General features: G+C 41.1%; 13 protein-coding genes across 15 annotated transcripts; 5 read left to right on the forward strand and 8 right to left on the reverse strand.

Moving 5' to 3' along the window:
- Positions 1-278: 278 nt before the first annotated feature.
- On the reverse strand, positions 279-1,945 carry LOC102718415. The gene is made up of 3 exons (XM_040528709.1): positions 1,665-1,945; positions 1,304-1,554; positions 279-1,218 (listed from the first exon to the last, which is right to left on the reverse strand). The coding sequence occupies exons 1-3, from the start codon at positions 1,861-1,863 to the stop codon at positions 535-537; spliced, it is 1,134 nt and encodes a 377-aa protein (XP_040384643.1). The 5' UTR covers positions 1,864-1,945; the 3' UTR covers positions 279-534.
- Positions 1,946-16,853: 14,908 nt separating this feature from the next.
- LOC102718700 lies at positions 16,854-21,716 on the reverse strand. The gene is made up of 5 exons (XM_040528750.1): positions 20,916-21,716; positions 19,761-19,837; positions 19,363-19,581; positions 18,718-19,163; positions 16,854-17,848 (listed from the first exon to the last, which is right to left on the reverse strand). The coding sequence occupies exons 1-5, from the start codon at positions 21,628-21,630 to the stop codon at positions 17,770-17,772; spliced, it is 1,536 nt and encodes a 511-aa protein (XP_040384684.1). The 5' UTR covers positions 21,631-21,716; the 3' UTR covers positions 16,854-17,769.
- Positions 21,717-24,825: 3,109 nt separating this feature from the next.
- On the forward strand, positions 24,826-31,766 carry LOC121055724. Of its 2 annotated transcripts, none has more exons than XM_040528707.1 (14): positions 24,826-25,075; positions 25,162-25,462; positions 25,537-25,664; positions 25,872-26,031; positions 26,125-26,237; positions 27,033-27,116; positions 27,202-27,250; positions 27,339-27,430; positions 27,694-27,823; positions 27,912-27,988; positions 28,061-29,661; positions 30,014-30,211; positions 30,289-31,046; positions 31,271-31,766. In XM_040528707.1, exons 1-13 carry the CDS (start codon positions 25,068-25,070, stop codon positions 30,825-30,827), a joined length of 3,480 nt encoding a protein of 1,159 aa, XP_040384641.1. In that variant the 5' UTR covers positions 24,826-25,067; the 3' UTR covers positions 30,828-31,046; positions 31,271-31,766. The 2 variants fall into 2 exon arrangements, with proteins under 2 accessions (XP_040384641.1, XP_040384642.1); XM_040528708.1 differs by having other exon boundaries at positions 25,363-25,462.
- A 769-nt stretch (positions 31,767-32,535) lies between these two features.
- LOC102718976 (probable LRR receptor-like serine/threonine-protein kinase At1g67720) lies at positions 32,536-37,771 on the reverse strand. The gene is made up of 15 exons (XM_040528800.1): positions 37,357-37,771; positions 36,724-37,261; positions 36,131-36,636; positions 35,909-36,041; positions 35,749-35,820; positions 35,599-35,667; positions 35,442-35,513; positions 35,182-35,250; positions 34,831-34,985; positions 34,516-34,757; positions 33,996-34,122; positions 33,676-33,744; positions 33,380-33,563; positions 33,114-33,249; positions 32,536-32,989 (listed from the first exon to the last, which is right to left on the reverse strand). The coding sequence occupies exons 1-15, from the start codon at positions 37,439-37,441 to the stop codon at positions 32,669-32,671; spliced, it is 2,778 nt and encodes a 925-aa protein (XP_040384734.1). The 5' UTR covers positions 37,442-37,771; the 3' UTR covers positions 32,536-32,668.
- A 6,598-nt stretch (positions 37,772-44,369) lies between these two features.
- LOC102719257 (pentatricopeptide repeat-containing protein At3g09650, chloroplastic-like) lies at positions 44,370-47,261 on the forward strand. The gene has a single exon (XM_040528817.1). It carries the CDS (start codon positions 44,885-44,887, stop codon positions 47,003-47,005), a length of 2,121 nt encoding a protein of 706 aa, XP_040384751.1. The 5' UTR covers positions 44,370-44,884; the 3' UTR covers positions 47,006-47,261.
- Positions 47,262-47,354: 93 nt separating this feature from the next.
- Positions 47,355-52,049, reverse strand: LOC121055752. The gene is made up of 12 exons (XM_040528816.1): positions 51,998-52,049; positions 51,350-51,425; positions 51,100-51,267; positions 50,777-51,033; positions 50,623-50,690; positions 50,337-50,482; positions 50,128-50,231; positions 49,793-49,963; positions 48,238-49,484; positions 48,039-48,150; positions 47,777-47,857; positions 47,355-47,563 (listed from the first exon to the last, which is right to left on the reverse strand). The coding sequence occupies exons 2-12, from the start codon at positions 51,378-51,380 to the stop codon at positions 47,483-47,485; spliced, it is 2,466 nt and encodes an 821-aa protein (XP_040384750.1). The 5' UTR covers positions 51,381-51,425; positions 51,998-52,049; the 3' UTR covers positions 47,355-47,482.
- Positions 52,050-52,734: 685 nt separating this feature from the next.
- On the reverse strand, positions 52,735-56,719 carry LOC102719823 (calcium-dependent mitochondrial ATP-magnesium/phosphate carrier protein 1-like). The gene is made up of 7 exons (XM_015843356.2): positions 55,945-56,719; positions 55,267-55,684; positions 54,942-55,086; positions 54,364-54,479; positions 54,214-54,292; positions 53,683-53,916; positions 52,735-53,187 (listed from the first exon to the last, which is right to left on the reverse strand). Exons 1-7 carry the CDS (start codon positions 56,597-56,599, stop codon positions 52,840-52,842), a joined length of 1,995 nt encoding a protein of 664 aa, XP_015698842.2. The 5' UTR covers positions 56,600-56,719; the 3' UTR covers positions 52,735-52,839.
- Positions 56,720-60,607: 3,888 nt separating this feature from the next.
- LOC102720103 (protein transport protein Sec61 subunit beta) lies at positions 60,608-61,288 on the reverse strand. Its single transcript, XM_040528993.1, has one exon. It carries the CDS (start codon positions 61,183-61,185, stop codon positions 60,856-60,858), a length of 330 nt encoding a protein of 109 aa, XP_040384927.1. The 5' UTR covers positions 61,186-61,288; the 3' UTR covers positions 60,608-60,855.
- Positions 61,289-62,954: 1,666 nt separating this feature from the next.
- Positions 62,955-69,141, reverse strand: LOC102715625 (E3 SUMO-protein ligase SIZ2-like). The gene is given in 19 exon segments (XM_015843099.2): positions 62,955-63,016; positions 63,019-63,072; positions 63,346-63,923; positions 63,925-64,154; positions 64,244-64,324; positions 64,404-64,508; positions 64,786-64,861; positions 64,863-64,930; positions 65,383-65,490; positions 65,632-65,705; positions 66,384-66,459; positions 66,712-66,799; positions 66,991-67,059; positions 67,411-67,544; positions 67,924-68,082; positions 68,167-68,237; positions 68,331-68,379; positions 68,624-68,704; positions 69,069-69,141. Coding segments are annotated over 19 exon segments (2,211 nt in total). The 5' UTR covers positions 69,117-69,141.
- Positions 69,142-80,336: 11,195 nt separating this feature from the next.
- LOC102715900 (protein DWARF 53-LIKE-like) lies at positions 80,337-85,494 on the forward strand. Its single transcript, XM_006663641.3, has 3 exons — positions 80,337-81,730; positions 82,915-83,161; positions 83,287-85,494. The coding sequence occupies exons 1-3, from the start codon at positions 80,553-80,555 to the stop codon at positions 85,225-85,227; spliced, it is 3,366 nt and encodes a 1,121-aa protein (XP_006663704.2). The 5' UTR covers positions 80,337-80,552; the 3' UTR covers positions 85,228-85,494.
- An 827-nt stretch (positions 85,495-86,321) lies between these two features.
- On the reverse strand, positions 86,322-89,873 carry LOC102720386 (fatty acid desaturase DES3-like). The gene is made up of 8 exons (XM_006664202.2): positions 89,429-89,873; positions 89,196-89,285; positions 88,681-88,747; positions 87,823-87,915; positions 87,549-87,734; positions 87,332-87,409; positions 87,074-87,211; positions 86,322-86,967 (listed from the first exon to the last, which is right to left on the reverse strand). Exons 1-8 carry the CDS (start codon positions 89,743-89,745, stop codon positions 86,767-86,769), a joined length of 1,170 nt encoding a protein of 389 aa, XP_006664265.1. The 5' UTR covers positions 89,746-89,873; the 3' UTR covers positions 86,322-86,766.
- Positions 89,874-98,140: 8,267 nt separating this feature from the next.
- Positions 98,141-101,615, forward strand: LOC102720662 (protein ALP1-like). Of its 2 annotated transcripts, XM_040528705.1 has the most exons (5): positions 98,141-98,271; positions 98,419-98,482; positions 98,716-99,225; positions 99,316-99,535; positions 99,620-100,300. In XM_040528705.1, exons 3-5 carry the CDS (start codon positions 98,716-98,718, stop codon positions 99,853-99,855), a joined length of 966 nt encoding a protein of 321 aa, XP_040384639.1. In that variant the 5' UTR covers positions 98,141-98,271; positions 98,419-98,482; the 3' UTR covers positions 99,856-100,300. The 2 variants fall into 2 exon arrangements, with proteins under 2 accessions (XP_040384639.1, XP_015698529.2); XM_015843043.2 differs by lacking the exons at positions 98,716-99,225; positions 99,316-99,535; positions 99,620-100,300 and adding exons at positions 100,465-100,801; positions 100,885-101,615 and having other exon boundaries at positions 98,149-98,271.
- A 508-nt stretch (positions 101,616-102,123) lies between these two features.
- LOC121055722 (eukaryotic peptide chain release factor subunit 1-3-like) lies at positions 102,124-106,448 on the forward strand. Its single transcript, XM_040528706.1, has 3 exons — positions 102,124-102,201; positions 104,367-105,808; positions 106,117-106,448. The coding sequence occupies exon 2, from the start codon at positions 104,395-104,397 to the stop codon at positions 105,706-105,708; it is 1,314 nt and encodes a 437-aa protein (XP_040384640.1). The 5' UTR covers positions 102,124-102,201; positions 104,367-104,394; the 3' UTR covers positions 105,709-105,808; positions 106,117-106,448.
- The last annotated feature ends 5,843 nt before the right edge of the window (positions 106,449-112,291 follow it).

Consider the following 112,291-nt stretch of genomic DNA (forward strand, 5'->3'; position numbering starts at 1 on the left):
AAATACAATATTATCTTGTACTAGGTCTAGACAAGAAATACAATATTATCTTGTACTAGGTTGATTAGATTTTGGTTACATCTAGGATTGCATGTTGAGATTGCTAGACTTTATCGTATCAAGGTCAGGTAAGCCTTGATATTATCAGATTAGGTCTCTATCTATAACCTATCCCTCATATATATTATCTCGCATACCAAGGGGCCCTCATATATATAAGAGGGATATGGGCACCACACAAGGGACACGTCTTATTTAGATCGGCTATTTCCTAGTTGATTTGTACACTATCAAATACAATCGAGCAGGAGTAGAGTATTATCTCGCATACCGAGAGCATGAAACTAGGTAACCCGTGTCTACATCTAACCATCGATCTTTGCACATTGTTAGCTACCCCATATATTACTGTCAATACAGATCGTTGACAATAGCCATCTTTTAGATAAGATTAGTTGAAACATGCCTCAAATATAATAGAAGACACAATCCTTCATGGGAGATGATCTGACCATGAGGAACCATAAACAAACTCTAATAAGCAAAATAGGCAGGTGGAGGCAGCCTATCAACCAGAGACCAAGCAACAGAGATTTTGAGGTTACATAGGCCTCCTAAATCACACGTCTTGACACTCACTGAAGCAATTTTAGGCACGAAAACAACATGGCATTTTGCAAATACTCCTCGTAGTACCTGCTGCTGTGAGTGATCCTGCTCCTGGTTGTTGTCACTGTCAACCTGATGTAGGGAATGGAAAGCCATTACTTCAACTATGAGTCGGCCAATTAATTCCACTGAAACGACACGCCTTGAAAGTTGAATGACATTGCCATCATCCATAGGCAGTCTCCCAGGTGGCTGTTGTTGCCGAGAATCAAGTAGCACAATTTCTGCATGTTTTATGCTAGCCGTACGGGAAACAATCCTTCCTGGGAGATGATCCGGCCATGAGGAGCCATCAACAAACTCAACACTGACAGTGGCCTCAATTGATCTCTCAAGCAATGAGAGTGAGAAGTCCAGCTCGCTTCGCTTGCTGATGCACCGCAACGGAGATTGAAACGAACAGGCATGGCCAGATGCCACGACTCCAAAGTTAAGAATTTGATCTTGGTGGTTGTCGTCGGTGGCTTTTGCTTTGAGCTGAACTTCAAATTGAACAGGATCAATTAAGACGATAGCGCGAGATGGGCCTGTTAACACTAGAAATGGATCCTGCAAGAGCATATATAATGTCAAATTCAATCAATTACTAGTACTAATATAGTCTAGAAATCAATCCATGAAAGATGTATAGTACCTGCTGAGTAAGGATTTGGCAGTTATCTCTGGTGCGGTGAAAAAGAAGGTTGCGCCTAGGATCAAGCGAGTCCCTAGCAGCGACAAGGCCATACACATGAAGGGGCCACTGCCACTGGAGACCATCTTGTGCATCATCGACCTTTGTATTATCTCCGCGAAGGAGTAGTCTGATGGAGAAAAGTTGCAATCCATTGTCGCAGCCGGCTAATTGTGGGATGTGTCCAAACGTGTAACGCATAGGGGGGTAAGCTGCAGCGGTAGATCCAAACTAAGATCAATTAATCAGAAAGAATAATGAAGTAACTAAGCAATCTATCAATCGGCCTTTTTATTTGTTTATGTGAAAATAGAGTACAAACTGGTATGTTCGAAGGAGCCGAAGTGACGGCTATGTAGTCTTGTCCAGACACGACGGAACACAGTAATGGCATCTTCCTCTTCCTCTTCCTCTTCCTCTTCCTCTTCCTCTTCCTCTTCTTTGGAAATAGAGTACGGACTGGTTTGTTCGAAGGAGCCAAAGTGATGGCCATGTAGTCTTGTCCAGACATGGCGGAACATAGCAATGGATTCTTCTTCTTCTTCTTCTTCTTCTTCTTCTTCTTCTTCTTCTTCTTCTTCTTCTTCCTCCTCCTCCTCCTCCTCCTCCTCCTCTTCCTCTTCCTCTTCCTCTTCCTCTTCCTCTTCCTCTTCCTCCTCAATAAATCCCTCCTCCTCGCTATTTTTCCGGTCCCTCTCTCCAACATCCTTTCTCGTCGCTGACGTCATGCAACAATTATTAGGGATACCAAATAATAATATTCGAAGCCTTACTTGAATGAAAATTCGACGCTAGGTTTGTTTCTTCTTTTTTTTTTTCCCAAAACCTGGTTCAGAACGAGTTACGCATAGAGGGAAGGAGGGGGATGGAGACTAACCGGAGAGGAGGAAGGTCGGGCACCGGGCGGCGGCGGACGGGGGCCCTGGCGTTGTGCGGCGGCGAACAGGGGCGGCGGCGTTGGGCGGCGGCGAACAGGGGAGCCGGCGTGGGGGGGAGCGAAAGGGGGCGCCGGCGTGGGGGGCGGCAGACGGGGGCGCCGGTGTCGAGGACCGGAGGACGGGGGCGCCGGCGTTGGGCGGCGGCTGCGGATGGGGGCACCGACGTCGGGGGGGAGCGGCGCATGGGGGCGGCGGTGCCGGCATCGGATTGGGGCGACGGAAGGCCGGCGTCGGATGGGGCGACGGCGGGCAGGGTAGGGTAGGGTAGGGTAGGGGAGGGGACGGGACCTGGGAGCGGCAGCGACCGGGTGGGTCTAATGGGGTCCTTTCTCTCTTTTATATATACTACTGTATCATATTAAAAATATCATAAGTAAATTATTAAAGTGAAGATAATAAGATAGTTTGATATATATGTCTAAGTTATTTTTAAAAGAAAAAATAGGAGGGAGTTGGTGGTGGAATAGGTTACAGATTCACCACCACCACTACTCCCTTTTACGGTAGCAGATATATTTATATATATATATAGAACAGCACTAATGTGTGCACCACTTAGGGGTGTTTAGATGAGGCTAAAGTTTTTTAGCCATGTCATATCAGATGTTTAGACATTTATTATAAATATTAAACTTAAACTAATTATAAAACTAATTACGAAAATAAGAGCTAATTCGTGTGACAAAAATTTTAAGCATAATTAATCCATAATTAACACATGTTTGATGTAACATCACATAGGCTAATCATGGATTAATTAGGCTCATTAGATTCGTCTCGTGAATTAGTCCAAGATTATGGATAGGTTTATTAATAGTCTATGTTTACTGTTTATGTCAAGCATCCAATGTGACAAAGGACTAAAGTTTAGTCCGTGAAAACAAACACCACCTTAGTATAAGGTGTTCTGTACCCCCTTCTTTCTAAGATCTCTAAGGCACATCCCATCTCCCATCCTCCTCCCAAGGCCCAAAAACCACCCCACCTCGTTTAAAGGCTGGTCAAAGGGTTAACCCTGGGATCTACCTTCTTATGGGCTTCCACTCATGTATATCTAACCTTATCCTCGCCTCATATGAATTGTGTAGTAACACGACGATAAAAATACAATAACACGACGACTAATTTACAGTAACAACGTCGAAACATACCCATGAGGTCTCAGGATCTACTTTTTTAAAACATTTTTTTCAAACAATATGGTACAAAAGTTTTTAAAAAATAATATATGAGGTGAGAGATAAAGTTGTTTAAAGTTCAAAATCTTAAGAAATATCTATAAGTGCAGTAACGATGTGTCTTCTGTGTAGTAATAACGTTATGTTGTTATAAAATATGTGCATTATTACTGCACAATTGTAGTAACGTCATGACAGAAGTACAGTAACATCGCGATATACGTGTAGTAACATGTGTGTTGCACAATTGAATAACATCATGATAAAAGTATAGTAATATCATGAGTACCGTAACATTAGGACTGGATACTGTTGTTACAGGGCAACTAATGCATATGAATGAGCTAAAAGATTGTATTCTCAATCTTTAGAGAGCAATATCTTATGCGTTTTATATTATTTTTCAAAACTGTTTTCACCACATTGGTTAAAAAATATGATTTAAAAAACTATATCCGTCGTGATTATATTTTGACGTTGTTACTGTATTTTATAAGGCATGTTATTGTATTTTTGCATTCACTTTTCGGATAGACACGAGTTAACAAAGGTGGGGTGTGGAGGAGGTCAAAGGATGGATTTGACCGGTGGGAGAGAGCCTTGACCAGACTAGAAGAGGGGTTTTGGGCCTTTGGAAGGGGGTGGGAGAGGGTTTGGGCCTTGTGAGAGGGATGGACATAGAATAGTTTATTCTAAGGGGTGCACATATTAGTTTTGCTAATATGTATACACGGTGGTGCTTCAGCGCGCCATAGAAGTGCTACAGCTCCAAAGCACTGTAGCGCGTCACACAGTGATCATCCAACCAACCTCCACGTCATTACACCCCCTCCCACCACCCCCGAACAAAGCTAGTGGAGTTAGAAAATAACTGACAAATACAAATGTTAAGTTAAAAATAACTTATATATGCATGGGGTGTTTACTACGATACACTGTGGAGTTAAAATTTAACTGATGACAATGTGAAAGGAATATGTACATTTATTGGTGTAACGTTGGCCTTGTCGCTAGGTCGTGTAACGTTCGACAGCGGTTTGGGCCTGTTGCAGCGTGGTGTAACGTTGAAATGTGGATGATTATTTTAAATGCTTACTTTACCTTTTATTCAGTCTATTTTGTTTACTGTTTTGCTAAATTACTACTGTTTTGTGCTATTTAACCCTAGCCTATCTTTGATATCCTATTGCATTCATTATTCTCCCTCTCTTGGGTGTTACTTGTTGAGTACGGTGGTTTGTACTCAGCCTTGCTTAATTTTTCCCCACCAGTGCTAGAGTAAGTGCCAGAGTTTAAGTCAGAAAGTTGTCCCAAGGCTGAAGCTGAAGATTAGATGGTTTAGTTTGTTTTCCTTTTCCGCTGCATTTCGATAGATAATTGTTTTTATTTGTTTTTAAGTTGTGGAACTGTGTATTGATTTGTCATAGTGTGTACTCGGGCTAATGCCTGGACCGACATTTAGTACATGTTATTGTTCAGAAATTCGGTGTAAATTTCTGGACGTGACAAGTTGGTATCAGAGCCAATCTTGACCGTAGGATGAGCCAAATGGAAACCCTAGGAGCCTTCTGTCATATGCATTAGGTTTTGTAAAATTTGAGTCTTTTGAAAAAAAAAGAGAGAGTCGAGTCTTTTGGTTTTGAAAATTTAGTCAAACATACTTGCTTTTCGAACCTTGATCTCTCTAGATGTGTGTCATCCTATCAACGTAACCCGTGCCTTCATCGCAGCAATCGTCAGCAACATCTTCCGGTGAAGAGTCAAGACTTAAGAGTAATATTCTCCCAGAGGTGAAGAGTCAGGTCTTCGCTACTCCAAGCGTCGTTCTCAAGATGAAGATAAGTCGTTCAAGAGTCAAGCTTTGCTTCTTCAGTCGACGCAGCCGTTTCGAGCCGTAGACGTACTCTAGAATCGTCTTTTAGTCGTTGCTTGGCAGTTTGTGTGTCTAGGTTTGTTTTGGGTTAGCGGTTCACCATAACAAGTGGTGGTGTTATGGTTGTACCACCAGGAGTTGCATGGTTTTTAAGTGTTTTAATCAAGATCAGAAAGTTACAGTCGAATAATTCAGAAAAGCCCTTTTGCTTGTTCTCCTCTCCCTTTGTTCTCTCCTTCTGCTCTGAAGATGGTGAACACAAGGAATGACAACAACCGCAACAACACTGGAGCGACTAGAACCGAAGAAAATCAAGGAAGCGTTTCTTCCAACTCTAGGCTACTTATCTGCACCTCTTTAACAGCTCCTCCGAATCTCGGAGACGAGATTCTGTTTAAGGGGGTAGATTTGTCATGCCTTGAGTTTTACCCTAGCCGAAAATTAATTAAATAATGCATTAAAATTAATTTGTTAATTAAAGTTCAGGAGAAAACCCAGTGCAATTAATTTAATTTAATTGGAAGCTTTTTGGATATTCTAAAATGTCCCGAAAAGCATTTTAAATTATTAACAGGATTTAAACTTGAATTACAATCAATAAAATTTGCTCAAATAAACCTAATAAAAATCGGCAAAATTGGAGGCAATTTCTTTTTTCCCCTTCTTCCTTTTTCTTTTCTTTTTCCCTTCTCTCTTTTCCCTTTTCTCTTCCCCTTTTCCTTTTTTTCCCTTCCTGGCCGAGCTCCTCTGATTCTCCCCCGTGTGCACGATCTCCTCCTCCTCTCCTGGCCGTGAGCAGCCCACCACCTCCTCTCTCACAGTAAAAATAACTCCAATTAATTAAGACTCTAGTTTTATCCCATTGACACATTATCTATTCCCTTTTGATAGGGAATGGATAACTAGATTTATCTCTAGCTCCCCCTATAAATACCCCCTACACCCTTGCCTCTTTTCCCTGTCTCCCTCTCCCGTGCTCCTCGAGCCGCCTCCTATCCAGCAGTTGCGCAGCAAGCCATAGCAGCCCTGCTGCTTCCTGTTCGCAATTGCCGAAGCTGATCTAATCTGTCGCTGATCTTCAGGTTCGCAAATATTTTATTCTTGCGAATCAATCTAAATTCATCTACCGTTTAACTGTTTAGGTTTTCTAGCCGAACAACGAGGAACAGCAGTGATCCATCACTGATCTCTCCACCAAATCTCAGGTTCGCATATGTTTTACTCATGCGAATCAATCTATCTTTAGTCTACCGTGTAATTGCTTAGATTTTCTAATCTATTGGATAGCGCGAGATTGATCTACAATATGAAATTCAATTTCGTACATAGATTGGTTTTACGTTAAAGTCGTTTAGTTTCCAGTTTAGCGAGTCATTAAATCTGAATTTAACGGGTCGTTAAATCCCGTCGCCTTCCCGCGAACAGTACACAGGTTCGTGTTTCAGATCTGATTCGTCGTGCGAATCTCTAATTCGTGCATGTTTTGGTTCTGTTATGTGAATACGTTATCTGTTCGTGATTTTCCGAGTCGCGACCCAACCTGCGCTCTAAGTCTCCATCGCCTCCTTCGACCCACTTTCCTTCGGCCCAGCAAGTCGGCCCACTCCCTCTGCTCTGCCTGTCTCCTCCCGCGCCCTTCTTACCTTCCTCTCTAGGCCGGCCCAAGAATTCTCCCGGTCCAACTCACTCCTGCCTTCCCCTTCTCCCTCCATCCTACACCGGGCCAAGCCAAGCCGGCCCATTTCAGCCGCTCGCTCTCCTCTCTCTTCCCCCCCTCTCCCGCTGGGCCAGCCCACGGCCACCCGCGCCCGTGGTCCGGCTCACCTACCCCTCTCCCTCGGCCACCGACAGGTGGGTCCCACCTATCGGAGGCATCTTCATCCTCTGGCGCCCGCCTCTCCCTCGCATCGCGACACCGCACCGAGCCACCAGCCGCCCTCCATCGCAATCGCCGTGTCGCGCCATGAGTTCTCCGTGCTACCGTGTCTAGCGCCTCGCCGCTACACCGTTGGGTCGCGCTTGCTCCACGCGCCGCCGCTCCTATGCCTTGCCTCCCCCACGCCGCGCTAGCGCTTGTGCTCGCTCGTGCGCCGCGTCCCCGCGATTGCCTGCCCACGCCATTGCTCTGCCGCGCGCCGGCCACTCTCTGCCCGTGGGCTCGTGCCTCGTCGCATCTTGCGCTCGTCCCACCAAGGCGTGCCACGGGTGCACTGCCGCCGAGCCGCTCGCCACGCCACGTCTCGCCATCGTGTGGCACTCGCACACCGCGCCGCTGCTCTCCTTTGTCTTGCCTCGCCATCTCGCTCGCTCGCCCTCGCCGCCGCCTTGACCGTGTGGCGCTCGGCAACCGCCCTTCACATCCTCACCTTCCTCCAGCCGGCGCCCACACTCGCGTGCCCACACGTCGTCACGTGCCGCCAGCTGCTCGCCGCGCCGGCCGCACCACGCCACGCCACCAGCTTCCCTCTGCCGCTACCGCCACGTTACGCCGCGTTCCCGCACCCGCGCCGCCACATCGAGTCGATCGCGCCCGCCTGCACGCGCGCCGTATTCGCGCCGCCGAACCGACCTGCGCATCGGCCGCTGCTCCGCTCGCGCCGGCCTAACGGCTGCGCCGCAATTGCCGTCCCACAACCGCTGGCCCCGTCCCAAGCACCGCCGCCAACCGCCGCCCGCCCTAGCCGGTCACCCCTCCCCCTATAAGTCCCGCCTCCCCTTGCACCGCCGCCATAGCGTGCACCGCGTCGCGCCTGTGTTGCAACCCCGTCTACGCCGCGTGCACGCCGTGTTGTCGTCGCGTCTCGACTGCGCCGCGTGCATCCCGCAATCGCCGCCGCTTTGCTCCTTCTCGCCACCCCGCCCGCGAGCACTACGAGCCCGAGCTGTCGCACGCCGTGCGCTACGCTGCCATGTCCGCACGCGCATCCTGCTCACACCGGTGCAACCACCCCTCCTCTTTCTCCGGCGCCTCTAACCACCTCCCCGCCCTAGCCGGCGCCGCACCCCTTTAAAACCCCTCTCCTTGCGCGCCGCCCACCTGCGTCACCGCCTCCGCCTCTTCGACGCCAACTTGTTGCCACCCTCCGCGTCGCCGGTGAGCACCCCCCTTCGCCTCTCCTTCTCACTTTTCCTTTGGCCGCCGCCGATCTCGGGTGCCGCCGCCGCTTGGTCGCGCCGTCACCGTCGCCTACCCGACCCGGCTAGTGTTTCCGGACGTCGCCACCGTGCCCGTCGATCGTCAGCCGTGCCGCCCCGCTGGTCTCCGTCGCACCGGTGTGCCGCCGCTCGCTGGTCGTCGCCGTCGCCAGTCGCATGTCGTCGCGGTGCGCCGTCGTCCCTCGCACCATCGGCGTCGCTTCCCCTCCCTCCATCCTCCTCTGTCTCCCCTCGCCACGTCGCCGCTTAGCCGCCGCGCATGCATGCGCGCCAAGCCACCGCCGCTCGGCCTCGCTGTCTCCGCCACCCGCGCACACGCCCGCCCTCACCTAGCGTCACCGTCCCACATGGCATTGCGTCACCCCTCACCACTTGGCACCATCGGCCGTCGTCACCGGTCGGCCGGTCGTCACCGTCGCCCGCCGCCGCCGCGTCGCCACCCGCCGGCCACTGGCCATTGCCACCGGCGACAGCCGCCCGCCCGTGCCACGCGGCTGGAGCTCTCCCCCTCCCTCCTCTGCTCTCTGCCGCTGTAAAGTGGGCCAGGCCCGTCAGTCCTTCCCTCCCCTCTGTCCGCCAGGTGGGGCCCGCTCCATTAGCTCCCTTCATCTCTCTTTCTCTCTCCTCGTGGGCCCCGTTGTCAGCCCCTCTTCCCCTCTTGTCTCACTAACCAATGGGTCCCGTCCGTCAACATTTCCTCTCTCCTCTCATGCTGATGTCAGCTCCTCCAATAATTGCGCAATAAATCAATTAAGATTTTCTGTTTAGTTTAAAAACATAGTTAACCTTCTAAAATTAATAACTAATTTATCTAGTCTCCGTTTAGGTCCATTCAAGTTTCATTAAATCCAGAAAAAATACCAAGAATCCATTAAAAATAGTTTCTTTCTCTGTTTCAGTAGTTTTATAGCCTGTTTTGCTTGTTTTGCCTTGTTTGTCGTAGGTTTTGACCCCGTCGCAGCGCCGTTCATTCTCGAAGTCATTGCCGAAGTTTCTCGTGGGTCTGAGCAAGGCAAGTGGCACCCTTCTTTGAACATATTGATCCCATGATTATAAAATTCCCCCAGCTTTACATTAAACCTGCATTGTTTTATGCAAATCTATTTATTATTTATCTATTGGGCATTTACCTTTATATATCCGTCGATTCCCACTCATTATTATTGTTATCCCAGGGTTAATTTGACTAGAATTAGGATTAGGCGATGCTTAGGCATGCTTAGTTCAACTAGCTCACCAATTATTATTTAATTAACTGTTAGACTTTGATAGACCTTTATGGTTGTGATCATTATTAATCAACCAATATGGATTAATATAACTAAAATATTGCTTATGGTGGGCTGTGGGTGCATGGTTTTGAGAGTCATGCCCATGGCAGTTAAGGACCAGTTCTCGGGAAACTCTAAAAGTCTTACACGTACTAACCACAAGCCAGAGTGGGCAACGGTGAGACTCGTAATCTAGCTTGTCCCTATTCGACGTAACAAGGCAAGGGTGAGCGTGATGGGGTATGGATGGGCAATCGTGGTGTAACGAAAGCCTCTGCTACTTCCGGATTCACCAAGGCACAAGAGGGGACTGCCCGACTTGGTGTAAAGGAGAGGGTGAAACTTGAAGTGTGGTGCGATTGTCTAGAGAGGGTTAGGTGAAAGGTCTTATCATAGTTTCCGTACTGAGGTATCGTGGTGATACGTTGGGATATGGTAACATGCTTGGGAGTCATGTCTTGTGGGTAAGTTGTACACCTCTACAGAGTAAAACTATTCGAATAGTCGTGCTCACGGTTATTAGGCGAACTGACAGATTCATTGGGATTAGTGAACCTTTTAAATAACTTGATTGAACGTTGGCAGTGGTTTGGGTCTGTCGTAACGTGGTTTAACGTTGGCAGAGGGTTGGCCCTATCGCTACGTGGTGTAACGTTCGACAACGGTTTGGGCCTGTTGCAGCGTGGTGTAACGTTGGATAGTGGATGATAATTTTAAACGCTTACTTTACCTTTTATTCAGTCTATTTTGTTTACTGTTTTGCTAAATTACTACTGTTTTGTGCAATTTAACCCTAGCATATCCTTGATATCCTATTGCATTCATTATTCTCCCTCTCTTGGGTGTTACTTGTTGAGTACGGTGGTTTGTACTCAACCTTGCTTAATTTTTCCTGCACCAGTGCCAGAGTAAGTGCTAGAGTTTCAGTCAGAAGGTTGTCCCAAGGTTGAAGTGAGGTTCAGTCCGCCGTCAAGAATGTCTGTGGTTTGGAGCCGTCATCGCCAGCTGAAGCTGAAGATTAGATAGTTTAGTTTGTTTTCCTTTTCCGCTGCATTTCGATAGATAATTGTTTTTATTTGTTTTTAAGTCGTGGAACTGTATATTGATTTGTCATAGTTGTACTCGGGCTGATGCCTGGACCGAGATTTAATACATGTTATAGTTCAGAAATTTGGTGTAAATTTCTCGCCGTGACATGGTAATAGGACAGAGGCTTCATATATATATATATAGCAAGACTAATACGTGCACCCTTTAGTATAATCTATTTTACGACCCTCACTTTCAAGGCCTCTTAAAGACCCATCCCACCTCTCATCCCTATTTCTAAGGCCCAAAAATCATCCCGACCTCATTTAACAGTTGTCTAAAGGGTTCCCCCGTGGGTCACCCCTCTTATGGGCTTCCTCTCATGTCTATCTAAGCTCACCACTCATCTCACAGAAATTCTGCAATAACGCAAAAGAAAAAATGCAGTAACACGACAACTAATTTGCTGTAACAACTTGAAAACATACCCATGAGAGATCTACTTTTTAAAACATTTTTTTCTAACAATGTGGTACAAACATGGATGCGTTATATGTTCACTTTAATAGATTACTTTTTTATTATCCATGTAAAAACCTCGATGTGTGCTATATCATAGATTCGTTGAGACGCTTCTTTAATTAACATTCTTTTAGTATTTTTCCAGAATAGTTTGAACATATTGGCTATAATATTGAAGTGTGAAACTTAAAAACTATATTATGGTACTGTAAAACTTAAAATAAACGAAAGAAAATAATCTATGAATAAAACTTTTATATATGTGTTCATAGCGATAAAAAAATAAACTATGATGAAAACTCAAAATCAACTCTAAATGTAAGGTTGAAGATTTAAATTTTTTCTTAAACATATGCAAAAACCAAAAAATGAGTGTGAAAAACTATAGTATAATACTGTAAAAACAGTGTAAAAAACTATCCCTAAAAACAGTATAAAAAGCTAGGGTTAATTAGATCTATATCATTACAAATATATCAGTAGAAAAATATCATTATAATTAAATATACCATTTAATTCTTCTACCAGATACATGCCATTTTTCACTCCTTGAGAGCTGTTGGACACAAGTGCACACCAATGTATTTCCCTATTACCTAAAATCCCCCTGGTTAATCTCTCTAAGGGAGGAAGAAAGCCCTCTGTCAGATGTTGTCGCCACGCCCTGGCCGCCGCTATCGACTCCGCCGGTCACCGCGCCGGCCGCCAGCCACCCTCGTGCCACAGGCGTCGCCACGCCGGCCAGCCAACTCCACCATCCACGGTCGGTGGCGCGTTACCGAGGACGGGCAGCGTCCCTTCGTCCACGGCGTGCTCGGGTAGGAAGTCCTTGATCTGACCGGTCGTCGCGCTCTCAAACCACTCCTTGCTTCCTCTGGCTGGATCAACCGACCAATAAAGCAAGCAAATTTAAGAGGTCAGTGTGTGATTTGGCTTTTCGCAGAGATGTTCCTATGGATGAATTGCAAGGAGAGGTTGATTAGCAAGGCATGGGCTCACCTTATCTCGGAAGGTTGATTAGCCAACGCCGCGTGAAGCAAGAGCAGGGAGACGACCAGGTTGCTATCCCATCGCGTCCCCGACTCTGCTCAACGCGTCGACCGGCCGCGGTCGACACCGCCCGTTGCTGCGCCGGTTGCCCTCGTCGTTGCGTCGTCGCCACGCCGGCCGTCCTCGTTGTAGCGTCGTCGCCGTGTTGGTCTCCCGCTGCCGTCAACTTCGCTCAGCCATAGCCGTCGACTCCGCGGCCGCCGCACCGCCCGCCCACCGTCGTTGACTCTCGGCCAACCGCCGCCATCTGCCGCCACCCACTCTACTCAGCCGTCGCCGAGCCGATTGCCGTGAACACTCTGCACGGCCGGCCGTGCGACTCCGTCTCGCCGCGCCGACCACCGTCGAGACTCCCCTCGGTCGCCGCCAGCCGTCGACTTCGCCGTTGCCGCGTCAACCGCTGTCAACTCCGGTCGGCCGCAGCTGTCGACTCCGTCATCGCTGTGTCGGCCACCCGCCGCCCTCGCATCCCTCGCGGCACTCATCCTCGGGCCATGCCGCCCTGTCGTCGCCATCGACCAGGCGCAACTCACCGAGGCCTTCCGAGCCTTCGACTGTGACGGCAACGGCTTCATCTCCCGCCGCTGAGCTTGCGCTCTCAATGGCGCGCATGGGCCACCCAACGCTACACGAAGCTCACGACATGATGCACAAGGCCGACACCGACAGCAATGGCGTCATTAGCTTCCAGGAGTTCACCGACGGCGACGGTGGAGGGCAGAGAAAAGATGAAAGGGCAGACAAAAGATAAAGTGGGGGCAGTTTGGGCCATGCGAAATTAGTTTGATCTATTATGTGGGCCCATCAACCTTCGATAAGTAGAAAATGGCATGCCTATGGAAGATGAGTAATTGTAATGGCATATTTACAATTACATGAATTATAATGGTAATTTTTTAAATTAACATATTTGTAATGACATGAATCTAATTAACCTAAAATCAAAATAATACACCTAAAATCACAATAACATGATACAGTGGACAAAACACATGTTTGGGCTTTTCTACCCTAAAATCAAAATAATACACCTAAAATCGCATCACAATAATAATAACAATTTATTTTTAGGAAATATTTAGGTGAAACTTTTGGTTTTATAAAATTTTAAAACAACAAAAAATAAAACTCGCTTCGAACAATGCTGGCGCGACCTTGCTTCGAGCAAGCTGGGGATCGAACCCAGCACAAAACTGTTTCGCGGCTAACGGCCTATTAATTGGGCCATAAATCTGATACTGTCACAAAGGCACGATCAGAGTAGATAGATGGTTGCATGGTTGCCAGATATTTTGACGGACAACCCAAACAATGCATACTTTTATGTTCACCGGTTTGAGCTTTTCTACCCTATAAATCAAAGTAATCTGCCTTAAAATCATAATAATAATAATTTATTTTTACAATATATTTAGTGACAATTTTTTGGTTTTATAAAATTTTCAACAACAAAAAAAAGTAAATAAAAACAACGTGGCTTCGAACAGGGTAGCGCCGAAAAAAAGGAAGTAAAAGAACAGACTAGCGCCGAAAAATGGGAAACAAAATCGACCTGGGGATCGTACCGAGCACCCAACGCTTGGTGTTGGTGGACCCCGCGCCCTATCCGTTGGACTACAAAGATTGTCTGGGAGAAAGAATCCGATCTAAAGCCTGGAGGGAGATGACGTCGTCCTCTACTGATACTGTTGCAGGCCCACGCGCGTACCAAAACCGAGATGTAGCTGACCCATGTGCAGCGCTGCAGGAGTCTGGATGGGATACGACCTCACCAAAAACGACCGCGCGTTGTTGCTGCTCCTTTTCGCACGCTAGGAAGGAAAGAATCGTTATCATAGACGTCATCATGACATATTGATGATGTTAGCATAGACGAAAAAAAAAAGCTCTACCGAATCGTTATCGTTTTTTATAATAGTATAGATATAGATGTATTGTAAATGAAAATAATGGTCTAAGTTGTCTTTTAGAGACAGTGTACTTGTCGAAAGTAACGAGTATTATCGAACCAGAGAGAGTACTTGTTAACTTGTTAAGTCGTTGATTACCTTTGCCCCAGTTCTGTAGCAATGTGTTCCATGTTAAAGAGGTATTAAGATGAAATTAGGAGCAAATTGATGGTAATTACGATTTACGAGAACAGAGCACTGCGAATAGATTTGAGCAAATTGAGAAAATCCATGAGAACCACATATACCTTGCGTCCTTGCCAAATGGGATCCTCAAGCACAAATTTGTGAAGATTTGCAGGTCAGTTCGCGCTGGGTACTTGAAGCTTACATGCTGAAACTCTATATTCCCCTTCATTTTTTGTGGAGCCATTCCATCATCAGAGCTTGCATCAATCTTGGATTTCCTATCTATAATCCTCAAAATGGAGACTGGTGCATCCTGCATTTTGCTGAAATCCCGAGCAAGAAGACCAGCATTTTCAAGAAACGTCACAGGATGAACTCGCCCGTCAGCCTCCCACGGCCTCCTCCGCGAGCCGCCGCGCCGCCGCGGCGGCCCTTCGGACTGTGAACTGAGAGGGAGTGATGGACAGATAGGGTTAGAGAGAGAGAGGTATAATGGTCTTTCCGTGTGTTCTTTTCTTTTTTAAAATTTGTTTCTGCTTCTAACTCACGGTAGTCTAACATTAAGGTCAAACGGCTCATTCATTTTTAAAAAACGGGGTTAAATTTACAAAAGTGAAAAAAGTAAGATCAAATACCCAGTTATCTTTTAAAATGAGGTCAGTTATGCAATAGTCCTTTAGTTCAAACAAGTGATATTAGTATAGTTGCTAAAAAATCCTATAACATTTTGTATATAATTCCATAGCAAACTGTGAGTATTTTGCTAGTCCATATTTATTTGTGGAGTAAAACTATAGAACTTATGGACCAAATTTCAGTTCTAACAAACTAAATTACTCAGTTTAACTTCATATGACTTGTTAATTAGCGTGCAGGGTATTAATTTGTTGTATGTCTATTACAGCAATGCAATGCAATGTACACTAAGCTTGCAAAATAAATAGCGAGTGAGGAGCAGGAGTTATACCTAGATAAAAAGGTAGCAACTAATATGGGCTTGGAAATCACAAACAGGCCCATTGGGCCGGAACTAAAAGCGCCGAACGACAGTAAGTTTTTTTTAATCTTTCGAGGTGAATAAAAGTGGGCAGAAACGTAGAATAAAAGAAATAATAAGTACTCCATATGTTTCGTATTATAAGATTTTGATTGATCCTTATATCAATTTATATGTTTTGTATATATGTCTAGATTTATTAATATGTATATGAATTTATGTAAACTCTGAAAATATTATAATATAAAATGGAGGTAACATGTGTTAAAACGTTTTTAAGGTGCAAGAAATAAAAAGGGAAGTCGGAAGAGGCGGTTAGCACGTTTAGCTACGCCTAGCGACGTATAGCTAGCAAGAACACGCACAAAAAGAAACATTTCTCGCGTTCTCCTCTCCTCTGCTCTGCTCCTCTAAGAAATGGCCAAGCTTGGGAAGGAAAAGATCAAGAACGCTGCCGCGTCTGCATCCGCATCCGCGCCGACCGCCCGTGCAGGTGTACTGCTTCAACGACCGGCGGCTGGCGAGATGGGGACGGAGAGCAAGGACGAGAAACAGGAGAAGATCGCCGACGTGCCTCTATCTGGTTCTCCCCTCCGACCGGCCAAGGACAAGACGGAGGAGAATGCCGGGGAGGAGGAGACGGCCAAGATCAAGAAGAGGGCGGGGGCCAATAACACCAACATCAAGAAGCAGGCGGCGGCGGTTGGGCGTGCCCCGGGGACCAAGAATGATGAGAAGATCGTCGGCGACGACGAGACGTCCGCGCGTGGTCCACGGCCAGGCAGGAGGACGAGGCCGGAGGATGCGCTACGAAGGGAGGCGCGCAAGAATGCCAAGGAGGACGAGCAGATGCTCGAGCAAATCTTGTCGAGTGTGCGGGCGAGGGCGCGTCAACAGCAGTGCGTCCAGGTGCATGCATGCATGAATGTATACGTAGAGATTGGCATTGGCTAGAGCATATTATGCATACATCTGCAGTAGTTAATTACAAGTACTTTTTGTTAATTAATTAACTGTCATTTATGCATTCATGTTGCAGAACTTGGACTTTTTGTCGATCGGCGTGAAGGCGGGTGTCCGATCCTTTCACAGGCTTATGATGAAAAGGTATCGGCGGATGCTACGCATATGCTGCATGAGGCTCGCCGGCGCGCCGGTAACGCCGCCTCTTACAATGCAGCTGGACAGCCCGGCGGCGATCGCCAAACCAGAACACGCTACGACGTTTCACATTGTGAACGTCGTCAGCACCGATGGCGGCCGTGTGCGTCTTCTATTTAGAGACAGCGACGTCTATTTACTGGCATTTCAGAAGCAGCAGCACCCAAACCAGACTGCATCTTGCTGGTTCAGGTTTCAGGATGCGCATATACCTACATTCCTCTCGCCTTGTATACCCTTACCGTACACCTCGCAATACCATGATATGTTTTCTCATTATTCATCATTCATTGAATACACGTATAAATATAATAATTGATCTCTTAATCCCTAGCGTGTTGTTCTCTACTTGGCACTACAACAGTAGCTGTGTGTAAATATAATGATTGCACTCTTAATTCCTGGCTTTTAACAGTACTAACATTAACTAGTGCACACTGATTTTTAATTATGTTCCAATGCTTTCTTTGTTTTACGTACATATGCATCAGTGGGCGAGTTCGGATTGGTTATCCGTGTATAGAGGACATCTTCAACGTGCTCTCAAGATTTTCTATCGAGACAGCACAACAACAAACAAGGGAAAGACAACGGATCCTCCAGTGTACAGCGTTGATGCTCAGTGAGACCCAGAGATTCAGTCAGATCCAGCTACTGGTCAAGAGGCAACTTCACAACATTAGCAGCACGAAAATTAATAGAGAGCAGAACAAGCAAATTAATGCATGGGGATCAATGAGTCGTTCCTGCATCTCCCAAGAGTGCAAGTATGTTGCAGCTGCAGTAGCAGTAAAATCAGCAGACACCAGAGCAGCAGAGGAAGAAGAGGATGCAAGAGCAGCAGAGGAGGATAGGGAGCAGGACACATGGCAATGCCGAACGAGATCAGAACATGAGTTATTGATTCTCCTTTTCGACAAAGATAGTGTCCTCCAAGCCATCAGGAGCGGAGGACGTAGAATCCAACTGCCAGTGGAAAAGAAGAAGCGACCCAAGCAACCTGCAAAAAAAAAAATAATATCCTCTTCTAAAACAATATCCTCTTCTGAAACACATATAGGCTAGAAGCTGGTAGAGTGGCAGTACACACTACACCAGTTCGGGGTCTACAAATTGCCCATAACAACTCAGTTCACTGACATTATTCGAGTATATCTGCAACAGTACAGAAAATTTATTGTTCCAAGATTGATCTCGAGATTATGCCTTCCCTCTTATCATCCACGTACTCGCACGTATTGCATCTGCTAAGCCTGCAATGCACATCAAAATACTTTAACAGCTTAGCACCATTTGACATAGAGTGCTTAAGCGACACTAACATAGACCTATATATACACCAGGGAATGAGATATTCTGCTGTTGAATGTGCAACAGCCGAGAACCACAGTAAATTGCACTTGGGCTCATTCTCCACCCTCCGATTTACTATATACCAGATTAACCACTATCGCTACAGTTTTGGTACAGTACATGGTTTAAACAAGTGTAGTAACTTAAACAAGCACAGATAATTGCGAGTGCTAATGCATGTGTTCTTCACCATGTGGAATTGAGTGGACTATATGCACAAATTTTATCTCCCATATTTTTCAAATCAAGAAGTTAATAAGGCAGTCCCTCCTAGTTTGCAGTTACCTCAACCTTGATGGCATCAGAAAATTCTTAGATGAGGCATTCATGGCAGCAGCTATCCTCAAGTTGATGATTTGTTTACTTCTCTGAATAGACTAGTTGACAAAGTTCTAAACCAAAATGCATGAATTTCACGACAGAGTGCCATTATTACACAGTGAATGTATTCTACACCAACAGTTTTTCCGGACACACATAGCTATCAAATTTGAACCTAAATCGATTATGTTGTGCCAGAGTTATCTTACATGAAGAATTTAAGGCATCACGTAATGCCGCTCCAAAATGGAAGCCCGTGAAATGATAGGTAGGTACATTACAACTTTACAGCAATCATCTAGGAGTAACCTCTAAGGAGGCTGTGGGTTTCTAACATAACATCTTAATGAAACAACTCTTCTACTTGCCATTCTAAGCCAGCACTTGCACATGTTTGGAACAAAGTAACAAAAGCAAGTTCTGAATCAACATTACAGCATAAGCATACCTTTTCTTGCGGCCACTGAATGCTTCAATGACAACATCAGAACCAATAGCTTGATCACATCCTTCTAACTGGTTTTCTAACCCAGCATCATTAGTGGCAACCACAGTCTCCACACTTGATAATGACGGCTTTTTCAGAGGATAAGGTTTGGGGTGGTTGTGTTCACCGTTGTATACAATTTCAGCAATCTGACCATCTGGTGTCATCTCCACCTTCCTCTTGACAGAGCATGTTGGGTGAGTGCACTTGTAGTAGCTCCGTGGGAACTCACTCCCTTTCACTTGCTTTTGTCCATACTTCCTCCAGCTGTAGCCATCATAGGCCAAACGGTTCTTCACAGTGACAACTGGCTGCCTGACACTGTGGGACACTGTCAAATTGTCCTGACAGGTTATTTGTGTTGTATCTGCTTTCTTTTGGTCGTATGTTGAGCCACTGTCTTCTAACTAAAAAAATTCAGCATACTGTCAGAAAATGACCACATGATGATATAAAAGGTAGGTTCAAGTTCATCAAATGGGCAGAAATATAAAAAAAATATAAAGCATCACTTTAAAAGAAGGCACAAAGTTATGTAACTTTCAGAAAGAAAATAAAGTATCTTTGCAGGAAACAAAGAGAAGTTAAATTTTGTGTCAAACTGACTATGGTTGCAGCAATTTTTGTTGATGAACCACTCAGTGGGCGAGTGAACCATGCTGCCTTCGGACATCTTAATATGATTGTCTCCTTCGGGGAGGTGGCCCATGGAGAATCAGTGGCAGTGGAGTCTTTCTGAAGCACTGAGAAGGACCTCAATTGGGAAGAAGGCCTGGATGCCACAGGCTTCACAGCAGTGACCTTCTTGTGACTTTGCATATCCCACTGATGAAAAATATAGCACAAGTTATGAACCAAAGGTATATTTTAATTGCAACAGATATTTTTGCATTTAAAGAAGGTACAGCTAAACTAAATTTATGAACACGAGTCATAGATGTGTTCCCCCCTGATGATATATGTGTGCAAATTAATAAAAGAGAGAAACAAAGGGCAACTCTTACCAGGCAAGATGTAAAACAAAGGAAATGAGGCAAAAGAAAAAAAGAGAAGAGTGATACTAGAATAAATAACATGCATGGAAAAAATCACGAATTTATGCAATCTTTAGCTGAATTTTGAAGTCTGGCTGAGATCAAACAACAAAACAAGGGAACGTACTGAACAATGCTTTATTTCAAGATGTTTACCTGTTTCCCCCCCTTGTGCATGTAAAAAGAAAAAAAAATGAGAAAGGAATAAATTTTTTGGTTTTTGGTTCACATACCCAAAGTCTCGTGTGCTGCTACAGCCTGCAGGCACGGACTGGTAGATGCAATAGACGGGCAACTAAGGAAGTGGAGTTGAAGGCTGACAGAGAGAGCAGAGAAGGAAGGTTAGTTAGGGTGCATGCATGAGCATGACTGTTAGGTCTGGAAGTGGTAGGTAGATGCCAGAAAGTTACCCTCCTTGCTGCAGTTCACCAAATTAGCTCTTCTACCATTACTAGGTAATGGCACCACACCGTAACAATTTAGTCTATTGATCACAAAACATAAGATAAGACCACGAGCTCCAACACTGATTCAACCATCCTCTATACTCAAGTAACTTCAAAGTATTAACCATTACCAACAGTGAGAGTATTTGAACCCACAAATCCTGCACAAAGATTACTGCATTCTTACACAATACCTATTCTATTATAGTTGTTGTTCCTGTTTCAAGCTCATGGAAAAATGCATTAGTACTGCTATGATACACAGGCATCCCAGAGAAGATAGATGCTCCATCAACCAACCAAGCATCTCTCTCATGAGTGATAAGTCACAAAAAAAAAAATACAGCCGAAGTGACATTACAACTGGTCTGTAATGTAAATTATAGCATCTAAAAGCATAGAATACGACCACATGCTAGGCAGTTTCTGTGAACCACAAAACATAAGAACATCAACTCCAACACTGCTTCAACCATACAGTCAAGTTAGTTGTAAACATAAGCACAATAGCGTTGTTGCATTAACCATAACCAACGGTGAAGAGTATTTGAAGATTACACAAGGACCTATCTGTTGTGCCTATTTTTGTTGTTGCAAACTGACGGAAACATGATCACCGAAAACAGAGAGACGGTTAAGCTGAAGAACTGTACATACAAATTGAAATAGAAGAGCTAGCAATCTTGGCTGTTTTTGCTCTTCTTCTGTTGGATGAGGCCATCGATGAGCTGCAGAACCTCGGACCTCATGGCCTTGACGCTGTCGGCGTTCACCTCCCTCTTGACGGCCTCGAACCAATCGGATTCCCCCTCCTGACGGCGGGTCGCCCACCAGTGGCAGATGGCTCTGGCCACCGCTAGCACGAAGACGCCGCAGTCGTAGCCATTAGTCTGCCTCGGCGTGGGCCCCTCGATGAGCGGGATCCTGGCGGAGGGGGGGAGCAGCGGGCGGAGGACGGCAGCAAGGCGGCGTGCGGGCAGCAGGTTGGTGGGCGGGAGGGAGTCGTGGTGGACGAAGCGGGGGCCGGAGTCGGGGTGGGTGTTGTCGAGGACGAGGAGGGTCCAGTGGGAGCCGCCCTCGGCGTGGGAGACGTCGGGATTGTCGTTCACGGGGAACAGCACGAGGCGGCGGGAGGCGAGGCGGAGGGGATCGGCGACGGCAGCGACGGAGGGCGGGTCGGGGAGGTTGGAGAGAAGGTAGGGGATGGAGGGCGGGAGAAGGAGGAGGTCGTCGCGGGCGGGGAGGGAAGAGGAGAGGTGGGCGAAGTAGAAGGCGATGATGCGATCGTTGAGGAAGTGGGGGCCATGGAGGACGGTGAGGTCGCAGCGGAGGAGCACCACGTCGCCGTGGCTCAGCACCCGCTCCTCCTCGCCGCCGGCGCGCCGGGGACGCATCTTATGCCCTATTCTGGAATAATTGCCCCCTGAAAATGGAAAAAATTGCAAAAATGTATCAAGGTCATGGGGTTCCTCTCATACAATTTATGCAAATGCAATCTCCTGCAGTCCTATAGCCCATGTTGTCAAACATGTATTATCTCTCTCTAATTTTATACGGTACTTTTTTTTACGCCGCTGATTTTTTTATTTACGTTTGATCATTCGTCTTATTCAAAATTTTTGTCCAAATATACAAAATTATAAATCATACTTTAAGTTACTTTAGTAATAAACCAAATCATAATAAAATAGTCAATAATTATATATTTTTTTAATAAGACGAAGGGTCAAAGTTAGATAAAAAAGTCAACGGCGTCGAAAAAAAATCGGAGGGAGTACTATTTTATAACAAAGATATTAATTTAATCCTATAGAGAGAGGTAGGAGACATATATGTAAACATCTGCCGCCGTTTTTTAATTTGGGGTGTGTAATTAGGTGGTAAAAAAGCTTTAGGCATACTTTGTGGAACGGCAATGCAGACAACAATCGTCATGCACATGGTCTACCAAACTGACTAGACAAGAGAGGTATATCACACCAATATACCAATTCACTTTGTGCTAACACATAATAAACATGATCACAATCTTTTTTTACAACCGATCATAATCATAAATCATGTTGATGTTGGTTTCCTATGGGCAGAATAGGCGTTGGAGAGGGTGAGATTATGGGGTCGGCAACAAGAACACGAGAAGCTTCCGACATCAAGCTAGGATGAGACGATCCAGCTAGCCATCAATCCATTCCTTTTTACTGGTTTTGCTTTGTTAGCTAGGTGGTTCTATAAGTCAGTTCATGGTGAGTTTGCAAGGAATAGGATAGGAAATAAGGAGTAGGGATGACAATCATACTCAATTACCTGTTTATCCGTAGATAAAAACCCTATTAGGATTAGGTATGTTCTTTATTTTATACCATGGTATGCTATTGGGTCAAAACCCATGCCCAATGGGTAAATGGGCATGGACACAGGTAACCACTACCCATGCTTGGTTCGTCCGTTTACCCGCCAAATCGACAAGTGGGTTTATTAGTTCATAAAAGTTTTAATGTATAATTAAGCCAAACTTTAGTTTAGATCTTACACTATGATATGGTTATTTTAAGTTAAATTCATGTTTAAATTGCTTAAAAGATATTATGGTTAATACATAATTCATAAGTAGATTATTTATTACAATTTTTTCTATTATATGTACCATGTATATAAATATAGTGATGGGTAAATGGGTAAGCCTGTGGGCACGTGGCACCCACAGCTAATGGGTATGGGCAAGTTTTCAAACCGGCCACGGGTATTTGATATACCCGTGGGCACAAAATAATATTGTGGGTATGTGTATATACTATTTGTGTCCGTCCTACCCGATGCCACCCCTAATGAGGACCGTCACAGTACGTTATGATTACGTCTTTCATCAATTTGCAGTCATACTGTGCATATATCTCAAGGATTTGGGACAGCTAGGATGATAAGGTGATTAATTCATCGTTAGGTTCAGAATGGTTTCATAGTTGATTAGTTTGTTGATATGCTTTGTAACAAATTCAGTAATGCATGTTCAATCTTTGCACTAGAATGGTTTCGATCGATCTCTGGCATGTAAAGATCACAATTTGCAATGCCAGACCAACAAGAACACCATCGACACATGCAATGATTATATAGGGGATGAGCTAAAATGAAAAGCAAACAATAGTTATAAATTAATGGCAGAAGAGATTCAATATAGGCAGTGGAGGGAGGATGACCTTTTCTTGGTCGTTGAGGAGGACGACCTTGAGGCGCTCGGTCTCAGCCGGCGACAAGGTCCTCGACGGCGGTGAAGGGACGACACCTGACGAGGGGATGCGTCGATGTCGAGAGAGACGCCGAGCCAGATGGAGACCGATCAATTGATTTCTTCCTTTGGATCTGGCATGTGACCTAGGGGCAAAAATGTCCACAAGACTAAAAAAACTGTATAAATGAAATTAAGAAATAAGAAATACTTTAAAACAGAAAAGTTGTACCAACTATACTAATTAGCAGTTCTAATGATATATTATAGATGACATGCAAATTAGGTAGTTAAAAGTCCAAGCACACAAATTTGATGGTAAATTCTCGGAATTTGGACTCTAGAGGAGTGGTCCGAGTGGAGGTGGCGGCACAGGGATCGACCGGTCGAGTGAGGAGGGGGCGTCGACACTCGACGGCCTAGGGTTTGCTAACTAGGCCTGGTCCAATTATTAGTTTTTTTTAAAAAAAATCCAGTGCCTCATGGGGATCCCCGCGCAGATTTTTTTGTTCTAAAATAGGCCCCGACCCTGATAGGGCGGGACCTGCTCTTGGGGAATTCGCCAACCCTACCATCAAAGTAAACCAATTTTGGCAATCTAGAAGGATGTATTGCCTCCATTACTGATGTATACCCTAGTTGTAGTAGCAAAAGCATACAAACATTCATGGACATAGAGCTACACATATATGATAATATGATTATGGAATAATTGAATGTTTGGCAATGGTCAGGTCCAATTAAAGAATCACGGGTCATTTAATATACATCTTTGTATAGTTAGGTAATTTTCGAACAATCTTTTACATGCTATACTTTTATCTATACCGAATAGTTATGGATGGTTTTAATTTATTATTGCAATAAATGATATGTTATGATTTTATAATTATTAACCTTTTATGGTAAAATGAGGTCTTGTTTAGTTTGCAAATTTTTTTTGCAAAAATATCACAACAAACTTTTGCACATATATTTGAAGTATTAAACATAGTCTAATTACAAAACAAATTTCAGATTTCGCTTGGAAACCACGAGACGAATTTTTTGAGTCTAATTAATTCGTCATTAGGTTGCTGTAGCACTTATGACTAATTATGTCCTAATTAGACTCAAAAGATTCGTCTCATGATTTTCCCCATAACTGTGTAATTAGTTTCAATGTTTATATATATTTAATGTTTTATTTAGATATTCAAAGATTTGATGTGATATTTTTAGAAAAAGTTTTTGAGAACACGAAGAGGCTTTGCCTGGATAGGTGCTCAATTAGAGTAGAGGAGGGCACAGGGAAGGGCACAGGAGGAGGAGATCCCGGACGGTCGTCTTCCTCCATCCGATCCCTCACTGCTTCCTCTTCCTCTCGTCCTTCCTTCCCACACATCACCACCATACCCCAGCCCAAGCATTCCGTCCCCGTCCCCCTACACGCACAGGGAGAGAGAGAGAGAGAGAGAGAGCGAGCGAGCAAAGGAGGCAAGGGCAATCGTCGCGAGTCCAGGGGCACCTCCTCAATCCAGCCCACCCTCGCCGCTCCCTCCACCGCCGTCCTAGGGTTTCCTTCCTCCACTCCAATCGCGCAATCGGACCCCCCAATCCCAACCAATGTCAATGTTAGTCAGTTACTCCTCCTTCTGATCCCCTCCTTCTCGATTTTCCTTTCTTTCTTTTTGGGCCCGATTACAATCCCTTTGATTAGGAATTTTTCAATCCAATCGGAGGGAGGGAGGGAGGGACTTGTTCGATTGGATTGGATTGCCGATTCCATAGGATCATGCCCCCACTTCCACTTCAATCAACCAAAACCATCTTTCTTTCAGGATCCGAATCCCCCCTCTCTCTCTGATGTGATTGATAGCTTAGGGATTCCCTCCATTTATCCGATGTTTGTTTTCCACAGGATGACCATGAGCGACGATGGAGACCGCACCTGCCCTCTCTGTGCCGAGGAGATGGACATCACTGACCAGCAGCTCAAGCCCTGCAAATGCGGCTACGAGGTTTCTTTCCTTCTTACGCTTCATCTATCTATCTATGTCAATGCGGATTACATGCCATAACACATGGGCCGCAGATTTGTGTCTGGTGCTGGCACCACATCATGGATATGGCTGAGAAAGAGGACACTGAGGGCCGCTGCCCTGCATGCCGAACTCGCTACGACAAAGACAGGATTGTCAAGATGGCTGCCACTTGCGACAGGTCTCTCTCAAACCTCCCAACTTCTGCTTTCACTCCGCTAACTTCACTCACATGGGGAGATGACCACACCACAGCATTACGTGTTCAACAAAACGAAACGCCAACCCCGATTGTCATCAATTGTGGTTTGCAAAGCACATGAACGACTTCTTTTATCTGTCTATTGCGTCCAAAAATTTGCACTTACGTCTATTTTGATGGAAGCAGGACAGTTGTTGAGAAAAATGTGGACAAGAAACAGAAGACCCAAAAGGTTAAGCCAAAGGCAGCAACTGTGGAAGCTAAGAAACATCTTGCTAGTGTCAGGGTTATCCAGAGAAACCTGGTGTACATAATTGGACTACCTGCAAATTTATGCAATGAGAGCGTGAGTACCATATCATGCACATCCACATTCTTTTTCATTGAATAATGTGTATATTTTTTCTCGCATCAGCAGTGCTATTCATTTTTGTTTCAGATACTTGAGCGTAGGGAATACTTTGGTCAGTATGGCAGGGTTTTAAAGGTTTCAGTTTCTCGGACAACCGGGGCTCCTTCCCAGCAGGCATCGACAAACAATAGTATCAGCGTGTATGGTTATGGGAATCTCACGCTACATGTTTATGATGTTTCTTGTATGGAAAAACATGATCCATTACTTATTTCAGTACCGATCCTATAATGATATTGATATAACAAGCGATAGGGTTATATCGTATTGCCTATGCAATTGGATGTTTTAAAGTTATGTTCGCCTGTGCTTTCGTAAGCTTAGAGCATTTATGAATAGGCAAATAGGTGAATTATTGTGAAAGTAAATGCTAAAATATAGATGAAAAACGATGGTTAATTCTAGTATGACATGCCCAGGTGACCATGTCCTTGCAATTAATGTCAGATTTTTGTGTTAACAGTATGATTTGACTAAGAACCATTAATTTCCACATCCATTTTTAAATCAGCAAAAGCTACACTTACAGCCTTGTAACCAAAACAAAAGATGTAGATTTCTATTGTCGAATAATCCAGGGACTTTCAGATAAATGCATAGGTGACTGCTTCAGTCATATCATAGTTCTTACATTAGCTATGATATATACTAGTTGGATGTTTACATCATCTATCTGATTTGAGGGCTCAGAACCTCTACATATGCAGATGCCAGGTGTTTCTTAGAACTTAACTCTTTAGAACTATCAAAATTTTCCTGCTGGTGGACTTTTGAATTATTTGAATGCTAGTTCTGTCTTTCTCTTAGCAATCCCCAAGCACCGTTTGGATCCATGTAATCTTGGGATCCAAGTAGATTCTAAAATATGTTACATAGATTCTATATAAACTAAACTGTATGAGTTGAAAATTGGCTCATTACGTTGATATTCTCAGATATATTACATATGCCAAAGAAGAAGAGGCCATCAGGTGTATTCAAGCTGTACACAATTTTGTTTTGGAAGGGAAAGTGTTAAGGTCAGCATCTATGCTTCGTAGTCTTGTTGCAGTTTTTTTTTTTTTACATAATGTGGTTAGCCTAATAGTTAATGATATCTTGCAGAGCATGCTTTGGTACTACAAAGTATTGCCATGCATGGCTACGGAATATGGTATATTCGTTGCTTCATCCTGGCATCTTTATTTGCCATTACTCTACCCAGTGCTATCCTTCTGAACGTTTATTTTGTTTTTTCGTAGACCTGTGGAAATCCAGATTGTCTCTATTTACATGATGTAGGCACTCAGGAAGATAGTTTCACTAAAGATGAGATAATATCAGCATATACAAGGTAAGATGAACTACATTAAACATATAATGTGGAAAGTCCCACTGTTATCATGCTTGCATCTGGTTTAAATCTAAGACATTATTGTGTCAGTCCTATCTATGCACTGTTCCTTGCCAAGCCTACTATCGCTGTTACTATATAATGCTCTTTTGTTCTGAGAATTTCTAGTCTGTCAACTTTTCCCTACACTATGCTTTGTTAAATGCATAGACTTTTGGTAGTTCTGATTGATACTTTCTACTCATGATCTCTTATTCCTACAGGAGTAGGGTTCCCCAAATGGCGTCTAGTGTTTCTCAAAGACGTTCAGGGACTATACTACCTCCTCCGGCAGATGATTTCTCATATAGTGCAGTGGTTGCAGCTAAACATACAACCAAGAATGGGATAAATGTATATTTGTATACTGAAAAATCCATTGGTACATGTTCATTTCTGTTTGATTTCATGCTGCCACATTAACTGATCTTATTTTGTACAGAATACTGCAAACCAGTCCAGGCTTTCACCTCCAAATAGTAGTTCTGGGAGATCCACACTTCCACCGGCTGCTTCATGGTATGGTGCTGGTTAGATCTCATGATATGTTTTAAAAGTATGAGTATGTTGCTAAAATATTTTTCTGAGCAGGGGGCATCGTGATTTGAATACCAGGACGCCAACAACTGGGGTGTCATCATCGCAATCTCTTACTAAATCAAAAACAGATCCACAAAGTAATTCATTCTCGAGTTCTTCGACTGTTTCAAGTACAAAGCTACCTTCTTCATGGAATGATGATACAAGCACAGTTCAAAAAATGACTGAAGATCAAGATAGTTTGTCTAAAACCTTGAAGCCATATAAGCCTGGTATTGCAAAGGAAACCCAAGCTGTAACATCACTGGAGTCATCACTGGACATAGATTTCTCTACCATACCTTCAGCTTGGAACGATGATGATGTCCCATCAGATGTGGTGTCAAAAGGAGGTGATGAAAAGCAAGATGTAAATGAGAATGGGAAGCTTATATGTTCAGTTTCTTCAAAGCCAACTGAATCAGACTATCTTGCATCGAAGCCATCGACATCACCAAAGAAAGACATTGCAGTAAACAGTACCAGGCAAAGCCCTCCAAATTGTGTATCAAGTTCAGCAGTTTCCAAATCAGAAGTAAAGGATGGTGACAGTGATTACCAAGTAACCAACATGGCTTCTAAAACACCTACTTTGGTAGTAGTAAAGGACCAATCTAATCAAGCAGCTATTGACACAGTAATTGAAGATACTAGATCTGATAGCACAGATATTGATGGGCTATCAGTTGGAGTATCTTCGGTAACTTTAAGCAGAAAAGATGGGGTTCAAAGTATGGCAGAAAACCAACAGCTGGATGGAGTCTTAAGTGCTTCAGTTGTGGTGCCCTTGAGTCAGAATTTGAGGCTTGCTGATAATGAGGATTCTACATGTCAAGCTAGTTCAGATAAGCATCGTGATTGGTGTTCAGATCTCCAAAGTAGTGTAGCTCCTCCATTAAATGACACAGGAAGTTCTGCAGTAGCCACTGATAAATCTCATGTTAGGGTGCTGGATGCTACTGATCAAGCTTCATCTTCACCATATGTCCATTTCCCTAACACGTCTCCTTTTTCATTGTGGAATTGTAAAGAAATAAGCCATACTTCCACAAGTGATAGAACTTCCACAATGATGCAACCTGGGCTGTTATCTTCAAATGACAGCTCTTCTACCATGTTTAATGGACGTCAAGAAGCACTAGGAAATATATATGCACCTGGTAAGGTTCCTGAACATCACATATTAAGAAACCATCAGCCTGGAGCAGTTAACGTAGGCGGTGTTGACAAGGCTGTAAGTGTAAATAAGGATGAGAGCAGCATAATTTCTGATATTTTGTCTTTGGAGTTTGATCCATGGGATGAGTCGTATTCGACTGCTAACAATTTTGCTAAGATGCTTAGTGCATCTGAAAAGAATAATGCGCTTTTCGATGCTCCTTCATGGAAAACAAAAACCTGCAGTAATGAGTCTAGATTTTCGTTTGCTAGACAAGACAACCAAGGAAGCTTCCTAGAGTCATCTATGAGAAATTATGGAAGTGAGCAGAATTTCAGTTTGCCATCCCAAAATTCTAATGGAAACATTTATCAGAGTGGCATTTCATTTAAATCTCCAGAGGAAGGTTTCTTGAAGAGCAACTCTCTTACTATGTTGGATATGCTAGCCACTGGTGAGTAGCATGAATTTATAATACATGCAACTTGTCTAGTAATGAACAGTGAGATGGATTTTAGTGCTGCAGTTAATGTTTTTGGTTTAATATTCATTCTATATATTTGAGAATATTAGTGTGTCACAAAACCAAGATGGTTTCTCTAGGATGTAGAAGGAATACAATCTTTGTGCACCCACTCCCCCATCCCCCTCTTTTAATTCAGCCTTGGTAATCTTATACCTTATGTGATTGGGTTGCTGGTGTATTGAAGATACAATGTACTGTATTTTTACGTTGAACCATTTTGGTGTTTGATGTTTCCACCATGCTACTTCTATGTACTTACAGAGTAAAATTTGTCTTTCAGGCACATCAAAGCCTAAAGTATCGGCGCCTCCTGGATTTTCAGTACCAGCAAGAGTTCCTCCTGGGTTTTCGTCTGGATTTTCATCTCAGGAGGGGCTGAACCCGCCTCCTGGATTTTCATCTCACAATGGGCCTAATCCCCCTCCTGGATTTTCTTCACAGGGTGGATCTAATCAGGTCTATGGTTCAGCATACTCAGGTTCTCTCTCTCTCTCTCTCTCTCTCATTTGCTTCTAAAACAATTTCTGTTTCTAATACTTTTACAATATTTTGCAGAAACTCGACCATTTGATGATATTTTGGGTATAAACACTAGCCATTATCAACCTCAGTTATCTAGACAATCAAGTGATATAGAATTTATTGATCCAGCTATATTAGCTGTGGGTAAAGGGCGGATGCCTGGAATTAGTGATTCAGGGTTGGAGATGAAAACTTCCCCTACTTTTCCAGCACAGTTGCAAACATCAAATGATCCAAGGCTTCAATTACTTATGCAGCAGAATATGCCTTCCCATCAAAATCTTGGATTTGCAGACCATATTCAAGATGCATTCAACCCTATGAATGATAATTATCTTGCATCCCGGCTTATACCTCAGAACCATGGTTCTCTATCCTCTTATGCACATATGTCACTCCAACAACCTAGAAGCTCACACCTTACAAATGGTCATTGGGATAGCTGGGGTGATTTGAGACAAGGGAACAATGTTTCCATGCCTGACATGTCAAGGATATTATATCCAACTGAAGCGAACAACTTCCACATGCTGGGTTCAAATGATCTGTATAACAGGGCTTTTGGACTGTAATTATCATTGGGATATGCGGCTTGACCTGTCACCCAGTTTAACTTGGGCGTGTCTTCAGTTCTTGAATGTAATTGGTTGTACAGGTGTATACCCAGTTTATACTCAGCTTGGTAAATGTTGAGCTTGTGGGTTAACAACAGAGTGTTCGTGAATGAAAGGTATTGGATTCAATTGGATCAGCATGAATGTGGGTGCTTAATCAGACGTTTCTAGCACCAGGTATGTGTTTCACCATTCTGTTCACTTCTTTACTATATCATGCATGGCTTTCTATCCCTTGTCCTGAATTCGTGGTGTGAGCTATCTTCTCCTAGCATTGGTTAGTACTCTTTACTGTTTGTGCATGGTCTCTTCCATTTTATTCTCCACTGTAGGATTCTGGAAGTTGCTGTATATGTGGGCACACTGGCAAGTTACTGACCATTTGCAATGCTTGTCATCAGGTTCTGTTTTGGGCGAGAGGATATATATACATTAAAAGATGCATCCGTGAGATTGTCCTTCAAGTTTACATATACTTGTGGTGGAAGCTAGCTCGAGAAGATATATACTGTTTAGGATTTGTTTTTTGCCCCTTTTTCTAGTTTTGCCGTCATGTGGAAATGTTTTCTTGTTTTTTGTTTTGTACATGGTATGTTACTTGTCGCAAGTTGCTGTTCTGATGCCTATGAGATGATTTTGTTGTTGGGTACTTGGGTTTACTAAACCAAACGTAAACTGCTTATAGCTGAATTGGCTGTTGGGTACTGAACTAAAAACAAGGTTGAGTTGGTTGGTGCCCTGTTGACAATATCAATTGATGAGGACATTTTTGTTCCTTTTTCTTTAAATTGTTTGTTCAAGCAAGCATCTAAGTTCCATTCAGGATTTAGGATGCCGCATAAGCAGAGTACACAGATAATGTCCGTTGTACCAAAAAAAAAAAAAAAATCGAAAACGCATAAGATGTCCGCTGTACTAAACAAATGCAAGGAAAGTGTAAATTTCGTATAACCCTAGGCATGTATGAAGCAAAATCTGTTGTTTTCAAGAAACATCATGTTTTGAGACTAAATGTTTCAAGTAACCTTGTGTTTAAGCCTATATTATCAAGTAACCTTGTGTTTAAGCTTATATTATCTATTCGGCTAATATATTTATGATAGTAATTTGGCTAATATATTTATGATAGTAATTTTAAATTTAGTATGACATATTTTTAAGTATAAGTCCGTATTAGCTACATTTTAACATGTAGTTATTGACAGTATGTTTTTATAATAAATAATTGATTAATTAATTGAATTGTGGTTTGTTTTTGCAATCATGCCGCGTTTACCAGTACCAGTAAGAAGATAAATTAGACAGGAATGAGGTGCATTTTAGGTCTAGTTATATGTGAATATATATTAAAAATATCATATATAACAATGAAAATAAATATTTTACATGAATATGGGGCTCCTATAAACATTTTGCCTTTAAATATGGGGTAATCTGAAAGTTACTCGAAAGGAAACTCGCTGATAATCTTGGGTTCGGCCAGTAATCGCTAATATGAATCAATCTTGTTTTTGGTCGCTTTTGACATAGTAATAGTACGAGGGGACGAGACAAAGGAGCCAATATGATATCCATGTAAAAATCGTGAGAATGTACATGATCATCCATCTACACTTGAACTCAAATTCAAAGGTGACTGAAGCTCAACGACAGATTCAGCCAGCCGTTACCAAAAATTTCGCTTCGGCAGCAAATCTAACATGCACAGCTTAACCTAAGTAGAATGGAAACATCTCTCTTTTTTTTTTCTCCTCTCTTTCAAGACACAATCATCAGGCAGACGTGAGTGGATGCTGGAGCTACCTGAGACCTGGGCGCATGAGCAGCTCGTCGAACGACGCATTCTGCTCCAGATCCAAACTGTCCATGTTCACCGATGGAGACGTCTTGGACATGAGCTGCTGAATGGTGGAGGGCAGCTCAGGGCCTCCTCGCTCGATGGCAATGGCGTCCTGGATCTCCTTGAGCACCTCCGATATGGACGGCCTCATCAACCCCTTGGGCTTCACGCACATCGTTGCCACCTCCGCAATCTTCCACACTGACTGCAGGTCATATCCTGCGTCCAAGGACTGATCAATGATGCCATGGATATCTCCACTCTCCATGTGCGACCTAGCCTGCCAATTCGAGATATGGATGATTCAGTATCAGGGAAAGACTTTTCATCTATCATAAGATCTAGTAAACCATTATCTAAAAAAATAAGATCTAGTAAACATCATGCATGGCAGGACTTCTTACCCATTCAACAATGTTACGGCAGTGGAGCCCAAAGTTGTCATTTGAGATTGGCTCATGGCCTGAGATTAGCTCGAGTAAAATGACACCAAAACTATACATATCACTCTTCTCTGTCAGTTGCTGCGAGACATAGTACCTAAGCACACGGCAAATGGTGAGTTTGGGGATCACTTGGCATCAGATGTTACAAAGGTATTTAGCACTTCAATTTTCAACGCCATGATAACAAAAATAGACTTTGTAGGTTTCAGTAAAGAAGGCCTTACTCTGGGTCCAGATACCCAACTGTTCCTCGAACTATACTTGATACATGAGACCCATCGACAACAGGTTTTGACAAGCCAAAGTCTGCAACTTTTGCTCTCATGTTCTTGTCAAGGAGAATGTTACTGCTCTTGAGGTCTCTGTGGATGATAGTTGGGGAGCATCCTGTGTGGAGATACTCTATTCCTGATATTTTTAGTTGTTTCATGGAAATGGAGGACTTCAGAATATTTGGAATGCAGATTGGTAGAGGTACCAGAGGAAAACTTTACACACAAAGCAAGGGAGGAAGATAAACCTTTTGCAGCATCTTCTGCTATCTCAAGACGCTTGACCCAGCTGGTTATTTTCACATCAGCAGGGCCTCCTGTCAAAGGAAGATAAAATTCACATCAATCCAGCTCAATGCTGAAGAATCATGCACGGATTAGACATGTAGAGAGAACAGCAATGAAGCCACATTTTATGTGTACCATAGAAACTTCTGAAATATTGAAAAATCGTGGAAATCCTAAGATTCTAAAATATAAATGCACATAGAACGTTTGCTTATAAAAGAGTCTACACCAACAGTGTGACGCTGTTTCTGCAATTTACCATCAGTTGGAAGGGGCTTACCACGAAGGTGCTCTTTTAATGTCCCGTTATGCATGAATTCATACACAAGTATATTTTTCCCATCTTGCTGGCTGTAACCAAGGAAGCTCACCAGGTTTCTATGATGAATTCTTGAAAGCAATGTTACCTGAAACATACGTATCAGATACTAAACAACACATCACAGTAACCATCCAAAGAAAACGTATACAAATTGCGTTTTCCACTAGACCTTGACAAAAGGATACATGAGGAATGTTTAGATAGAGGGTGAGGGTCCATAGGATGCCCCACACAGAAAATGTTCATTATCTTGGACTAAAAAATAAATTGAGGTTATGTGCTAGACAACATGGTCACATCCCATTAGTAAGTCTATCAATTAAGGAGGAAAATGGATGTGACTCAGAATATATCTGGCTTTAGCTTCTGCGGCAAGGTTTAAGTCTACCAACCAGTCCTAAAAAGCAGCTACCACAATTTTCATTTATATCTTTAATACTTCAAGTGGAAACTAAATTAGGGTAGAAAAGAAACAGACCTCATTCAGGAATTCTCGGATGCCCTGATAGGAATCATTTGTAAGAAGTTTGACTGCAATTTCTCTCCCATCTGTAAGCTTACCATAGTATACTATGCCAAAACCTCCTGAACCAATTCTTCTATCAAATTTGTCAGTAGCATCTTCAATTTCGGACAGTGTAAATCTGTGTGCTGATTCTGTGGCCACTTCACTGAAAAACGAGCCTAGTTTTTTTGCTGGTGCCGCAATAACAACATTTTCTGGAGATACAAAGTAATTACTACATTACCATACACCATAACAGATATGTCCAATGAGCTAAAGAATACTCACCGTCTGATGATTTCTTCTTTCCCTTGCATGTAAACAGGTAGCATCCAATAGCAGCAACAAGAACTAAAATGGCCCCAACCACAACACATACAATAATTACAATAGTGTGGCCAATGTTGCTGTGTCCCATGTGAAGGTCACTGTTTCCTGAGAAGCTGCAGAAAGGTAACAGATCAGAACAAAGAAGGCAATCCTATGCACATATTAGCTACTGGATTTACATGTGGAAATACATTGTCACTGAAGGTACATGAAATTTGTTTTAATTCACACTGGACCTCATAGGCGCAACAGCATACACTGATTATATCAAATGATTAAGCTAGATGTTCAAATAAAAGCTACACATACTTGAAAATAATGCTCTTTTTGAAAAGCGCTTGTGGGACCTCTCCAGACAGCTTATTGTTCTGAATATACCTGTAAAGGCCTGAATCAGTAAAGGTATTTTCGTTTCCATACTGTGAATAAAGCATTTGTATGAAATGAGACAAAATCTGTAGCATAAATTCATATTGAAGATCATAAGAAAAGAATAACATATTTATTGAACTTGCAATATACATAGCATGGGAGCGGAAAGAAGAAGAGCACTAAAGAGTAGAACTTACAACTCTTTCAGGTTAGGTAGTTCTCCCATAGAAGGTGGTAATGCACCGGTTAATTGATTGTTCTCAAGGTGACTGCAGTGCAGAGAAAAGCGCCATTAGTGCTAAGTTAGAAGGATACAATTTCTAGGATATACTATGGAAATAATGGAAAGCTCACATATATTGTAGATCACGGCACCCAGTGAAATCAGGAATTTGACCAGAAAATGAGTTACCATCAAGCTTTCTGAATTTGCAGAAACAAGTTATCAGAAAACTGCCAACAATCAAGAAGGGAGAGTAGAGAATAAAACTATTCTGATCTTACAGTTCGACCAGCCCAGATAGCTTTGTTAATTCCACAGGAATACTCCCTGTAATGTTCTTCCCCGATAATGTGCTGCGAGAAATGATCCTTAGATCTCAAATACTTCAAATATTGAGCATAAATACTGAAAAACAAAGGCAGATTGACACGATCATCATACATTGAAAATATTCTGGGTGCTGCCTCTGAACTGCATTGCACCCAAGACCATGACGCTGGTAAGCAAGGATCACCACCCTCTTGTGCCCAATCTGCTTGAGGATATCGTGAGACCAAGCTGGCCATGATGTTTGCTGTCAATATTACCAGGAAACCAAATTAGAACAGAATAGTATATTTTTCATTTCTTGTACATCACATATACAGAAAGACAATTGCTGACCATCTTGAGATCCCATAGCAATCTGTACATATTTGTAAATCTCCATGGCATTCAAGATAGGTCCCTCTGATGAATCATTAGTCTTCTTGAATCCAAAAGAAAAAACAAAGGGAAGAGGAACATTTGTGTAGCCTGGTTCATACAATCGATACTTTCCCTGGGCATTCTCCTCTACATCAACAGTTGGTTTACTGAAATCTGGCTTGCCTGGAATGACCAACTTAAATTTCCTAGTTTGATTTGGGGCCAAATCCTCAATTTCTGCAAAATATGAAACCGCCCAAGCATTCCCTGGGAAATCTTCCAAATCAATCCGGTAGGTCAAGGATCCATCTTTGCCAACCACTGCAGTTTGCATGACCCTTTGAGGTGGTTGTTCGTTGGTACTGACGAATATGGGTTTTGTAGTTGATATTCTCTGTGTCCCTGGAGCAACATCGACAAGGTAATTTGCTCGCCTGACTAAATCGGACTCCCATATTCTATCAAATGGATCATCAGGGTACCTGAGCAATTAAAAGAAGAAGGAAAAAAAACACTTTTCTTAAGCTAGATATTGGCAAGGGAAGTATGAATAGGTAGCGCATATGTACCTGACTGATGCATTGCTTTCTGCACCAAAATTGATCCTTGCAGAGAGTCTAAGGAAGAACTGTTTTTCATCAGTGGTGTAGTAGAGGGAACCATTAAATTGGCGAAGCTCGAGAGTAGAAATGAAGGGCTGTCCGGTGCTGGCATTAGAGAGGCAAACGCTGAGTGTTGGAGCAGCAGCCAGGATAATCGCCTCCTGAACTACTGGGGTGGTGGCATCATCAACGACAACAGTGGTCCATGGGGTTGCTCCAAGGGAGAGATCAAACTTTGGGTAGACATTGCTGTTGTCGAAGTTGCCATAGAGAAAGGTGGCCCTAACAAGGTAGCGAGTTCTGTTCCTGACGTTCATGGTGTAGCAATACTTCCTGTTGTCCGCGGGGAAATAGCGAACGGTTGCGTATTGGTGCTGCAAGACTTGATTTTGGACCAAGAGGTTTGCTTTCTGTCCACCGGACACAAACTTGGCATCGGAAGTCCACTGGATCCCAATGCCATCCGTGTAATCATCGTCTCCGCCGCAATCCAAGCTGATGAAACCTGCATCAAACAAGGAAATTAGCCATCTGCTGCAGGTCCAGTGAATATATGGTTCCATCTACCAAGAAGAATCTGAAGAAAAAAAAAAGATTCACCAGGCTGGGCAGTGGAGAACGAGCAGAGGAGGAGGAGGAGGAGAAGAGCTGCCGTAGCAGTGGCGGCGGCGGAAGCGAACGGCATCTCCGTCACTCTCTCCGGCCAGTCTCCGTGTAGTAGAGATGGGATGGATTAGCTTAGGCTGAACTGAAGCCTGAATGAATCAATCCATCCGGTCGTTGCTTGGAAACAAAACAAGAAGGAATTTGGTACTAGTATTTGGTAGAGAGAGAGAGAGAGATGGACAAGGGAAGTTAAGTGAGGTAAACAAGATGCAGCAAACACCTTGTATTTGTTCGATCTGGAAGGAGAGGAGAGGAGAGGAAAGGAGAAGGAGAAGGAGAAGAAGACAGGAAGGGTCCCACTCCCAGCTCGCCTGCTAATCTCTGCTGCTTGCTTGCTAGTCGAAAGCAGGAGAGAAAAGCAAAGTAAGCATGAAATGGAAAGGCGAGAAGAAAGAAAAGGTCCAGCTATCTGCTTCTTGCCTTTTTGCTTTGCTGAGCGCTCAGAGTGGAGTGGCCCGCTCAGCCAGTGCAGTGCAATGCAATGCAATGGACCACCTCAGCCTCAGCCTCAGCGCTAGCGTGTCACTACTGGAGTTACTTCTCCTTACGGAGTAACTCAATCATTAATTATACATTTGCTACTTAAGAACAGACAAAGTAAGGGGCTGTTTGGGACAAGGGGCTAAAGTTTAGCGCTTTGTTCCATTAGATGTTTGGACACTTATTATAAATAGTAAACGTAGACTATTAATAAAATTCATCTATAATCTTGGACTAATTTGCGAGATGAATCTATTGAGCCTAATTAATTTATGATTAGGCTAAGTGATGCTACAGTAAACATACTCTAATTATGAATTAATTAGACTTAAAAAATCATCTCGTAGATTAACACTCATTTATGAAATTAATTTTTTATTAGTCTATATTTAATACTTTAAATTAATGCTCAAACATCCTATATGATATGGGGCTAAAAAGTTTAGCCCCATCTAAACACCCCTTAATTAGCTTAGCTTCCAAGCTCACACTTAACAAAAAAAGGAAACAGTCCACGGCCACGAGGACGCCTGCCTACTACCTCTCTTTCATGTTCTACTGTTCCACCACCAGTTTCTACAACTACTGTACAACAACATTCTAACAAACTGCAACTTTAAAAGTTTAATGCTAACATCACTCCACTTTGTCTGTTTCTTAAAATAATTTATAGTTTATAAATTGTTCAACCTACGAGGCTCAATTTTATATTGTATGATTGTCTTACCACTGTCTCCTGTTTTAATCACGTTTGGTGACTGTTTTATCACTGACTAGTTTTAGATATATGATATACTGGCTTTTTTTTCAATATATTTTACTAGTTATCTCCTACACAAATATTTTTGTAAATAAACAAACATAAGGCATGTTTAAAGTTCTTCCAATGACAGATGCAATGACACTCTTTTATGTTACGGTATCTTCTACTTTGCAATGGTAATATTATAGTAAATTTAAATCTAACTATATACTTTAAAAGTATATTAAATATTGTTAGAGATATGATTTAAATTATAATCTATATAATATATTTAGGTTATATTATTATATTCCTAGTATGACTCATAGTCTTTTTCTTTTAGACTTATAGAGTTTTATAATAAAACTTATAGTATTTTTCTCTTATGACTCCTAGGTTTTTCTTTATATATATTTTTTCTAAGTTGCATGGAAAGGATGCGATGACCTGTCTTGTTCTCTTTGTATTGTAATCATCTCCTCATAGTGGTTATTGCTGGTTGGCGCCCGTGGTTTTTTCCGTAAGGTTTTTCACGTTAAATCCGTGTCTCAGTTATGCATCAATTTTCCTAACAAATATTTTATTTGAAACTTCGGTAAGATATATTACCAATTCATCTATTTTAATATGATATATTATACACAAATCTAATGCAGTGTTATATATTTTGGTTTTAGTTTTATTCCTACAAAAATTTTACTACACATACTATCAACGTAATATAAAAAATTAGATCTGTTAGGTCCAAAGTAACGGATGACTCATAGTCATTGAAGGGTACCTTGAAAAATCCTTTATTTATTTGACTAAGTAATTATATAAAAACTGTATCAAAGTTAAACCGGGAGGGGTAACATTTTTTATATTTTTTGATTCAACAGTAGCTACCAAGTATTTAAATGGGTGCCATAAATCCAACCAATAATTAATAAACATTCCTATAGCCAACTAAATTGTAATATACCAGGAGAAAAATAAGCAACCGCAAGCTCTAACTTTAATTAAAGAAGACCTATAGTCATCAAAAGTTATATCCAATATACTTCTTATGTACTAAAATAACTTTAATTTTCACCCATACCACACATACCAATTCAAAAGCAAAAAGAATAGAATAGTCACTCACTTTATTAAATCACAATACATTCATCCTCCATGTTATCAGTTACTAATGCATTTATTTTCTACTTTCGCGAACACAGATACAATGGTGACTAAAAATAAACATATTATGGGACGAAGAGGATATAATAAAAAAACGATCTTATATTTGGATGGAGATGGTACCTTTTTGGGTTTGAAGGATATCCAAAGAAAACGATACAAAATAAACACTATCTACAAGTTTGGTTCAAATCATTATTAACCTTGGGACAAAAATACATGAATAACCTTCAGCCTGAACAAACATGAGTATTAGCCATCAGCAAGTTTTTCATAAGTATAACCCCCTTAGGCCGAAAAAAAAATGCCCCTTCACCTTTGATCCATAACTTCATTAGCATTAACCTTGCGCCTAAAACGCATGACTACAAGCTGTGGCATAATTCTACACGAATATTATTCTTTAGCCTAAAATACACCTTTGACAAAAAAAAATGACTATTAACCTCTGGTCCAAAGCTTCGTGAGTATTAACATTGGGTTAAAAACACATAAATATATGCATTTGGCCCAAAATTTAATGAGAATTAACCTAGCTAGGCTTAGAAACATGTGAATATCGAAACACACTTTTGCCCAAATTCCATGATCATTAACCTAACAAAAAGGCAATTAATCGATTTACCTTACGATGAAAAAACAAATTCATGTACTTTGGCTAAAATATTTAATGGTTTCATTTTGTGCCGAAAAACACATGAATATTAACCTTTGATAAACAATTTCATAAGCATGCACCCTAGTAAAAAAATTAAACGATTAATAGCCCACAACCCAAAGTTGCTCAATTATAAACCTTGGGCCAAAATATACATGAATGTTAACTTTTACACCAATATACATGAGCTATGCCTTGGGTCTAAAATTTTATCGATATTAACTTTGGTCTTATTAGCCTTTGGTCAGACTATACATGTGTTAGTCCTTGGCGCAAAAACACATGACTGTAAAAAAAAAAAAGGAGAACACCCTTGGGTCCAAGAATATTCCAAAATTCATGATTATTAACCATGGTACAAAACATAGATGACTTTTAAACTTTGGCCTAAAAACAATTGAGCATTAATCTTTGTCTCAAACTTTCACAAGTACTAATATTGGGTTAAAAACACATCAATATAAACTCACCACACAAAACTTCATTTAATGAGTACTAATCTTGGCACAAACATATGAAAACCAACCTTTTGCTCAATATTTCATGACTGAGACTGGGGCCAAAAAAATACACATACTCGAGTGAAGATTCTATAATATGTGTGAAGATTCAAGGAGCACAATAACTAAACCATAAACATAGCCTGTTCATGAGAAATTGTACCTTGTTTCCGTAAAGTCAGGGCCTAGAAAGAGCCAAAAATATATGTTTATTTAAAAGATATAAATTTTGCCTTGCGAGATGGATTTTCACTTTTACTTCCATGCATAAGGCTAGTTGGAAGAAAGGATTATAAATTTTCACTTTTAGTTCCATACATAAGGCTAGTTAGAATAAAACATTATAAATTTATGAGTAACCTCATGGGTTCTAGCACATGGCACGTAGGTCCAAGACTTACTAAACCACATCATCAACCAATTTAACTTGGTACTATAACAAAATAAAAAAAATATTTATCCCAAGTGTCTACAGTTTGTATAAATATGACATAATTTTACTTGTAATTTTACTACTCGTAACTACGGTGGATAGAGAATAATTGGTTAAAAGTGTGATTTTATAAACTCCGTGACCGTAATATGTGTGGTTATGTACCATGTACCAAAAATCGTATGATTTCGTGAAACTTAGTCCATAATATATGTGACTTTATGATGTTTACTCAAATTTTAATTAAAAACATCGGTAACTCTACAATTCTCTGTGTCTAGAGGATTTGTTGCTGCATCTAATCAATGAATGCAAAAGGCTCGCATTAGGCTATAATTTGGTTGAACCATACGAGAGAATGCAAAGGTATATGCATGGATGCGGACATGCGGTAGAGTGTGAGACCGGGCGGGGCACGAAAGATTGCTTAATTTTAGCCTTTTCCAGAGCCAGAGGACCCAGATGCATGGATGATGCAGCTAAAAAGCTCGACTGCACGCACCAAGAGGTTGACCAAACTACCAATTATTAAAGTTCCCAAAGAACAAATAAGGGAAAATGAGAGCATGCTAACCCAGCTGCCACACTATCAATTATTCAAGTTCCCATATAACGAAAAAGGGGAATAAGAGCATGCTAGCCTAGTTGCTCCACTCCACTCTAGTTCCATAGTTAATAAGACGAGCGTTAAATTTTTATTTTTTATGACTATTAATAACTTTAAACTATTTACCTTGAACACTAGGACAATATATATATATATATATATATATATATATATATATATATATATATGAATCTTAAAAATGTAATTTAATAAAATTAAGTATGTATTTATTTATATATTATAATACAAAATTATAGTCATAGATAGGTTTTGAAAATCATGTTGTTATCCAAAACAATAGAAATTATTAAACAAGAGGAAGTATATGTACGCATGCAACACAATTATTAGTCATCTATATTGCAGCTGCTTCAACAAAAATTATAATAACAATAATTCATATGCACATCTGTTTGTGCATAAAAAAGAGATAATGCATAAATAATAGATAAGTCTGTGTGTTTACTATGTGATGTGGTGATGGGTAGTGCCTCCACGTGGGTGGCTTGGGCGGCACTAAAACCTAACCACCCTCTATCATCTGTTCCATCTTTCCGCTACCCTTGTCGCCATGAGAGTGAGCCTCGTGTCAGGTGGAGAGTTAGGAGTTAGGACAATAACATTGGGAAATGTATAATCTGTAGGAGGAGTGCGCTTGGACCTGGTGTGGGGGTGAAGGGTTGTGCATGGGTGTTAGTTGTGGCCAGGTTGGTACAACAGAGCGCCACAGAAGGTAGTCAGGATAATGGCATAAGGGCAGGGTGGTGGGTGGAGGACACCTTGATGGAGTGGTGGATCCTCTAGGCTTATCGATAGAGTAAGGGTTCTTCCTAGCCATTGATGATGTAGTCAGTAGCCTATTGTGGCTACAATGGTGACAGGCACAACTAGGCGCCATAGAAATGCTAGATCAGGTGTGTAGGAGTGGTTGGTGGCTGGGATGGCGGGGATCTCACATTATGTCAGGTGATGCAGATGGCGGCAAAGTTCACCTTTTGGTTAGGTTTCCGTCTTCGTTTACCTCTCCATATCCGGCAATAGCCTAGATCTAGGTGCATGTAGGGGTGGTAATGGGTATAACTGTTTTGCTAATAACATTTAAGGGGTGTGTCTAAAATAGGATGCGCAAAAATTTTATAAATTTTTGAGCTAAAATTTTTAAAGGTTGAATAGGGTTATGAAAGGACCCAAGGGCCTTGCCCCATTACTATCTTGAGCTACACAACAACCAGATCCGGGTACTGCGACAACATCCAATTGACATCGGTGATGTCTATGGACGCCACACACCTTATTAGAGATGATTCTTTGTGCCTCAAGGGCGACTTTTAGGGTGAAAATCCATTTCATGATGTCTAGAACAGTGACGATGACATCCTAAGTGTCATGATTTTTTTGGAGGTGCCTTTGCTAGATCGACTATAATGGTTATGCCAATGACAAGATCTAGTCGAAGACCTTTTTATGGTCTAATTACTCTCTGACATTATCTTCTGGTTTGGTTGACAATAGTCGTTAGTGGTAATGTGACCAGAATTTGATCGGTTGATCGACCGCTGATTTGGATATCATGTTTTCTGGTCAAGGACTACATGCAATTACAAGTTATTGGAGAAACAATGGTTATACACTTTGTCATGAACTATAGATGGAAGTGTTATCATGTCTTTATGGTAGTATTATAAGTAATTTGTTTTTTTTAAAGAAAGCTATTATTTTGCAATTTGCAATCAATTGACTTGCAATTTATGAAATAATTGCTTATAGCCTTTTAATACAATATAAACGGTGGCAGATCTAGGGTAGGCCCGGGATCACCCAAACAAAACCTAACGTAGGGCATATATGTATGTGAAATAGGTAAAAAATAACTCCAATAAAGGGGAAAAACTCCCTTAATAATATGTGATGGCGATTTTTTGATTAATTTTAAACATGTATTTTATTTTTGTTATGGTACATTTATGGTATTTAAACAAAATTATACAAGTTGAATAACTTAAACTTAAAATCATAGATACGCTACGGGCGATGAACATAATGTAAAATTTTAAAAAATAAAGCAGTGAGCTGCCAAATCTTAAAGCTGCAATTTAATTTGTTAAAGAATGGAAGAGTAGTAGTCCGATTGTATATGTATAAAAGTATGATGAGGTTTAAGGAAAGACAGATATGAGTGTAAATTTATAAGTGGTACTAATACGGCCTTAGAAATAGTACTCGTAGGTTAGTTCCAATATCGATCATGGTCACAATGATGATGGCAACACAGGACGTAGATAGGCTTGGAAGCTAAGGTAAGCAGATGATCCAACAATCCAATGAATGAATGAAATAAAAGGAGGCAATGATCATAGGCATCTTCGCTTTTATTAATGATGGGCAGAGCGTTGTTACATGCATGTTCCTATAATTCGGTTTGGTCAATCTCAACTGTAGTATGATGGGCCGGGCCGAGCCGAATCAATCTACTACTACACTAGGGGTAGGAGGACTAGGGAAGTCAGTAGCCGAGAGTTGGACACGTCAGCGTCATCTTCTTCTCCTTCTTGCCCTGCTCCTCCATCGCCGCCGCCCACGGTCCACCGGCGATCGATCGAAGAAGAAGAAGAAGAAGAGTATGACCACCATCACCAGTAGCAGCTCCAGTAATACTAGTGCTTCGTTGCTACAACGCTGTCAGTACAGACCCCTTCCTCTCTGGCCCCGGCCCCAACACCCCTCCTCTATTCGTTGTTGCTGCATCCGCATCCTCATCCTCATCCTCGCAATGCTCCAACGACGACCACAGTAGCCGAGAGTTGGACACGTCATCGTCATCTTCTTCTTCTTCTTGCTCTGCCCCTCCTCCACCGGCGACCGATCGAAGAAGAAGAGTATGACCACCATCACCACCAGTAGCAGCTCCAGTAATACTAGTAGTGCTTCATTGCTACGACGCTGTCAGTACAGACGGCCCCAATTCTTCTTCCTCTCCGGCCCCGGCCCCAACACCCCTACTCCTCTACTTGTTGCATCCGCATGGACCGCATCCTCATCCTCGCTATGCTCCAAAGACGACCACAGGCTCCTCGCTCTGCTGCGCGCCGGACACACCGACGCCGCCTACCACCTCCTAGCCTCCAACCCCTCCCTCCCGGACTCCCCTGTCTCCGCCTCCCGCCTCCTCGCCCAGCTCTCCTACCAAGGATCGTCCCGCGCAGCCACCCTCCTCCACCGCCTCCGCGCCCGCGGGGCACTCCACCTCCTCGACGCCAACTCCCTCTCCCTCGCCGCCTCCGCCGCCGCCCGCTCCAACAACCCCCACCTCGCCTATTCCCTCCTCATCTCAATGCTCCGCCGGGGCCTCCTCCCCGACCGCCGCGCCTACACCGCCGCCCTCGCGCGCCTCCCCCCTGCCCGCGCGCTCCGCCTCTTCGACGCCGTCCTCCACCACCTCCGCCGAGCCCCCGACGACCGCACCACCTCTCTCCCCGACACCGCAGCCTTCAACGCCGCACTCAGCGCCTGCGCCGACGCAGGAGATTGCACCCGCTTCCGCCACCTGTTCGACCAGATGCCCACATGGAGCGCGCCACCCGACGCGCTCACCTACAATGTCGTCATCAAGATGTGCGCGCGCGCCGGCCGCAAGGACCTCGTCGCGCGCCTGCTCGAGCGGATCCTCTCCTCCGGCCTTGCCCCCTGCGCCACCACGTTCCACTCCCTCGTCGCCGCCTACGTCGGCCTCGGCGACATCCCTACAGCGGAGAGGATCGTGCAGGCCATGCGCGAACGCCGCACCGACATCTGCTTGCTGTTCCGGGCGGTCGCAGCTGAAGCAGACCACCAAATTATCAGCGGCGAGCAGCAGCAGATGCAGAGCTCTGTTCTGGACGACATCGTCGTCAAGCCGTCAGAAGAAGAGGAGACGGCGGTGCCGCTGCTGCCCAAGGCGTACCCGCCCAACTCGCGGGTGTACACCACCCTCATGAAGGGGTACATGAACGCCGGCCGCGTGGAGGACGTGGTGGCCATGATGCGCGCGATGCAGCGAGAGGGAGAGACGGCGCCGGCCAGCCGCCCCGACCACGTCACGTACACGACGGTGATATCGACGCTGGTGGCGGCCGGGGACATAGAGCGGGCGCGCGCCGTGCTGGAGGAGATGGAGCGAGCAGGGGTGGCGGCCAGCCGCGTGACATACAACGTCCTCATGAAGGGCTACTGCCAGCAGCTGCAGGTGGGCAGGGCCAGGGAGCTGCTCGCCGTCGACATGGCCGAGGCGGGCATCGAGCCCGACGTGGTGACGTACAACACACTGATCGACGGGTGCGTGCTGACGGACGACAGCGCGGGCGCGGTGGCGCTGTTCAACGAGATGCGGGGGAGGGGCATCGCGCCGTCGGCGGTGAGCTACACGACGCTGATGAAGGCGTTCGCGGCGTCGGGGCAGCCGAAGGTGGCGCACAAGGTGTTCGAGGAAATGGAGAAGGACCCGCGGGTGGCGGTGGACCGGGCAGCGTGGAACATGCTGGTGGAGGCGTACTGCCGGGAGGGCCAGGTGGAGGCGGCGAAGAAGGTGGTGGAGAGGATGAGGGCGCGGGGAGTGCAGGCGGACGTGGCGACGTACGGCAGCCTGGCGAAGGGGATCGCGGTGGCGCGGAGGCCGGGGGAGGCGCTGCTGCTGTGGGAGGAGATAAAGAGGAAGAGGAAGGAGGTGGAGGTGGACGGGGAGGTGCTGGAGGCGCTGGCGGACGTGTGCGTGCGGGCGGCGCTGTTCCGGAAGGCGCTGGAGATCGTGGCGCGGATGGAGGAGATGGGGCTGGAGGCGAACAAGGGCAAGTACAAGAGGATGTACGTGGAGCTGCACTCGCGCATGTTCACCAGCAAGCACGCGTCGCAGGCCAGGCAGGATCGCCGCCGGGAGAGGAAGCGCGCCGCCGAGGCCTTCAAGTTCTGGCTCGGCCTCCCCAACTCCTACTACGCCACCGACTGGCGCCTTCAGGACCATGACTGACACGCATATACTCCCCACTATACTGTATGCTACTAATGCGAAATCTTAACATATTTTTTCTACTTATTACATGATGAAAAAAACGTAGTGTCAGAATTTTACCAGTTTGACAAAATTCTTGTTCTAAACGACATATTTTTTTATTTAAGCAAATATTAGGAATCAACTTCCATGCTCTTAAAGAATGGAGTTTTAAGAAATGATCTGAGAAGGCCTAAAGGCAAGGGGTTTCTTTTGAGGGAGCAGAGAGCTTCTCTCCGCTCCCTTTATTATTAATTTATTTGCAAGACCAGCGTTCGGCTGAAACGTGGTCCGAACAATGTTCCTTGTACAGATTACAGAATGTGCGCTGCGCAAGTGAATGTCTCATGTACAGGGTTAGGCAATTACATACTAACTAGTACTACAACAAAAGGACAATTAGTGCTAGTTGTAGGCAAGAAAGAAACTTCTCTAACCTCAAGACACTGCTCTCAGTCAAGGTGAGTCACTTGTACGGACGCTTTTGGAGTACTTGGTACAGTCAAATGGCCCAACGTCTTGAGCTTTCCGTTTAACCTGCAGGAAATCACGAGGGATGCATCTTCTTCATCAGTCAACCTAATTAACCTTAGTCTTGTAAATATTAACGGCAAGTACTATTCCTATGCAAAAATCACCAGCTACATCTTTGTGTTACTGGATCTGATGCACATGCACTTGCTGAATGATAATAATAAGGCATGTTTGCATGAATTTCCTCCCCAAACTTTTCATTACAGAAAGGCGTACCGGCGACCACGGACTAGGTTCTGGAGCAGCTTTGTCGGTAGGAGAATTTTGCACAGCACCACTCTTCTGTTCCAAAACTTCCTGCCAAAACATAAGCAAACTCAGTTGCAAGCCTCATAAACTTACATAGCGAGCTGAACTTCAGGGACGTAAACTGAGCGTGTCCTCTCTTACAAAACACTAGACTGGATCCATACAAATAGAACAATAGCAAGCAGTTGTGTAACTGAAGACAAATGTCTATGGTGTCAAGTGAATTGACCTCTCCAAAAGCCTCCATGACAGCAAGCCATTCTTCTGTAAACGGAACCAAGTTTTTTAGATGATCTTTACTGATGGTATTTGTCCTTGATTCACCCACTGGCTTATTCATTCTGCAAGAAGATAATAATGACACTATCAATGCAATATGTAATTGAAGACGATTAACTTTGCACATTAAATATTCGATGCAGGCATACTCTATATTTGATACACCCTCTGAAGACATCTTGTTGGTGTCAAACTCAATTTTATCATCAGTATCTTGCTCTACTGGTGACAAAGGCCGTCTTTCCTTGGTCGAAGAATGATGTGATTCTGTTCTACCTTCAATATCTGCCTTTTCAATCAAATTGGTAGATCGTGCCTCTTGATCTACATAAGGGGAGCGCACTGCTAGGTTCATAGGTGAACATTCTGCACTCCTGTAATCAATGTCAAATTCACCCCCTACATGCAACAGCGGAGCTACCGTTGCATCCAATGCATCATCTGTGTCAAGCTCCATTTCAATATCAATATTTGGTCCTTCTGAAGAAGTAAACTGAACTTCACTACACAAAGAATAATTCGAGTCTAACTTGATGTGTGCTAAAGATGGTTTTGGGTCTCTAGAACTATCACACTGTGGCATCTGATCTGTACAGTGTATAGATTGAACTAACATATTCTGCTGATAGCAGGAATGGGAATCTCGCAAGGAACTAGTAGCTAGAGTGCAATTGTTGCCTTCTGATGAACAAACTGTACCAGGTGTCTCTCCAGAAAGTGAATTTTCCAGGTCAACTGTTGCTTCACAATCAGACTTGCCTTGACAATTTAAATCATTTGGGGTGCACCCTGGAGAAGAAATGCAAGATGTTGTCAATTTACTCCCAACTGTAGGTTCGCTTAAGGAGCAAACGACTTGAAAACAAGAACCCTCAGCAGGCTCAAGCTCAATGCTTGAGCAGCAAATAACGTTAAGATTATTGGTGCCCTCAATAGGTTCAACGTCCTTGATAGTATGCTGTTCTACAGATGTCACAACATTGCACTCATTGGGCATGTCATTGCTGGCACCATTATTGTCTACAAAGCTCAACTGTTGTGTAGTCGCTCCATTTCCAGCCAACAGAAAACCATCGTCTGCAATTTCTTGAATATTTGTATTCCCAGAGTTTACTGAGTAAGGTATAATACTTTCTGACAAGGATTGCTTCACAGAACAAGCATCAGTGTTCTCAAGACCAGTAAAAGAAGAGGCTAAGACTTTGGGAGTGATGTCACTAGTGACAGGTTGCGCAGGAATATTGGAAGCAACAGAGCGATTGGAAGGCAGCCACTTTGTTAGATGGAATCTGCCTTTTATATCCACAGGCTGCTTATACCTGAGTGATGAAATATTTCCACTAATGCACTTCTCTGGATTTTGAGCAGTATTGCCATGTGATGCAGAAGTTTTTCCCTGAAATAATTAGTCAAAAATATGAGGTATTGAAGTTTTCACATGGAGAGAATTACAGGACATATAAGAATGCCCCCCCCCCCCCCCAAAAAAAAAAAAATGGAAAGAATCAAATGACAGATTCAAACCTAGAAAACCATTTTGTATGATGGACAAAGCCGAATTTCCCCAATTTTTACAAATTCAGGCATACATCTGGTAGGATGGCCATCTCTTCTTTTTACAACAATTCTCACATCACCTCATATTCCACATATGCAACTTTTATGGAAGCATTGCATCATGTATGAAATAGCATAGAAGACTACCTGAGCAAAAAATCCAACTGAAGGTGAAGGCATCCGAAGGGCTGATGGCTTAGCAGACATTGGTACAGGGACAACAACAGAATTGGAGGGTTTATCTTGTGAAACTGGTGAAAAAGTTTTATATTTTCCAGAACAACTAGCTTCCTCACAGGTGGTAGTAACCGTAGGGACCTGTACAAGTAAACAAGCATGTAACATCCCTTGTGGTTTTCAAATTCATACAGTAGAATATACATAGGGGCAAGATCTGATATATTCACTGGTATCCAACAAAGTGGCAGTGCATCAAATAAGAGTTTCCCCTCAATTAAAATGTAATTGATGCTATCACTCACCGCGTCCTTCCCTATGGTAGGCCCTGAAGATTTACCCACAGATGGATTCTCAGTCTTCGATTTAAGTGGGGGGGCCTCTACTTTATGTGTGTACTTACTTTTAGCTGAAAAATAGTGATGTGTTGAATTAGTTAGTAATAATAATAACATTAAAAAATGCTGAAAACCTTAAGTTACATATAGCCGTAGATGTCTATATGCAAGATTACCTGTAGCTGGTTTTTTTGTTGGTTTGGGAACATCAGTCACAGATGAGGTACTTCTTGTTCTAGAGACCAAAGAAGGAGAAGGTTGAGACTTCCTTGGTATTCTTGATATTTGAGCCGTAGCACTTGAGTTTGGCACTTTTTTCTGTGTATAATTAAGTTAAGACTAACAACACTTGTAATTAATAAGAATGAAACTAAGGATAAGAGTACTTGCAAGACAATGGTCATGCTTTTGTTAAGAAAAGTATAGCACACATCCAACAAGCTAGAATCTTCATAAGGATATGCATATCCAGCAGGTGGTCGAGGTATGGACTTTTGGATGTTTTTTGCTGACCTTTTATCTTGTGTTACCTGCAGTTGGGCAGAAGAGAGCCAAAAATTGCATGATTATCCATAGCATTACGTTAACTAAAGCATGTGCTATGCAATGAACTGACCGCAGGTGCTTTTCGTTCATCCTGCTCAGAAACTTTCGAGGAAGCAAACAGCTTCCTTCCTTTGTTTTCTGTGCTCAGACATTTTGCAGGAAATTTTCCACGAGAATTCTGTGCGACTTCCTTGAGCACGGGTGTGTTGCCAGATTTCTCTAGTCTGGACAATGGGGAAAAGGTTGAAGAAAATCCAGAGGCAGGGCTCCTAGTTGCCTTCACTTGGGAGCCAGTAAGCATAGAAAGCTCCATATTATCCAAAACACCTGCCAGAAGAATAGAGGTTTTTCAGCTGCCAGAAGCATGGAGTAGTTGCGAAAGAATTGTTGTACCTTGTTCAGTGAAGAAAGCAGGATTCCATGCAATGCTTTTCCTGAGATTGAAGCCCCCTGCAGGTTTGTTCTTCCTCCTTTTAGAGGTATCCGCAGCATTGCCTTCCTGCAGAGTTGGGCAATCCAAAACGTGGTGTTGATGTTGAGAGATAATGTTGTGCTTGTTGCCTGGCCATAGAGAATTTGTTATTGGATGTCCGGAATGAACTGCATTAGATAGCAAACACGGAGAGGAGAGGGGGGAGCTCACTGGAAGCAGGGATGCGGCACGGCGAGGCCATGTACAATCGAGCGAGCCTAAGTTTTAGTTTGTCCTGTTTGGATCCCTAGGTATTTGCGAGAGAGAATTTGAATAAAGAGAGATGAGTCTCAACTGCAAATTTCAACATTGCCTTTCTCAGATAGTCCAGTATTGTTTTCAAGGTTCTAAAATAGTGGGTTAAGACATTTAGCGGTTCATCTCTCCAACAGCTAAGATAGGCTATAGTGGGCTATAGCAGTAGCTAAGTAATTTAGTGGTTTTGTAAAAATACTAAGAAAAATTGAAAAAAAAAATGACAGAACTTTGCCTAAAAATTGACATAGCTCATCAGCATTTCATAGTTCATGATTCATACAAATACATGAGTACATCACAAGTGAATACAAGTGGAGAATACTTGACAATTTAACAATACATAGTTCTACACAAGACGAACAGAACCATTACTTGACAATTTAAATAGTTCATCACTAGAGGATCATGACCATTACTTGGCAAAATAGAAATATCAAGTTCAATAGAGTAGATTGTTCTAATCAGATTCAGATTTGCTGTCAATACAAAGTGCAAACATGAATATTTCTCATTCACACAAGGTAATTAATTGAATCAAGAAGATCGGGAATGAGGAGCTACCTGCCATTAGAGAAGGAATGCTCGGTTCTTCTTCTTCACTGGACAAGTGGACAGAGCGAGGAGCAGGAACGGAGCCGAGCGGCGGCCGCTGCCGTGCCGCGTGCCGAGCCAAGCAGAACCGCCGCCGCCGAGCAGAGCCCCTCCGCTGCGCCCAGTCCCGCAGCCGCCCCGAGCCTGTCCGCCGCCGAGCCCCTCCGCAGCCACGCCGCCACCCCGCAAAACCGCCGCCGCCGGCTCGCACGGGAAAGGGAGAGGGAGAGAGAGGGGAAGGGCGGAGAACGTGGATACAGATCTGGCTTCGAGCGGAGGAGGCGGCGAGTGGCGACGGCGACGGGGAAACCCAATTTGAATTTTGGGCGCTGTTGTAGGTTCAAGGTCTGAATACTTATCAGTTAGTTACTACCTGTGTAATTTCCAGGCTAACGTCATATGACATGCACGTGCTTCTCTTAGCATTTTTAACATCTCACACAACTAGGGCAATGTTGCTTGGATCATGAAATTATCGCAATCCATCTAATTAATCACGAAGAAAATTAAAGAACATGATACCAAAACTTTAGATTGTTGAAGGAATAACTCTGCAAGAAAGTGCAGCATGTCTGCTCCTCTAGTTGTGTCATCTACTATACAGTGATGTAAAGGCCTATGTAAATGGAAATTTCGACAAATAATTCTTCTGCGCGGTGAAGGACATAAGAACCTAGTATTTGGTACAGGTATCAACAAGGCAATGTCAAAAATTAGTTCTAGTTCTTGGCTACAAGGGCAAAAACATTTCTGTTGCATGGTTTCTGTCCTTTCTTTACACCATATAGAATAACCAGGTGAATTTGGATATGTCAGCCATATGTGGTTCTCTTCTCATGTAGAGAGTCTGTGGAATCACTCTCAGCTTGGATCATTGCTTTCTTGGCGAGTTCGTAGCCTGCAAAGTTCATTGCTCCAAGAGGAGCAATCCAGAAGAAGCGAGGGATTGCACCCTTGAACAGCCCAAGAGGACCCTCGTTTCGAAGGATGGAGAAGACTATCAACTGCATGGTGACTGGTGTGCCTGGTGGAGCAGTCATCATTCGAGTCTTCATCACATCAAAGGGAGTGGTGACAACCGCTGCAAGTCCTCCAGACAACGCTCCCACTGCAACAGTTTCCCATGGTTCTAAGTCTCTGTTCAAGACATGTTGTGCCGCCTGCAATAATGGGCATGATCGTTAGATTCATCAAGGCACATGGCATAGTTATAAATATAATGGGACTGCAGCATAAACTATATATTCCAAACCAAAGTCTATTAAAAGAAAATATTTAACAACTGACTTAACTATGTTTTGATGCCTAATGCGTGCAAAATTAAACATCTAAGGAAAATAGTGAACTGACAAAAAAATAAAAACCAGAAGAAAACAAAACAGCCTACTCTGGGCACCTTTGAGGAAAATAACACAAGTAAAATAATTAAGTACAAGGGCATTAGTTTATAGAGAGATGAATAGAAGAAAAACCCCATTGTGCTTCCATTTTGCAGTCAATTCAAATTCATGACATTCAAATCTGCTGATTTGATAGTAAGCTTTAAATATCGAACAAAGGCAGCTCACTGCAGGCCTTTCAGTCAAAAAAATATGGATGGAAGAATGCCAATTTTAAGGTATGGTAAAAGAAAATACGAAGAAAATTCACGGTACCTTTTTAGCTTCTGCATAAAGGCACATTCCGGCAACATAGAAAGGAACCTCTCGGCAAAGAGTGGCCCCAGTCCCACGAAAGAAGCCCTTTGGACCATCTTTTTGCATGGTGCCAACAATGGCTTCCCCTACATTATTGAAGATTCCAGCCTGCAAACGCTGCTTGAGAACCTCACAAGGAATACGGACTGCTGTTCCAAGGATGGTGCTGCAGAAGGAAGAGAGTGATTGAACCTGCAAAAGGAACATCATATGATCCTTTTTTTTTTTTGCCAATGTAGTACTTGCTCAAATTTTAAACAGGTTTATTCAGGCAGACAATTTTCACGGCAAATAGGCTTAGCTCTGAGTTGTGTGAGAATAATCAGGTCTTACTTGATAAGATTAGTTTGGTCAAAAGCCATATCAACATGTTTAATTAGCAGAGGGCTTGAGGCAGGTTACATGTTTAATAAGCAGAGGGTTGGGAATTCCAGATATACGCGTCAATGTGGCACATCCAAATTTCACACAAGGAATAGGGAAGTATACCTGAATATCTGGAAGTGTTGGAGCAACACTTTTCAAGACAAGCTTGCTTGCCTCAAATATCCCTGTTCTCAAACCATGGCTGCAAGTGACAGGATGTTAATATGCAGTCTATATACAAATTTGCCCCTAAAACTCTGAAATAACAGTGACCTTGAAAACTGTCCAAGAATTGCAGGGATAGAGCCCCGATAAAGTCCTCGGATCCCTATTTGTGGAAGTGTTGATATGAGATCTGGAAATGAAAGTGAAGATGCTTGTACACGTGTCTGATACAGTACAGAAAACGAAAAAGCTTGAATTAGAAGTGCCCATGGAACTGCACGATTTCTCATCCAGAAAAATAAAGATTAATTGACTCTAATGTAAAATCTAGCCATTATGTTCACTGTAGGTAATGCTTTGTCGAATAAACTCAATATGATGTTATTCATGGAGAATGAACTCAAAATGATATATTGCAAGTATAAAGCTCCCACCAGGGCCAGTGTGCAATATGTATTTCTATTTGATCGCATACCAGCCACTGCCATGGAGCTTGCTAGTAGTAGAAGGTGCTTGCCATAATTATCGTGCAATTTAGTATGTTGGACTTTGACATCAATAACTCTTATCATTAAGACATCCTATTCTAAGAAATGCTATCAAGGCGTAGTTGAATCAATGCTATGGTAAGCAATCACATATTCAGTTGTTCACACTAAAAGGATAAAAGTAACATGTTTCTGTACCTTCATTGAATCAATGGGATGCATCATGGAGGTAGAAAGTGCACTAGCAAGACCTCCAGCTAACGCAGACTTCAGAACACTTCCTGTCGATATCTCTACAGGTGGTGGGACAGCAACCAAAGTAGCAGCTTCAAACCAAATGTTCCTAAACGCATTAGCATTCGAAGAAATGAGTTAAGTGGAAAGATTAGTATCAAATGCCAAGAGAAGATAACCAAAAACAATTTATTATTTCCATGCCTGATCAGATGACCAACTTTCATGCAGGATTACTATGTAATGATTCAAGATGCAAATTTGTTCCCACACGATATATCAAACATACCGAGGGTCATCTTCAAGGCGCTCTGAAGGAAGCAGGAGCATGAAATTGCGAAAATGGCTATATGAGATGGATTGTTCTGAATCTGCATTTAAGTACCGCAGCATGGCAGCAGCATTATCTTCATTGGCTGGAAGGCCTGCACTTTTTAAAGATGCAAGGATTTGATTTTTGTGAAGTGTCCCAGACTTGCTCAAACACAGTGTTGTGTATGCACGCAGTATTGTTGGCTCCTTCTGCTCCATCAAGGATAGAAATTGTTTCCACCCAATTGATTTTGAAAACAAGTTACTTCTGGTGCGCCGTAAAAAATCCCGAGCATACCTCCTCGGCAATCGCCTCTTTCTCATTGCAATTTCAAGGTCTTCTAGAGTGACTTGACCATCGCAATCTCTGTCCAACTCCTCAAAGAATCGCTTTCCTGCAGAAGGCAAGCCGAAAGGAGAAAGTTAAGATAACAATATGCAAGAGTTACCATTATTCATTTCCAATAGAAGAACAAAGCAACCATATCAGAAATAATATTTCAGCGATATTGATGGCAGTCATAGTAACACAGCAGCAAGCGAATGTGGAGCTCAAGTTATGAACAGATGATTGTACAGTACCGAGGCATTGAGAAATTTGTGTTATCCATATTCTGAAATCTGAATGACAAGTCTAAAGTAGTGGGTTGGGTACCTTCAAATTCAGCATATCTGAAGAAGTCGTGCACAGAGAAGAGCTTCTTTTTATCAGGATGGGCATCGGGTGATGTGGTTGACCTGCCAACCAGCTGGGGAAGTAGCTCAATCAGCTCGGTGAGTGAAACCGTGGAAAGTGTGGAGCGCAGCCGCTCGACGTTGGACAAGGGGATGTTGAGCAGGCGAACAGGTAATCTGTGTGGCAGTGGTGGAGTATCATCATTAGCAGTCACAATATCTTGAGGTTGGTCGTCGTCGTCGGAGACGGAGGCTGGAGGTGGGGTGCCGGTGCCGGTGCCGGTGATGCCATGGCCCCCAACCTTGGCGAAACCCAAATTGGAGAGGAAGCCATCGAAATCGGCCTTCTTCCCACGGATTGCTGACTCTAATTGGTGGAGATGTGGTTGGAATTCCTTGGCTTTGTAGTCCAGCAGGCGTAGGTTATGGGCTAAGGCGTCGAAGGCAATGCAGAGGAGAAGGTCTCCAGCGAGGGGCTTGTGGAGGAAATTGGTGACAACGACATGGAGGTGGAGGAGGCAGTCGGGCTTGCGCTGCTGCTGCTGCTGCTTGCGATTGGGATTGGATCCAGGGAAGGGGAAGGGGAGGCGGAGGCGGTGGCGGGCGGCGGCGAGGAGAGGGTGCTCAGGTGACATGCTTAAGCCTCAGGGTTGCCTGAGTAAGCTTTGGTGGAGTGAATTCTCTCCGTCTCCGGTGAGCAGCAGCAAGCCATAGCCATAGCCATAGCCACCACCAACATCTCACTATACATTCTGGAGAAGAGGAAGAGGCTGAGAAGCGGCGAGCCCGGCCGCATCGTCCAAACAAATAAAGTAAATATTCGGGTAAAACCTTCAAACTCGTCGGAATAAATAAGAATCCTAAAAATAACATTTAAAGAATTATCGCTGTATGTATCAAACCTACATACAATACACATACATAAGAGTCATGAATTATTAAACGTCACTAATGTAGCAGTGACAAAAACTTAAATGGCTACTAATAGTCTGGTTAAATCTTACTCTTCATTACCTGTTTAGCAAGCTGGCCCCAAAAAAATCATATTCATATTTCGTGTGCACTACAACGACCTATCCAAAATTCCTAGATCTTATGTATCGGCTTCTCAATACTCTTATTCTCTTTCTATTTCCCCCTCCTACCCAATGCTTTAATATGATCAACACCGATGAGGCAGAGCAACGTGTGTGTGCTAACATCATCGTAGAGAAATCGATATGAGCGTCGTGACACACCATGATAGCCCTAGGCTTGGTATTTGAAGGCCACTGCTGGTCGTGTCGATTTGGCTATGCTAACCTCCCTCTGCCATAGGATCATTGCCTACCTCTTCATCCTAGTGTTGTTTAATCAATCCTTCAACGTCGTTGATGAGGTTAAGTTGCTCCTCTCCCTCTCCCCTTTTTGACATTCTCAAGGTTGGCGTCTCAACAAGGAGAAGATTAGGGAAAAATTGCCAAACAGAGATTATGTCGATGGCAACAAGGCTTGGGAAGGACACATCTGATGGAGGGTGAGTCAATGAAGTTGTAGGCACCAGTGGTAGGGCGATATGCGCCTAGAGTTAGAAGCTCAGTGGTGTTGAGATGAATCGGATGAAGCGGCAATCCAATAGACGGGACAGGGCAAAGAGGAAGGAAACATCACTCAAACAAGTGGGATGGCCCAACTGCTAGATGACAGGAAGGTGAGAGACTGAATTTGGTGGGGCTTTGTCTCGCCAACATTAGTTTTTTTATTAGTCTACGTTTAATACTTCAAATTAGTGTCCAAACATCCGCTGTGACATGAGGCTAAAAAGTTTAGCCCTATCTAAACAACCCCTAAGTGAATTTGAGAATTTGGCTAGTCAAATGACATAACAATCCAAATGGAGGGCCCGTTGGAGCAACGTTTTTGCTATGTTTACTAAACGTTCAGTTTAGAAAAGCTTAACATTCTAAGAAGTAATATGTAAAAAGTGAGCTTCTCACAATCTAGAAAAACCAGGCTTTCCATCTTTTGACTTTCGGTCATTTTCTAGATTTTATAATTATAAATGCTCATATCAATGAGAATCTAGACAGTTTGGGAGTTGAAAATTCTGGGATAAGTTAAACTATCATCAGCTATCTCAAACATGCCCAAATTTTGACATGGAGAACTAGATGGAGAACCTATTGGGATGCTCTTAGTAAATCTCCACCTTCCTAAGCTCCCATATCCAAAAAAATCCATTAGTTTCTAGGGCCTAGGGTGGTATGGATGCAAAACTACGATATGTGTGGCCTTTTACATACTGAGACCTGCCTATACTTTATGGGACTTACGTCTTTTCATCAAATTTGTGTTGGATCAATCTAAACCCCATGTACTTAAAAATCAATCTAATTATAGAAGTTAATTAAAACGGTTTCGATTGTTAAAGGTGATTTGTTAAGCAGTTTTGAAGTTGGGTGGTGCAATTAAAAAAACAAGATATTTGAGCAACTAAATGGCCTTATCCTAGTAGAAAAATACTTTATGTATGTGTTTGGCATATTTATAAACAAAAAATAATTTGTGAATATATATACATGTTGTTTTAGCTATCTAAAATGAAAGACCGAAAAATAAACTTTGATGAAAAAACTCAAAATCAATTTCAAATTTAAGGCTAACTATTTAAATTTGACTTGTAAACATAAAACAAAAGCGAAAAGCGAGGATGTAGTTATTATTCCAAGGCAAACAAATACAGTGCACACAATTATAGCATCATAGATTAGCTGCTGATAGTTTCCACACATGACATCGTGAAGCCTCAACAAAAAATTTGTGGAGCACAAATCCTTCAGCAACATTCTATAAGGGTTGTCTTTTTAGCCCTATGTCACATTAGATGTTTATATACTAATTTGAAGTAAACATATACGAATAAAAAACTAATTTTATAAATAAGAGCTAATCCGCGAGACGAATTTTTTGAGCCTAATTAATCCATAATTAGCAAATATTTACTGTAGCATCACATAGGTTAATCATAGATTAATTAGCCTCATTAGATTCGTCTCGCGAATTAGTTCAAGATTATAGATGAGTTTTATTAAGAGTCTACGTTTACTATTTATAATAAGTGTTTAAACATCCGATGTGACTGGAGACTAAACTTAGTCCTAGAAACAAACACCCCTAAGAGGTTCATTCACATAAGCTATTAGCTCAGTTTATGTTCATGTGACAAGGAATACTTAGGAGTTGTTTAGATGGGGCTAAACTTTTTAGCCCCATATGACATCGGATGTTTGAACGCTAATTTGAAGTATTAAACATAGGCTAATAGAAAAACTAATTTTATAAATGAGTGGTAATCCGCGAGACGAATTTTTTAAGCCTAATTAATCCATAATTAGAGCATGTTTACTGTAGCATTACATAGGCTAATCATGGATTAATTAGACTCAATAGATTTGTCTCGCGAATTAGTCCAAGATTATAGATGAACTTTATTAATAATCTATGTTTACTATTTATAACAAGCGTTCAAACATTCGATGGGACAAGGGACTGAAAATAAGTCCCTCGTCCCAGACACCAGTTTTAGCTTGTTGTTACACCATGCAATTTCTAGATGAAACAGCAACAGCCTGGCTACAAGATGCAAATCATCACAAAAACAGTTGAAAAAAATTAATCGCCACAAATTACTAATCAGTTACATAATCTGGAAGAGCTCAGCTGTAACTTTGAGCTGATACCAATAACAGATTGAAAAATTCAATAAAACAAGGCAAGCATCATAGACCAGTAGGCAAGTCACTACAGTTTGAGAAAGCAACTTTAAGCACTTAATGATAGCCTCATTAAAATGTCAAGGACCACATTAAAAAAGTATGAGGGGGTAATTGTAGGAATTTTTAGAGGTTAATAAAAACCAAAACCACATCATTTCAATCGCCCCCCCCCCCTCAGGGGATATTTGTATGGCGAGTCGCTTCACAGATTAGCTAAAATAGGAATGAAACCGTAAGGATTAGTGGAAAAGAACTCTCTATCCAAACATGCGTTAAGATTGATAACAACATGTGAATAACTAAGGCAACAATTAGATACCATGATGCATGTAGATCAACTATTGTTCTAAGGAAAAAATACAGTGCAGATAATTATTGTATGACAGATTAGGTACTAATAGCTCCTACACAAAGCATTGTGAATGCTCAACCAAAAATACGTGGAGCACAAAATCCTTCAGCAACATTCTCTAAAAAGACCCATTAATATAAGCTATAAGCTCAGGTTTACGGCCAGGTGACAAGGAATACCTGGTCTACTCAGTTTTAACTTGTAATTAGACCATATACATGTTGATACTATCAGGATGCAGGCACTAGATGAAAGAGCACCAGCCTAGCTACAAGTTGTAAATCATCACAAAAACCATTGAAAAGAAGTAAACTTGCGAGATAAAGATTACAGTGACTACATAGAAAAGAATTCTAGTGCCAGAGCAAAGCCTAAGCTAAAGTTAATATGAAGCTAATCAGTAGACAGGAACACTCAATTACCCAATTAAATGATGCAAACTAGTAGTAGCATAGAGATACAGCAAGTAATAGATGTAGTAGTAGAAACAGATGAGGTGTGGCAATTGAAGTATTGAGAGGCATCCTGAAGAAGAAGATGCAGCAATTGTTTGAAACAAGCCCAAGTAATTAATTAGCCACAATTGTTTGAAACAAGGTAGGAGAAAACAGTAAGGGCACCATAAACCTGCACTAGAGTATAATTCGCTGGGAGATGTAGCAAAGAACTCAGCAAGGATCCATCCATCAATCCATAGATTACTAGCTAGGTTGTCTTCGTTCGTACAAAAAAACAACAATATCATGTGATCCTGATCCGATCTGATCTGAGGGGAAAGGATGGATTAGGCGGAGGCGGAAGCGGAGGCGGCGGTGCGGGAGCGGTAGAGCTTGCCGAAGACGTGGAGGGCGGTGACGAAGCCTATGAAGCAGAGCGACATGACGAGCACCATGGTGGGGGAGAGGCGCAGGCCCGGCGCCTCGTCGGTGTAGAAGCGCAGCATGTTGCTACCGCCGGCACCGGAGAAGCCCCCGGAGCCGCCGGTGGTGGAGGCGCGGCGGCGGCGCATGCCGGCGGCCGCAGCGGGCGTGCCACGGGGGCCAACGGTGGAAGGGCGGGCGGAGGCGGCGGCGGCGCCGACGGAGGACTGGGACTGCGAGGAGGAGCGAGCCATGGATGCGATCCGATGCGTTGAGACGACGACGACTAGTCTAGTAATGGATCTCGCCTCGCTCTCGCTCGATCTATCTGCCTCCGCTCCACAGCTACCAGTAACAAGGGGCCCACTGGTCAGTCAGTCATACAGTACATTGCCTCCTTTTACTCTAAGCATATTCAATAGCATGCTTAAAAATTATCTATCTAAATCACAATTTAACGAAAAGATTTCATCTCCATATTGATATGCACCCTAACATGCTCTTCATCCTCACCCTCTAAATCCTAACGGCTAGTTACCACTGCATAAATTTTGAAAACTCCAATGTCTTCGACATCCCTCTCATATCTATTATCTATATTTTTCTAGAAAGTGTGGACACGTCTAGATGAAATTCATGGCTAGTCATCTAACTTGGTATAAGACAAGCTTGGAAGATTTGGCTGTTGAGAGAGCAAGTTTAGCTATTCAGATGATATGACAAGTCATTTGAGTAGTTTTTTAGAAACTAAATTTTAAATAATTTGATATAGAGAGTCATTTGATCATTCTCTTAAAGATACTCTAATTTTAGACTCAAATGGCATGTTTGGCTAGAGTGGGGAAGGGGAATGAGAGTTTAGAGGAGGGAGTTAATGGTGGGACCGTGGGAAGGGTTATGGGAGTTATACTTATAGTTATTATCTCTTGTTTGGTTAGAATGAAGATTGGCAATAATGATACTGGAGGGTGTTTAAAACCTCTGATTAACTAGTGGAATTGGGAATGAGACAAAAGTTTAACATCAATAAAATACTTATGGGCTAATTTATAAACTCAATCGCTTTTACGAACAACTCACTAGGAATATATTTGTCAGACTTCTTCGACAATCATGTCAGCATCAGAAAAATTGATGGAAGCATGCTCTTACGCATCAATTGGGTAGTGATGTGTTAATGTGTGGTTTAGTGCATCAGGTTATAAGGATTACATATAAATTGGTTTCACCAATCGTAGCAAAGAAGTCATTGTTTATTTAACTATTCGAGTTTATATGTATCGAATTCCCAGCCGATACAGCCTTCGACTTTACCCATCAGCTGATTGAGCGCACTATCGCTGTTGAGTTTGTTGATGGCTCCTCATGATCGAATCATCTTTCATCTCTTAGGTAGGATTGCTTCTTGCATTATATTTGAGACATGTTCCAACTAATCTTATGGCCGCGTCCGGCCCCCCTCTAAGTTAACTTATCTCCCTCGTTTTTTGCGCGCACACTTTCCAAATTGCTAAAAGGTGTAATTTTTGCAAAAATTTTCTATAGGAAAATTGTTTTAAAAAATCATATTAATCTATTTTATATTTTTTAATAATTAATGATTAATTAATCATATACTAATCTATTACTATATTTCGTGCCAGATAAGTTAACTTATCTCCTTACCCCGAACGCGGCCTATGTCAAAGATGATTATTTTTTTCATCTATTTGCAGAAATAATATTTTGATTGCACCCTTAATTACTACTCTCCGCTTCATATTGTAAAACTTTCTATTTGGAAACTTACTTCATAACCAACCAACGGAAGAAACCATATATACATATACATCAACTACTGCCACTCTGGTTCCATTCTGATATGCAAATGGACCTGCCAAACTACCTCCCTCTATCTATGTGTCAATGGCACATCCAATTTAGCAAAGAAAAAACCCACCTTGCTTAATTCTTGCCGCCAAACATCCATCCTGATGGTGGTCAGGGCCCACAGCAGGGATCATATATCAAATAGCATAAGTTGCTAATCAGAATCTGAGTCAATTGTTACTATCAACTTTGGCCTAACTGAATGGTCCTTCTCTTTCCAAGAGATGGAATCTCTCCACTCAACCCATCATTCCTGCTCCTGACAACTGAACCTGTAGCACATACGAAATCTGACTGTTGTATATTTTCCAACAAAAGACAAGATGCAAGCTTGTGCAAAAATTATATTAATGCCAGAGATGAATCAAAAGCCAATATACTTGTATACTAATGAGTTCTATATTTGCAAAGTTTGGTATATCTTTAAAACATAAGTGACAAAGTCAAGACAACATTTTTGTATCACATCGCAATTTCTTATCTATTTGTAATTGAGGGAGAAACAAAAGAACTCATAAATAAGTAGATGGTGAATTCGGTCATACCATCTAAATCTGTCATGTCATCTCCACAAATTGTCCTTTTCTGAGAAGCAGTTTTGCCATTGGTTAAACAACCTTGATTGCTATTGATGCTAAGATCCGTCCAATCCTCAGAGTGGCCATCACGGTATGTTTTATCGTAGTTGCCATCTTTTTCACTTGACCTACAATCTTGTAATGCAACATCACGCCCACATTCCAGCAGGTTTGCTGCTGCTGTTACACCCAAGTTAACCCCTGAAATTGGCTTATGCAAAGGTTGACAATTGTCAATGTAATTTTGCACAACGCATTGACCACCGGGTGACAACACCATAACATTATCATCATCTGAGTCACTCAGAACTATTATATCCTGCTCTATTGGTGTTGGAGGAAAATGTGCATCCATGGGAGAAGAATCAAGATCATGGGCATTGCTGGTAGGTTGATCAAATTGTCGCGGCTCTTGATTATTGATTCCATCTTTGTTGTTCTCATCATTAGTGTTGCTTGCCAAAACAACATAGTTTTTACTTTCAAAATATCCATTCTGGCCATTGTCAGAAGGTGGCATCCAGTTAGAATCCCCTCTCCTGTTACCACTTGCCATAGTTGTTTCTTCCAACTCCCAACTTAAGACAACCTGTATTTTCAGACAACGGTTCTTCTTTAATCTCAAGCTTTACAAATCCTACGTCGGGCTTAGAACCTATATCTGTGGGCATACAGAGTGTGCCATCCGATAAATGCCACTGCTTAAGACCATTCACTCGCCAGGAACCATCAGGCTTGACATCAATTTCTAATACATCATCTCCATAACTTTGGATCTAGATGACAAAATACAACAAATCAACAGATGATGCATGTTAGAATGATATAGATAAGAACATGAAATTCATTTCCACCATAAACTCACCAAAGAGGTGATGCGATTGAAGTAAGGATCAATGATAATGTTGTCTAGGGAGTAATTTTTCAGGCAAATTGGGCATTGCCACTGCAGACAAGAAAACATAGTTTGGTTGGATGAGAAAAGGAGAGAAACATGCTAACTGATGTGAGAAAGACAATCGAACCTTTCTTGAACGTTGATTAAGTTCCACAAAAGCTTCTAAATCAAAACAACCCATGTGAACACAGGGTTTGAACCGACCAGCTGTCTTGATCCTTGAACCAGTAATCTACCAAGATAAAATAGCTTTTTCATGAGGATACTTAATAGCTAACTTTGTGTGGAGGAGTGTCAGACATACTCTATGAATCAAACATCATATGATTAGCAGATATGATCACAAAACAGCTAGGTTAAAACTTATAATAAAATCATACAGATGATAAGAAGAATAATTTTAGACTTATGATGTCAGGGATGCAAAATACAAAATTACTTCAGACAACAAATGCATGGACGAGAGGAATATCATTAATGATCTTCTCAATAATAGTCATATAACTTACTGGGCATCGGAGATTTACAGAGACAGAATCAGCTACAACTTCAATATCACTGTCATTATCAGCAGTATCTGCCTCAGCGCCGCACACGAGCAAGGGCTTTATCAAAGTTCTCACCATCTTCTTCCTTTGGCACAAAAGATAGGACCTGTCCACTATCAAAATTTAGAGGACATCCAACAAATAAAAGCATTGTTCCTAAATCTTAGGTGATGTTATGTTGGATGGTTCCCAAGTATCAACTTGTAGATGCTGAGAGAACCAACCAGTTTCTGGCCTGATCCAACAAGATACATATGTTTTTAAGTATTCTTAGGATTCTTCATCACAAAAAATAGATATCCTCCTGAGGCCTTACATTGAAGTAATGGAGTTCCTTTTGGAGATACATACATGGCTAGGCATTCAGAGGTAAAAAGGAAAAAAGAAATGAAGTAAAACACATTAAGCATTTGTTGTGAAAAAGGGACGTATCAGGATCAAATGACCAAGAGATATCCCAAGGGTTTGTTGATCCAGAACAATCTTTGACTGCCAAAATAAATTTCTGAATAATATTTTGATTAAAAATGGCAGTGCAAATGCCTTACAAGTAATTACCTGTTCTATAGATCTCCTCTTCGCAATCCTGACTCCCAAACAGAACGTGCGAGGGTCACTTCTAGATAGAACAATCTTATTAGATCCCTCTCTCACATACGTTGTTAACTGTATACAAAAAATATATACACAGCGAAAAATATAAATGTCCAAACAGAATAGTTAGCCGACAGAGATGATGTATAAAATATTTCAGATGAATCATTGTGAATAAGAGAATATCATGCTTTATGAGAATAAGATACTTACTACTGGACCATCATCTCTACCATTCACCCCTAATTGTTGTGTGGGTTGCCTGTTGACAACCCTAATATGAATACCTGAAGAAAAGAAAAAAAAATGCCAACATGAATAGCTCAGATTGAGAATGTTTGAGCACTTGGCACAGACCCACAGATATAGCTAATAGGATGCAAACTTGCAAAGTAGTATATTCCTAAATTGATGAAATAAAGGAATATGCAAGTGCATGAAGGGAGCACATGCAGAAAGATGTGCATGCATAAATCATCCAATGTAAAGCAAAAAAATGGACCAAATCGACTAGTAATGAAACAAAATATGAACTGAAGATAAAAATTGGTTTTTGATAAATCAGCAATCACCATCCATCTATCTTGGCTTGGGTAAATAGGCAACCAGTCATTTGTGCCACCTAAAGCTTGACAAACAAAAATGTTATGCAAAAAGATAAGCTCATGATATTCACACATCAAACATTGATTAGACAAGACTACAAGAGGCTATGAGGCCCTTCAATCAAGTTCAGGCATAAAAGAAAACACATTGTTCCAAAAAAATCAACAAGTTGCAAGAAAATTACTGATAACAAAGGGGCATAAATAATAATGCTCCAAAAGACACATTGCCTAGTATGACTTATCCGAACAAACTAGTGTAGTGAATTTGTCGTTTTGATTCTTTAACTGAATAAACCATTTTCTGTGAACCCTATTATAGAATATGCGTTATTACATACAGTAAGCCCAAATATATACCATTAACTTGCATATCAGAATGCAAAGGCCAATGCATCCTGAAAGGTATGTTTTCATTAAGAAGGATACACCAAACCTGCATGGAAATAAATGCAAAGGAAACTCAAGGCCAAAATTGGAGACATAGTAGTCAAATTTTCTCTAGCACAAAATTAATAAGGAAGCATAACAACAGTAGTTTATTTTTGCAAGGACCATAGTTTAGAAGCATATCTTTGCAAAGGTAGTATTTCTGCATATCTTAATAAATTATGGCTCAAAATGATTAGGAATGGGCATCCTGAATAAAAAAAACTAATAATATAGTGGGAAAAACAAATGACTTAACCTGGAGATCATATTCATCTTTCTGAAGCATCTCCCAATTAACCCTTGACAGCAGAAATGTCTTGTCAAAATACTGTACATCATATGACCTAGACATAAGCATGAATCACAAACAAAAAAGAGGGGAAAAAATAAGTGGAGAAGAATGTTGGACCCATCATGTCCCCCTGCCCCATGATCAACCCTTCTATTCTACATGCCATACTACCAACATTTTATGAACCATTAAATAATATGTTTTGGTGACATACATAATTACATATAATAATGGATAACTCACCCGTCTGGTGCTATTTTAGAGGGAGCAACTGTGACAGGAAGTATAATATGATTAATGGTAACACAGAAACTGCAAGTTATGAAATACAGAAGGAAACCATATCAGATAATATACCATATATTAGGACCAAATAAGAAAATGTGCTTAACAGGAATAAAGAGAAACCATATAAGTGTTTCAAAATTCACAGAAAAATGGTTTTGCTCAGTAAAAAAAATAGTTCCATAAATAATTGATACCACAGAACAACTAAAAAAATCGTATGTTGTAGAAGTTTGAACCACCATGTAGATCTTGATATGCCATATGATTTATGGCACAAGGAAGCAAAACAAAACAAATTAAGTATGTGATCACAACATAATTGGGTGTCTTAGTAAAAATTAGTTGCTACTACAAGAAAGTCTTAGCACAACTTACGGGTCTGCTCGGTCGATTCGGCACATATCACAATAAAAGTAGGGTGGTAATTCTGGAGGAACACTATCTGTAGGTTTCTCAGCTATGCTAACACAACCAACGTGTTGCGGTGTATTGTATTGTGTACCTTCACACTAAAAAGGGGCAAGGAAATTTTGGGTCATAACCTCAAACAGAAGTAAACAACAGGAACTGACAACACTTAAGTGGTTCATTTGGTAGGACGCTACTGTCTTACATAATAAAAGTACATGACAAAATTATATGTTATGGCTCCAGCTAAGTCTACAGGCTTCCTTTATAAAATAAATAATAGCCCTCGCAATGAATAAATGAATAGCAACCAAAAACAAGTTTCAGCACATAAACAATTTAATTTGCTTTGGTAATTCAGCATACGATCAATACAATCAAGAACAATTTTAGAAGTTTTATTGGATTGGCTGATGGAAAGGGCAACCAGATAATTACAAGACCATACTTGTAATTGTAATATGAAGTTCTAAACAATGCCTTAGTCATGGAATCAATGGGCAGAGAATAACCACAAGGGCAACAGACATTGACATCCAACTGAGTAGAAGAATGATCTGATTTCCTTTTAGGCTTTACAATGTGTCCTGAGTCAGTCTGGTTTCTAGAGGTTGCGACAGCATCTGTGGAGCCATGCATCTTTATGGAAATAGTACGCAAAGTTCACAATGCCTTGTAAGAGCAAATCAGATTAAACACACGTCAAGCTTAAGAAGTGTAAACTCACGTAAAAGTGGCATCAACAATTTTAGCCACAGTTTCTTTTCCAATCATAAAGCCGTTCATTTTGGCGTCTGCAAAAAAAATGAAAATGACTCCTTAGCACCCTCTAAGAATAGACACTAGTACACAAAAATCAAAGTTTGAAAAGCAACAATGCAATGTACGTTGATCTTGTTGGTCAGATAATACTGCAATAATTTTGTCCAGTAGTTCCTGTAAATGAGGCAAAAGCACAAGACCCAAATGGTCCATAAGTAAATAAAATCCCATATATGCAGTACTAGAAGGCACGTACAAGTTGATTAATTTCAAAATATGTTTGTGTTATTGACACGGATACCATGAAAACTCAGATTTTCCCCACAATAAAATGGAGAATCAAAACATGGGCGGTTGATGTTAATAAAGGAATAACAAGGAACTATTTGGGTATAATGAAAAAGATAATTGAAGGAACCTGCTTCCTTCCTTGCTTGGGAAGTCCAAGCTGATGCAGGACATCCTTTAGCTCTTTTATTCTGAAGTGATTCAACTTGAACTGAAATATGGCATATAATTATGAGCAACATAAAAAGGAGACATAAGGTATATGGAATCAGAAACATATAAAGCCTATCCACCAAAAGGATAGCTGTGGGCAATGGAACAAGTGAAAGAAAAAAGATTGATAATAGATTTGGGAGCAACCTTTTAATAAGAAATAAAGCAAGGAGTTGCCAAACAGGAAATGTAACAAAAGGTAGTGGTAGTGCAGCATGAAAAGGGAGAAAATTCTTGATTCAACCCTAAACAAAACGCAGAAGGGGAGCACAATCTACAACAAGGCTATGTAAAGAAGAAGCAGGCAAGAAATCGAGATCCATCCAGTGATCGCACGAGAGAGAGAGAGAGAGGAGGGTGACCTTGCAATCAGCGAGCAGCGGGTCATCGGCGGCGGGGTGTGGCGCCATGGTTGGGCGAGCGTGGCGGCGAGGGTACTAGTCTCTCGTCTCCACACTACACTCCAAGTGATCTCAAGAGAGAGAGTAGATCATCATGCAATGCATGGGAGTACTACTATTACTTTACAATGCGGTCATTTCCTTTCCCTTTTGGCAGTCACTATTTTCCAGCTAGCTCTTTAAGCAAGTCTTAAAAGTGGTGGATGAATATATCGATCATGCAGGTGGCTTTACCACCTATGAAATGACATGAATGATATATATATGCCAATGCAACTTTGCACTAAAAGGTTAAAGCACAAATTGTCAATTACTGCTCCCATGCATATATTATTGTATTGGTGCCTCCTACCAATGCAAAAACCTATTGTTGGTGCATGTATAATTAACTCAAGTCATTCGATTCATCAACCACGAACCGCAGTGCATATATGCATACATATTCTTCTTAATTCAGACTTGAGCTAAGTTCTGATCTTCTTATCGATCTTTAGTATGCACAGCAGCTAGCTAGCTAACCATGCACATATATAAACGATATATATTTTCTACGTGGCAATATATACTAATATTATTAATTGAGCTATTAGCTAAATACCATGTGCACAGAAAAAAAAAACAGGCACTGCCAGATAACTTGTAAAGTATTAGTGCCACTTCGTGAATACCCGTTGCTCACTCATATCCCAAAAATTTGGCACCCCTCGCGTTCAATTTGTAGTAGTGAGGTTAAGTACATATATATAGTCTTTTGTTTTTCTTTTGTAGCTTGGTCTAGCTAGGAATGAACAATCTATATATATGCACGTAAGTGGCCTCACATGTTAACCTCACATATATACCAGTTGATGTATGGATGGTGTTAGAATAGCTCATCTCTCTTATCCAAGCTGAGTGTGATCTGGCTACGAGGATACATATGTAGCTGTTTGGTTGTTTGCATCAGCATAATCTGGCTGACATAAGATTATGTTTGTTATTTGTATTAGAGATACGATCGAGCGGAGAGTTTGTTTTGTTGATTGCATAAACCATTTGTACGGGTAACTACTATATACTATTGGTTAAGGTGATTAATTTAGAAAGAAAAAATTCTATTATAGAGAAAAGTACATATATAAAAATGACATTAATGGACGTATCATTTAATTAAATCTTGTATTTTTTATCATTTACACAATCAAATCCATCGCTCACTGTACAGCAATAGCAATAGCAACAGCTTCAGCAGAAAATTCACGATGGGGAAATAATCACTTCAACAGCAACAACTGCCTCGTGTCTGCGTCGGAGACGAGCTCGGAGGTTAACCAGGAGCTGAGCTCGGAGATGGCGAGGACAGGCGCAGACAACGACCTGGTACGAGGACAGCGACGACGACCTGGCGCGAGGCCGGCGGTGACGACGGTCGGGCGCGCGGGAGGCGAGATGGCCGGGCGCGAGGACAGCGACGACGACCTGGCGCGAGGCCGGCGGTGACGATGGCCGGGCGCGCGGGAGGCGAGACGGCCGGGCATGAGGGCGGCAGCGACGACGGCCGGGTGCAAGGGAGGCGAGAGGCCATGCGCGCGTGGGAGGGCACCTTCCAGACCTGGCACGAGGACGGCGCGCGGCGACGATGGTCGGGCGTGAGGGCGTCGGCGACGACGGCCAAGTGCGAGGGAGGCGAGACGGCCATGCAAGCGTGGGGGAGCTCGACCCAGATCTGGCGCGAGGACTACGACGACGACAGGGCACGAGGGCGGCAGCGATGGCGACTGGGCGAGAGGGTCGCGGCGGCGACTGGCGTGCACGAATGGGGCCGAGGGAGGTGAGGCGTGCGCGACCCCTCTCGCTCCCCTGCACCCGCGCGTCCCGGCCCCTGTACGCGCGCAGCCTGGATGAGGAGAAACGCTCGATCCGTGCCCTCGGGCCTTGCTGAGGAGGTTATTTTGCATGCAGAGTCCAAACACATATTATTTGCACAAGTGGATACGAGACAGATTTCTTACAGGCAACCAAATACACCCTAAATATCATCACCTGAGTAAGTCTAGAATGTTATGTATATAGATATAGGCATATATATATAGCTAGCTTTCCAAATCTACATACAACATATAATGGCATGCTCATCTTTCTCCTCCGAAGAATATATAATGACATACTCGACTTAGCAATATATAATGACGTACAATATATAATGAAATACTCGACTTAGCAACCGTGAGGGTGCTGGCGACGGCTCTACAACAGCGATGAGGAGGCAACAGTAACCATTTCCAAGACGATGGCACCGGGACTGGGGATTTAGTATTGATTGGGGATTTGAGTGTGATTTAGATGTGATTCTACGCCATGATGTTCGAGATTTTCATACTTTTTGCTCCAATTTTTTTTCACATACAGATGTCTTTACATGCCTGCCTGTGACTTTTCTAGGTGGCTGGCTTAACCTAATTGCGTGTGAAAGTGGTTTTCTATAGGCAGCTAGCAACCTTGCCTATGAGGTTTTTGGTACTACCCTGAAGAGGACTTTAATCTTTTAGCCTTAAAGAAATATATATATATATATATACACACACATAGACGCGTTAAAGCACGTCACACATGTTTTTTTAATAGAGCGTGCTCCTCACAAGTGTGTTCTTCTCTGGTTTTTATGTTTCATCTGCCTTTCTTCCGTATTCCTTTTCTAGCAAATAAATTACTTGACACTCTTAATAAATAAAATAAGTAACTCATGAGGTATATATCTAGACACAAAAGTATTAATATAGACATAGATTTAGGGTAATTTCTCTTCTAGTAAAGATTTTTACTACTGCTACTAGATAATTAAATGGTGCAGACGAGATATTTAGGGATGATTTCTCCCATACTAAAGATTTTGCTACAACTAATATTCAAAGAAAGATGCATGAAGCATGAGATGGGTGGTGATGGGGTATGATGTGAGGGTCTTGTTTTAGCTATACTACACTAGAATATTGTATAGAATATACATATATATGTATACGTGAACTCATATATATCTACTTAAAAAAGACGTACGAATATGTTGGTCTGAGATATAGTGTACTATATGAGTGCTCTCCAAAACCAACTTCCCATTTATATATTAGAACTATGAATAGGAGAGAAGCCTGGGATACGGTCAACTCTATAATTTTTATTGATGCGTTGACTCTTGCTATTTTGATTCGAGCTAATTATTAAGAAAATCATTTGTCTGTTGTAACGCATGGACGGTTGTGGCTAGTGTATATATAGATACTTTATCCAATCTGGAGAATAAAGCTATCCGCGTTAAATTGCTACATACTATTGACCGAATTAGATGTGGAGCATATATATCTCTGTCACTATATCACTATATAGTTTCTAAACTGTTGTCCACTAAACAAATACTCCCTCTATTTCATAATATAATATAAAACTTTTTAGTCTTGTCTAAATTCATATAGATGTTAATGAATCTAAACATATATATTAATTATATAAATTCATCAATTGATGAATTTAGATAAGGCTAAAAAATGTTCCAATATAAAACGGAGGTAGTACTTCATATCCTACTACTGTTGGAGCAAATCAGCTATAAGATATGCATGCCAAAGTTGTAGCTATCTATATCGATCAACTCTCAAATATAATGGATCGGATCGTATCTAGCTCAATTAATTAATTAATTAGTTTGGCCTCCTACGTACTGTTGCTACTCGGCTTTTGCTGCCTCGTGGATGGCATGCGTTTTGATCTAAACATAACACAAGGATATCCATATGTACACAAGGGGTAGGAAAAAAAACTCAAAGCTCATGCTGGTTCTGATCAATATATACCAACCTGGGATCAAACCGGCTTTAAGAGCTAGCTGAGCTAAACTTTTAGCCCGCGAGTTATTTTTTAGCTCGTCGATACAAGAGATCATCGTAAACATATTTAGTATTTCTTGTTTTTTTTAATATCTAAATTATTTATATTTAGTGAGTTATTTATTAATTAGTGCTTATTGTTATGCTAATGTAAAATTTTGAAATTATAAACATGAGATAAATAATATAGAAAGCGTGTTAACGAGCTGGACCATCATGGTCCGTTACCCACCCCTAGGTCGACCTACACAACAACAATCTATACTACTCTAAAGGAAGGTAACGGTGGTGACAATGAATTTATCATTCACCAAATATATTATATATTAATTGTCTTAAAGCATCCTAACGATACATTTATCTCATACTTCATCCTAAAAATAGAGAGTAAAGGGTAAAAATTGAGCTCCAACACAACATCCATTTCATCCTCTATTTTAATATGTCATCCATATTAGGAGAAAAAACTCAGTATTTGGATGTTCTCTATATCCTCCATTGTCATATATTGATGATTTGCGAAAGTATAGAGATATGAAAGATAAAACTATTTTAGATGATCATCCAAATAAAGATATGGATGATCAAATTTAGATGAGCTGCTGAGATGCTCTTACCAACTATTTCTTTAAGTGTATAAAATACTTTAAAATAGTCCTATATGTTGGTCCTATTTTTTATCTCCAAAATATAAGTTCTGAACAATACTAACATGTTTATAATTCATATTTCTTCGTAGCAAAGCACGAGTATTTAACTAGTCACATAGAAACAAACAATATGTAATAATTTATTTAAAAAAACAGAAGTGGAATGGGGAAGAGGATATGTCCATCTCACCCTCACTGGCCTCAAGGAGTGAAAGCATTTGCCTCCAAAAGAGGGGAAAATATATATTAGTGAGCATAGAACCTCTTTAGAACGCTGGAGGTCGACTACATCGTGCAGATGCCATCCATCGGAGACGGGCTTCGTCGTAGCTCATTACTCTCTCCGTTATGTTATATATTATATAGGGTTTTTTCAGTGTACTTTAAAATGTAGGTTAGCCGCCCAATGCAGTTCATCTAACAGTTTAGATGAGTTAATACTATGGTTGTTAGATCATGTAGTAGCGTAGTAGAAGGTTATTACTGGAAAAAAATTAAAATCCATGTGATTGTTGTAAATAAATAACTAACAAAGGGTATGTGATTAGCAGTGGAGTAACGATGATTTGCGGCGGCAGTGGCGTGTGATATCTGTTGTAGAGGAGTTATTCCCCGTAAACATATCAAGGGCTGCACCTGACAGAAATCTCAACCGAACATGGTTGAAGGAGCTAGCTAACCATGCGCTAATTATGTATGTTGATTGTGCCGAGTCGACTTCCTCGTGCTCGATGATCCCTTTCCGGCCTCCTCCTGACTATTAATTTCGTGCTGCCACTTAATTTCCTGCATTTAGCCAAGCCTTCCTTGTATACGAACCAAGTCGATCTAGAAGCTGGACGGATGCAATGGAAGATTGGTGCATACATACAAGCGCTGGAGACTGTATATACAAGTTTTGTTTTTGTTTTTGCGTTTCACGTGTTGCTTCGATCCCAACAGTGTTGGGCCTCTTTACTAGCAAACTCAGCCCAATTAAGTTATATGACTACACTGACCCTTCACTAAATGACGTAAATATCCATTAAAATTAAAATCAAACGTGATTAATTTAGCTACTACCCTACTTCCTCACTAAGTGTAAGGTACCGTAAAAGCGCCCATATTATGAGACATTTTTAGTACCTAACTAAATTTATCGGTGGATCAATGAATATATTTTATACATGTACAGGTTCATTAGTATTTGTATAAGTATAATGAAGACCAATACACTATATTATAATATAAAATGGAGATAATATTAACTCATTTGACATGCAACAGTGTGCTATTTAATTCCATAGAGACATTATTTTTCTATATATATATATATATGTTCTTTCAGTCTTTCTATAAATTAATACAGCGAGCTTCATCTCTATTATAGACTATGCGGCATATAATTCAATTATATACATCTTGATTGACAGTATGCTCCCTCCATTTCTTTTATTTGATCGCATTAATTTTTGGGTTTACGTTTGACTGTTATTCTTATTCAAAAAGTTTATAATTACTTTTTGATTAATTTATTACTAAATACACTTTAGGCTAGACTTATAATTTTTGCATATATATACATATAATTTTTTAATAAGATAAACGGTCATAGATGTAAAAGTTAACAGTATCAAATAAAAATACGAACAAAGTATATAATAAATCAAGACTGTCTTAAAATACCTCCTAATCATGCGCCATAGAAAAAACACCCAAACATAGTATTAATTTAGAATGTTTCTCAAAGAAAAAAAATCCTAATGATTAATTGATATATGAAATGCGACGTGGCGGAGCGGACGAAGGATCCTATCAAACCAGGAAAAGCCAACCAAACCAGTAGTGCGTACAGACACACCACCATCCAACGCCACGATTTTTAGTTTTGGTTTTTCTTTTGCTATATATTTCCTTTATATTTTAATAGAATATTTTTTTGACAACTATTCGTCTTATTCAAAATGTTGTGTTAATATAAGAAAATATAAGTTATAATTAAATATATTATTAATAAATCCAAACACAACAAAATAAATGATAATTATATAATTTTTTAATAAGACAAATGATTAAATATGTAAGAAAATTAATAAATCCATCTATTATGGAGTATACCGAACTCCCTTGTCAAACCATGTGAATATTATTTTGTTTTTATTCTCTATGTCTTTAAAATTGCATTTTCTTTATAGCCAAATATATAGGTCTCATTGTGTTGTGATATACAGGCTCTTTTGTAAACGGGACACTAGTATTAATTTTATTTCTGAAGGATATAATAGCGTTTTTCAACTTATTATGTGGCTGGATTTTGGAATAACAAAAGGAATTTTGCTATTAATTATAACCTTGGTAAAATTACTGCTAATTTATTCATTGATTTTATTTTGGTACTAAAAAGAGGTAATCATGTGATGCGGGAAGATATGGCCAAATGCATGTCAACATCCGTGGCTTTTGGAGTATAAAGATGTGGATGCGACGCTTGTGGTGGTCAGTCGTCTCTTCTTTTGCCCAATCATTCACATTTCATCCATCTTCCTTCCCTCTGCTCTTTTTTGTGTTGATGTTCTCCCAACCCAATATCATAATAACTTGAGTATATATAAGCAAATATGACTTTCACTCTCTCAAATTCGATCATAAATAGAATTACGATACTTTGTTTGTTGATGTGAAAGTGGGTCTATCACATGGCAGCAGAATAGCTTTTTACCACGAAAGTTGCGTATCGAATAACTTAATATACCCTCTTCGTTGATATTTTGTTCCAATTAATTTGTTACAATAAAAAGACAATAAAACTATCTATAAATTGCGCAAGAGAATAAATTAGATTAATTTCTTTTTTTTAAAAAAAATAAAGAAGATCACAAGGTGGCTGTCATTTTCCTGATGAAAGGATATAAGTGGAGGAAGAAAAGGGTGGGATACGGTTCTAGTAGTAGTAGGAACGAATTCCATGGATGAACGATGGACAATGGATGTGTGCTGTTAGTGGTCTGGTCATCATGAATCGTGACAGCCAGGGACTACAGAGAAGCACCACTGCCGATTATAGAATTTTAGCTAAGCGTATGTCCATCTAAAAAATTATCGTATATAATTTAATAAATTTATTTTAGCAAATCGATAATAGTTATAAAATTGACAACATGATTCAATATACATAAACTAAATTAAGTAATACATATTTGTATAGATAAAGATATATATATATATATATATATATATATATATATATATATATATATATATATATATATATCTATTTTGCTTGGCATACATGGCATAATATGTTGCTACCAATATAATTCACATCCATCTCATATAAAAATTTTCACATCTTACATGTCACCGTTTTAATTTTATATTATATTTCAATTTATCCCGATCCCGACTATTTTAGGAGTATGCTACTTTTATGCAGGATTTCACGAAGAAATTACATATAATACTGACAATCTAGGACAATATAGGAAAACTTATCCATAACACTTATATGTATCTGCACTGACACTATAGTATCGTATGATTATTCAAAATACATAGTTACATTTTTAAACCTCAAGGAATATATGTTTATTATATTGATTTTATAATGTGATGATTGTAACTTGGTTGTCTATTGTGATACGTTAGTTTTGAGGTTTTATTTTGGTAATTTCATTTCTAATATTTTTCACTGTTTCGAGTAGTACATGAATCATTATTGTTTTATGCGGGTTTAATAAGAAAAAGAAAAGCCCCTATAGTAAACGAAAATGCTTCAAACATCTTGGAGACTGTTTTCATCTCAAACTACAAATTTGCACGAGAGTACAGTGTGGAAAGTAAAACTGCTTATTGGAGAGGGGGAAACTGAAAGATACCATCGATCGTGATCGTGCAGCGTAGGTGTCTGGCCGGTTAATGAACTACTCCCCTCCCCAGTTTATTTCTTTTCATTTCGTTGCTTCTTATTTAAGTTTTTTTTATAAATATGTATATAAAATTACAAGTATGTTTAAAGATATTTAGTAATGAATTAAATTATAATAAAATAATTAATAATTATGTTAATTTTTTAAATAAGATGAATGGTTAGATCTTAAACCAACTGTGCCAAAGAAAAAAAATGGAGGGAGTGCTCCATATGTTTGTAGGTGCTACACTAAACTTGATGGTGGCGGGGCCCAGGAAGATTTAGTGTTAAGCTAGTGAGCAGGAATATGATTATTCGGTTTGGACTTGGAACGAAAAAGACAAAAGATGCTTGTCCGTGAAAAGTTCCCTTTGACAGCTGACTCAAAAGTAGTAACTTTCTTTTCCCTTCGACCAAACAAAAAATTGATTAATCCTACTTATCAACCAAACAAAAATATGGATGTCCAAACAAAAAAATGGATGCCCATGTCCCTCCGGACATTGATGGCTATATCCTATCCCTGCTTGACCATGAACCAAATACACCCTTAATGTTGAAACTTTTAAGTTGAGTTTGGTTACGACAAAAAAATCATGTTATGAGGTCATTTTTATTGCTGTAGCTTATAAACTGAAGACAATATTTCTATCTTTAGCAAAACAAAATCTAAATTGAAAAATACTAGAAAGCAATCAAACCTACCTCTAATTAAATTCTAAAGTTAAGTTCAAAAAAATCAAAAATGGTTGATAATTTTTTTAGGACTTAGAAAAAGTAGTCTTACATTTCAATGTTATTTTTCTTATTTTTTTGAAAGAACAAGGTTGAGTTTGGAGTTGGATGTGGTTTGCCCAAAGTCATGGAACAGGTATCAGCCGGGCAACAGCCTGTCTTTTCTGAGGCAAGAAAACAAGAACGAGAGAGCATTCAATACTTAAATGATCATATATATATATATATATATATATATATATATATATATATATATATCTACGTCGTTAATTAATTTAGCCATGGAGAAACGTGGTTCATTGTATGCATAGAGAATCCAACATACATACCTGAGAGTGTAACTTGTTGCTGGGGCCACAGCCCACATGATGCATAGTAGCAGTAGTGCTGCCAAGCCAAGTGGACTCTCCCCTCCCCACCCACTCGCCTCCTGCCCGGATCTACCCTGCCCCTTCCTCTCTTCACAACCTTGCCTTATTGCTCTATGCACTCACTGAGTAACTCATGAAAAAATAAATCTACTAATAGGTTCATAGGCCGCGTTTTTCTCCCCTATTACTAACCTAGATTTCTTCGTTCTTCGTATGTCTGTTTCCCGAACTAAACGGTGTGTTCTTTGTAAAAATTTTCTATGGGAAAGTTGCTTAAAAAATTATATGTATCTATTTTATAATTTTTATAACTACTAATTAATTAATCATATATTAATCTATTATTACGTTTTTCGTTCTGGATAACTTATCTACAGCCGAACGCAGCCCTATTATGCCTTTCTAATTCCGCCGGAATTCTGACTTATATGAGAAAATTTGTGTTCGTAAAACAAATACTAAGAAACTCTGCATTGTGAGGAATAAATAAATGATATACATGAATTCACATAGCACATCCAGGGAATATATTTATACTACCCGTCCTGAAATAAATAAGTATTGCTAAGTTATTTAGTAAGGATTACAGTTAAAAGATACTATAGTGTCTTTTAATAATGAGAAATAAATAGGGGTGAGTGGGTATGTGAGGCTCTAAGAGTAAATAGAATGAGTCAACGAGGGCTATCACCATCGTGCCAAAGTTTCAAAAAAGGCAAACTTTTGATTAAAATAGCACAAACAAATGTGATGTGCTGTTGTCGGAACAAAGAAGAAAGGAATGTGGAACATATCTTTAGCGCGAAAAATACTGCACTGACAGCTTTTAAATCAGTACCGAAGCTCTACTGTAAGGTTGTTAATACAATAGTTTTTTTTAGGAGGGTGGGTGGGTTGACATATCTATAAATAAAAAATAATTTATAAATATAACTTTTATATACGTGTTTTTAATAATCTAAAAGTTAAAAATTGATAAATAATATACGACGAAAAAACACCAAATCTACGCCAAAGATAAAGTTGTAAATTTAAAACTTTGACTTATAAGCATAAATAAAAGTGAAAAGACGAGAGCGTAAGTCGAAAGGGAGGGTAACATATGTTTAAATATTGAAAGAAAAGCACCAAGTAAAAGAGTGAGAGGTTAGAAATAAATCTGGGGACATGAGAAGGTTAGTGCATCATTTGATGGTTGATTGCCCATGGCTGTGAAGTGTGAATGAATGATGATTGGTGGTAAAGAAAAGGACATGTTGGCCTTTCTTTCTACTGTTACCGGGGATGGATCTTTGAGGAAAGAACAATCATCCGTTCATTCAGTGGTACACAGGCCAGGCCACAGTAGCGGTGATCTTGAGCAGCAGCAGAAGAATCTCCACATCCACTTCCACTTGTGTTGTGCATCATGTGACATGTGTGTGTGTGCACTAGCATTCACCAAACTTGGGCACTCCCTGAAGTGAAGCTCAATTTTGATGGCCCCCCCAACCAAAAAGAAGAAGAGATGAGAATGAGATTACGGTGCTGCATTTTCCTGTTCCAGAGGAGAGGAGCATCAGCATATCTATCTACCTATTCGTTTTGCTCATCTATTTTATTATCATCATTTGCTTTTTGTCAAATATTTGTTTCTGTTTTCTCTTTAAAGGAAAAAAAGGACGGAGGGAGAGAGAGAGCTGTGGGAAGGGAAGGAGAGGAGGAGTATATTAAAGGAGAGACACTCTAACCTCCCCTCCCTCCCTCCCTCCCTTTCTCTCTCAATCTCAATTATTTCCGAAGGGGGGGTTCGGCTCCATCCGCGAAAAGCTGCTCCTCCGGAGGCTGAGTTGGCCCCTGCGCTTTCCGTTATTCGCATTTCACCCCTCGGAGTTTTACACTTGGGTACCCATGCTCCGTAAAAACTAATCACAATCCAGTCCACTCCCTTCCCTCGGTCGCCGGCCATGCCCACTCCGGTGCCCGCCGCCCGCCAGTGCCTCTCGCCGCCCGCCGTCACCGCCCTTGACGCCGCCGTCCTCTCCGCCCGCCGCCGCGCCCATGCCCAGACCACCTCCCTCCACCTCATCTCCGCCCTCCTCGCTCCCACCGCCCCGACTCTCCTCCGCGACGCCCTCGCCCGCGCCCGCAGCGCCGCCTACTCCCCCCGCGTCCAGCTCAAGGCCCTCGACCTCTGCTTCGCCGTCTCCCTCGACAGGCTCCCCTCCGCCTCCTCCTCCTCCTCCTCCGCGCCCGACGACCCTCCCGTCTCCAACTCCCTCATGGCCGCCATCAAGCGTTCCCAGGCCAACCAGCGCCGCAACCCGGACACCTTCCACTTCTACCACCAGGCCGCCACCGCCCAGACCCCCGCCGCCGTCAGGGTCGACCTCTCCCACCTCGTCCTCGCCATCCTCGACGACCCCGTCGTCAGCCGCGTCTTCGCCGAGGCTGGATTCCGCAGCGGGGACATCAAGCTCGCCATCCTCCGCCCGGCGCCGCCCATGCCGCTGCTCGGCCGCCTCCCCACGCGCGCCCGCCCGCCGCCTCTCTTCCTCTGCAGCTTCGCCGCGGCAGACGACGCCGACGTGCCCTCGCCGGCCGGGAACCTCGCCGGTGCGGGGGAGGAGAACTGCCGACGCATCGCCGAGATCCTCTCTCGCGGCCGCAACCCCATGCTCGTCGGCGTGGGGGCTGCCTCCGCCGCCGATGACTTCGCCACCGCCTCCCCGTATCGTATCATCCATGTAGAGCCCAACACAATCGACAAGTCAGACATCGGCGTGGCGGCGGCAATGGCCAGCGCCACCACAGGACTCATCATAAGCATCGGAGACCTCAAGCAGCTGGTCCCCGACGAGGGTGAGCCGGAGCTGCAGGAGAAGGGGCGGCGGGTGGTGGCGGAGGTGACGCGAGTGTTGGAGACGCACACCAAGGTGGGACGCGTCTGGGTGATGGGGTGGTCGGCAACGTATGAGACCTACCTCGCCTTCCTCTCCAAATTCCCCCTGGTCGACAAGGACTGGGACCTCCAGCTGCTGCCAATCACGGCGGTGCAGGCCGCCGCCGGCCCTGCTGCAGCTACTGGACTCATGCCTCCGGCAACCACCACTGTCGCTGCTGCCTTCTCCAAACCTGCACCAAGGTCAAGCCTTTCCTCTTCTCTTTACTTTTGTAGTATCCATCTTCCTTGAATTGTTTATGCATAACCACATTTTATTACCATCCATTTGCTGACTGCCGTGCTTTGTTTATTGTCAGAATGTTTCTTTGATAGTATCTGGTTAGGTGTACTAGTACGATTTGCTTATGTTCTTTACTACCATTTTTCAGTGTTGATTTGCTTGTTTGCCTATTGTAGTATGAACATTTTTTTTTTCAACTCATGCAATTGGTTGAATGTACTACTGTAATTAGAAGCAGCACATGTATTTAGAAAGGCTACAGTATGTTGACTGTTTTTCCCCACTGCTTTTTTTTAAATAAAAAAAATGTTTTTACAAGGTCCATGATGTACCATCTTTTTGTTGTTTGTTGAATCTGATGGTTGGGTTAAGCTCTAAGTTCCTAGTTATTGTTATGTTCTTGTTAATTTATGGCCGACTTAGTTCTGCTAATTTCAGTAAGAGTTGCTGGATATTTTTCTCTTGTCAGAAGTGGGTTGCTACTAGCTAGTTGTGCTGTCATCAGAGCCTTTCAGACCAACGTCCTTTTAGATGCTATGCTGTTAGTCACTACCTGTGGTATTTACTGATTTCTCAGCTTGTTTGTTCCTTTAGGATATTTAATGGGATTTTCTTCTCATATGCCTTTTGTCTGTAGTCCTATTCATGTAATTTTGGATTTTATTACTAAATATGCGTGGCCATGTAAAAAGTTTTTATGGCCACTGCAGAATCCATATACTCACACATTCAAACTGCTTGATAAAATGAAAAACTAAAATGTAAAAGTAAAATAATACAACTTCTGTACATTTTAGTTGATGCATAGGGCTATGTGTGGCCTATACTAATGAATCCAGTTACTTTCTTCGTTTGTTCTACCTTGTGTCCGGGTCACCGTGGTAGTGTCTGTTTGTAAGATAGCAATGTCCTGAAACCAAGGACCGTTTGATTCAAACTACCAGCGGTGATGTTTATAAACATATCTCACCAATTTTTTCCCTCTGATGGACGGAATATCTCACAAAGGTTTAGAAGCACTCTTCTGAAATTCTGTCACATTACTGATACTCTGACGAAGTGGCATATCCATAAAACTCTGATATTGATCAAAGATATGTTTTATACCTGGACTTGACCTCGTAGTTTCAAACTTGTATTGCAGACTGATGGAATCCTTTGTTCCTTTTGGAGGCTTTGTCTGTGATAACTACGAAACAAGCAGCATCACAGCAAATTCATGCCCACAATCGCTGTGCTGTCAACAGTGCAATGATAAATATGAGCAAGAAGTTGCAACTATCATTAGAGCAAGTGGAATTACAGCTGAAGACCATCCCCAGGGAGTTCTCCCCTCCCTGCTGCAGAATGGAAGCATGATGGGTCCTAACAATGGATTTGATCCAGTCAAGGTGTGAAGCTACTTATGCCTTTTGGAACATTTATGTTAAGAACTGAATGCAGCAAGCACTGCTTGTTGATAATAAATAATTTTGGGTCAATGGTATAAAAGATGCACAGTTTTTTTTCAGTGCAGGTTAGAGATGATCGGATGGTACTGAATTCAAAAATACTGAATCTACGGAAGAAGTGGAACGAGTACTGCATGCGGCTCCACCAAGACCACCAGAGGATCAACAGAGATCCTTACAAACCATTTCCACGTTATATTGGTGTTACCTCTGACAAGGAAAGATCAGAAAATCCAAGCAAATGTTCTGAGGCATTTGGGATTCAAAAGGATGTTGTTAAACCTTGTGCAGTGCCTGCTGCACATACAAGCTCAACTGCAAGGCCTATTTCATCTCCATCTGTCTCCAATAAAAGAAATGAAGATCTTGTATTGAACCTTCAAGCCCGGCAGTCAAAGAGTGACGAAAACCTTCAAGACAGCACTGTGCGACATGGCAGTCTGTCAACTCCTGACAATCCAGATGATGATGCCTCACCGTCATTTGCTGCACCCGTGGCAACTGACTTAGTTTTAGGCACGCCTCAAGAGTCTAATTCGAAGGGTTCAGGTTCCACCTTCTGTAAACATATAGAGGATTCCCATCTGGCGCCCAAAAAGGTGGATGATTTAAATCTGAAGCATCCACAGCTCTCTGTTCAACCTAACTCTTGCTCCTGGACTTCCAGAAATGTTGGGAAAACATCACCCGGTGCATTATACTCAGTAGCTTCAGGAGGCTTATCTGCTTTTGGGCAATGGCAGAAACCTTCACCCCTTGCTGCACAAAGTTCTGATCTGAGCAATTACAAGCTACTTGTCGAATGCCTGTTCAAGGAAGTTGGAAGGCAGGAGGAAGCCTTGAGTGCTATTTGTCAATCCATTGTGCGGTGCCGGTTAACAGAGTCACACCGTGGTCCTAGCAGGAAGGACATCTGGTTGTGTTTTCATGGTTCTGATAGCATGGCCAAGAAGAGAGCTGCTATGGCACTTGCAGAAACAATGCATGGCAGCAAAGAGAACTTGATTTATCTGGACTTAAACCTTCAGGATTGGGGTGACTCCGGCTTCAGAGGGAAGACCGGCACAGACTGCATTGTGGAGCAGCTGAGCAAGAAGCGGCGATCTGTTCTCTTCCTTGACAATATCGATAGAGCTGACATCCTTGTTCAGGATAGTCTGTCTGATGCCATTGAGTCTGGCAAATTTAAAGACATGCGAGGCAAGGTGGTTGACATTAATGACTCGATTGTGGTGTTGTCAAGAAGCATGATTCAGGGCAGCAAACATGGGGTTGAAGAGGGCCTTTCATTTTCTGAAGAAAAGATTCTGACAGCTTGTGGACATGGACTGAAGATCCTGGTAGAACCAGGTAGGGCAATCACCAGTGGAGGCCTTAATGGTAAGGTGGTGGTTTCCCCAAGGCATTCTCTCACCAAAATTCAAGCATCTTTGTACTCTGGTTCAATCAGCAAGAGAAAGCTCAGCAGTTCTGATGACCAGGAAAAGGTGCAAGAATCACCGAGCAGTTCAAAGCGGCTGCACAGAACATCGAGTGTACCGTTCGACTTGAACCTCCCTGTTGATGAGGATGAACCCCACGATGCCAATGATGACAGCAGTAGCAATGAAAATTCATATGGCAACACAGAAAAATCCATTGATGCCCTTTTGCATTGGGTTGATGGATCAATCAATTTTAAACCGTTTGACTTTGACAAACTTGCTGATGACATGTTGCAGGAGTTTAGCAACATACTCAGCAAAAATTTGGGTCCTGAGTGCAGGCTGGAGATTGATGTTGGAGCAATGGAGCAGATAATTGCCGCAGCATGGAAATCAGAGGACAAGAGCCCTGTGCAGACCTGGCTGGGGCAGGTTTTCACCAGGAGCCTTGACGAGTTGAAGCTCAAGTGTAAGCATGTGAGTAGCTCTACCCTTAGACTAGTGGCTTGTGATGACACAGTACCGGGGAAAGGAGACGGTTTAGGAGTTTTGCTCCCGTCAAGAATAATTTTAGATTGTTGATGATATATCTGTATAGTGATCGCTGTAATTATCTGTAGTCCACAATAGTATAGCATTATTTGTTGGCTAAATAAGCTCTAGTCTAGGTTATGTGTTGCCGTGGGTTCTAATTAGCCATTGCCAGTACTGTCATATTGTTTTATCTCCCCCAGGGCCTTCTCCAGATATATCGGCACCGAAATGTATATTGGTTGTAACTATTGTGGATTGTTAATATTTGATTGCTCTACTCTATATATACATGGACACATCATGGTGCTAGGTGAACTTGTGGTTCATTTTGCAAGGTTGCTTTACTCTCTGCTCTTTGGCCAACTCGCATGTACCTATGGTCTCCTCTTAACCTTGGCAGGAGTCATTTGTTAGTACATGCTCTCTTTTTTTCTTTCATTTGACGCCCGCGGTTGAATTTTGAATATATCGTCTTATTGGAATTTTTTATCTAAATATGCATAAGTCATGCTTAAAATTTATATAATAATAAATCAAATCATAACAAAATAAGTAATAATTATGTTTTTCTATAAGACGAATGATCAACATAGGCTCCGTTCGGCAGGTCAGATAACTTATCTTATCTTTCTCGTTTTTCGCGTGCACGCTTCCCAGGCTGCTAAACGGTGTATTTTTTGCAAAAAAATTTTATAGGAAAGTTGCTTAAAAAATCATATTAGTCCATTTAATATTTTTTTAATAATTAATTAATCAAATATTTTTTAATAATTAATTAATCATATACTAATCTATTGCTATGTTTTCCGCGCTGGATAAGTTAACTTATGCACCAACCTCACCAACGCAGCCATAGACCAAGTTAAAAGTGAATAGTGCCAAATAAAAAAAATATGGAGGGGTACGTTTTTGTTTCAGAACATTATGGGGACCTTATAGTTGTTAAATAAATGGTCCAAGGAAAGTTACATGGCATACTTGCTAGTGAGCTCGAATCCAATGGATGCTAGCAAACCTGGATTTGCTAGGCTCCACTCTAATGCAGAAGATTCGTAGCGCAATCTGACTGATGCATCAGTAGTCAGTATGAAAGAAATATCAGCCTAAGGTGTGAAATTCCAATAGTAATACAGCTTAGATCAGGAAAATAAACTCCATTATGTTTTATTCAGTTTGGACAAATTAAGTTACATAATTTGGCTCAGAATTGTTTGCTCAATGGTACATACAGACCCCAGACCAATCAGTTGGCTGGCAAACTCAATGGGTTACACGGGAGAAAATTGGATGTATACCACTGGGTATAATTTTGACACTTTTCAGAGCTTATCAAAACTGAAAGAGCCACTAGCTACAACAACAATCGCACAATACTTGTATAGTGATCTGAATGTGGTGATCCATCAGATCAATGAATCCTGTCTGCTGCAGGGCTGCATGCTTTTGAGCAGGTAAGGAGCCCATGCTGCTTATTATTTCTTTGTTTCTTTCAGCAGTCCATGCTATGGTGGATATGCTATAATCTACCCGGAAAACAATCCATTGTTCGCTTACTAAACAGTAATTAACTCAAATAATTTCTGTTTTTCACTTGTGCTTAGCATCTTCGGCCCAGCCAGTGCCGTGCAAGGTGTGGTCAGTTTGGTAGTAAACAACATCCCCAACATCGCTGACAAAGTGATCAACTCTCAAGCTCCTCAGCAGAACGCCAAACAGGTGAAGTGGCAGCGGACCTGACTTCTCTGGCTCTCTGTAGTATCTGCCCAGCACTGGTCTTGCTGCCTTGGTCTGTTTTTATTTTTGTTCATCAGGAGGTAATAGTTTCAGTACTCTATGAACTTGGTAACAGTACATACATATATTTATCAGCAATTCAGCATAGTAGTATACTTACTGCTTCTACGAGGTGATAATGGGGGATTTGAGGAAAGAGGTGGTGGACGACATGGGTGCCAATGTCATGGTGGATGTTGTTGATCCAACCGTAGTCCCGATCAACTGTTGTCAGGCCACCACGGAGGTAACTCCATTCCTGCAAACAACGGTCATTGCTAGATGTGTTTAGCCCTATTTTTTCCGTGTTTGTAAGCAAAAAATGTCAGTCGCATTTCGCAATGAAAAAGTTCAGTTAATACAGCAAAAAAAGACGTACCTCACCACGATACCAGGGGAGATCATGCTGACCGTGGTGGTGCAGATAGGTAACCAAATCAAGCCACATGACAAATACCTAATTTCAAATGCAGACAACACGTATCAGCAGCTATCGAGCTGTCGGCACAGTTTCAGTTAGTTATCCCTTGGAGTTCCTTGCAAGTAAAACCAGTGAATAGTGACTAATCAGGTATGAGATGGATGGAGTTTCTTACAACGTATGGCATCCCATAAAGCTTGAGCACCGGAACAGGACCGAACACGCACGCCATGGCGACGAGCAACGAAATCATGATGCACCAGCAAGTGGTGGAGACGATCACGTCACTCCTCTCCTTGGGGCTGAACAGATCGCTGCTTGGCAGGAAGTGTGAGCCGCTCTTGCCCGGGCTTCTGTACCACTGCACGCATGACATGATTCACTTCAGTTTCTGTTTGTTTTGTTTTCAGGAATACAGATTCAGTTGAGCTGCCTGGTGACAGACTTACGAGGTAGACAGGGAAAGCAAGTAATGGGAATGGTAGTGTAAAGCGTAGCTTCTTGGTGCGTGTCTCCAGCTGCCGGTACAATTTCTCAGTGATCTGCTCAAACAAATTGCAGGAACATCCATCAAAATTGAAGAAAATCATAGAGTACGTATGCATTTTCAGGCGGCTATCTGTCTGTTCAGAAACATGGAGGCTTTTGTCATTTATCCTTTTTCAGTCAACACTCAAGATAGCTGAGCAGATGCCTGTGCTAGCTGGCATTATTCAAATGAACCTACAACTTAATTAGCATATGTGTTATGAATCAAATCACGTGATGATGAATATGAAATTCTGACGCTATGCTATGGATCAAACTGTGATCCGATTCGCATCTTGGATTTGCGGTGAATAAAATTAGCCGCAAAGGGACGTGAGCCAGATCTACTGGCTCACTCTTGTTGGTATTACTATTCACGGACCACAAAGTTAAGACTGATTTCTGCCACAAGTGTGGATCTCCCTACAAGGTCATGTGCAGCTGACAGAAAAAAAACTGAAACCCGTACTATATGATAATGCACGCAGGTGAGGATGTCGCGTAATGTCTTTTGGTTGTCCTGTTCCTGTCCTGTCGTGCCAAACGATCTTTTTTGCTCCAGTTGGAGACGCTAACGTATACATATATTTGTGAACGTCATACAGTTTTGAGACCATGATAGTATTATGCAAAGCAAGTACAGTTTTGTATCTTTTATTTTAAAAAAAAATGTAAATTTTTGTATGGCCTATTGACACAAGGATAAGAATATTATTATGAGTGGAAGTAAAAGTGTAGGCAATTTTAGAATGACAAGAGGAAGGGAAGCAGTGACAAACCGGGTGCCAGGATTCGTCCCTCTCGATGTGACCATGATTTTGATGGTGTGTTCTGTGGCTGATCCTCCTGCATATGTAAATGTGGCAAATATCAATCAGATTGGATCGGCTTATGAACAAGCTGAATCAGTGATGCTCCAAGTCCAAGATACCAGAATGAGAGGCTATTCAACTAGTGCATGATAGTAAGCTAAATCAAATTGGCAAATTTAAATTGCACATATCATGGGAAGAGAGAGACTCAGTCTGACAGGCTAGTTCCACAGGAGACTGACGCTGACCCGAATATGTGCTTTCAATTGCATCTTAATTTTTTTATTTGTTGCCATGTCGTAAAGCACAAGCTTTGTTTTTTCGTTGCCTAACTAATTGGTTTGAGAGCAAGGATATGGATTTAAGTTGGTGATGGTTGCTTTTGCATGACATGTTGATTATGTAGCTTTGGGAATGGTGAATCGGGACGAGGGGAGATGGTCTCCTAGTATTGTGGAAGAAGAAGAAGGGTAGGTACGAACCAGCCATGGTAGGGGACGAGGATGAAGGAGTGAAGTAGATGTCCGACCACGCTGTTGAGCATCGTGCTGTCTGAGAAGCTGCCGTGCCCACTGTAAATCATTCATTGTCCATCCATCCACACATGAGTACGATCGAAGTACAGTAAAATTGAAGGCATCGGCAATGTATTTCCTACTAGTACGAATTTGAATTTGATAGAGAAAAATACTAAAGAAAGAAGAAGAATACGTACCAATCGTGGCCGAGGACGAAGAGCGCCCAGAACATGGTGCCCTGCGCGGCCCAGTAGAGCGGCCATAGCCATGCAGGTAGAGCTGTGGTGGCGGCTGAGAAGAAGAGGGCGGTGACGATGAGGAGGTCGCGGGCGACGTAGGAGAGGGAGCGGAGGGGGCTCTTGCGCCAGCAGTGGGGCGGGATGGCGGCGCGGACGTCGCCGATGCGGAAGGGTGGCGGCTTGGCGGCGTCGAATAGATGGACGCTGTCCTCGGAGGCCTTGCAGTCCGCCTCCTGCCACCCTCCTCCTCCTCTTGCTGCTGCGGCTGCTGCCATTATCGTAATCTGTCTCTCGATGGGATGGAGCGAGAGATCTGATTTGTAATTTCTCAAATGAAGCAAGCAAGGAATCAATCAGCACAAGGAAAAGGAAAGAGCCGAGGAGAAGAAGAGTGTGCGGCGTTCCGCTTCCTTTGGGTTTGGGTGCCTGCCCTCCTCTCCCTCTCTATTTATAGAGGGTGGGAGGTCACACACCATCAAATCTAACGGTCCAGATGTTTCCGCGTCACCCCCAAACCCTACTTATACAGGCCCTGTTGAGTTTGGAGAACAAAAAATTAGGAAAGCGGTCACACATCAAATCATATTTGAAGTATTAAAAGTAGTCTAACTATAAAATAAATTTTAGATTTCGTCTGGAAACCACATGACCAATTTTTTTAGTCTAATTAATTTGTCATCAGCACACGCTGGTTACTGTAGCACTTATGACTAATCATGTACTAATTAGGCTTAAAAGATTCATCTCACGATTTACCCTTATAACTGTGTAATTAGTTTTAATTTTCATATATTTAACGTTTTATTTATGTGTGAAAGATACGATGTGATATTTTTTTAAAAAAAAAAACTAAACAGTCCTTATACACCGAGCGCCGGCCCTACCAAACCCCCCTATCTCCTCTTACATGACTGTATGCAGTCCTATTAGATTCCGGCCTTATACATCAATCCCACTAGCTCTTAGGTCTTGTAAAAAGTTTTAGCAAAAACATCATATCAAATTTTCGGACACATATTTAAAGTATTAAATATAGTCTAATTATAAAACAAATTTTAGATTCCGCCTAGAATCATAAGACGAATCTTTTGAGTCTAATTAATCCGTTATTAGCACATGCTAGTTACTGTAGCACTTATGGCTAATCATGTACTAATTAGGGTCAAAAGATTCGTCTTACAATTTCTCACGTAACTGTGTAATTAGTTTTAATGTTCATATATATTTAATGATTTATTTAGGTGTCCAAAAAAATTTTTTGAGAACTAAAGAGGGCCTTAATCCCCACTGTGATTCTTGCAGGCTATATATGAGCACAAACAAACTATACGGAGTTTACTCCAAGTTAACCACCTCGGTGATCATTTCTCTCTTTTGTAATTATAGATATTTATGAATTACGGTTGTCCCAAGGTCTGTACCACTGGACACCTTTCTTCGTTTCGTTTCTATGTACCACTCGCCCAACCAAGTACTTCAATTGCACAACCGGACTATTGGAGTTTGCATGACTGACTGCTTCAGATTCAGAATTATAAGCCAGTCTGTCCGTAACCCTCTCCAACGAAGCTCTTCTTCTTTAATTGGATCGATGACTTCTGTTTCCTTCACAAATGGGGGCTGCTATTTCAGACTAAAAAGCAGAATTAGTTTTGTTACCATGCCACTGGTCCCATGTTTCACAAATTCACTCCGGCCACCTATTTAATTTGTGTTTGCTTTCTGATATTTATTTTTTGTAGAATGCAAGAACACGATGATGGAAAGGGCTGCTGTGCTCGAAATTGTCGTCAAAGTAGTTATCCTTGCATGCCTACCGGCCAGCAGGTGGGGGTGGTGGTGGTGGTGAAGAGACGACTCCTCAGGCTCCTTCACGCATGCACTTCAGTTTCTCTCCTTTTTCCTTTCAGCTTCAGGAATAAGATCGACCTAGCCAGCAATGGAACTGATAGTGTCTCCAGCTGCCACCCGGTACAATTTCTCAAACAAATTGCACCAACATCCATCAATCATAGACTATATATATTATTTATTAGTCCTAACTATCCTCTTCAGAGCCATGCACACTTCTCTTATACTTATATTTTTCCTTCCAGTCAAGATTCAAGATATAGCTGGGTAGATGCCTGTACTATACGCGCGCCTAGCTTAATTATTCAAATGAACCTGCTCACAACTTAAAGTGTTATGAATCAAATCACGTGATAAGGATTTTGAAATTCTAACTGTGATCCGATTCGCATTCTGGATTTGTGGTGAATAAAATTAGCAGCAAATTAAAGCTAGGCACGTGAGCCAGATCTACGTACGTACTGCCTCATCTCATTCTTGTTGTTGTTACTGGTCACGTACGGACCACGTACAAAGTTAAGACTGATATTTTCCAACCAGTGTGTGTAACCCTGGATGGACCACCACGGTCAGCTCATGTGATGTGCATCTGACAAAAAACTAGAAATCCCGCACCGCGCTATATGATCGATCTTGCATGCACGCAGGTGAGGATCGATGTTACGTAGGAAAAAGTTTTTTAGCACATGGGTATTGCTTACATATCATCTAAATAGTCATTAAAAAATATAAAAAAAATTGACAAGATAGTTTGACAGGAGTTATATCACTCCATCAACATGCAAGTTTAAATTTAACTTTTACAAGTTGTATCAGAAATAACAAAAACAATTATGAATATGCGTATACTTAGTTTCATTTTTATTTGTGAAGTGATATAACTCATATTAATATATCTTATCAAATTTTTTTATATTTTATGATAACTATTTAGATGTCATACAAACACACACAGGTGTATGTCTAAAAATTGTTTCCCATGTTGCATAATATCGTTTGGCTGTCCCGTTTCTGTCCTCTCATCTAGTGCCAAACGATCGAGACGCTAGCGAATACGTACATTTCTGTTACCTCATACACTTTTCATACCATGACAGTACTGTGCAATTGTGTATTCTTTTCATAAAGAATGTCAATATCTGTATGGCCGATTGAAACAAGTATATTATTATCGGTGGATGTTCAAGAGAAGGCAATTGTACAATAGGGAGAGGAAGGGGAACAAGTGACAAACTAGGCCCCTCATTGTAAACAACATATTTACAAACGTTTATTTGCGAATAAAATACGTGTCCTTAATGATATAAAAGTAAAGACTAATAAATAAATAATGATGAAAAAACTACAAAATCAATTTCAAATTTATGATTAAAATTTTAAATTTTAACTTCTAAACATAAAAGAACAAAAAGATGCAACATTGGTCCCTTGATGTGACCATGGGTCTGATGGTGTTTGTTGTGTGGCTGATCCTGCTACATATGTATATGTAGTAAATATCAATTAAATGGGATCGGTCCGTCAACGACTTTAATTTTATTACTAAACCTTTAAAAAATACCGTTTGAACATTTTAACCACACCGGTGTTGGTGACGTGGCAAGTCACACAAGTTGGTTGTCATGACAGGCTTCCATGCCACCGACACTGATGGAGACCCGCGAGGGTTTCTTTTTTGTGCCCGATCTTTTGATGAGAGGATAACTCGATTGAAGTGGAGATGACGTTCACGGCTCGACTACAGCTGTCCAAGAACGTTGCGCCTTAGCAACCGATACACCACCTCCAATGGTCGCCGCGATCTTGCGGTGCACGACGCCGGCCACGAGGGCACTTGTCCTGCGAGCAATCAAAGAACTAGCAAGAACAAGTAGATAAGCAACTCAATTGCGAGATGAATATGACGCACAAAGATGAATGATTATTAAGGCGGGGTTCTGTGAACAAGTATCCGAGTGGTTGCGCCAACACACACGTGTACAAGGAAGTAGCAAAAGCTAACTTGCAGAAACAAAACTCGCGTTCTAGGTGGCGGCCAAGGGTATAAATAGGGGAAGGCACGACCACGGGGTCGTGACCTAACCCTAAGACGCGCCCCTAATGGGCCCAACTTGATACACGGCCCATTGGGCCAAAAGAGGTGACGCAACACCTATGGACATAAATTAGTCTGAAGTAAAACAGCAATAGCGGTCGCTCCAGAATAGATAACGAGATGTGGTTGGATCCATTTGAAAGTAGACTTGATAAGCTTTCCATGAAGTACTTGAACGCCCAAATCAGAGTTCGCATGAAGTTACGGCGACCGTTAGAAGTTGCCGCTATCCTGCAGTCCAAATCCTTCCCGCGCGAATCCTCGCCCCTTTGGATCCTCTCCATCGTTCCCGAGCATAACAATGGTACACGTGTCTCCGGGGTATAAAGAAGAGGAACATGAATTCAAGAAAGAATTCACCTCATAGTTGAGTTGACGTGCATGAGCGCGGGTAATGGGACCAGGAAGTTATACTGGTGGAGTTGTGGATGTATCGATGGCATTGATGTCCTCATCAAACACTGGCGTGGTAGTGTTGTTTTGCGACACCAGTGTTGGTGGCGTGGCTAAAAGATTTATATGATGAAAATATTTTTTCTCCGAGATTTAGTTATAAAATTATTTATTAAAAACATTTAAAAATAATAAAAAAAATATCTATCAACAAGCTGAATTAATGAAACACCAAGTCTAAGATAGTAGATGTACAAATTATTCAACTAGCACATAATAGTAGGTTGAATTAATGATGCTCCACATCCACACCTGCACCTTTATTTTTTCGCTCCCATTTATCTTTATAAGTCAAATTTTAAATTTTTAACATTAATTTGGAGTTGATTTTGAGTTTTTTTTATCATAGTTTATTTTCAGTTTTGGCTTTTAAAATCATTAAGAACATGAATATAAAAATTGTATTTATAAACTAATTTTTGTTTGTAAATATATCGTTTGGCAATCACCTCTTAACTAGTTGGACAAGCACAATGATCACGAGTACGCTACCATAGGCATTTAAATTTCTTCAAGAGCTTCTTCACCCTGTCTCTATATCTACCTGGATATATCTAGCCATTTTAACTTACCCCAAGTAGGAGACTTAGCTACTCAAGTAGGTAATCTAAAATTCATGCTCATATAGAGATTTGAACCCAGTATCTTGGGTGCTACTCAGCTCTACGACCACTAGGCTACATGCCCTTTTCCAGCATGATCTTTTATTAACCCTTTTGGTGATTAGAAGGTTTGCTGATGTCTCTTTCGGACCGGTGCAACAATTGTTAATGCCCCTATTTATTTTTTTTCAAAGCAATCACTTATTTTGTGACAAAATTTTTTGGTTAAAATAGTCATTATTTTAGGATGGAGGAAAGATGATTAAATCTTGACATCCATATGGTTTACGCAAGTGAGAAATTTTTGACTGGACATTTAATTTGTTGAGGTCTACATATATGATATATCTGCGTTATCTATGTGTTGAACGTTTTATAGGAAGTGACATGGAAAACCCACCATATATAAACCCATCATATCTCGATCAGGCAGACCTAACAAACTTGAAAATGTCAATAGAATAGAATTGAAGTAAGTAATAATATAATAAAGTATTTAGATGGATATAATATGGAGAGTACACAATATGTGTTGATCGCCAGCAAGGTACGTATATGTGCAGTGCACTGCACGCATTTTAATTGGCCGGTACGTACGTACGGCCCCTCATTAATTAATCGATCGTCTGAATTGAATTAAACGTACGACGACTTTGCATCAATTCATGCGTGGGCACGTTTGGAACGTGAGGTCGAGGCAGCACGTACGATAGTATATCAACGAATGTTCTACGTTCGATCGCTAATCCACTTTAACTTTCTTCTTCTCTTTGCATTAATTGATTGATTGGTTGTGAGTGATTGCAGAATAGTCTACGTTCGCATCCATACACTGGTTTCATTTCTTTATTGACGTTATTACAAAATTATAAATCATATCTAAATTAATGCTAATGATAAATTAAATCACAACAAAATAATTAATATTTATGTAATTTTCCAAATAAAACAAGTGATCAAATTTACCTCAAAAGTTAACTGTGTTAAATAAAAAATTAAAGTGTGTCATTTCCTTTTTTTTTTCTATGTTACATGCCTACTATCCGTGTTGCCTGTGATAGGTCTGGCCTGTCATCGTCGGCTCGCGTGTAAAAGCTGAAAACCTAACTTTTTCTCATTTTCTTTAATTAATTGACTGTGATTAGCAGTTAGCCGTATTATTAATATGCACGATATCAATATGTACTTAAAAATTCAGAAGTTATTAATGGTCAAAATTAAAACATACATGGTCAAAGTAACAAGTATATAAAGCCAAAGGTAATAGTGCACGTATATATTTATTATGAGTGTCCTTTTCTTGTTAGATGTCTAAGGGGGTGTTTAGATGGCAAAAATAAATTTTTGACTGAAATGTCACATTGGACGTTTGACCAGATTTCAAAAGGGGTTTCGGACACGAATGAAAAAACAAATTTCACAGCTCGCCTGGAAACCGCGAGACGAATCTTTTAAGCCTAGTTATGCTATCATTAGCACATATTCGTTACGGTAGCACTTATGGCTAATTATGCACTAATTAGTCTTAAAAAATTAGTCTCGCGATTTGTTCCATAACTGTGCAATTAGTTTTTTGATTCATATATGTTTAATGCTTTATTTAGATATCCAAAGATTTGATGCGATGTTTTTGGAGAAACTTTTTGGGAACTAAACAAGGCCTAAGGCCGCGTTCGTTGGAACAGGGTAAGTTAACTTAACCTGGCATGGAAAACGTAGTAATAGATTAGTACATGATTAATTAATTATTAAAAAATATAAAATATATTAATATGATTTTTTGAAACAACTTTTCTATAGAAAATTTTTGCAAAAAATACATCGTTTAGCAGTTCAGGAAGCGTGTGCGTAGAAAACGAGAGTGATAAGTTAACTTAGTAGCGGTGAAAAACGTGGCCTAAGTCATACACATGTATGAAGCCTAACCATAGGATTGGTACGTACACTAATTACCATACACTTTGTGTACCCTAATTATAAAATTACTCCAAAAATGCTCCATTTGGTCTTGACTACGGTATTCAGGAGACGTAGGCTCATCAGTTGCTGAGGGTAGACATAGAGATGCTACGAGAGAGAACTTGGAACCGAGAAATTTATAGTGTTTCAGGCCCCTATATTGGCAATAGCCTCTAATCACACCAAGTACAAATATCTAAGCAATGTCTAAAATTGGTAGTTATTTTTTACCGAAAATGAAGGAAACTGAACCAAACAAAAATCGTATAAAAATGGTTCATTGGTTGTTAGCTTGTGTTGATTCTCTATATCGACAATAGTAGTTATAAGGCTAGGTGTTGGATCTAAAGAATATTGGTGACATAAAGACACGGATTTATACATGTTCATGCCCTCAAGGTGAGATAATACCCTACTCATGTTTGTAGATGGTTTTGCTATGTCTCCATGGTTTTGCCATTTGTGGCGTGTTTGTGTGGTGTCGCCCATCCCCTTATTCCATGAATTTTATGGCATACCTAGTCAGGACCCATGTCATTTGTTATGTAGGACGAGGGAAAGGACTTCAAGGAAGGCTATCTAATCAGTTGCAACTAAATCCTCCTATTATATCTATAAAAGATATCCAGGATTTTCGTGATTTATATTTTATCATAGAATTATTGTTTTCTTGGATTACAAGTAAGTCACTTGGGTCAGGCCTACTTGACTCATCCTAGTCTGGCTAGAGCAAGGCCTGCTATGAGATATTCGGGCACCAAATACCCCAAAGCTTGGTTTTTGTTTTGTCGAAGTTTGGTATTTGATCTATACATTGGTTGTCATCTCGTAAAAACCAAGTCATCGAAAAAATTGAACTTACCCTTCAGCAACAATCAAGCGTTGTATGCAGCATGTTGGATGCCACCTCATGTGTATGTCTTGGACTTTGGAGGTGGCCTCACAACCTCAAGCAAACGAAGTAGGCCCACGTGTAGCTGAGAGGTGATAGAGTCCAAGACTACCTATGCAGATCAACAACAACACATGCTCATGGCCTATGCGTCTTATGGCCTATGTATCAAATCAAGTGGGTGGAGATGTCCTGGGCATGTTGACGAGGAGGCCCATCACTCCATGATCTGCAAGTTAGTTTTCTTCGGTAAAAATTAAAAACCATAAAAACCAGGCCGACTTTTATCGGTTTTCTTTTCTGGTTTTGTTGTTCTGTGTGAGGTATTTCGGTTTGTATTTTACAGAAATTGAACTTAAAAAAATCCAAAAAAGCGAACCGAAGAAAGTAAATAAATCAAAAGCCCAGCCATAGTGTATACTCGTCATACCAACTAATCACATCAAAATATATGTGGTACTCGGTGGTTGTATCTTCGAGTGGCTTCAGTTAATGCAGCTTTATATTGTCTAAGTCTGGATTCAATACTATTTCCTTCCCTCGTAGTATACTCGTATATAAAATATTGACCGCTGGATTGATTAGGGGTGTGTTTGGTTGGGGGGATTTCAAGGGTTGGGATGGAGCCAACCCAGTTTTATCCTTGTTTGGTTTGGGAGCCTGATGGAGTGGGTTGGACCTAGAAGGAAATATACCACAAAAATTCGGGGCGAGATGATCCGTGAAAATCTGTCGGACCGCGCCAACCCATCTGCAGCCACGGGCGCGCGCACGTGAAGGGAGTCGAGGAAAAATCACTGGCCAGGAAAAATCAACGTTGCACCTCTTCTGTTCGGTGTGCACATCGCCCCTCACCTCTTCTGCCTTGTCGCACAGAACAGGGAGAGAGGCTCCGACGGCGACAGGAAATCCGACGCCGGTGTGAGCTGCACCTCCCCTCCGCTGCCAGGTTCTCCCCTCCCCTCGTTGCCTCCCTCTATGTCTCCTCCTGCCACCATCTCACTGTCTCCTCCCCTCTTTGCCTCCCTCTCTGTCTCCTCCCATGCCTCCATCTCTTCTCTGTCTCTCTTCCTTAATCTTGCTCCTAATGATGCAGGTGAGGAAGGAAGGGAAGAAGGTCAGCGACTGTAACTTTTATTCCTGATTCCTGCATTGTCAAGGTAAACCCTAGCCATGAATATTTCAGATCTATGCTGTTTTTAATTTCTCATGAGGTGAATGGACCTAGATGACATGAAAACTAGTTGAGAATCTATTTGTTCTTTATTTATTAGGCAATGTGTTCACATATCTAGCAAATTAATTTGTGATGATGCCAACTAATTTTAGATGAGATGTTTGTGCTTGAGATGATGGTAGCAATTGTTTATTTTATTTTGTTGTTGTATTGTAGATGGATAAGAGGATGAAGCTTTTAATTTATACAGCAGCTGCAAATATGTTGTTGTCTATGATGGCCATAATAATTGAGTCTAGAAAAAGAAAGAGGGTGGTACGGAGAGAAGGTATTAAATATGGCCCGATGGATGAAAGGGATAGGATAAGAATTGAGTACCTAGACACAAGAATTTGGGGAAATAATATATTATGTGTTGACATGCTGAGACTTAGAAGAGATTCTTTCTTTAGGTTTTGTAAGCTTTTTAGAGATCGTGCCTTGCTTGAAGATACCATCCACATGTCTATTGAGGAACAAGTAGCTATGTTTCTACATAGAGTAGGACACAACGTTAGAAATAGGGTAGTTGGTGCTAATTTTGCAAGATCTAGAGAAACAGTTAGTCGGTATTTCAATAAAGTACTTCATGCTGTTGGTGAGCTACGAGGTGAATTAATCAAGGCCCCATCATTGGACACCCCACCTAAAATAGCAGGCAACCACAGATGGGATCCTTATTTTAAGGTGTGAGATTTATCCTATGTCTATGTTTAATTTGTTATTTGTTTAAGCCTATATGATTCCTACTCTTATGCGATATTGAACATAAAATAGGATTGTATTGGAGCTATTGATGGCACACATGTTAGAGCATCTGTATTGAAGAATATGGAGTTGTCTTTTAGAAAAAAAGATGCAACACAAAATGTAATGGCATCCGTAGATTTTGATCTTCGGTTCACATATGTCTTGGCTGGTTGGGAGGGGACAGCACACGATGCTGTAGTTTTAAATGATGCATTGGAACGAGAAAATGGCCTTCGTGTTCCACAAGGTAATAGATTGATTTAGTGCATCAATTTTCTATTAGTCAACTATTGATATTTAGAAATATGACAAACTCTACATCATATGATAGGAAAATTCTACCTAGTTGATGCTGGATATGGAGCTAAACCAGGATTTTTGCCGCCTTTTCGTGGTGTCCGGTACCATTTAAATGAGTGGGGCAATAATCCAGTACAAAATGAGAAGGAGTTGTTTAACCTTAGGCATTCTTCCCTCCGTGTTACAATTGAGCGTGCATTTGGGTCATTGAAGAGAAGATTCAAAATTCTTGATGATGCCACTCCATTTTTCCCTTACCAAAGTTAAGTAGATATTGTTGTAGCTTGCTGCATTATTCATAATTAGGTCATAAATGATGGAATAGATGAGTTTGTACTCGGTCCAAATGAAGTGATAAATGAAAATGACGACACATCAAGTGGTGTGCCAAGGGATCATGCAGAGATGGTTCACTTCAGGCAGGGGCTTGCTGATCAGATGTGGGCGGACCGTCAAAACCATGTTGCACATTAATAAAACAACTTTAGTATGTGTTCAATTTTACTTCTATGGACCACCTGTATCTTTAATATTTGTATCTCATCTGTAAGACATTGTAGCATTAGTATTTGTATCTCATTGTATGGACAAAAGTTGTATTTCATTTGTATGGTGGACATATGGTGTGGTGAACTCATATTTGTGGACATATGGTGTTGTGAACTCATATTTGTGCTGATTTTAATTTTTAATATACATATGGTGTGCTGAAATTGATTTGTATGGACATGGTGTGTTGATTTCATTATAAGGAGATATGGTGTGCTGATTTCATTATGTTGGAGGTGTGCTGATTTTAATTTTTAATGTACACATGGTGTGCTGCAATTGATTTGTATGGACATGGTGTGCTGACTTTTTTATTTTGCTATGCAGGTAGGACATGGAACCAAACAAGGGAAAGGTAGGGACCAATCATGTGTCATGGACATCAGCTATGTCCAGTTTCATGCTATCTCATTTAGCCAACATAGTGGCTAGTGGCACAAGGACCTCATCTGGTTTTAAACAAGTTCATCTCAAAGGATGTGCTAGAGCTCTCAATAAGAAGTTTATGACTGATCTAACGAGTGATCAGATTTCAAATCATTTGAAGACATGGAGAAAAAAGTTCCAAAAAATAAATAAACTTAGGGAAGTAAGTGGTGCCATTTGGGATGAAGATAATTTCATCATATCCCTAGATGACAACCACTACAATGATCATATGCAGGTATGCTTTGCCAACTTGCTGAAATTATTTGCACCAATTTGTATTCCATCCATTCATAATGTAGTTCTTATATGTCACGGTAGGTTCACAAAGGTGACGCAGAATTTTTTAACAAACCTCTTGTCAACTATGGTGAGATGCTTACCATCTTTGGGAGCACCATAGCTACTGGAAAATATACAAGGGACTCTAGCTCAGTTCTAGGTACAGATGATGTTGCTACTGAAATTCATGATGTGAATGATGGTATTGGAACAATGAATCATGATGAGAGATCTTCTGCAAGTAAGCCAAAGAAAGCCAAGACATGTGTCCATGATGACGAGGGGCTGATTGGAGCATTTGAAAGAGTTGGTGACAAGCTTGCCGCCGCTATAGCTAAGGCCGGTACCCCTGACAATGACATTCCTGCTGATTTGTTTCAAAACTTGAATAGTATTCCAGGTTTTGAGCGAATCCACATCTCTCACTACTATGCTTACTTGGTGGCTAACCCTCACATTGCTAGAGCTTTCAACAATCTTCTGTTCGAGAACAAGTTGGACATGGTTGCTATGTATGTTACCGAGAAGTTTCCTAGCTCCATGTAAGGTTGTGTATGGGTTAAGAATTATTTTGCTATGAACTAAGGTGCGATTATGTGTAAGGCATAAATTGACAATTACGTGTAACCCATGGATTAATACCTATATGTAGAACATGAATTTATTATCCTCATAGGTAAGACTTGTTATCCTTAAGGCTTAAACTTATTATCCTTATATTATTTAGAATGTGGATTGATTGGCTTGTCAATGTTTAAAAATGCTATTTATGTGTGAAGTATTGATGTATTATCTATTTGCAATTTTCATCATCTTGTAATGTTATGATTAATGCATGTGTATAATTGTTCTCAGTTTCTAAACTGAATTTGTAACTTCATATATTTGATGTGAAGAGGTAATCTCACCTTTGCATATGAGGAGGTTACTCTACCTACTTATCCCCCATCCAAACACATGATAGGTTCATTCCATCTCTTTCCATCTCTCTAACCAAACAGAAAACAGACTGGCTCCAACCCTTCAACCAAACAGAAAAATAGAATCACTCCAACCCAAAAAACAGGGATGGCTCCAACCCATTCTAACCCATCCTTAAACCAAACACACCCTAGATCATTTAGAAAAAGACAAAAGAAAATACACCATAGGAAAGAAAGGGGAGAAATAGCAAAATTCCCAGGTATCCCAGCGTAATTGTGCCCAAGAAAGGGAATAGGGATTGCGTGTGGTGGTGCGCCGTCGATCTCGTCCCTCTTCCCCGCCCGCCCGCCCGCCGCCGCCGCCGCCGCCTGCGCTCCGCCGATCTCCACCGACCACAAGCAGCTGCTTGAGCCGCCGCATCCTGTCTGTCTGGTGAGCATTCACCCCATCCTTCTCTCTCTCTCTCTCTCTCTCTACCCACGCTCTTCTTGCTCCAATTCGCGTTTAACCCTAGCTAGCTTCTCTGGTAGATGAGATCTGGAAGGAATTTGCCCTCAATACTAATAACAGCTGGGATAGTCTGTTTGCTCCCCCACAAAGTAACTCAACTCCGCCCTATGTCCTACGTTATATTAGATCCGCCCCTCGGATGTTATCTCATTTTCAATTTTTTCACTTTAATTATTGGGCTTCTTCTGATTACTTGCTGTTTAGAGAGGAATTGGAATTATTATCATCATATTACATGAGCTTTCCTGCTTCTGCTGTGCTGTCATACGAGTTCTAAACGAGTATAACTATTGCTTTGGAACTTACATATTATGTATGTGCTCTCTTCTTTGTTGCATTCTGCTCCTATATGTTTCATTGACCTATAATAGTTTCCTTTTCCCTGCTGATGTATCGTTTTAGTTCAACTGGTAATTCTACTGACCAAACTCTGTGCAGCGGCCTATACTTGAGATTTCCCTCCTAATTATTTCTCAACTTACTTGATTTTAAAAGATTTTTACATTCTCAACTCTGTAGATTGCTACATTAATACGCTGGGAACTAAGTTGGTAACTGAAATTGTATGTGCTAGGCTGCTAGTAAAAAATGAACAAGAAAGATTCCCACAACTGGAGTCCTACTCGATGAACATGGCAACTTTCTGACCAGCTAAGAAGATTTCTTTTGCAATGAGCTAGCCGCCTAAGCATGGATGTCCTTTTTTTTTAGTTTATAAAGACAGACCAGTTACCAGGCCAATGGCACTGCAACCTCTATAATCTTATGCCATTTGATCCTAAAATGTTAGCCTCAAGTGCACTTCGTATGCTAATTTAGTTTCGGTAGTCAGATACATGTTTGGTCTTATGATCTTTGCTTTAACTACAAGAGAATCCTTCTAGCTAACTTTTGATTACATTGTTCATACAAGATAGATACATGTATGATGAGTTGTTTTAACTTTGTTGACTGATTATATTCCATATTTCATTGTTGTGTGATTTTCCAAGTTGATATCTAGTTGACCAGTACTAATTGCACCCTTTGTTTGTTGAGAAAATCTAACAAATGTCATTGACAAACACTTAATTCTAAGAAATGCCATCGACGAGTGTGAGTTCTAAGAAATGTCATCGTACAAACGAATTTGTCTAAGAAATGCCATCGCCGTTAGGGTTCTGTTAACTTTTTTCCGTTAAGTGCTATAGTATGAACAGTGTTTTTAACGGCGGAAATGGACGGAACCCTAACGGCGATGGTATTTCTTAGACAAATTCGTTTGTACGATGGCATTTCTTAGAACTCGCGTTCGTCAATGACATTTTTTAGACTTGGACGTTTGTCAATGGTATTTTTTAGATTTTCTCTTATTTGTTTCATGAATGTACTCTCTATTTTGGTTTGTTGATTTTTTAAGCTAAATTCTGTTTCTGGAATATGGTTTACATTCTATCCTGGATGTATTATTTTTATCTGCTGGACATTCCAATTTTAAAATTTTACATGGTTATGATGGTTATGCAGGTCCTTCATTTATTGTGCCGTTAACTGGATGCTTCATTTTATTTCACCTTTTTCCCCAAATAAAATGTCTTTTATCAAGTACCTTTAGCCTAGTGATGACATCTTATGTATTTATGACTGTTTCACGTTGGCTGCAAAAATCATTCGACTATATGCAAATGAAAACTATTTTCACATTTCATAGCCTACCTTTTCCTAATCCGAACCAAATTTTTCCACCCTTTGAGCAACATTAAACCTTGTGTACTGAGTGTTGTGGTTGTTCAGTAGTTGTTTGATGCTGAAAGCTTGTGGTGGAGGGTATTCGGTGTGTAAAAGGTGGTTGTTTTTGTCGAAGAAATTAGTTTCATATTTCTTAATTTAGTACAAACAGCAGGTAGCGTTTCCAATTGGTTGTCATGAATTGACCTTGTGCTAACAAGAAAGTTGAGTATACATCACACCTCTAGTCAACTTCTAATAATATGACTTGTTTTGGTTCTGTTGTGCTACCTATTCTGTTACAAGTTTTTCTTTAAGGGAACAGTGTGTCTAATGTCCCCTTCAAATCTCTTATATCTTTATGTTTTGGCACCGTACAGGTGAACCAGTCACCCAAGCTCTGCCAAGATGTCTGACAGCCATGAAACTGATAGGAACATTGAGATCTGGAAGATTAAGAAGCTAATCAAGGCTCTTGAGTCCGCTAGAGGAAATGGCACAAGCATGATCTCTCTCATTATGCCTCCACGTGACCAGGTCGCGCGAGTGGCCAAGATGTTGGGTGATGAATATGGTACAGCCTCGAACATCAAGAGTAGAGTTAATCGTCAGTCTGTTTTGGCTGCCATTACCTCAGCTCAGCAGAGGCTGAAGCTCTATAACAAAGTTCCTCCAAATGGATTAGTTCTCTACACTGGAACCATTGTTACTGAAGATGGGAAGGAGAAGAAAGTTACTATTGATTTTGAACCATTCAAGCCTATCAATGTATCACTGTATCTTTGTGATAACAAGTTCCACACTGAGGCTTTGAATGAGCTCTTGGAATCTGATGACAAGTTTGGTTTCATTGTTATGGATGGTAATGGTACTCTTTTTGGCACACTAAGTGGCAATACACGTGAGGTGCTTCACAAATTCACTGTTGATCTCCCAAAGAAGCATGGTAGAGGAGGACAATCTGCTTTGCGTTTTGCTCGTCTTCGGATGGAGAAACGCCATAATTATGTCCGGAAAACAGCTGAGCTTGCTACCCAGTTCTTCATTAATCCTGCTACAAGTCAGCCTAACGTTTCTGGTCTAATTCTTGCTGGTTCTGCTGATTTTAAGACAGAGCTGAGTCAGTCAGACATGTTCGATCAGCGACTGCAAGCCAAGATACTTAATGTGGTCGATGTTTCTTATGGTGGCGAGAATGGTTTCAACCAAGCTATTGAATTGTCAGCTGAGATTCTAGCAAATGTCAAGTTCATACAGGAGAAGAAGTTGATTGGCAAATATTTTGAAGAGATCAGTCAAGACACTGGGAAATATGTCTTTGGCGTTGACGACACTCTTAAAGCTCTTGAAATGGGTGCTGTTGAGACCTTGATAGTGTGGGAGAATCTGGAAACTAACAGATATGTGCTTAAGAACAGTGTATCTGGTGAAACTGTGATCAAGCATTTGAACAAAGAGCAGGAAGCTGACCAGAGCAATTTCCGTGACCCAGCTACTAATGCAGAGTTGGAAGTTCAGGAAAAAATGTCTCTCCTGGAATGGTTTGCTAATGAGTACAAGAAGTTTGGTTGCTCGCTTGAGTTTGTTACTAATAAATCTCAAGAGGGGTCACAGTTTTGTAGAGGATTTGGTGGCATTGGTGGTATCTTGCGTTACCAGCTAGATATCCGGTCCTTTGATGAGCTTTCTGACGATGAGGGATTGTATGAAGACTCTGATTAGCAATCAGCCAATGACATGACTGTGCTGGCCGAGGGAAGGACGCCGCAGCTGCAACAAGTCTGATTTGCTCTACCTACGCAGGATCACTTGAAAAGCAGCTGTATGTATGCAGATTATTTATTTGGTCATTGCTTATTCGGGCCCCTATTTTCGCTTTTGTTTATACTTATAAGCTAAAATTTGAATTTTCAACCTTAAATTTGGAATAGATTTTAGGGTTTTTTCATCATAGTTTATTTTTTTAGCCTTATCTTTTAGACAGCCAAAGAACATGTATATAAAAAATTTATTTATAAATTATTTTTTATTTATAAATATATCATTTGACTCTATCACCAAACGATTACCCCCATTTTTGTTAACTTCTCGTACTAATGTTATTATTTGACTATTCCTCTCTTGTTCCAGACCGAGAAGAAATTGATGGGCGTGGGCCAGCCTCATCCTATGGTGGAAGGGTTTAAGACGAAGAGATTATTTTGAGTCACATCATGATGATAGTAATGTGTCAAGAAGTTGTCGAACTTAAGAAGGCATGCATGATGCCTTGTGGTCGTATACTGGCTGTTGTCTATTGTCAGTTTTCTGCAACTATGTGAGTTCCCAAGTTCTGAAATCGAGTCTGCTTGGTTGAGCACGTTTGACGCGCTCATATGAAGTCATAATAACTATATGGTTGGTGTAGCTGCAATCTGCTACTTTGCAGATTTTACAATGAAGTTGCTACTGTCATTCTAGTTTGCTACTGCTACTCTGCTAGGGCATGTCTTTATTTGCCGCCCGCCGTCAGGCAGGTTGGGATGGATGGATCTTGCCTGCTTCGTAATAAAATTGGGTTTTGATCAAACCCATAGATACTTCTCTGGCAATGACCCATAAATTGCCTTTGGGAATTTCGCTTCATGGTATTGCAGAAGCAGTGAAAAAAAAATCACGTTCCACACAACAAAGTCAAAGGTGGGTACTTGCTAGATTTGGCTATTTTCAATCCAATGACTAAGTCAAAGGTGGGGACTTGCTAGATTTGGCTATTTCTAATCCAATGACTAAGATGGTGTTCATAACATTAAATAAGTTGTCACCTAGAATGAAAAATAATGTGGTAAGTGAATAAATGAGAAAATAGAATGAAACTATGTCTTGCATAAGACATGGTTTTTACACAACATCCAAGATATCATGTGAGATAAGTAGTATTAAATTAAAGTATGGAATAGTGGTGTTTGTATTGGAAGAGTAGTGTCTAGTATTAGTTTCTTGATGATGTAGAGTTTATAGAAACTATATCTAGTGTTATGGGTTGTTTCTTGATGATGGGGAGTTTATGAAAACTATATCTAGTGTTACGGGTTGGGAATGGCTTAATGCTTTCCCTCTAGCTGATCAGAAGTTGGAATCGAGGTTTGAGGCATGACAAAAGTCACGCATGAATGGACCACCATGTTATTCTCAACTAGCAAAGGCCCACGGAATATAACCAAACAGTCTACTTGGGGTCCCTTAACTATGGGATGAGTTTCCTTCGCGTCGCTTAACCACAAAGGACGCCCTTAAATTATCAAAACCAGAACAAATCTAGTCTCTCGGTAGTTTAGAACGTGGTTTTACCCTATGATGCATATGTGGCTTGTTGATCTAGGCTTAATCTGACATGGAGGCTATATAGTGCTTATGTGGCAATATAGGTGGGTGAGCCTACCAACTCAATAACTAAATGAGAATTGACCTCGTTGGCCCTAATCCCTCTTCTTACTCTCGTTAGATCAGCTGGAAAGGGGATGTGAGCTTGGCACGCCACTCATAGAGCATTTGGTGGAACCACGCCTCGAGGACCTTACCAACCGTCGCCTCTTCCAACCCAGTCCATCCATCCACGAGGTGTGCCCCGTTATTCCGCTTGCTCATGCTTGCAAATTGATGTGACGGTGATAGTGGTGGAGCTCATGCTTGCAAATCAATATGGATGGGGCTCGATAGAGGAGGTGGAAGTTTAACAATAACAGGCTCACTTAGTGGACTGATTCCATCAACCGCTCCTTTGTTGCCACGCCCAATCTAGCCACTCTAGCATACCATACTCAAGCGGTGGCAAAGGGAGAGATGGTGAGGGGAGGGGCCGGAGACAGTCGAGCCTAGCCGACATGGATCTAGCTTCTCTAATCTCTCGTGCTCTTCCAGCCACATGATTGCCACCACATCCTTCTCGTCATCTTTCGTGATGCCACCCTTCCAATACAGTCAGTGTGCCGCCCACCGATAACAACCTTTGCTGGCTCGCCGCCGCCTCATCAAGCAACGTGTGAGCAACGTGTGAGGAGATGGAAACACCCAACGGCCATGAGGCCAATCGACCAAAACAATATCTTTTGATGTACAATCAAAGGGACTTAGAGAGACTGACATATGGGTATAAGGATGGTGAGGCCCACATGTCAGTGAACACGCTCCTCTAACTTTACATAAGAGGATATGCTTCCCATCGACCATCGTCGATCTGGCAAGAGGAGAGGGGAAGAGATGAGGGAAGGAGATAAGGGAGGGAGAGGGGGAGAGGAGGGTGTTGACATACGAGTCCTACTTTTTATTTATTTTGATCGACAAGTAGATCTCACTAGTTTTTTTTAAATATTTTTACTGACCGAGCAATCACAGTGTTACCACCTAGGATAAAACCATCGCTATTTGCTAACTGCGGTAACATATAGGCACCATATAGAATGAATCAGTTGTCTAAACCAATGAGGTACTTGGTTTACTTTGGTTTAGAAGCTATGGGATATTATATACTCAGTTCTATGGTCGAGAGACATATGAAATTTGATATGCAGTTTTATTTTTTATTTTTTAGGGGTGCGTAAAGTGGTTTGTTCGGATAGACTTCCTCTATTTCTTTTATTTAATAGCGTTGACTTTTGAGTCTATGTTTGACCATTCGTTTTATTTAAATATATATATAATTATTTATTATTTATAATGATTTGATTTATTACTAAGCATGCCTTATTTTTTTTACATATTTACACAAATCTTGAATAAGGCTAGTATCAAATGTAGATACAAAAGTCAACGGTATAAAAAAAATAGAGGGAGTAAATTGTATTAGGCTCACGCATACATATCAGATGTGTTAGTTTGTCTGGGAATAGTGCAGAATTTTTCTCGGCTTCTGCACGTACGTTTCCTGAACTACTAAATGGTTAGCAAAAAATTTTGATATAAAAGTTTATCAACCCACATTTTTAAAGTAGATTTTTAACTTTATAGTAGTTAATTTCATTATTTATAGCATTGAATAAATACTATAAAAATTAGATAATTTTGTATATTTCAGTTGAAATGAACACAGCCATAAACATGCACATTCATTTGGCACGTGAACTTGTGTGTTGCATGTGAACAAATGCGAACATAGCGTTTTTTACGCGCATGTTTAATGTTAGGGGTTATTTGGATCTAGGGATTTTTTTTAAGTCCCTTGTCACATCAGATGTTTGGACGTCATTATTAAATTTAGACTGATAACAAAACTAATTGCATAAATAAATGCTATTTCATTAGATAAATTTTTTAAGCCTAATTAATTCACGATTAGCAAATGTTTACTGTAGCATCACATTCGCTAATCATGGACTAATTAGACTCAATAGATTCGTCTCATAAAATAGTCCAGAATATGAGATGAGTTTTATTAATGGTTTATATTTAATATTTCTAATTAGTATCTAAACATTTGATAGGACAGAGACTTAAAAAAAAGTATCCAGATACTCCCTTAATCGATCAGCTAAAAGAGTGGATGGTTAATTAGTTGTCCAATCCAACCGGCAGCTAGTAGTCGAGGACGAACGACGCAAGAACTAATAAAGCAGCTGCTGCCCTGCATTCTGAGAGAAAAATAAAAGGGTCAGCGAGATGTCATCCGCAAAAAAGCATTGCTAGCTGCCCTTTTGATCTCTTACTATTAGCAGATTGGGATGTTGATTAGTTATTAAAGCTAAACCCTCAGATGGAACATCTCTTTCACATTACCTACCTACTGTGACAATGGCATCTCATATTCTCATGCCTTTAACTTGCCCTTTAATATGTGAAAATGGCATATATTGTTAGTCATGAAAAATGATATACTCTTATATGTGATTAAAATAGTAATCAATAGAAACGTGACTGCTCTGGCGTACGAGAAGTGAAAAGGAGTATGATGAGATTGATCTGGCTACCCATAAATTTAATAGATAGATAGATAACCGAATTCTATGAGTTTTTTTTTGTGTGTATTTTGTGCTTGACTCTCTTGACTGATCGAGCTAGCTCTGTTATGGTCAAGTGTTGCTACATACTATAGCAAAATTAAACCATACACGCATTAATTAATTATCTAATAAACCTCTAAGTAGCCAGGGTTATCCCGTGATCCCATCGCATTCCTAATCCCATGTTTATAGGTAGCCAGAAACGGTAGTTGATTACCAGACATGCAAGCAAGTGTAGTATAATAAAAATCCATCATGCATGAATCATGAATCATGATGCATGTAGTAGTACTATCGTAGTGAAGAAAGAATATTATTATTAATTAATTGCCATTGGCTGGTAGGAAAGGAAGAAGTGAAATTCAGGCAGGTGGTTGCAAAACACACAGCGTCACGCACTCTCAGATGAGAAATAATCATTTTAATTAATTTGCATCCGCGGGTCCCTTCCTAAATAAAAATAAACATCACATGTCCTTAACATCAAGACCACGTCGTTTATAGCTTTTTGATAAAATCAAACCATGTGATTACGTTTACCGTCCCTCACCAGTAGCACGGTTACCACGATAGTCATGTTTGTTTCATCCACCATAACAATGATACTACTGGTCGAGAGAAATGAGAGTATGCAAAGAAGCTATGGGAAAAAACTTCGTAAGACCCTCACTTGTTGAAAAGACTCGATCCAACAAAAGTATCAATTTATTGAATGCTAGGTAAATAATTGATTGAGATGAAAAATATTATGAAATCTTCAGGATAATATTGTGTAACACTGTTATGCTCCATCCATCTCAACATATTACTTCTAGTATTTAAATTTATCTAAAAATACAATTACTTCTCTACCTACCTTCTCATCCTAACCAATTCATAACCATGTCTTATTTAATTATGACTATTTCTCATCTTTACCTTAATCATTTCAGAAAAAAATGGTATACGCAATTATGTTTCGAGATAACCAATGATTGTGCATAAGAACTAGTGACAACCATAGATGTCATAGGGTGGATGAGCATGTTAAAGTATTAGATATGTCATATCCTCCTACCACAAAAATATATATCGATAATATTACATGGTTAAGATCGTACCGAAAATGACTATCGGATATGGATATAGATATAGGTGACGATAAAAGGTATCCTAGGCAAGGAAGATTCTCCATAGTCCAATCTAGGTATGAATAGAACAATCTTGCCTGTATATTGTAAGGGTGTCCTGAGTTCAACTGGAGAGGGGTATTGCCCATGGTATAAAAACCAATACTATTAGGAGGGGAGGGCATTGATTAAGACCTAGACAATCCAATACTGACTATCACTTTGACCTTCTCGATAAGATTAGTTGGTTGATAGGTAGGCACTTCTGTAAACATTATACTTTGTGTCCCACCTTTCCTCTCTTTCCATCATCACGAATACCTTGATACCAGATGACCTTACATTCCCAAATAATATAGCCGGGATCTTAAAACTCGACAAGGTGTGTAAACATATGTGTTTAGCAGAGTTGTTGATAAGATATAAATTGGTAGCCGATTTATCTTCTTATTATAAAGTCTACACTCTACGCTAGCAAACCTAACAACGACTGAATGCAAACATATGATTCCTCCTTTCTATCTATTCCATGTTAAGTTTAATATTAAAAAAATAGACATATATAGATAAATACATACCAGACAATTACGTTGTGTACCAGAGTGAGAAGGTGTGTTGGTGATATGGGACTCCTTCACCAGTGGCTCGCGAGTACGTTCCCTTTAGGAGGGGGTTAGAGCATCCCCAACAGCTCATCCATTCTATCCTCCATCCTATAAATAGAGGATGAAGAATAAAAATTGAGCTCCAGCAGAACATCTATCCCATCATCTATTTTTAGGCCCCCTTTGATTCAAAGGATTTTCATAGGAATTTTAGAGGATTTCACTCCTATAGGAAATTTTCCTATAAAGCCTTTGAATCAAATGAATGAATCCTATGAAATCATATGAAATTCCTATGGAATGCATCTTTCTATGTAAGTTTTGGAGGAAATTTAGCAAAAGGTTCGACCTCATGGAAAAAAAAATCCTTTGAGTCTATATCTATTCTCAAATTCCTGCGTTTTTATCCTGTGGTCTAATCAAACAGTCATTCCTACTTTTTTTTGCAATCATCTGTTTTAAACCTACATTCCTGTCAAAATCCTATGTTTTTCCTATTTCTCTGTTGTTTCATTCATGTGATTCAAAGGGGCCCTTAGATGTCATCCATATTAGGAGAGAGAAACTCTGTATTTAGATGTTCTCTCCAATCCTCTAAATAGATAGGGAGGGTGCC

The sequence above is a fragment of the Oryza brachyantha genome, chromosome 11 (assembly GCF_000231095.2).
Source record: "Oryza brachyantha chromosome 11, ObraRS2, whole genome shotgun sequence".
NCBI classification, from domain to species: Eukaryota; Viridiplantae; Streptophyta; class Magnoliopsida; order Poales; family Poaceae; genus Oryza; species Oryza brachyantha.

Excerpts from the sequence above, each read along its gene's own strand:
- LOC102715900 (XM_006663641.3), top strand. The coding sequence starts at position 80,553 with ATGCCCACTCCGGTGCCCGCCGCCCGCCAGTGCCTCTCGCCGCCCGCC. Across the intron at positions 81,731-82,914 it reads TTCTCCAAACCTGCACCAAG|ACTGATGGAATCCTTTGTTC; the intron begins GTCAAGCCTTTC and ends CTTGTATTGCAG. Across the intron at positions 83,162-83,286 it reads ATGGATTTGATCCAGTCAAG|GTTAGAGATGATCGGATGGT; the intron begins GTGTGAAGCTAC and ends TTTTCAGTGCAG.
- LOC121055722 (XM_040528706.1), top strand. The coding sequence starts at position 104,395 with ATGTCTGACAGCCATGAAACTGATAGGAACATTGAGATCTGGAAGATT.
- LOC102720103 (XM_040528993.1), bottom strand. The coding sequence starts at position 61,185 with ATGGCTCGCTCCTCCTCGCAGTCCCAGTCCTCCGTCGGCGCCGCCGCC.
- LOC102720386 (XM_006664202.2), bottom strand. The coding sequence starts at position 89,745 with ATGGCAGCAGCCGCAGCAGCAAGAGGAGGAGGAGGGTGGCAGGAGGCG. Across the intron at positions 88,748-89,195 it reads CTCGTCCCCTACCATGGCTG|GAGGATCAGCCACAGAACAC; the intron begins GTTCGTACCTAC and ends TTACATATGCAG. Across the intron at positions 87,916-88,680 it reads GGGACGAATCCTGGCACCCG|ATCACTGAGAAATTGTACCG; the intron begins GTTTGTCACTGC and ends TTGTTTGAGCAG.
- LOC102718415 (XM_040528709.1), bottom strand. The coding sequence starts at position 1,863 with ATGTTCCGCCATGTCTGGACAAGACTACATGGCCATCACTTTGGCTCC. Across the intron at positions 1,555-1,664 it reads CGGCTCCTTCGAACATACCA|CTTACCCCCCTATGCGTTAC; the intron begins GTTTGTACTCTA and ends CTACCGCTGCAG. Across the intron at positions 1,219-1,303 it reads GCCAAATCCTTACTCAGCAG|GATCCATTTCTAGTGTTAAC; the intron begins GTACTATACATC and ends ATGCTCTTGCAG.
- LOC102719823 (XM_015843356.2), bottom strand. The coding sequence starts at position 56,599 with ATGTCACCTGAGCACCCTCTCCTCGCCGCCGCCCGCCACCGCCTCCGC. Across the intron at positions 55,087-55,266 it reads CGCCTTGAAGATGACCCTCG|GAACATTTGGTTTGAAGCTG; the intron begins GTATGTTTGATA and ends TAATGCGTTTAG. Across the intron at positions 54,293-54,363 it reads ATTCTTGGACAGTTTTCAAG|CCATGGTTTGAGAACAGGGA; the intron begins GTCACTGTTATT and ends TGTCACTTGCAG.
- LOC102718700 (XM_040528750.1), bottom strand. The coding sequence starts at position 21,630 with ATGCGTCCCCGGCGCGCCGGCGGCGAGGAGGAGCGGGTGCTGAGCCAC. Across the intron at positions 19,582-19,760 it reads TTTGTTTTACATCTTGCCTG|TGGGATATGCAAAGTCACAA; the intron begins GTAAGAGTTGCC and ends ATTTTTCATCAG. Across the intron at positions 19,164-19,362 it reads CAAAAATTGCTGCAACCATA|TTAGAAGACAGTGGCTCAAC; the intron begins GTCAGTTTGACA and ends GAATTTTTTTAG.
- LOC121055724 (XM_040528707.1), top strand. Across the intron at positions 26,238-27,032 it reads ACAAACAATAGTATCAGCGT|ATATATTACATATGCCAAAG; the intron begins GTATGGTTATGG and ends TGATATTCTCAG. Across the intron at positions 30,212-30,288 it reads CTATGGTTCAGCATACTCAG|AAACTCGACCATTTGATGAT; the intron begins GTTCTCTCTCTC and ends AATATTTTGCAG.
- LOC121055752 (XM_040528816.1), bottom strand. The coding sequence starts at position 51,380 with ATGGCCTCGCCGTGCCGCATCCCTGCTTCCA. Across the intron at positions 49,485-49,792 it reads CAGTTGGATTTTTTGCTCAG|GGAAAAACTTCTGCATCACA; the intron begins GTAGTCTTCTAT and ends TAATTATTTCAG. Across the intron at positions 47,564-47,776 it reads AACCTAGTCCGTGGTCGCCG|GTTAAACGGAAAGCTCAAGA; the intron begins GTACGCCTTTCT and ends GATTTCCTGCAG.
- LOC102718976 (XM_040528800.1), bottom strand. The coding sequence starts at position 37,441 with ATGCCGTTCGCTTCCGCCGCCGCCACTGCTACGGCAGCTCTTCTCCTC. Across the intron at positions 35,821-35,908 it reads GCACCCAGAATATTTTCAAT|CACATTATCGGGGAAGAACA; the intron begins GTATGATGATCG and ends CATTTCTCGCAG. Across the intron at positions 35,251-35,441 it reads CTACCTAACCTGAAAGAGTT|GTATATTCAGAACAATAAGC; the intron begins GTAAGTTCTACT and ends AGGCCTTTACAG.
- LOC102720662 (XM_040528705.1), top strand. The coding sequence starts at position 98,716 with ATGGATAAGAGGATGAAGCTTTTAATTTATACAGCAGCTGCAAATATG. Across the intron at positions 99,226-99,315 it reads GATGGGATCCTTATTTTAAG|GATTGTATTGGAGCTATTGA; the intron begins GTGTGAGATTTA and ends AACATAAAATAG. Across the intron at positions 99,536-99,619 it reads TGGCCTTCGTGTTCCACAAG|GAAAATTCTACCTAGTTGAT; the intron begins GTAATAGATTGA and ends ATCATATGATAG.
- LOC102719257 (XM_040528817.1), top strand. The coding sequence starts at position 44,885 with ATGACCACCATCACCACCAGTAGCAGCTCCAGTAATACTAGTAGTGCT.